The sequence below is a fragment of the Bos taurus genome, chromosome 24 (assembly GCF_002263795.3).
Source record: "Bos taurus isolate L1 Dominette 01449 registration number 42190680 breed Hereford chromosome 24, ARS-UCD2.0, whole genome shotgun sequence".
NCBI classification, from domain to species: domain Eukaryota; kingdom Metazoa; phylum Chordata; class Mammalia; order Artiodactyla; family Bovidae; genus Bos; species Bos taurus.
In genome coordinates this window covers 13,572,737-13,716,915 of record NC_037351.1, presented here as the reverse complement: position 1 = coordinate 13,716,915, position 144,179 = coordinate 13,572,737, and the positions used below count along the sequence as shown (strand labels likewise).

The 144,179-nt window shown below is 39.3% G+C and overlaps 1 non-coding gene across 1 annotated transcript; it reads right to left on the bottom strand.

Annotated features, from left to right (window-relative positions):
* Nucleotides 1-16,797: 16,797 nt before the first annotated feature.
* On the bottom strand, nt 16,798-16,870 carry LOC112444213 (small nucleolar RNA SNORD113/SNORD114 family). The gene has a single exon (XR_003032472.1). It is a non-coding gene; the product is annotated as a small nucleolar RNA SNORD113/SNORD114 family (small nucleolar RNA).
* Between the last annotated feature and the right edge of the window lie 127,309 nt (nt 16,871-144,179).

Here is a 144,179-nt window from a genome sequence, read left to right as displayed (position 1 = left end):
CTGCATGTAAGGTCTCCTTTATCCAGGCTTTAGGGTCATATTCCTTCTTCCTTTTGATTTCTGCCCTCAATGGGTTATGTTCATCCAGTGTTTCGATTCTTGTTGGCAGTGACTTTTGCCAACGTTCTGGTGAGAGGAGGTGATTTTTTTCCCCTCTGATGGACAGGGCTTTGTGAGGTGGTATGTTTTGGGATGTCTGTGGGAAACCTATCTGCTGATGATTGGGTTTGTACTTTTGTCTTGTTTGTTGCTTGGGTGAGACATCCTGGACTGGACTGGTTGCTGGCAGCAGTTGGGTGAGGCCAGGTCTTTGGATACAGGTGAAAATCTTTGTGGGGGTTCTCACTAATTAATACTCCCTCGGGTTAGGATTTGTCTGGCAGTCTAGGGTCCTGAACTCAGTGTTCGCACTCCAAAGGCTCAGACCCAATCTCTGGCCGGCATTTGTTTTGACATTAAAGGGGATTAAAATAAACACACAAAAACAAAAACAAAACAAGAAATAAGAGGAAAACCCAGACAAATGGTAAATACAAAACCAGACCAATAAGAAATCGAAGGAAAACACACAGAGAGACACAAAACCAAAGCAGTCCAAAGAAAATAAAGAGAGTGACTTGGCATGCAAGGGAAACCAAAATTGATATCAACCAATTAAAAACAAAACTAAAATACACACCAGATAACAAAACCAAAGTCAAGTGCCAATTCGGGAATACATTAAATAAAACAAAACAAATTAATAAGCATGGTGAAATAAAGAAAGATAAGGAATGAAAGAAAAGTAGAAAAAAAATAGAAAAGCAAAGTTAAATGCAAGTATATAAAAAAGATTTATATAGATTAAAGAATAACTACAATAAGTACAATAAGAAAACAAACAATGAATTTTGAAAAAAAAAAAAAAAACCTACACAACCACAAAAAGCCAATGTAGAGGTAGAAAGGAAATAAAAAGTGTGCTTTTAAAAAAATTCTCAGAAGCTTAAATAGAGTTGATAGTAATAATAAAGTCAGAAACCACAGCAACAGAGGGACGGGGGGCAATTTAAAAAGAAGAAGAAGAAGAAGAAAATCCAGAACCAAGTACAGAAAACATCAAAATAAAAGAATAATAGTAAAGATTTTCTCAGCTGTCAGCTGTCAGTGTCCTTTCCCTTGCTGTGAGTCAAGGATATCCCCCAATTCTGGACTGGTCTCTGCACTGGCTAGGGACAGCTCAGACTTTAACCTGGCCCTACACCTATGTGTTGTAGCCATCAGTGTTCACAGCTGTCAGACCTAGTGCATTTTCTTTTACCCTTGTATATTCCATAGACACAGAGTCTGCCTAGTTGATCAAGTCAATTTAATCTGCAGCTTGTACAGCTGATAGGAAGGGTTTTGATCCTCTTCCTTAGCCACACTGCCCCTGGGGTTCAACTGTGGCTTCATCTCCAGCTCTGCATGTGGGTCAGCCATAGGAATTTTCTCTTGAGGCTGCGCTGGAGGACTTGGGTCTGCCCCAGTGAGGACCATGTGTGGAGGTGGCATAGCTGCTGGGATCACAGGGACCCTGGCAGTGCCAGGTACACAGGGGAGTTGGTGACCATTGGCATAGAAGATATCGTGTTTTAGTTTTCTTTCTAGCCTCTAGCAGCCTGCCCCAGTGAAGACTGAGCTTGGAGGTGATGGAGCTGCTAGGATCATGGGGACCCTGGTGGTGTCCAGTGTACAGGGAAGCCAGTGGCCTCAGGCACAGGAGCTATGGCACTATTAGAGTGTTTTCCTAGCTTCTGGCAGCTGGTGTTCAAAGGGCCTCCCTAGCCGGTCCTTTTCTGTTACTCAGTGCAGAAGGTGCTCAAAGGCCTCCTTGACTGGGGTCCTTTTCTATTGCTTGGTGCCTCGGGTACTTAAAGGACCTCCCTCTCTTAGGTCTTTCTCTATTGGTGACCTGCCGCTGCCAGCATGTGGCAAGAGAAAGTCTATAGTGATGGCTCCACCCTCTGTGTATGACTCAGCAGTATTACTTTGCCTCTATGGATGCCCAGCTGTCCTCTAAAGGCATTTCCCACAATATTCTCCTTCCTTTCATCCCCCTGGGCTGTCTCCCCACAGTCAACAGAAGGCCTCTCCCTGAGATTTCTCTCCAATCCCTACTTTCCATCTCCCAGCCACTGTGCATTCCGGGGTGCTTGTGTCTCTGTCCCGGATATATAGTACTGTGGCAAGGATTGTCTGTGTGGTTCTTACCACTTTCAGAACGTCACAGACCAGCTGCTGCACTCTCCAACAGCCTCAAATGCTTCTTCTTTATTGCAAACAATTGCCGTGGTGTGGCGATCTGACCCCTGCTTCAGTTTCCTCACCCACTGTGTGTGGGCCCATGCCTTCCCACTCTCCTCTTTTTCCATTCCTTCCTTCATTTTACCTAGTTTTGCCTGGATCTATATATTCCTTTCTGGTGGTCAGGGGCTCATGCCTGCTCTCTCAGCTGGTGTTCTGCGAGATCTCCTGCATCTGAAGGTATATTCCTAGTGCATCTGCAGAGAGAGATGCATTCCCATCTCCACCTGTTCCTCTGCTATCATAAAGGCAAGGAATGATTCTCTTATAAGCAAAGCCATAACACAATATCACCTTAAAAACTTACGAATGATTTTTTGCATTATTTGAGGTTCAAAGTTCCCTGATTTTCTTATAGTATTTCTTTTCACAATTTGTTTCTATGACAGGATCCAATCAATCCATGGATTGCAATTAGCTGACATGAGACTTAGTCTTCTTTGGGAATTTCCTAGTCATGTGACCTGGCCAAAAGCAAAAAAAGAGAGAGACAGACCAACGGACTTAGGCTTTTTTAAGTGCTTGACTTGATGTATTATGTTAGCTTTGGAAAAATCTCAGCCATTGCCTCTTTAAATATGGCCTCTGTCAGATTCTATTTCCCTCTTTCTTGGGCTTTCTATATCATAATTTCTTAGCAACAGCTTTTGACATTTTTGCACTAGATAATTCTTTTTATCTTATTTGTAGGAATCACTTGTGTTCATTATTTAGCAATATCTTTGGCATGCACCCACTAGATGCCAGTAGCAATTCTAGAAACCGTGATAGTTTAAAAAAATGTTTCTAGATAGTGCCAAATATCACCTGAGAGAGGACAAAATAGTGTCTAGTTAGGAACCATTGGACTATGTGTATGTTAATCTCATAAACGGTTATATTCTGGATGTATCTTGTGCTTATCCTTTCTACTCTCCTTGTTTCAGTATGTATGCTTCTGTTTGACCTATGTTCCTATTATTTTTTCTTTCATCAACTTTATTACTGTCCAATTTATTAAATTACCTCTTAATTTCAATTATATTTTAGTTATAGAATTTCCAATTCATTTTTTTAAAAATTAGTTATTTCCTGAAATTCTATATCTTTTTATTTATTTTCTTGACCAAAATAATTAAGTTATCTTAACTATGTCTGTTAACTTGAATATCTGGAGCACTTGTGGATCTCTGTCTCTTTTCTGTTTCATTTCTTTGCCTTATTTCTTTTTATGCCTGGTCATTTTTAATTGCACTGTTGTTTTTCAGTCGCTAAGTCACGTCCAACTCTTTGCAGCCCCATGGACTGCAGCACGCCAGGCTTCTCTGTCCTTCATTGTTTCCCAGAGTTTGCTCAAATTCATGTCCATTGAATCGGTGATGCCATCCAATCATCTCATCCTCTGTCACCCTCTTCTCCTCCGACTCTCAGTCTTTCCCAGCATCAAGGTCTTTTCCCGTGAGTTAGTTTAGCTCTTTGCATCACGTGGCCAAAGTACTGGAGCTTCAGCATCAGTTCTTCCAGTGAACATTCAGGATTGATTTCCTTAGGATTGACTGACTGGTTTGATCTTCTTGCTGTCCAAGGGACTCTCAGCAATATTCTCCAGCACCGCAGTTTGAAAGCATCAATTCTTCAGCACTCTCAAAGGTCCAACTCTCACATCCTTACATGACTAATGGGAAAACCATAGCTTTTACTAGACGGACCTTTGTTAGCAAAGTGATGTCTCTGTTTTTTTAATATGCTGTCTTAGGTTTGTCATAGCCTTTCTTCCAAGGAGCAAGTGTTCCTTTAATATTTTACCACACTTTATTTATGAAAAACTGAAGAAACTCTTATCTCCCTACAGAGGAGATAATGACAGATCACTATTTTTGTGAACTATTGAGCTGATTAAAGTCAAGTGCATAGTTCTTCAGGTATCCTAAGTGAGAATCTGAAACATTTATCATGGTCCTTCTGATTAGTGGGCCTTGAATACCATTTCTTTTTCTCCCCAACATTGTGGGATTACTAATATTTCTCCTTCATTTCTCAGTCTTTTGCAAACCACATTATGCTTGGTTTATGTCTTAGATTTGTTTTCTAGAAGCAAAGCTAGAGTTGGCAATTTCTGGGTCAGTAATTTATTGAGTGACTGATCTCAGGAGAATACTAAGGAAAACAAGATAAAGCAAGAAAAGAAAGCTAAGTAAAAAATGATCTTGGCTAAAGATTAGCTTTACCTTGCTCCCAAGGGAAGCTCTGTAGCACAAATCATATCATGTAGATGATCTCCTCTTATGGTCGGGAGACAAGCTTTCTGTATCTACCATTTCAGTTAATTACTGGTTCTTGACTGTCTAGGGGAGTCAAGACTTAGCCTCTTGAATGAGACAGCTCCTGTTTCCCTTTAGCCAAGGAAAATTCTTTGGAAAAAGCAGCAGCTATGAGCTCTTACCAGTTGACACTAACAATAGTGGGACTCTGTGCACCATCTCAGTGAAAGGGATAGTCATCTCATCCTCTGATGCCCTCTTTTCCTTCTGCCCTCAATCTTTCCTAGCATCAGGGAATTTTCCAATGAGTCATCTGTTCGTAGCAGATGACCAAAATGCTAGAATTTCAGCTTCATCATCAGTCCTTCCAGTGATTATTCAGGATTGATCTTCCTTAAGATTGACTGATTTGATCTCCTTGCTATCCAAGGGACTCTCAGGAGTCTTCTTCAGCACCACAGTTCAAAGGCATCAATTCTATGGCACTCTGCTTTCTTTACAGTCCAGCTCTCATAACCATAAGTGACCACTGGGAAGACCATAGCCTTGACTATTTGGATCTTTGTGGGCAGAGTAATGTCTCTGCTTTTCAACACACTGTCTAATTTTGACATTGTTTTCTTGCTAAGAAACAATTGTCTTCTGATTTCATGGCTGCAGTCACCGTTCAGTGATTTTGGAGCCCAAGAAGAGGAAATCTATCACAACTTCTACCCTTTCCCCTTTTATTTACCATGAAGTAATGTGACTGGAGGGAGAAGGCAATGGCACCTCACTCCAGTACTCTTGCCTGGAGAATTCCATGGACAGAGGAGCCTGGTAGGCTGCAGTCCATGGGATCGCTAAGAGTTGGACATGACTGAGCATCTTCACTTTCACTTTTCACTTTCATGCATTGGAGAAGGAAATGGCAACCCACTCCAATGTTCTTGCCTGGAGAATCCCAGGGACGGGGGAGCCTGGTGGGCTGCCTATTTATGGGGTTGCACAGAGTCGGACACGACCAAAGAGACTTAGCAGCAGCAGCAGCAGCAGCAATGTGACTGGATGCCATGATATCTTAGTTTTTTTTTTTTTTTTTTTTAGTCTCTTTCACTCTCCTCCTTCACCCTCATCAAGAGGCTTTTTAGTTCCTCCTTGCTTTCTGCCATTACAGTGGTATCATCCACATATCTGAGGTTGTTGATGTTTCTCCCGACTATCTTGATTCCAGCTTGTAACTCATCCAGCCCAGAATTTCTCATGATGTGCTCAGCATATAGGTTAAACACACAGGGTACCATCAGATAGCTCTGTCATATCCCTTCCTCTATCTTGAACCAATCAGTTGCTCCATACAGGGTTCTAACTGTTGCTTCTTGTCCTGCATACAGGTTTCTCAGGAGACAGGTAATATGGTCTGGTATTCCCAACTCTCTTACAGCTTTCCACAGTTTGTCATGATCCACACAGTCAAAGGCTTTAGCTTAGTTGATGAAACAGAGATAGATGTTTTTCTGAAATTCCCTTGCCTTCTCTATAAACCAGTGAATGTTGGCTATTTGACCTCTAGCTGCTCTTCCTTTTCTAAACCTAGTCTGAACATCTGGAAGTTCTTGGTTTGCCTAATGCTGAAGCCTATCAAGCAAGATTTTAAGTATGACATTACTAGCATGGGAAGCCCTATACAGTCAGCATGCTATACATTATACATTATTATACATTACTAGCATGAGAAGCCCTATACAGTCAGCAAAAACAAGACTGGGAGCTACTGTGGCTCAGATCTGCTGCTGCTGCTGCTAAGTCGCTTCAGTCGTGTTCGACTCTGTGCGACCCCAGAGACAGCAGCCCACCAGGCTCCGCCGTCCCTGGGATTCTCCAGGCAAGAACACTGGAGTGAGTTGCCATTTCCTTCTCCAATGCATAAAAGTGAAAAGTGAAAGTGAAGTCGCTCAGTCGTGTCCGACTCCTCGAGACCCCATGGACTGCAGCCCACCAGGCTTTTCCGTCCATGGGAAAAGTACTGGAGTGGGGTGCCATTGCCTTCTCCAGTGGCTCAGATTATGAACTCCTTATTGCCAAATTCAGACTTAAATTGAAGAAAGTAGCGAAAACCACTAGACCATTCAGGTATGACCTAAATCAAATCCCTTATGATTATACAGCGGAAGTGAGAAATATATTTAAGGGACTAGATCTGATAGATAGAGTGCCTGATGAACTATGGACTGAGGTTCATGACATTGTACAGGAGATGGATCAAGACCATCCCTATGGAACAGAAATGCAAAAAGCAAAATGGCTGTCTGGGGAGGCCTTGCAAATAGCTGTGAAAAGAAAAGTGAAAAGCAAAGGAGAAAAGGAAAGATATAAGCATCTGAATGCAGAGTTCCAAAGAATAGCAAGAAGAGATAAGAAAGCGTTCTTCAGTGATCAATGCAAAGAAATAGAGGAAAACAACAGAATGGGAAAGACTAGAGATCTCTTCAAGAAAATCAGAGATACTAGGGGGCATTTCATGCAAAGGTGGGCTTGATAAAGGACAGAAATGGTATGGACCTAACAGAAGCAGAAGATATTAAGAATAGGTGGCAAGAATACACAGAAAAACTACACAAAACAGATTTGCATGACCCAGATAACCACAGTGGTGTGATCACTCACCTAGAGCCAAACATCCTGGAATGTGAAATCAAGTGGGCCTTAGAAAGCATCACTACGAACAAAGCTAGTGGAGGTGATAGAATTCCAGTTGAGCTATTTCAAATCCTGAAAGATGATGCTGTTAAAGTGCTACACTCAATATGCCAGAAAAATTGGACAACTCAGCAGTGGCCACAGGACTGGAAAAGGTCAGTTTTCATTCCAATCCCAAAGAAAGGCAATGCCAAATAATGCTCAAACTGCCACACAATTGCACTCATCTCACACGCTAGTAAAGTAATGCTCAAAATTCTCCAAGCCAGACTTCAGCAATATGTAAGCTATGAACTTCCAGATATTCAAGCTGGTTTTAGAAAAGGCAGAGGAACCAGAGTTCAAATTGCCAACATCCGCTGGATCATTGAAAAAGCAAGAGAGTTCCAGAAAAACATCTATTTCTGCTTTATTGACTATGCCAAAGCCTTTGACTGTGTGGATCACAATAAACTGTGGAAAATGCTGAAAGAGATCGGAATACCAGACCACCAGACCTGCCTCTTGAGAAACCTATATGCAGGTGAGGAAGTAACAGTTATAACTGGACATGGAACTACAGACTAGTTCTAAATAGGAAAAGGACTTCTCAAGGCTGTATATTGTCACCCTGCTCATTTAACTTATATGCAGAGTACATCATGAGAAACACTGGGCTGGAAGAAGCACAAGGTGGAATCAAGATTGCTGGGAGAAATATCAATAACCTCAGATATGCAGATGACACCACCCTTATGGCAGAAATTGAAGAGGAACTAAAAAGCCTCTTGATGAAAGGACGGAGGAGAGTGAAAAGTTGGCTTAAAGCTCAACATTCAGAAAATGAAGATCATGGCACCTGGTCCCATCAGTTCATGGGAAATCGATGGGGAAACAGTGGAGACAGTGTCAGACCTTATTTTTTTGGGCTCCCAAATCACTGTAGATGGTGATTGCAGCCATGAAACTAAAAGATGCTTACTCCTTGGAAAGAAAGTTATGACCAACCTAGATAGCATATTAAAAAGCAGAGACATTTCTTTGTCAACAAAGGTCCATTTGGTCAAGGCTATGGTTTTTCCAGTGGTCATGTATGGATGTGAGAGTTGGACTGTGAAGAAAGCTGAGCACCGAAGAATTGATGGTTTTGAACTGTGGTGTTGGAGAAGACTCTTGAGAGTCCCTTGGACTGCAAGGAGGTCCAACCAGTCCATTCTAAAGGAGATCAGTCCTGGGTGTTCTTTGGAAGAAATGATGCTAAAGTTGAAACTCCAGTACTTTGGCCACTAGATGCAAAGAGTTAATTCATTGGAAAAGACTCTGATGCTGGGAGGGATTGGGGGCAGGAGGAGAAGGGGACAACAGGATGAGATGGCTGGATGGCATCACCGACTCGATGGACGTGAGTTTGAGTGAACTTCGGGAGGTGGTGATGAACAGGGAGGCCTGGCATCCTGCATTTCATGGGGTCGCAAAGAGTCGGACATGACTGAGCGACTGAACTGAGCTGAACTGAACTGAAAAAGCATGGGAGAATAGTGCAATTGTCCAATGATTAGTGCATTTTTCGGTACTACCTTTCTTGGGGATTGGGATGAGGATTGACCTTTTCCAGCCCTGTGGCCACTGCTGGGTCTTCCACATTTGCGGGCATGATTAGTGCAAAACCTTGAAGGCATCATCCTTTAGGGATCTGAATAATTCTGCTGAAATTTCATCACATCCACTAGCTTTATTAACAGCAGTGCTTCTTAAGGCCCACTTGACTTCACATTCCAGAATGTCTGGCTCTAGGTGACTAACCTTTCAAGGTAGAAGGTATCTAATATAATCAACTTTCCACTGAGACACTGGTTGGTGTGCTTGAGAATTTGTGTCACACTGGGGGTCAGAATTAGCTTCTATTGTTGAGAGATTAGACATTTACCAGTGACTGTATCAGTCTTAGTGAGATCATGCTGTGGGCCATGCTCACCCCCTGTGTCTGTCAGTTTGGTTAGCCCACTCTTGATCCCATTGCACAAGCCCTTTGTCTGAAAGGTGATGTTAACTACCTGGTGAACCCATCTGTCTGCTTAGTTGCTTGGACCTGTTCTGCAGTTGATAATTTCTCTTCGGCATTAGTGCTCAAAATAAAAATTTCCATATTTTGTGCTCACTCTCCTAAATCCAACATTTGCCTCTTTCTCAGACCTTCTTTCACTCAGTTTTCTAATATTGCAACTTCAAGACGTCCTACCAGATAGGCACATCATTTCTTGCTTTACATGCTGCTGCTGCTGCTAAGTCACTTCAGTTGTGTCCAATTCTGTGCAACCCCATAGATGGCAGCTACAAAAGGACAAGCATATCCTTATTTTGGGCCAGTTCACTTTCTACAAAAAGGAATGGTGAGCTGCTTCACCTGAACCTCTGTCTTTGAGAGGATTTCTCTTTGCCATTTTCTTTCAAAGACATTCCTGAGTGTGGCTATAGTGAGAAAGCAATCTGTTTGGGGCTTGTAACCATATACCAAGCTGATTCATCCATGAAGCAAGATTGTATTTCTTCCCTCTCCATTAGCTATTCATAGAGAATGTTACCTGAGATTGTGAGCATGAGCCCTCTAGGCCTGCCCAAGGCAAGCCTAAGAATGAGGCTCAAGCCTAATTTCTGGTATATCATTGTTACTTTATGATGAATTATTGCTGGACCTGTGTGAACTTATGAGTAGTACATCTAACAATATGGAATATATGATGGGAAGTTTTGGTCTCAGGAGCACTTGATAAGCCATAGTTAGATATTCACTTTCTACCAGTACAGGTAGCATGTAAGACCTACTTTTTGAATGATGTCTAGTTTGCTGCTCAGGTTGGTATGGTGTTGCTCCAGAAACCATGAGGTTTTTGCTTCCTACTAGGACTAAAGCTAAAGTCTCACATGTCTTTTTATTTCTAGTCTAGATACCTCTTCTCTTGCTTTGGGCCTCCATAAAACTCTACAGTCTTCTGTGTCACCTAATGAATGGGACTGAACAGTATTCCCAAGTGTAGGATATGCTGTCTCTAAAACTCAAATGGACTTACCAAGTACTGTGCTTCTGTCTTAATGGTAGGAGTTGCAAGGTACAACTTGGCTTTTACTTTGTAGGGGATGTTCCAAGATTCTCTGGATCACTGGACCCCTGAAAACTTCACTAATATATCAAATCCCTGAATCTTTTGAGGTTTCTCTCACTCTCTAGAGAGCATGAATATTATCAAGGTGTTCTGAGTAATTGTCAGTTACTGATAATCACATTTGATAAGCATGATCACATCTATATAATGGGCAGTATGAGATTCCACAGAATGTCCAGATGGTTCAAGTTTCTTTAAGCTCTATTTTGACAGAAAGCAAGAGACTTAAAATGGTTCTGTGTTGGTTTGTAACCTTGTGATGTCTCTGGGTGTAATAAAAACTGAGTCCCATGCATACTGAGGGAAGGAAAGAGGCAGATCATTCCAGAAGGTCTCAATAACATCATACTCTTTCAAGCCTATGTCCTTGAAACAGCTGGTAGTATGGGAAGAGTAGGAAGCCAAAAAGATAAGGAGCCTCCAGCTACATCAGTCAACCAGCAGCCATGTCCTTTCAATGACCTCCTCCAACACTCTCAGGCAAGATCATGACTGTGTATTGTTGTATACAAGTGAAGATAAACTGCTTCTAATCCTCCCTCTTTATAAATACGAAAAAGCTGCGTTTGCCAGGTATATAACTACTAGATAACCAGGGATGTGTAAATCTGCTCTACTAAAGATACCATATCTGATATAGCAGCTATACATGGGCCTACTATTTCCTTAGGTTTTCACTTGTCCACTATCAGTTGCTAAGATGCTTTGGGTTTTTTGTAAGAGCTATACTGGTGAATTAAATAGGGCAAGATAGCACATGTCATCACCGATTTCAGTCTTTGAAAGTGACACTAATCATATCTCTCCCCAGAATACAATGTTGTTTTTTAATTTATTATCTTAACTGAAAGGAAGTTTCAGGTCTTTCAATTGACCTTTCCTACTACACTAGCTCTTACTTAGAACACTAGCTCCAGGAGCTAATATGAGGTTTCTGAGCTGTTATTCGTGTCTTTTCTAATTATACATTTTGAAACTGAAAAGTAATTACTGGGTGGGCCCACAGACATATTGGGCACACTGGGAGGCAGAGCTGGGTCACTACATTTATTACTTAAGCCCCATACTGTGACTCTAACAGGAGAGCACAAGGACTCTGGATCCTCGGTTCTCAGCATTGTCATACACACTGTACATCTTTATTCTTTCTATAGCGTATGGTTATCTGAAAATAGAACCATAATCACTTTTCAGAAGGACTGTAGAGAACATTAATGTGTGCACTTTCTGTTGCATTACTGAATCCTTATTCATTAGGAACTGACCTCTCCCTTAGTTGATGGATTCTGATTCTGAGAATTGACTCAGGTGTGGAAACTGGCCAAGGATTGTGATGTTCCATCCAGTAAATGACCTCTACCTTCTGCTTTTCCATTTTTTATATACTTTTATTATGACTTGTTAAACAACAGTCTTAGTGACTGCCCATCCTGTTCCTAAGTCAGTCCTACACTGACTACTTTTCAACTTTGCTGCCTATCATGGCAGTTTTGACTACCTTGCTTATGGTAGTGAAATGTTACCACCTGGCCTCTACTATTCCAGACTCCAATCATCTCCATTAACAACTGTTCAGATATTTTTGAATCATTGAATTATTGTGATTTCTTCTTTGACTCACTGTAGCACAGTTCTGTAACAATATCTTCTGTTATTAATATCTGTTGAATTTTTTAAACTAGGTTTTTGGAGTTATTTTGTTAATAGTTGCTAGGAATTAAGATATATATCTTAATTTATTTAGGTAAATACTGACTTAATATCTACCAAATATGGTGACTTGGCTTTAAAATATCTCAATTTCTTCAGCTTTCCCAATTTGTACTATTATGATCACATATATCATATCTTTATATGTATAACCTCTAAAATACAGTGTTTTCATTATTTCTTTACATAATCTTATTTTTTTTTAATTATGAGAATTAGAAAATATATTCATATAGTCTTTAATTTACCTATATATTTACCATTTGGGGGTTTTTAATTCTTCCTGTAGATTTAAATTATTATCAGGCCTTATTTTCTTTCAGTGTGAAGGACTTCCTTTGGTATTTCTTATAAGGCATATCTGCTAGCCACAATTTCTTTCAAATTTTGTTTGGGTATGTTTCATTTTTGCATTTTTCAAAACAACAGATTGGCTGGATATAGACTTATTTCATAGCACTTCAAATATGTTCTTCTATGGCCTTCTGGTCTCTATTATTTATGAGTCAGAAATCAACTTTAAATTGTACCATTGATAAGCTATGCATGATGAGTCTTTTCTTCTCTCGTGCAGCTTTCAAGATCTTCTCTTTGTCTTTGTCTTCTTGCACTTTGACTGTGATGAGTCTAGATATTGATATTTGTGTTTATCATATCTGGGTTTCATTGAACTTCTTGGATCTGTAGATTAATATTTTTTCATCAGATTAGAGAGATTCAACAATTATTTATTGCTGTTTAAATTAACTTTATTTTCCAGAACTGTTTTAAATTTACAGAGAACTATTAATATAGAAAATTCATTTATTTTAATACCCTGTTTCCCCTTATAATATCTTATATTATTAAGGTACATTTGTTAAAATTAATAAGTCTAGAAGAAGACATCATTATTGATTAAAGTCCATATGATTTTCAGGCTTCCTAACTGTCTACCTAATGTTCCCTTTCTGTTCCATGACTCCATCCAGGATATCACATGGCATTTAATCTGCATTTCTCCTTAGATTCCTCAAAACTGTGATAGTTTCTCAGACTTTCCTTATTTTTGAAGACCTTGAAAGTTCTGAGCAGTACTTGTCAAGATTTTTCTTTTCTTTTTTTAGAATGTCCCTCTATTAGAATTTTCTGTTGTTTTTCTCATAATGAGACCTTAGTTATGCTTTTTGGGGAAGAAGTCTACAAAAGTAAAGTGCCATTTTCATCACGTATCAATGGCATATAATATTAACATAACTTACCACTGTTGGTGTTGAATTTGATCACCTACCTAAAGAGCTTTGTAAGTCTTCCCCACTGTAGTAACTTTTTTTCTCTTTCCACACTATATTCTTTGGGAGGAAGTTATTATGCACATCCCATACTTAGGAGTAAAGAGTTTTTGTCTCTATCCTTGAAGGAGGAATACCTATATAAATTATTTGGAATTCTCCTGCATAGAAGAATTGTTTGTTATCCACTAATCATTTAGGTAGTCATCTATTTATATCTGACTGGCCTCATGAATATTTATTTTATATTTTGTATTATAATCTGATACTACTTTGCTTATTTTCTATCCCATATTGTTCCAGTTTTGGCCTTTGGAAACTCTTTCAGTTGGTTTCTATGTCCCCTTTGACATAACCCATCACAGGAGGATTTTTTTTTTTAATATTTTCTTTATAGCACGACAATATATTCAAGGCTCATTTGTATATTTCCTGCTTCAGATCTAGAATGTGCCATTTCTTCAAGGAGGCCTGGTTCTCTTTTTGGAAAATGAGATTAGAAACTCAGAAAAGATCTGAGTGCTAGATATATTCTTTGTTACTTGAGTGTCACCTTTTTAGACCTCTCAGTTACCAGAGCAAGGATATACATGTGTATATTCTAGCCCATGAATATATACTTATCTATAAATATTTCCATATGCAACCATCTGTAACTATGTTGTTGTTGTTTAGTCATTTAAGTCGTGTCTGATTCTTTTGCAACCCCATGGACTATAGCCCGTCAGGGTCCTCTGTCCATGGAATTTCCCAAGCAAGAATACTGCAATGGGTGGCCATTTCCTTCTCCAAGGGATTTTCCTGACCCAGGAACTGAACCCACATTTCCTGCATTGGTAGGTGGATTCTTAACCACTGAGCCACCAGGGAAGCCATCTGTATCTCTGTTAAGCTAATTATAAGCTCATCCTGTTATCTCCAACTTCAACCCATTACCTTATGGATCATGCGGGCCTCTTCTACATGCTTATTTGTAAACTGACTGCAATAACGAGAAATGTGATCCTACCATTGACTTTTCATTTGCTTACTTGGGGGAGCCTGGTGGGCTGCCGTCTATGGGGTTGCATAGAGTCAGACTGTGCAACTTCAGCAACTGCTGAAGTGACTTAGCAGCAGCTGCAGCAGCATATATCTATACCAATATCAGAGTTAATATCTACTCCAATAGGATATATCTTTATCAGTTGGAGTATAGTGCTTATGTACACTCTCTTTTGTGTTTAGTTTAATTACAGACTTTAGTTTAGTTACAGACTCCACTCATTTTCAAAGTTGCCTAGATCTTCATGCTTTTCCAAGACCCCATTCAGTGAGATTGTATCATATATTTGTAACGCAGTTAGATTGTTTCATCACATTTATATTCCATATGGGGTTTTCCTAACATCCCCAATTTTTTTTTTAATTTGCATACATTAAGGTATGCTCTTTGTGCTTAAAGTTCAATGAAAGTGAAAGTGTCAGTCACTCAGTTGTGTCCAACTCTTGAATCGTGTCTGACTCTAACTCCAAAGTTCAGTAGATTTTGGCAAGAGCATAGTGTCATATAGCTACAATTCCAGTTTCATATAGAATAATTTTACCATCCTAACAATTCCCTGTGCTTGACCTACTCATCACTCACACTCATCTCCCTGAATCCTGCAGCCACTGATCTTTTCACTGTTTCTATAATTTTATCTCTTCTAGAATGTCAAATAGTTGGAATTACATAGTATATAGTCTTTTCAAAGTCTTTTCAAGTTCTTTCACTTAGCAACATGCATTTATAATTCATCCATGCCTTTTTATGTCTTGATAGTTCATTTTTTTTTTTTATCACTGAATAGTATTCCACTGTGGGGCTTCCCTAGTGGCTCAGATGGTAAATAGTCTGCCTGCAGTGCAGGAAACCCATAGCACTTTGACTTTTTTTCAGTATTCCATTGTATTGAGGAACCAGTTTTATTATCTATTCACCTATTACAGGATATTTTCTTTCTCTGTAGTATCTTTATCTGGTTTGGTATCAGGGTAGTGCTGGCCTTGTAGAATGAGTTTGGAAGTGTTCTTTCCTCTTCATTTTTTTGGAATCATTTGAGAAGGATAGGTATTAACTCTTCTTTAACTGTTTGGTAAAATTCACCAGTGAAGCTATTTGGTCCTTGACTTTTGTTTTTTTGGGAGATTTTTGGTTACTGATTCAATCTTCTTACTAGTAATTGTTCTGTTCAGATTTTCTATTTCATCATGACTCATAATTTCTGTTAATTCTTTGGAAATTTTTACAATAGCTGCCTGAACCTCTTTGGCTGCTAAATCCTATGCTAGATCTAGTCCGGGTCAGTTTCATTTAGTGCTCTTTCTCTCAAGTCTAGGTCACATATTGCTGTTTTTATTTTTTGCATGGTGGTGGTTGGTTTAATCGCTAAGTTGTGTCCAACTCTTGCAACATGGACTGTAGCCTGCCAGGCTCCTCTGTCCATGGGATTCTCCAGGCAAGAATACTGCAGTGGATTGCCATTTCCTTCTCCATGGGATCTTCCTGACCGAGGAATCGAACCCGGGTCTCCTGCCTTTCAGGCAGATTATATACTGACTGAGCTATGAAGGGAGATTTTTTGCATATCCTGTAATATTTTGTTGAAAACTAGACACTCAGTATCCCCAAATAGTTAATATTTACCTCATACACAAACCCTTTGAGATCCTTTACATAAAAATCATAATCACTTGTGTTGATAATACTTAAAAAAATGTTTATAATTGCTTTCTGTCCAAAGACTTCTGCATGCTTATTTAAAAAATATATAGATAAATATGGAGAAGATAGGAAATCATCTCTAATTAAATTTCCTGGAGAAAGCCATTATCTCAACAATTTCAAATGTATCTATTCTATTGCTTGGGGTTCTAAAGTCTATTAAACAGTAAACAATGATACTTGTGCTGCAGAATGAAATGCAAATTATGTTAAAAACACTTCAGTGATTTTTTTTTAATTTTAAAAATTTTAGTAAAACACATAAAATTTGCTTTTGTAACCACTTTAAAGTGTACAATTCAGTAGATTAAGTACATTAATATATATTATATACCCACTGATATACCAAAACCCAGAACTTTCTCATCACCCCAAATAAAGATCACATGATAGGTCTGCAGCTCTATGACTTAAACTAAGGAAAATTGAACTGTATACTTTAAGTTGCTGAGTGTTATAGTATATCAGTTATGTTTCAATAAAGCTGTTTTTAAAATAGGAAATGTTAATAGCAGGAAACAAAATATTAAAAATCTTTGACTTCATAAAGATTTTTATGTAGTAGTAATAATGTAGCAATAATCTAGTAACGATCATTACCAGTAAAATTCTCTAATAGTTTCAATAACAACAAGAAAATGGGACAGATTGTCCTTAAAAGGCAAAAGACATGACATGCTATTTTAATAGACTTCAGATTTCTTGAATGTAATATCAAGTTTATGTCATAAATGACCCCCAGTTCTCATAAACAGTCAACCAAGGCTGCAGTGGGGCAACCAATCTGTTTTTTTCCTGAAGATGAACAAACCCCTAAACTACAAAAAAACACTGCAAGATAAATTTTAAAATGTAAATCAACATTTCACAGATTGATGAAGCTTTAGCTCTGGAAGCCATCTTAGAGATGATAAAATTCAACCTAATTATTTTACAAATAGGCAACTGACACTCATAGTAGATTATGGATTTAGTCAACCGGGTACTATCTAAATCTATAAAGCAGTTAAGCCTGAGGGCAGTGATTGCTATATTTCATTTTTATTTTCCAAAAGCTGTCTTTTTGACAGCTCACTGATGACTCGAATGTTTTATTTATAAATATCCTTTATTTAGCTATTTTAGAAAACATGGAGGTTGAGTAATATTGAGTAATATTGAGTAATATCAAACAAAGCCTTTTGGTTTAGATATTTTTGGTGTCAATTCACAGTGGTCACAACAAAATTGTAGAAGAATGAAATTCTGACTGAGGAAGGTTTCTGAAATCTGACCTGGCTCATGGATGAAATCCCCATGGTACAGAAGGCCCTAACATACCCGTTAGGAAGAAACTCAGTGTGAAAACATAAGATTTTGTCCAATACTTTGAGTAACTGCTAAGCTGCTAAGTCACTTCAGTCGTGTCCGACTCTGTGCGACCCCATAGACGGCAGCCCACCAGGCTCCGCCGTCCCTGGGATTCTCCAGGCAAGAATACTGGAGTGGGTTGTCATTTCCTTTTCCAATGCATGAAAGTAAAAAGTGAAAGTGAAGCTGCTCAGTCGTGTCCGACTCTTAGCGACCCCATGGACTGCAGCCTACCAGGCTCCTCCATCCATGGGATTTTCCAGGCAAGAGTACTGGAGTGGGGTGCCGTTGCCTTCTCCGAGTAAAACCTGTACCTAAAGCGAGAGTGATGTTTCTAAGTGGTAATCTCTTCCCTTGTTCTTTGAAGCTAGCTGGTCGCCAAATTGAAACAGATCTTTTAGAGCCCTGCTGTGCGTATTTTTCGCTTTGATGATTTGTTGTAAAAATACTCCCCAACTAACTAACCCTCTCTTATACCTCGATTAATCTAAGGTAGTGGACATGAATGAAGCTTTCTTTGCAAAAAACCTTGCCAAGTCACAGTATCCTTTTTTTTTTTTTTTTAAATATGAATTCTCATTTACTTTGTGAAGAGTAGATCATGGATGAAGAGAAAAGAACGGTAAAGAAATTAGATTGATTCTGTCAGTACTTAAAGTGAGATGTCTAAAAGTCCCAAGGAGACCGCCTGGAGGGCTTTCAAGGGCATTCCCTGTAATTGTAATTGTGAGTCACACTCAGGCTAAGGGCAGACTTGCAGTGGATCAATTTGAACAGAGAGTCTGCCAAAATTTTTGCCTATAGGCTAGCACTTTAAGGCAGAGGAATTCAAAATAGAAAGTTGCATTTGTTCCCATTAAATGCGGAGCTGTTCAGCATACAGTTTGATTTGAAATTATGCAAATTCAGGACTGGAAAGAAAGAGGGAAAATAGAAGTGGTAGTAAAGTGTGTGAGTGCTAAGTCACGTCAGTCGTGTGTGACTCTTTGAGACCCTATGGACTGTAGCCCACCAGTCTCCTCTGTCCATGGGGATTCTCCAGGCAAGAATACTGGAGTGGGTTTCCATGCCCTCCTCCAGAGGATCTTCCTGATGCTGGGATCAAACCGTGTCTCTTATGTCTTTTGTGTTGGCAAATAGATTCTTTACCACTAACTCTACCTGAGGTGTCTAAAAGATTACTGGAAACAATGGGGGCACCAACTGGGTGGTATCTGAGTGGCTGGCATGATTTAAAGGGACAAATTTATAATAATCATATGTATACATGTTTAATCATGTAAGCATCATAACAGCTATGAAAGATAGGTAAGGCATATATTATTATCCTCATTTTAGGTGAGGCTGTTCAGAGATGAAGTTGCTAGTTTTTGTGAGATCATTGATTTATTCATTCAGGAAGGTGAATTGAAGTGGAAGGAGAAGTCACATCTCCTGTCTGTGAGCCTGTTGGCTTTCCATCTATACCATGTCATCCCATTCATCACGCTAAATAGGGGTTGTGTTTCTTCTAAGGGCTCACAGTAGGGCAGATCCTATAGTCAAACATATTGCTTTTGCCTATTGTCTTTGCAGCAGAAACATCAGTCTGAGAATTTTCTTGAGGGTATCCATTACTCTGGAATATAAACATGATTTGGGGGAAAAGATTTGAGCTGCTTTCAATAATTTGTGGTTAATGAATTGTCTTAGGGGTTTTATGTGTCCCTCTACCACTCACTGATTTGCATGTTAGTGGTCCCTTTTCCATTAAAAGGCTTCTTTCATTTGAACTGTTTTTATGAATAGAGGGCTCTTTCATTTTTCACAGCCTATTTCCTTTTATTGTCTTGATTGCAATTTAACAGAGAGACAAATGACACCAAAAACAGAGATGAAGGAGATGCCCCTGCCTTTCCTTTATTGCTTTTATTAACCTTCGTTCATCTCCTGGCTCAGGCTGTGGGATGTGGACCTTTAGTGCAGGCCATAAACAAACCAACATATCAGAAGCCCTGTGGAAAAGCTTTCTAGGGGGCAGAGTAGTCCTTGAAAGAATATTTGTTTCTAAAATTATGTCTGAAGTTAAAATGACTAGGAATAGCAATTATAATAATAAAAGTTGTAACACTAAGAATTGAGGTGTATGGACAGAAGGAAACTTTTAGTATCTACTAGTATCTGTGATGATAGACAGTATACGATTTTTCTATTTTAAAGATAATATATGAAAGTATTCTTATGATAAGTTTTTAAAGATAGGAGGATATATAGAAAAAAGGTATGATTATCTTTATTTCCCTCTTTCCTCAAACACTACTAGTCTCATAAGAAGCTTCATAAAAACTGGATTTGTATATACATATTTATATTTTCATATTGCTTTGGTATGAATGGGTTCAAAACTTCTGCATATATTATTCAGTGGCATTCCTTTTTATTTATTTGACATTTTCAAAAGACTTATCATTGCCACTTTGTAGAAAATCTCTCTTTTTTAGCAGCATTTCCTACTTGATAGATATTTTTTGGTCTTTTTTACAGTTAAAGCTACAGTGAACGTCCTTGAACAAAAATTTGCTTATAGGATGCACTTCTAGAAGTGGACTTTCTAAGTTGAAAGATGTGTGCAGTTTGGTAGACACTGACAAATTCCCTTCTGGCAGCTGGGCAGCTGTGGGCACCCTACTGTGAGTATGAGTATGACTCAGGTCTCTTTGCATGTTACTTATTTTAATCCTCAGAATACTCTGACAAAGAACTTTAATCCTCCTCTCCATCAACTGAGAATAACGAGTTTCAGAAATATTAAATAAACTTGCATGAGACCATACAGCTACACTGTGGAAGATGAGTTTTATTCATCACACAGGCCCAGTCATTCCCACACTCAGGGCTTTGTAGGCACAAAATGCATATCTAGCTTTGCCACTAGTTGATTTTATGTCTTGTAGAAGTTGTATCATCTTGTCGGTTCCATTTTCCTTTTGTATAAGATGAAGTCAGATGAAGTAATTGAACTAGGTGATTTTAGGGACTCCTTTAGGAGAAGGAGCTGGCAACCCACTCCGGTACTCTTGCCTGGAAAATCCCATGGAAGGAGGAGCCTGGTAGGCTATAGTCCATGGGGTCTCACAGAGTCGGACATGACTGAAGTGACTTAGGAGCAGCAGCAGCAGGGACTCCTTTAGCTTTAAATTTTAAGTGTATTGTGAGGTATATTTTTATTAATAGTAGTGATTCATTTTGGCTAGATTTGATCTTGTTTCTTCAACTTGGAGTTTCACTTTCCTAAAGGGGACAGAATTTGAACTAGGGTTAACCCAAATGATAATATTTGTCACAAGTAAACAAGCACTTCTTCTGGGCCTAGCACTATTCACCCTTCTGAGTGTTAACCTGCATTATTTTATACTGCCCTCTCTGCATTCCAGTGGGTGATATTTTGCTGTTGTTCTAATTTTGCATTCTAGAAAAATGGCAGGGTGAATGAGTAACCTGCCCAAGATCATATGGTGCATAGTGATTGTTTGAACTGAATCAGTCACACTTGACACTAAGTTTGGAATTTTTTTTTTTTTTTTGGCGAGTGGGAGGGAGAGCATTTTTCTGGGGGAAAATGACACAATTCCTTTTTCTGGCAAGACTAAGAAAGGGTCAAAAATAATAAATTTTCTAGACAACTAAGATGCATTCTCTTTAAGCTCAAAAGTTAAAACTTTAAAAGTTTGGGATAAAAATTTCTTTAAAACCCCATTCTTCTGTTTAGTTTTAATTGAACTTAACTTTTGCTTGGGACAGCATCACTTTATAAGTATTCCTTCCTTTAATAGATTCTTGCTCTTGAAAGTAATTTAACTGAATAATCCATTTTTCCTTTTCTCTGAATGATTCAGAATTGTCATGCATTTAGAGCAGTTGAGGCTCTTTTTTGTAGTATATTTCCCTTGCTTTTATGCCAAAGATATGTACTGAAAGCCATTGTGATGTGGAGAAGGCATGGCCGAATGGAGAGGTTATGCCTTTGGGATAGAGGATAATATCACTGCATCCAAACCAGGACATTCTTGAGAGTGAAATGAGACACTATAATTAAGCAGGACAACAGGAATAAAATGCAACTTCCCCATTCAAACTGAGATGTATGGTCACTTTACTTTGGATCAGGTCTTACCCAGTTACTTGCTAGTTAAGGAATCATGGGGTGCAGTGGTAAAGAATACACCTGCCAGTGCAGAAGACGCAGAGATGTGGGCTTGATCCCTGGGTCGGGAGGACTCCCTGGAGTAGGAAATGGCAACCCACTCCAGTATTCTTGCCTGGAAAATTCCATGAACAGAGGAGCCTGGAGTGCTACGTATCCATGGTGTCACACAAAGTTGGACATGACTGAACAATTATGCACACTCGCAGGCACAAGGAATCTTACCACAGAAAGTTACTCAGTTCCTTTGAACCACAGTTTTCTCAGTTGCAGATTGGGCACAAGAGGGCCAAATTGTTGGAAGGATTAGAGAACATTTATGTAAAATTCTCTGCATAGAATTCTTAGCTACCTAGGGTACCCAAGGTAGCTCAGACGGTAAAGCATCTGCCTGTAATGCAGGGGTCCTGGGTTTGATCCTTGGGTCGGGAAGATCCCCTGGAGAAGGAAATGGCAACCCACTCCAGTACTCTTGCCTGAAAAATCCTATGGACGGAGGAGCCTGGTAGACTACAGTCCATGGGGTTGCAAAGAGCTGGACACGACTAAGCAACTTCACTTTAGGGTAGTAGGTAGCTTATGACAGTAGCTGCCTCACAGGCTTGTGAGAGGAACAGAAGTCAAGGGCTTAGTAAGGTGCTTGGCACATGATAACCACTCATTGCCTGATAATGTGATTATCCTTTAGGCTTTATTACTTTACTTCCTGTTTTTGCCTACTTCTGGCTGCTCCCTTCCTACACCTTCTTCTTCATTAGTATTTCCAACCTGGAAAACAAGATAATTAACTTTTTAGTTTTCTGGGAAGCTCTCATTTTTGAGTAAGTTGTGCAAATTTTGTGTAAACTGTGTAAATTTTCGTCTTAACTCCCTAGGGTATCACTTTGGCTGTGTCTACGACCTGAACAATAAAAGCTGTGTGATAACTGACCACTGTAAAAGGAATGCTTTTTGGTGATTCTATGTGTTGGGATATCATAGATTGATAGGTGCTTTTTAGATGTTTAGGTAGTTTAGTTCGATAAAGTTTAATTTCCCATCAAGTCACAAAAAGAGAAAGGTCCTTTCCAAAGCAGTTAAATGGAGTATAATGGAACTTTTATAGCATTTGACAATTAGGTAAAAGCTTCCAGATCGCTAAGGACTGAATAACCTAATTTCTTTGCTTCCTAGGAAAACCAGATGTATTTATAATTGTTAAGATATATTTATGATTAATTTTTATATAAGGGCAACAAATTATAGGAATACACAATATGCTTGTAGTATCAAAGGGACATGTAGGATGAATTAAATGTTGTACTTTTTCTTTGTAGTAAACTCACATTATAATAAATTGCTATTTTCTGTCTTCTCCACTAAAATAGAAGCAGAGATCACTCTGTCTTATTACTGTATCCCTAGCAGCCTCCATGGGCTTTGGCACATAGTAGATTCTCAATATATAATTTTTAAAAATTGTTGAGTGAATGCAAAGTGATGACACAATTAAAGTATAAATAATTGCAATCTAGGTAATTAAGTATTTAGTCTCCTCAACAGTATATGAGAATGTGCATTGACTAAAATTTTGTTTGCTTTCTTCTGTATCTTTTTCAGATGAACTGGTGACCTGTCAGAAGAGATGATCATTTTGGGTAAATAGACATCACTTCAGCATAAATGTGTAAAGAATAATGCTATTTTTCCAGAACAAGGCAACAACTGCTCAAATAAGCTAATGTTATTATTTCTTCAACTCAGTCACATATTTATTAAACGCTTGCTATATGCCAGAAATTTTTTTACATGCCAGGCATATATATTATGGATATCCATATATATATATATGGATATATATCATGCAAAGATGGGCACTATAAGGGGCAGAAATGGTATGGACCTAACAGAAGCAGAAGATATTTTTAAAAAGTAGCAAGAATATACAGAAAAACTATACAAAAAAGATCTGCATGACCCAGATAATCACAATGGTATGATCACTCACCTAGAGCCAAACATCCTGGAATGTAAAGTCAAGTGGATCTTAGGAAGTATCACTATGAACAAAGCTAGTAGAGGTGATGGAATTCCAGTTGAGCTATTTCAAATCCTGAAAAATGATGCTATTATAGTGCTGCACTCAATATGCCAGCAGTGGCCACAAGACTGGAAACAGTCAGTTTTCACTCTAATCTCAAAGAAAGGCAATGCCAAAGGATGTTCAAACTGCCACACAATTACCCACATTCATACACATGCTAGCAAAGTAATGCTCAAAATTCTCCAAGCCAGGCTTCAACAGTACGTGAACCGTGAAACCCAGATATTCAAGCTGGATTTAGACTCAGAGATCAAGTTGCCAATATCCGTTGGATCATTGAAAAAGAAAAAGAATTCCAGGAAAACATCTACTTCTGCTTTATTGACTACACCAAAGCCTTTGACTGTGTGGATCACAACAAACTGGAAAATTCCTAAAGAGATGGGAATACCAGATCACCTTAACTGCCTCCTGAGAAACCTGTATGCAGGTCAAGAAGCAACAGTTAGAACTGGATATAGAATAGCAGACTAGTTCCAAACTGGGAAAGGAGTACATCAAGGCTGTATATTGTCACCCTGCTTATTTAACTTCTATGCAGAGTACATCATGCAAAATGTCAGGCTGGATGAAGCACAAGCTGGAATCAAGATTGCTGGGAGAAATATCAATAACCTCAGATATGCAGATGACACCACCCTTATGGCAGAAAGCAAAGAAGAACTAAAGATCCTCCTGATGCAAGTGAAAGAGGAGAGTGAAAAAGTTGGTTTAAACTCAACAGTCAGAAAACTAAGATCATGGTATCTGGTCCCATCACTTCACGGCAGATAAATAGGGAAACAATGAAACAGTGACAAACTTTATTTTGGGGGGGTCCAAAATCACTGCAAATGTTGACTGCAGCCATGATATTAAAAGACACTTGCTCCTTGGAAGAAAAGCTATGACCAACCTAGACAGCATATTAAAAAGCAGAGATATTACTTTGCCTACAATGGTTCATCTAGTCAAAGCTATGGTTTTCCTGTAATCATGTATGAATGTGAGAGTTGGACTATAAAGAAAGCTGAGTGCTGAAGAATTGATACTTTTGAACTGTGGTGTTGGAGAAGACTCTTGAGAGTCCCTTGGACTGCAAGGAGATCAAACCAGTCAATCCTAAAGGAAATCAGTCCTGAATATTCATTGGAAGAACTGATGCTGAAGCTGAAGCTCCAATACTTTGGCCACCTGATGCAAAGAGCCACCTCATTGGAAAAGACCCTGATTCTGGGAACGATTGAAAGCAGCAGGAGAGGGGGATAACAGAGGATGAGATGGTTGGATAGCATCACCGACTCAATGGACATGAGTTTGAGTAAGCTCTGGGAGTTGATGATGGACAGGGAACCCTGGCGTGCTGCAGTCCATGGAGTCACAAAGAGTTGGACAGGACTCCATGACAGAACTGAGCTGAACTGATATTCCAGACACTGTATACATTTATGAGCTATAGACAAAGATGAAGACAGAGGGTGAGGTTTTTTTTTTTTATAATTTTTTATGATGAGTATTTCAGTTTCCTCTTACAAAATCTACTAAGTATATATGTATACTTAGCATATTATACTGAGTGTGTGTGTGTGTGTGTATACACTACTGAATAACTCAATTTATTGCATGTATGTTTGTGTGTGTGAAGGATATCTTTGTCATCCTGTGTTCCCCACTTCTAATTAAATTGTTAAACTTATTTGTTCTACTACAGTAAATGAGAATATCATGTGCCTTGTTTCTGAAAAATATAATGCTCTGTGGACAGCCATGGTGAATGACTAACAGAAACGCTGGGACACCCTCTTCAGTTTTGCCAGTTTTTGTTGTGTTTGGGTGGAACTGTTTGCAAATACACCAACTCTCAACTGTTCTCATTAATGTGGTGAGCAGAATGTGGGTGGGCAAACGCAGTAGCTAAATATTTACAGTGTGCGTCTTGGCTTTGAGTGTGGTCAGAAACAGCTCCAGCCCGCTTCAATCTCTCCTTCTTTCTTCCTCTCCCAACCTTGTCTCTTTCCCCCACCCACATTTCTTTGTTTCTCCCTCTAGACTTCTGATAGCCCTTTTTTTGGTAATTTATTACACGACCATTTGCTGAGACCCAGTAAATGCTAACACTATGTCTAGGGCAATGCTAGAACTGTCGTTTCTGTAGCACTGGCTCAACAGTTGTGGCACGGGATCAGAGATCAAACCTGTGTCCCCTGCACCGGCAGACTAATTTTTGACCACTGAGCCACCAGGGAAGCCCTGAAAAGTAGACATTTTAAAAATGACAAGGATGGCATTACCTTACCCTGTGGAACTCAGAGCATTTCCAGGAATTTACACAGCCATGATCTCAAATGATATTTAGGTGGAAAAGTTTTTTTTTTTTTTTTTTTATCATTTGTGCTTTGTAGACAAGTTCACATACACACACACACACACACACACACACACACACACACACACACACACAAAACAAAGCAAAAGGGATTGTTTTGTGTTAAGGCCAGAGCACACTGTCAGGATTATAAAAGAAAGATCTTAAAAATAACAGAGTGCAACCACATATGAGGTAAATAAGGCTTCAAAAGATTAAGTATGCTATAGTGCCTCTTATCCACAGGGAATGTGAAGACCCTCACTGAATGCTTGAAACCGTGAAGAGTATTGAACCCTATATCAACTATTTTTTTCCTATACATGCATATCTATGATGAAGTTTCATTTATAAATTAGGCATAGAAATAGATTAACAACAATAAGCAGTAATAGAACAATTATAACAATATACTGTAAAAATTTATGTGAATGTGATTTTTCTCTCAAAATTCCTATCTGTACAGACATACCTTGGAGATATTAGGATTCAGTTCCATACCACATAAAGCAAATGACTCAAATAAAGTGAGCCACATAAATATTTTTTGCTCTCCCAGTGCATGTACAAGCTATGTTTACACTAAATGTTTACAGTCTATTAAATATGCAACAGTTTTTTGTCTAAAAAATGTACACACCTTAATTTAAAATGACTTTATTAATAATACCATCTGAGTCTTCAGTGAGTCACAGTAGCAACATCAAAGGCCACTGATCACAGATCCCTATAAAATATATTGTTATAACTACCCACTTGGCAGATGATGGAACTGAGGCAGTAAGAAGCTAAGTAACTCCCAAGCAGTGAACAGGAGCAAAGATTTGAGCTCGAGTAGTCTTACTGTACATCTCATTGTACCCAGGATGTGATATTTGAAATAGAAGAATGTAGGGGAGAAACATTCTAGCTAGAGTTAAAGCAGAGTTCAAAGGCTTGGAGGCTGTAGAGTTCTTAATTCCTTTAGAGGTTTTAGGAAGTTCACTGTAGGGGGTTGAGGTAGAGGTGTACTTGCCCCTGATAGGTGCAAGCGGAGCTCAGCCATGAGGCCTGGGCCCTGACTGGCCACACTGAGTAGCACCCCACCTCAGCAGCTGGAAGCTATTGAAAGCTCAAGCAGGGAAGAAATATGATCAAACTTGCTTTTAGAATGATCACGTATTAATCAGTCAACAAAGTGACTGAGGTGAGTTCAGCTGGTTTTGAGATCCTTGACCCTATGGCCATGATTCAGCTATACATTTCTTGCAGTGAAAAGGAACGGCCCTCAAATGGAAACCATTGCTCATTGCTACAGGGAGTTAATAAAATCTCTTGAGGCCAAGAAAGGCGAGTCACACAATTTAAGAACGTTCATTCCCAGCTGGCAGCCACTGTGATTGACTTGTGAGTGTGGGTGTTTGCCAGCTCTGCCTTCATCGGCAGTATATTGCTTCACTGCCCCTTCATAAAACTTTCTGTTTATTTTGTGGGAAGGTAAAGTGCTTGACAGACCTTATCCAGCAGGAAAATAAAGAAACAGGAGGCTTTAAATTTTCATCATATTCAAGAAGCCTCCAAACAAACACAAACTCAGATTTGAATCTTGGAAAACTGGGGACCTACCTGGGCATGCCTTTAGCTGTCTTCCTCTCCCTTCCCATTTCTCTTTCCCACTTCTGTGACATCCTTTCCCTTCCAATTGTTTAATCTCTGAGTCCTACCCTCCAATGGATTAACAGTTCTCATATTGCCAAAATCTCACACTACATTTCCCCAGGGGAGGCCTGCCCTTTCCAGAACTGTCCACCTTTTAAAATTACATCCTTCCATTTCTAGTTATAGCCATGACACTCCTCTGGGGTTGAACTCAAACATGTGTTAGGAGGACAGCAATTTAATTAAATTGCATCCACTAAGATATGAATAATTTGTAACCCCCGATCTCATGTCTCCAATCATCCCAGGTATGTTAGAAATGTAATGAAAGAAATGTATTTATGCTATTGACTACAACAGTGTCAATAAACATTCTTAAAACGTTCTTCCTTTGCAGACACCTTACTTCTGGTAAAGCCAACCTGTTTATTGTATTCCCTGGTCTCTATTCAGTAGTTTTGAAGCATTTGTTTTCACTTTCTATTTATCAGCACCAGTTCCTCTACATGGGGCTCCCTAGATTGATTTTCTACAAGCCTGAGGGCACATTTGTTTTTGCTCTGAGGATCACATTCAGTTTCAGAATGAGGAAGCAAGAAGATTGGAGAAGTGGTTAGTAGAAAAAAAAGAGAGAGAAATGCCAATGAGAATGAACTATCCAAAAGAGAAATACAGTTTGTTTTAAACAATTATCAGCAAAAAATGCAAAGAATTTGTGGCAGAGCTATTAATATGCGACAAGATATCCAGCAACTTCATGCTGTAGTACAGTCTAGACTATGAGGTAGGAATGTTTTTTTTTTAATTCTGATTTTGTGTTAGTTACTGAACATCTCTAAATCTTTGTGTCTTCAATACACCATATGTAAAATGAGGAGTTGGATAGCTTCAATTCCTTTTAGATATGATTGGTACTCATCGAGTAATGAGCCTCATCAAAGACTTTGGATGTGTGCATTGTGACACTGACCTGTTGTACATATTGTTTCATCGATCATCAATTTCTCTGCTCTAGTTTGGAAGAAAGACTATCCTGATAGTGAGATATGATAGAGAAAACACCAAACAAGAAGCTTAAATATTGGGGGTCTAGTCTTGACTTCTTCACTCAGAATATCTGAATTTTAGCCTACTAATATAACCAAGTTGCATCTCAGTTTCTTTGTTTTATAAGCAGAGTTAATATTTCCTCTTTCTTTCCTTAAAATACTGGAAACTACACATTACACAGCTACTCTTTTTAGTTTCAGAAATGGTTCTGGTCCTGAAAGTCATGCATAACCAGGACATGTGTTATTTGATGGGGGTTGAGGAAGGGGGGAACAGATGGGGGCAGGTAGGACAGAGTTTCCTAAACCTGGGTTTAACAAGACTTAGTGTCCCAAATACACATAATTGACTTTCTTCAATGTGGGTCACACGATGGGAAATCTTATGTTACATGCTCTGGACTATCAACTGTGTCAACAAGAGGAGAACTGAGATGAAGTTAATGACATTTTTCTTAATTCCATCTATTCTTGGCATGGGTGATCTTTGATCTTTTTGAATTTTATCCATTGCTGAAAAGAGTCTCTCAAATTACATGGGTTTTAGTCTCTCCCCTGATAAGACACATTGTTGACAAGCATATATTTCCCATCATAAACCAAAGTGCTAATTATAGGTAGGAATGAAAGAAGCCTTGACCTCAGCCCTCATGGACGGCAGATCATGGTTGGGAATTGCTTAGTGGGGATCTGTTTCTTTCATGCTTCACATTACAAAGAATTCAGATGTCATCTTGATGTTAGGAAAGCCACTCAGGTCAAGCCTATCACTGCCCTCATTTTCACTGTTTGTTCTTCCTGTTTACTCATCTTGGCAGAAAATCATTTGTGATCCCATGTTGCTATCTTTTCATGTGAGTGTACCTAATGCACTGAAAGAAATTATAAGCTCTTTTGGATCATGAGCTCTGTTTTTATAACTCTTTTTTGGAATGTTGAGTTCTTGAATCAGAACACAAACTCCTTCTGGGTTTAAATTTTGTCTTTTTCTTTGCACTTCCTCGGCAATTGAATATTGGACACAGACTAGACATTTCATGAACTCTTACTATAGAACTTAATGAATATTTCTTGGCTTAAACTGAAACTTTTATCTGTAAGATCATGGCTCACTAATAATTCAATCAGCAGTAAATTGGCAGTCTGATTTGAGAAGCATAAAGAGATTGGGGATGTACCAATTACCTCTCAAATATAAGCCTCCTATTAAGACAAGGTCACATCCTTGAGAAACCCCAGAAAGAGACACAAAGAGGAAGTAACTTAAAAATTAGCTTGGTAGTAGTTTTGGCTTGTGGCCAACAACTCATGGACTATAAATCATGTTAATTTATAACAATCTCAAATTCATGCAGTTGATGCTTGGAAGATCTTTAGAAATTATCTAGTTCAATTTTCTTGGTTTTCAGATAAGGGCATTGAGGTCAAGGAACTTAGAAGATCACCAATTTTGTAGAAATTGTTCTGGGCAGTAATTACATATTTTTTAAAAAATAACATAGCTCCACAGCTTAACAAAAGTAGTTTATGTGATTAAGTTCAGTGTTTAGGTGAAGCAATTGAAATCAAATAACAGCAGCAGAAACATAGCAATGTATCTGTGTGGCAGAGAGGGCCAACTGTCTTTCAAAAGTTCTTTCTTCCTTTTCATAACATATATCTGTTTCTAGAAGGTGGATCCTCAGCTGGGAACAACAATGTCTAGCTCTTTTTACATTTCCATGGGAATTCTGACTGGATCCAGACCCTTAAATGTGGGTAAATTGATAGATACCATTTTCAGATCTGGATCCTCTCACACTGTGTTCCAGAATCTTTTCCCTCCATTCTCTTCTCTCCAGTCTTATTTCATCAAGGGTTACTGTCACTAATAAATTGGAAGTCAGGACAATAAAGAAACAAGGATCTACACTCATTTGAAGTTTACCCATCAGATCAAATACCCTGTAAGACAATATTGCCTTGCCTGTATCTACATATCTCTGACAAACACTTTTTTCTTCTAGCAGATTGACAAAAACTCAGAAGTGTGATAATATTCTTGTCGGTGAGACTACAGAAAAGTAAGCTTTCTCATACATTGCTGTTGTGAGTGAGAAAAGGTACAATCTTATTAAGAACATGAAATATTTATCGAAATTATTTACACAGTCACTTAACATTTGACTTGATAACCCTGCATCTGGAATTTACACTTTAGGCACACCTGTATATATGTTTGAAATGACATGTGGACAAAGTTATCCTGTCAAGTCCAGCTCGACAGCAGTTTCCCAAAAGTGCAGTGTGGTGAAAGAATGAGAAACCCTCAGTGCAGTTACAGAGGGGATCAGGGGACCAATATCACCACGAGGTGAAGGTGCCCACACTGATCTCAAGTCTGCTTTATTATACTTTTTGAGACTTGCTTGTTCATGTTTGCAGGAGCATAGCAGGCCAGGTGGCCTTCAATGATAATCCTGTGCAATTAACATTTAACATTTTTGTACCCCTATTTTTCTGCATCAGGGACAAAGACCCAGTTAATCTTTAGGTGCCTCTCAGGTGCCAAAGACAGGAACAATCTGTTGATGGCTTTCTATCTCCAGACATACATCCTGCTTTCAAGATATTTTTTGTTCTTTCTTGGATTCCTTCAGGAGTCACATACTGAGCCATGTCCTCTCAGCAAGATTGTTTAATTCTTTTGTCAGGCCTTTTATTAGGCCTGTTTCCTACATTATCCTTTTGGCCTTCTTTGCAAAATTTTAACATGTGGGAAATATTGCAAGTATCTCTATACAATGATATACTCCATAGTTGAATAAAAGAACTAAGTAGGCTTCTTTTTATAGATACAGAAATGTTGCCAGCATATTTTGGCAAGTGAAGAAACTGAAGTTCAGGACAGTTTATAGTATGCCACCATTTGTATAAAAAAAGAGATGTAATAAAGTGAACTTTTAAATGTTCTCTTATATACATGAGGAAACCATGTATATGAAAAGCATAGATAATAACAGGAATGAGATAAAGATTTCTTAATCATTGCCTTATTATATTTTTATTAATCTAAAAGAATTCATTTCCTATTAAAATAAAATTAAATTTAAAATAAAAGAGAAAATATTATGGAGGTCATCCCTTTTGGCTTCTACTCAGAAAAGAAACAAAAGTAGTGAATAATTAATGTTAAGGAACTGTTATTAAAGAAAACTCAAACTTCACTTCGGAGTAATAGATTTAGAATTATAGCTATGCCTCTGTCAGTTACAACTGGGTCAGTATATTGCATTCATCGACTTTTGCGTTCAGCTCTAATTATTTACTTGATTGAGTGAAGCTCACCTGCTTTCTGTAGATCATCAGTGCTTTTCAAGAAATGATGAGTTTTGCTCCCATGAGCTTGTTTGTATAAACTTCCTTTCCTCTGTAGCTTTCATTTATTAGGAGTCTGCTATGTATCAGATGCTGTGTTAGGAGCTGGCGATATAGACTGTAAGACAAACTTCCTTTTTTAGGAAATCATAATTAGAGGGGAGGAAAAGAGAGAGAGGGGGATAAATATGTTGGTATGGGCTGAACTGTATTCCCCCATATTCATATGTTGAAGTCCTAACCTCCAGTACCTCAGATTGTAACTATATTTGAAAAGATAATTAAAGTTAAATGAGATTGTTGATGTGGGCTCTAATTCAATACAATACTATGAAGTAATTAGCCTCTAATTAAAATAAATAAATTTAAATAAAAAAATAAATTAAAAATATGACTGGTATCTTTATAAGAAGAGGAGGTTGGGACACAGACATGCAGGGAGGAAAGACCACAGGAAGGCTAAAGTGAAAGTTGCTCAATCAAGTCTGACTCTGCGACCCCATGGACTGCAGCCTGCCAGGTTGTTCTGTCCATGGAATTCTCCAGGCAAGAATATTGGAGTGGGTAGCTGTTCTCTTCTCCAGGGGATCTTCCAAACCCAGGGATTGAACCCAGGTCTTCCACACTGAAGGCAGATTCTTCACCATCTGAGCCACCAGGAAAACCTAAGAATACTGGAGTGGGTAATCTAGCCCTTCAACCCAGGGATTGAACCTAGGTCTCCTGCATTGCAGGCAAATTCTTTACCATCTGAGCCAACCAGGGAATCTCAAGGATACTGGAGTGGGTAGCCTATCCCTTCTCTAGGGGATCTTCCTGGCCCAGGAATTGAACCAGAGTCTCCTGCATTGCAGGTGGATTCTTTACCAGCTGAGCTACCAGGGAAGCTAATGTGAAGACTAAAGGAGAAGACAATTATCTGCAAACCAAGAATACCTGCCTCAGAGTGAAATCAACCCTGTGGGACTTTTTGAATTTGGACTTCTAGCCTCCAGAATTGTGAGGAAATTTTGTTATTTAAACCACTCAGTCTGTGGTACTTTTATATAGTAGCCCTGCTGCTGCTGGTAAGTAGCTTCAGTAGTGTCCGACTCTGTGCGACCCCATAGATGGCAGCCCACTGGGCTTCTCTGTCCCTGGGATTCTTCAGGCGAGAATACTGGAGTGGGTTGCCATTTCCTTCTTCAATGCATGAAAGTGAAAAGTGAAAGTGAAGTCGCTCAGTCGTGCCTGACTCTTAGCGACCCCATGGACTGCAGCCTACCAGGCTCCTCCATCCATGGGATTTTCCAGGCAAGAGTACTGGAGTGGGGTGCAATAGTAGTCCTAGTCAACTCATATATGTCTCTAATACAATTCAGTTAGAGCTGTGACAGGAAAATTAGCCCTTAGAGAAAGAAGCACAGAGGAGAGGCCCATAATTTAAGTGCTCAGATAAGACAGAGAGGTGGCATCTGGGCAGAATCTCTGTGACAACTGTATTATTATCCCAACTTTATAGATGAGGAAACTGAGGCATAAGACAGTCATGTAAGTTGCACAAGATTACAAAGCTAAGAAGTGGCAGAGCCTGAATTCAAATCCAGGCAAATTTTCCCAATCAGTGCTTTTATGACTATATAATGCTGCTTCTGATGAAAATTATTAGCCAACATCACCCTAATACCAAAACCTGACAAAGATGCCACAAAAAAATAAAACTCTAGGTCAATATCACTGATGAACATCGATGCAAAAATCCTTAATAAAATTCTATAATCCTTAATAAAATTCTTAATAAAAATCTATAATAAAATTCTATAGAATTCTAAAATTCTATAAAATCCAATAACATATTAAAAAAATCATACATCATGACCACATGGGCTTTATTCCAGGGATTCAAGGATTCTTGCTACTGCTGCTGCTAAATCACTTCAGTCGTGTCTGACTCTGTGCGACCCCATAGATGGCAGCCCACCAGGCTCCCCTATCCCTGGGATTCTCCAGGCAAGAACACTGGAGTGGGTTGCCATTTCCTTCTCCAATGCATGAAAGTGAAAAGTGAAAGTGAAGTCGCTCAGTCGTTTTCGACTCTTAGCGACCCCATGGACTGCAGCCCACCAGGCTCCTCTCTCCATGGGATTTTCCATGCAAGAGTACTGGAGTGGGGTGCCCTCGCCTTCTCCACAAGGATTCTTCAATACCCACAAATCAATCAACATAATACACCACATTAACAAATTGAAAAATAAAAGCCATATGATTATCTCAATAGATGCAGAGAAAGCCTTTGACAAAATTCAACATCCGTTTATGATAAAATCCCTCCAGAAAGCAGGAATAGAAGGAACATACCTCAACATGATAAAAGCTATATATGACAAACCCACAGCAAACATTATCCTCAATGGTGAAAAGTTCAAAGCATTTCCCCTCTCACCACTACTATTCAACATAGTTTTGGAAGTTTTGGCCACAGCAATCAGAGCAGAAAAAAAATAAAAGGAATGCAGATTGGAAAAAAAGAAGTAAAACGCTCACTGTTTGCAGATGACATGATCCTCTACATAGAAAACCCTAAAGACTCCACCAGAGTCCACCAGAAAATTACTAGACCTAATCAATGAATATAGTAAAATTACAGGATATAAAGTCAACACACATAAATCCCTTGCATTCTTATACACTAAGAATAAGAAAACAGAAAGAGAAATTAAGGAAACAATTCCATTCACCATTGTAATGAAAATAATAAAATACTTAGGAATATATCTACCTAATGAAACAAAAGACCTATGTATAGAAAACTATAAAACACTGGTGAAAGAAATCAAAGAGGACACTAATAGACAGAGAAATATACTGTGTTCATGGATCCGAAGAATCAATATTGTGAAAATGAGTATACTACCCAAAGCAATCTATAGATTCAATGCAATCCCAATCAAGCTACCAACGGTATTTTTCACAGAGCTGGAACAAATAATTTCACAATTTGTATGGAAATACAAGAAACCTCAAATAGCCAAAGCAAGCCTGAGAAAGAAAAATGGAACTGGAGGAATCAACCTGTCTGACTTCAGGCTCTACTACAAAGCCACATTCATCAAGAGAGTATGGTACTGGGACAAAGACAGACATATAGATCAATGGAACAAAATAGAAATCCCAGAGATAAATCCACACACCTATGGACACCTTCTCTTTGACAAAGGAGGCAAGAATATACAATGGAGAAAAGACAATCTCTTTAACAAGTGGTGCTGAGAAAACTGGTCAACCACTTGTAAAAGAATGAAACTAGAACACTTTCTAACACCATACACAAAAATAAACTCAAAATGGATTAAAGATCTAAACATAAGACCAGAAACTATAAAACTCCTAGAGGAGAACATAGGCAAAAAACTCTGTGACATAAATCACAGCAGGATCCTCTATGACTCACCTCCCAGAGTATTGGAAATAAAAGCAAAAATAAACAAATTAAAAGCTTCTGCACAACAAAGGAAACTATAAGCAAGGTGAAAAGACAGCCTTCAGAATGGGAGAAAATAATAGCAAATGAAGCAACTGACAATTAATCTCAAAAATATACAAGCAACTCCTGCAGCTCAATTCCAGAAAAATAAACAACCCAATCAAAAAATGGGCCAAAGAACTAAACAGACAGTTCTCCAAAGAAGACATACAGATGGCTAACAAACTCATGAAAAGGTGCTCAACATCACTCATTATCAGAGAAATGCAAATCAAAACCACAATGAGGGACCATTTCACACCAGTCAGAATGGCTTCTATACAAAAGTCTACAAGCAATAAATGCTGGAGAGGTGTGGAGAAAGGGGAACCCTCTTATACTGTTGGTGGGAATGCAAACTAGTACAGCCACTATGGAGAACAGTGTGGAGATTCCTTAAGAAACTGGAAATAGACTGCCGTATGACCCAGCAATCCCACTGCTGGGCATTCACACCAAGGAAACCAGAATTGAAAGAGACACGTGTACCCCAATGTTCATCACAGCACTGTTTATAATAGCCAGAACATGGAAGCAACCTCGATGTCCATCAGTAGATGAATGGATAAGAAAGCTGTGGTACATATACACAATGGAATGTTACTCAGCTATTAAAAAGAATACATTTGAATCAGTTCTAATGAAGTGGATGAAACTGGAGCCTATTATACAGAGTGAAGTAAGCCAGAGAGAAAAACACCAATACTGTATACTAACGCATATGTATGGAATTTGGAAAGATGGTAATGATAACTCTGTATGTGAGACAGCAAAAGAGACACCGATGTATAGAACAGTCTTTTGGACTCTGTGGGAGAGGGCAAGGGTGGGATGGTTTGGGAAAATTGCACTGAAACATTATATTATCATATGTGAAATGAATCTCCAGTCCAGGTTTGATGCATGATACAGGGTGCTTGGGACTGGTGCACTGGGATGACCCAGAGGGATGGTATGGGGAGGGAGGTGGGAGGGGGGTTCAGGATGGAGAGCACATATACACCCGTGGTGGATTCATGTCAATGTATGGCAAAACCAATACAATATTGTAAAGTAATTACCCTCCAATTAAAATAAATAAATTTACATTAAAAAAAAAAGAAAATTATTAAGGGGAAATAATGGGAAAAGTACAGAGAGTACTTAGGGAGCTATACACATGTGGCTTAAACATTAAGCTTAAGACTGGGTGACAGTGAGTGGTGGGGGGAGGCTCAACGGGCCTAGTGGGCTGTATTAATTCTGCATTTCATCTGGAAATCAATGGAGGCTCATTTTGAATTTTAAATTAGGAATTTAAGGAACTTATGCCCAAACCATAAATGTTAGGCTCAATAAATTTTTCACAAACTGACACACCTATGTAATTGGTACCCTGATTAAGGAACAACAAGACCCTGCCCAAGAAGTCTCCTTCTGTTATCTTTACTCACTACCTCCTGCACTGATAACTCCTCTACTGACTTCTAAGATCATAACTTAATTCTATCTCATTTTGGTCTTTTATATAAATGGAATCATGCAGAGTGTAGTCTTTTGTATCCACCTTTTGTTCACTCTTACAAGATTGTACTTGATATATAGTTCTAGTGCAGAGTACATCATGAGAAATGCTGGACTGGAAGAAACACAAACTGGAATCAAGATTGCCCGGAGAAATATCAATAACCTCAGATATGCAGATGACACCACCCTTATGGCAGAAAGTGAAGAGGAATTAAAAAGCCTCTTGATGAAAGTGAAAGAGGAGAGTGAAAAAGTTGGCTTAAAGCTCAACATTCAAAAAACGAAAATCATGGCATCCAGTCCCACCACTTCATGGGAAATAGATAGGGAAACAGTGGAAACAGTGTCAGACTTTATTTTTCTGGGCTCCAAAATCACTACAGATGGTGACTGCAGCCATGAAATTAAAAGACGCTTAGTCCTTGGAAGGAAAGTTATGACCGACCTAGATAGCATATTGAAAAGCAGAGACATTACTTTGCCAACAAAGGTTCGTCTAGTCAAGGCTCTGGTTTTTCCTGTGGTCATGTATGGATGTGAGAGTTGGACTGTGAAGAAGGCTGAGCACCGAAGAATTGATGCTTTTGAACTGTGGTGTTGGAGAAGACTCTTGCGAGTCCCTTGGACTGCAAGGAGATCCAACCAGTCCATTCTGAAGGAGCTCAGCCCTGGGATTTCTTTGGAAGGAATGATGCTAAAGCTGAAACTCCAGTACTTTGGCCACCTCAGGCGCAGAGTTGACTCATTGGAAAAGACTCTGATGCTGGGAGGGATTGGGGGCAAGAGAAGAAGGGGACGACAGAGGCTGAGATGGCTGGATGGCATCGCTGACTTGATGGACGTGAGTCTGAGTAAACTCCGGGAGTTGGTGATGGACAGGGAGGCCTGGCATGCTGCGATTCATGGGGTCGCAAAGAGTCGGACACTACTGAGCGACTGATCTGATCTGATCTGATCTGAGTGTGGCCATTCTCTTTGTTATATAGTATTTCATGGTGTGTCTGCCTCTATCCATTCTATTGTTGACTAGCATATGAGTGGTCTAGTTTGAGGCTAATATAAATAATGCTGCTGTAATGATTCTCATAGATACTAATTTTGAATATATGTACCTAGGAGTCGGGTCACTGTATCATAAGATATGCATATGTTCACCACTAGTAAATATGGCTAAACAACACATGCACTTTTATTTAACAGAAAATATTGAAAGCTTTTCCCAAACATGGGGATCACTTTTATTAAAAATTTCACTATAGGTCTCAGGCAGTGTAGGAAGACAACATGACAACATAAAAGGCATGAGGTTTAGATAGAAAGAAATAAAATCATCATTTGTCACAGGAGCCATGATTAAGTATATGTGAAATTTAAATTACAAACTATTAGACTTAATAAGTGAATTTTGCATGTATTTATATAAGGCCAATATATACAATATTCTTGTATTTCTATTTACTGACAAAAATAGATGGAAGACAAGATTATTTTCCAGTACTGGAGGACTCAATACTGTAAGTCACTTCCCAATTCATCCATGGATTTAGTGTAATTAAAAAAAATCTTTAACAAGTTTTTGAGTAGAATTTGACAGGCTGTAGGTGTATATGAACAAGTAAAGGACTAAGGTAAAAAAAAAAAAAACACTTTGGTCATTATTTTTTTTAATTGGAACTACTGATTGAGGCAGTGTCTAACAATTTAGAAAAATGCTATTTACTTCTCCTTAATGTTAATACCAATTGCCAAATTCAGACTTAAATTGAAGAAAGTAGGGAAAACCACAAGACCATTCAGGTATGACCTAAATCAAATCCCTTATGATTATACAGTAGAAGTGAGAAATAGATTTAAGGGACTAGATCTGATTGACAGAGGGCCTGATGAACTATGGACAGAGGTTCGTGACATTGTACAGGAGACAGGGATCAAGATCATCCCCATGGAAAAGAAATGTAGAAAAGCAAAATGGTTGTCTGGGGAGGCCTTTCAAATAGCTGTGAAAAGAAGAGAAGTGAAAAGCAAAGGAGAAAAGGAAAGAAATTCCCATTTGAATGCAGAGTTCCAAAGAATAGCAAGAAGAGATAAGAAAGCCTTCCTCAGTGATCAGTGCAAAGAAATAGAGGAAAACGACAGAATGGGAAAGACTAGAGATCTCTTCAAGAAAATTAGAGATGCCAAGGGAACATTTCATGCAAAGATGGGCTTGATAAAGGACAGAAATGGTATGGACCTAACAGAAGAAGATATTAAGAAGAGGTGGCAAGAATACACAGAAGAACTGTACAAAAAAATCTTCATGACCAAGATAATTACGATGGTATGATCACTCATCCAGAGCCAGACGTCCTAGAATGTGAAGTCAAGTGGGCCTTAGAAAGCATCACTACGAACAAAGCTAGTGGAAGTGATGGAATTCCAGTTGAGCTATTTCAAATCCTGAAAGATGATGCTGTGAAAGTGCTGCACTCAATAGGCCAGCAAATTTGGAAAACTCAGCAATGGCCACAGGACTGGAAAAGGTCAGTTTTCATTCCAATCCCAAAGAAAGGCAATGCAAAGAATGCTCAAAGTACCGCACAATTACACTGATCTCACACCCTAGTAAAGTAATGCTCAAAATTCTCCAAGTCAGGCTTCAGCAATATGTGAACTGTGAACTTCCAGATATTCAAGCTGATTTTAGAAAAGGCAGAGGAACCAGAGATCAAATTGCCAACATCCGCTGGATCATCAAAAAAGCAAGAGAGTTCCAGAAAAACATCTATTTCTGCTTTATTGACTATGCCAAAGCCTTTGACTGTGTGGATCACAATAAACTGTGGAAAATTCTGAAAGAGATGGGAATACCAGACCACCTGACTTGCCTCTTGAGAAACCTGTGTGCAGGTCAGGAAGCAACAGTTAGAACTGGACATGAAAACAACAGACTGGTTCCAAATAGGAAAAGGAGTACGTCAAGGCTGTATATTGTCATCCTGCTTATATAACTTAAACGCAGAGTACATCATGAGAAACGCTGGGCTGGAAGAATCACAAGCTGAATCAAGATTGCCGGGAGAAATATCAATAACCTCAGATATGCAGATGACACCACCCTTACGGCAAAAGTGAAGAGGAACTAAAAAGCCTCTTGATGAAAGTGAAAGAGGAGAGTGAAAAAGTTGGCTTAAAGCTCAACATTCAGAAAACCAAGATCATGGCATCTGGTCCCATCACTTCATGGCAAATAGATGGGGAAACAGTGGAAACAGTGTCAGACTTTGTTTTTTGGGGGCTCCCAAATCACTGCAGATGGTGATTGCAGCCATGAAATTAAAAGACGCTTACTCCTTGGAAGGAAAGTTATGACCAACCTAGATAGCATATTCAAAAGCAGAGACATTACTTTGCCAACAAAGGTCCGTCTAGTCAAGGCTATGGTTTTTCCAGTGGTCATGTATGGATGTGAGAGTTGAACTGTGAAGAAAGCTGTGCTGAAGAATTGATGCTTTTGAACTGTGGTGTTGGAGAAGACTCTTGAGAGTCCCTTGGACTGCAAGGAGGTCCAACCAGTCCATTCTAAAGGAGATCAGTCCTGGGTGTTCATTGGAAGGACTAATGCTGAAGCTGAAACTCCAATACTCTGGCCACCTCATGTGAAGAGTTGACTCATTGGAAAAGACCCTGATGCTGAGAGGATTGGGGGCAGGGGGAGAAGGTGATGACAGAGGAGGAGATGGCTGGATGGCATTACTGACTCGATGGACACGAGTTTGAGTGAATTCTGGGAGTTGGCAATGGACAGGGAGGCATGGCGTGCTGCGATTCATGGGGTTGTAAAGAGTCAAACACAACTGAGTGATTGAACTGAACTGAATGTTAATACATTAATCAATTTGGTGAATATAGTATTGATACTCTTTTCTAATATCTGAAGTGTTATGATCTTATTTAATACAATGACCATGAGAGAAAAGCAGAGGAGAGAAAATTTTATATTATCCGATAGAAGAGAAATCCAACCCCCAGAGTGGCAAATGACTTTCTTCCAAGTATAAGTCCAAGACAAAATTAGGATAAGATCTGATTTTTTTTTACTTAAACCCACCTTTTCTTAAACTTAAACTGTATACACCCCTGATGATTCAATGCATTTTTTACTCTTTTGTGGAATGTTTCATGGTGACAGAAACTTACCAACTGTTTTGATAGGATGGAAAACGTGACAGCAAACCTATGTCTGTCATGTGAATTTGAACAGTGTATTTCAGAGGTATATGGGCAGGTCACCATATAACTGTTGGTGATGCCTGTTCTCTTGTTCTCTGTATATCACCTGCCTGACCAGTGCTTGCTTCAGCTGTAACTTATGTACATGACTGACCTTTCTAGGTAACTTGCCTCAGGCCCCAGTTAATGACTATTCCTACCAAAGTATGCCTCTTCTGGTTTCCCTGGTAACTAATGATCCCATCTGATGTGGGCAATCTCTCCCCTACTCCCTGCCAGCAAATACTGCCGCCCAGTCCTGCCCTCCATGCACCACACACAGTGAGGTGTCTCTCCAACACCTTGTTTTGGATGTATAAGGTCAAGGTCCTTGACACTGATGTTTCTGTTGCTGACTCCAGGCTTTTTCTTCAGTCTTAAAGCTGGGCAAGTGCAGGTACTGTAGGCCTGTGAGCTGCAGGCCTACAGAGGGGCTGCAGGAAGATGCCATGTTGGACATGGGCATATCATCTCCTGCTGAATGAAACACTGCCTGTTTTGTCATATTTTCCCTCCATCATTGAAACACATGGCTGTTTCTTTAATGGAGTATTGGGTGAAGTGGTCAGGTTGCATTAAAGTCATGCTGTAAAAGGTATATCTTTTCTCTAGACTTTCACCCAAGTTGTGAGAAGTTCACACTAAATCAGAACTTAAAGGAACTAAGACCAGAGTGGGGAGCAGCAGATTCATGGCTCTCACTTCTGGTGTCTGAGGCACATGTTCACAGAAGGGAATATCTGGGTGGATTACTCACTCTGCTTAAATCGTTAGTTCTTTTTCACACATTTTTATTTGCCAAACATATGTGGTTAAATTTGAGGCATCAAATGCCTATTTGTTGAGATTCTGCTCTGTCTGATTACATAGTCTTTCTTGAATCCTTTTTACATTATTGTGATTGCTAGCATCTCAATATTCACTAACTACAGCAGATTAGTATTCCTTTTGATTCACTATTTTCCTGGGTAAGTATTCAGTTTGGGGATTATCATATAGTTATTTTCCCCAAATTGAAGGAAGCAAGCTGCTGGTAAGAAAAGGAAATAATGAATTATTTTTCTTTCATGAAAATAACAGGTTGCTTTCTTGTTAGTTAAACATTTTCAGTAACTTGTCAACACAATTACAGTATTTTCCCCCCTCATCCAACAGATTTTTACACATTACAGTTACAAAGTCTCATTTTCACCACTAGAAGATCCTGCAGTTGCTGGCACATCCTTAAGTGTATCTACCATTTTAGTGCACAAATATTTGAAAGAGACTATCACATGTTCCATAAATCTTATCTTTCAAATTCCACTTCTATGAATTTTAACCTCACATGAGGTTAAAACATGAGACTTCTAGACTCCTCATGTTCTTGATGACATGCCCAAGCAGAAGAAAAGGATTAATGAGGAACCAGCTAATGAAACTGGAAAAACAGAAGGAAAAAAGGAGAGAGACTGTATGCAAGGGGAAGAGAGAGAGAAAGTGAGTGAGGAAAGAGGTTGGATACAGCTACTCCTCCAAGTTTAAGGATTAGAGAAATTATAGAATTTAATTATTGGATGAAGACTTAAATGTTATGTACAATGATAAAGAGTTTGCATAACAATAATTAAAACCAATTAAATTTTGTGAAATCTGAAGTTTTTGAAATTTTCTAGGATAGAGAGTTGTATAAGGGTTTCCGTGCTTTTTTTTTTTTTTTTTGCATTTTTGTCTGCATTTTTTTAAATCAACAAAAGACTTGATTCAAAGGACTAGAGTTTTATTATTGTCAAGAGAGTGTGTAATTTCCTCAGTTATGTCTTGCTACAACAAAAATTTGAAATGGCAGACCAGTGTTACAGCTCAGTTTTATTTGGCAAGCAAAGGAAAATACATCCTCGAGGCGTGAGGGTGGGTCAACCCGAAAGAGGCTTGCCACTCAACTTTGGCTCCTCTTTTTATATGTTTTTTTCTCCTTCCTCTGAGCCTGCCCTACATAAATTGGGCTAGCCAGGAGGGCTGTTTGTTTCACTTGAGGTTCTCACTCAGTCCTTGGACTGTCCCTTGTTCTATTTTTGCAGGCTTTTTGCTCTCTTTGTCTTTTAGTCATCACTATTTTGGATTTCTTTTTCCTATTCTAACTACCTAACATTCCCCCTTAAAGAGATGGAAGGCCCAGTTCTTTGGGAATAGGGGCATCGAGGTCTCTCTGGCTATTTCCTGCTTAGCTGGGATGACGAGGGGCTTTGGGCCTCCCCCTCTTGCTAATCTCAAGCTTCAGAGTCCTTATAGCAGTGTCCATCTAAGGTTGAGTGATATTTTCCATGGTTAGGTATAGTTTTATATATTCTTGTTGAACTGGCACTGCATATTGTAGCTTGTTGACCTGGGCAGAGACAAAATGGGTTAGATGATTGATAATACATGCAACAATCATAAGCAGCATCAATATGGTGATAACAGGGATTAGTCAGGGCATTAGCTAACTTCAAATTGCCCCCTCGCCAGGAGAAGGATCCCCCAAAGAGAGATTGTAGCCACTCTGAGGACTCTCCAGCTCATTCTTTGAGGTCTTGTAGGATTTGAGTGTTTTCCTTGAGGACTGCAAGACTTTAACTTAGCTGGAGGTATTTACCCAGAAACCACACGTGTCATTCAAGATGGCTCAAGTCCCTCCTTGTTCAGGGGTCAGGAGATCGATCTCCTGTCTATTTTGGAGTTCAACCCCTGCCAAGCTGTGTTGGCTCTTTAGAGCTATCCTGAGAAATCTTATCCCCAGAAGCTTAATTTTGTGGGTATTCATTAGAGTGGCACTCATTTGTAGTTCTGCATAGGTAGCCAAAATATCCCAGGGGCTCACAGGAGTATTGAGTGTCCTTTTCTGTTTTCTCCCACAGCTTGACTCATGAGTAGTGAAACCAGGAGTCATGTCCTGGTACCTTGACTGCTGTGGGGGTAGAAAGTATTACAGGGTAGGGGCCCTTCCATGTGAGCTGAGTCAAGCCTTTGGGGACCCATCTTTCCAGACTTTAATTAGGACTTGAGTCCCTGAAGCATATAGTGATGGGTCTTTAGAATCTTTTGGGTCCTGGCTGATAGCCTGTAAGCGTACATCTTGTTGGAATTGCCCAATGGCCAAGGTATAAGACCAAAGGGTTTGAGCCTCTGGATCTAAGAAGAGGTTATTGGCATAAACAAAAGGTCTCCCATACAGCATCTCATAAGGACTAAGACCAACCTGTTGCTTAGCAGCAATACAGATGCCGAGGAGAGCTATTGGTAAAGCCTCCTTCCATCCCAGGGAGGTCTCCTGGGTTATCTTTTTTACCACTGATTTTAAAAATTGGTTAGCTCTTTCTACTTTTCCTGAAGACTGAGGCCTCCAGGCACAATGGAGATAATAAGTAATGCCCAATGCTTTAGAGACCCCTTGGGTGACTTTAGAAGTAAATGATATCCCATTGTCACTTTGTAATGACCTGGGCAGACCAAATCTCAGAATGATTTCATGGAGCAGTTTTTTTTTTTTTTTTTACCACCTCCTAGCCTTCTCAGCCCAGGTGGGAAAGTCTTCAACCCATCATGTGAATGTATCTGTCATGATTGGTAAGTATTTATACCCTTGAGAAACTGGCATCTGGGTGAAGTCCATCTGCCAGTCTTCTCCTGGGTGTGTCCCACGCCTTTGGATGGCCACGGTCAGCTGGGGTCTTTGAGCTCCTTGGGGGTTGTTTAACTGGCAAGTGGAACATGAGAACACTTGCCTTATAGTCATTTGGAGGCCTGTTCCTCTGAAGGGCCTTTCTAATAATCTTTGGAGAGCCTTCTGCCCTAAATGGGTGGTGCCATGTAGGAGTTAACCAACTTCTATTGGAGGTTCTCAGGCAGAATAAGGAGTCTCTCCTTTTGGAACCACCCCATATGATCTTCTTGAAAGCCCTCACTCTTAGCTTTAAAGCTTGAGCTTTATATACCTTCAGTATATAAAGTAGTTTCTGGCAAATTAGTCTGTGGAACTAGGGTGGCAGCCCCTGTTAGGTCATAGTTCTGTAATGTTGTTCCCTTAGCTGCCTGATCAGCTGCTTGGTTCCCTTGTGACACTTCCATGCTCCCCTTTTGATGTCCTTTACAGTGGGAGACTGAAACCTCAGCAGGCAGGTGGACTGCCTTCAAGAGCCTAAGGATCTGATCACCATATTTGATTTGGGATCCTCGGGTGGTCAGGCGGCCTCTTTCTTTCCAAATAACAGCATGTGCATGTAGCACCAGAAAGGCATACTTGGAATCAATGCAAATGGCTACTTTTTTTCCTTTTCCCAGCTCTAAAGCTTGAGTCAGGGCTATGAGCTCAGTTCAGTTCAGTTCAGTCGCTCAGTTGTGTCTGATTCTTTGTGACTCTGTGGACTGCAGCACACCAGGCCTCCTTGTCCATCACCAACTCCTGGAGTTTACTCAAACTCATGTCCATTGAGTCAGTGATGCCATCCAATCATCTCATCCTCTGTCGTACCCTTCTCCTCCTGCCTTCTATCTTTCCCAGAATCAGGGTCTTTTCAAATGAGTCAGTTCTTCACATCAAGTGGCCAAAGTATTGGAGTTTCAGCTTCAGCATCAGTCATTCCAATGAATATTCAGGACTGATTTCCTTTAGAATTGACTGGTTGGATCTCCTTGATGTCCAAGGGACTCTCAAGAGTCTTCTCAAACACCACAGTTCAAAAGCACCAATTCTTCTGCACTCAGCTTTCTTTATAGTCCAACTCTCACATCCATACATGATTACTGGAAAAACCATAGCCTTCAATAGATGGACCTTTGTTGGCAAAGTAATGTTTCTGCTTTTTAATATGCTGTCTAGGTTGATCATAGCTTTTCTTCCAGGAGCAAATGTCTTTTAATTTCATGGCTGCAATCACCATCTACAGTCATTTTGGAGCCCCTCAAAATAAAACCTGTCACTGTTTCCTCATCTATTTGCCATGAAGTGATGGGACCAGATGCCATGATCTTAGTTTTCTGAATGTTAAGCTTTAAGCCAACTTTTTCCACTTTCCTCTTTCACTTTCATCAAGGGGCTCTTTAGTTCTTCTTCACTTTCTGCCATAAGGGTGGTGTCAACTGCGTATCTGAGATTATTGATATTTCTCTCAGCAATCTTGATTCCGGCTTGTACTTCACCCAGCCCAGCATTTCTCATGATGTACTCTGCATATAAGTTAAATAAGCAGGGTGACAATATATAGCCTTGACATACTCCTTTCCCTATTTGGAACCAGTCTGTTGTTCCATGTCCAGTTCTAACTGTTGCTTCCTGACCTGCATACAGATTTCTCAAGAGGCAGGTCAAGTGCTCTAGTGTTCCCATCTCTTTAAGAATTTTCCACAGTTTGTGGTAATCCACACAGTCTAAGACCTTGGCATAGTCAATAAAGCAGAAATAGATGTTTTTCTGGAACTCTGTTGTTTTTTCAATAATCCAAAGGATGTTGGCAATTTGATCTCTGGTTCCTCTGCCTTTTCTAAAACCAGCTTGAACATCTGGAAGTTCATGGTTTACAAACTGCTGAAGCCTGGATTGGAGAATTTTGAGCATTACTTTACTAGCGTGTGAGATGAGTGCAATTGTGTGGTAGTTTGAGCATTCTTTGGCATTGCCTTTCTTTGGGATTAGAATGACCTTTTCCAGTCCTATGGCCACTGCTGAGTTTTCCAAATTTGCTGGCATATTGAGTGTAGCACTTTCACAGCATCATCTTTTAGGACTTGAAATAGCTCAACTGGAATTCCATCACTTCCACTAGCTTTGTTCATAGTAATGCTTCCCAAGGTCACTTGACTTCACATTCTAAGATGTCTGGCTGTACGTGTGATCATACCATCATGATTTTATGGGTTGTGAAGATCTTTTTTATATAGTACCTGGTGGCAAAGATTTAGCCTCTATGGTCTCTAATTGGAGACTACTTCATATCTGGCTCTTCTTTTTCCATCCAAGACAAAGCTTCTCCCTTCAGTGTACCAGATCTCCTCAGGGTTGGTCAGAGGATATTCTGACAGTCCTACTTGGGGTTTTGTCCAGTAGTCCAAGGTTTCTAGGCAAGAGTTAAAGTGGAAAGAGCCCTCAGGGGTAGGCATGAGGGTATCTGAGTTAAGCACCTCACAAGGGGATATAGTCAGTCCTGGATTTTCCATCAGCACTGCTTGATATCTGAGGATCCTTTGATCAACATCCATAAATGGCCTCTGCCATTCAGGGGTTGTTTCACTTGGTAGCTGGTAAAAATAGCTTGCCCCCAAGGGAAAGTTATCAAGCATCTTGTATCCCTTTTATCTAAGCAGGGAAAGGTCTCCTCCCAATAAGGGAGTAGGACTCTCAGAGACCACCAGAAGTTGGTGGGAAAATATTTGTCCATCCCAGCAACAAAGAAGTGCTCAGTGAATCTTTTTTGTAGTTGTTTTCTCTTTAGCACCCAAAATGGTACAGGTTTAGGAGAAGGCTCCAGAGTAGGAGGTCAGGACAGAGTAGGAAGCCCCTGTGTCAACCAAGAAACTCTTGGACCTACCTAGCACACCCAGTTGCACCCTTGGCTCCAGCCCTGTGATGGTTATCTGTGACAGGCGGACTGGCTGGAGTGGGCTGCTTCAGTCCTGTTGAACCATCATGAGGAAAGGCTTGGCACTTGACCTTGAGGCTCTTGGTCCTGAGAGCAGAGTGCTACCCAGTGTCCCAATTGATGGCATTTTTAGCAAGCTGTTTTAGGATACTTGTCACAGTTTGGACACTCTTTGGCCCATTGTCCTGCCTGTCTACAGATTAGGCATTTGCTTTGTGCCTTGTCCTTTAAGGACTTGGGGTTTGCCATAGGCCTTCCAGAGGACATGACTTATCTCTTTCCTTTTCTCTCTTTCCTGGGCCTTAGCCTCCCTCTCCTGTTCTGTTATAAAAGGTATTGGTGACTGTCTGGGCCATCTCATCTAAAGAAGCAGCAGAGTCCTGCTGTGTTGTAACTTTATCCTGATATATGATGCACACTGGGACAGGAATTTGTCCTTTAAAATCTCCTGTTCCTTGTAAGAGTTCAGATTGGTAAACTTTTGGAGGACCTCTTTTAGACTTTCCAGAAAGGCAATGGGGTTCTCATTGGGCTCCTAAGTTATTGCTGAGACCAGGCACAGTCCCACATCTAATAGGCTTCCTTCTATTTCCATGGGTGGACTTCCTTAGGAGTAAGCCTTTCTGAACCTTATCCTACCCAGTACTGTTGCAACCTCAGAGCTGGGTATCGCTGGGTCAGGGTGCAGATCCCCAGGCAGGCTGAGGCGTGACAGCCTTGTGGAGATCAAGTCCCTGGGCAGGTCAAGGCGTGTCGTCCTCCCGAGAATTGGGTCGCTGGGCAGGTCTAGGTATGTCGACCTCCTGGGACCTCTGGACTGGTGGATCCCTGAGCAGGTTGAGGCATGACAACCTCCCAAGGACCAGATCCTATGCAGGTCGAGGCAAGTCGACCTCCTGGGACCCCTGGACTGGCAGATTCCTAAGCAGGTTGAGGCATGACAACCTCCCAGAGGCAAGATCCCTAGGCAGGTCGAGGCAGGTCGATATCCTGGGACTCCAGGCTGGAGTTGTGTGTCCCCAAGCTCTCTAGTGTGACTAGTACTGGGTAGGATTAAGGGGGTGTAATCTTAACTTATAGATGGTTTGTTCACCACGCATGGGAATAGGTACCAAGATGTAAAGCAATCCAAGCCTGTGCCCTGAGACTGGGAACCTGGCAAAACAGCCATAAGCCTTGTCCTCTTATTGCTCAGAGGGAATATAAGTCACTGATTTCTTCCCCTAGTCCTCCTTAAGAGCAGTTTAGGGTGTTTCCAATGGTATGCATTTTATTGTCATAGACCCACTTAAGGTAATAACAGAAATAATGACAAAGGAGTGGGTTATCTGGTCCCATTAGGGGTGTTAAGAGTATTTTAGTAATGAGTGGGGTGGAGTAATGTTGCCTACAAGGGGGCAAGGTCCTGGTTGTAGGAGTTAGTAAGTGGCTTAAGAGCAAAATAAGAGTCAACATACCAGATATTCCATAAAAGTGGAGTGGAGATTTGATCCAGGGAATATGTTTGTAGCCTTAGGAGAAGGGTGGTAAGTGTTTGGGCCCAAACAGCCTTCAGGGCTAATTCTCAAAGTGGCAAACATTATCCCTCGAAGCCCAATTGCCTTGAAAGGATGCCATCAGCAGATGGACTTCTAGCAGGCTTGTGTGCCTGTCACCCACCCTAGCAGGTTCACTGAGAGACGTTGTCTTTGTACATATTGTAGGAAACATGGAAGATGAAGGCCTGACTATCTAGAGGGATTGGATATTATACAGTATTTCCTTCCCAAGGGCCAACTATTTTCTAGTTGTGCCTCCAGAAGATTGTAGAGGGAACAATCTTAGAGCAACATTGCCTCTGTAGAGGCAACACTGTGGGCCTGGTTGGAGGGGGCAGGGCACAACTTTCGAAAGAATGACATAGCCCAAGGGCATAACATAAACCAATTAAAATCAAATGGGTCCAAGATGACAGACAAGTCAAATTCAACTAAACCTTGATTCTCAATCTGCAAGCTAAATGACACACCCAGAGGAGCCAGGACAGTTCCAAGCCACTATCAGAAGAGCAAAGAGTGGGTGGTTCCCCAATTTTTGGAATGATCCGCCCACTCATTAGCATATGAAATCACCCAGCTCATGAAAACTAACCACACCACATTTCATGGCCACCGCATACATCCTCTGTGATGGCACATGCTCTGTGGAGTGTGCTCCTCTCTGAATCCAAACAAATCTACCTCTTACCTATCACTGTGTCTCTCACTGAATTTTTGCAATGATACATCAAGAACCCGAGCTTCATTAAGTCCTGAAACCAGGCACCATGGGTTTTGTCCAGACTCAAGTCCCAGTCGGATATGACTGAGTGACTAAGCATAGCACAGAGTCCCTGCCACGTGGGTTTGAGTCCCAGTCTTAGGTAAACAGCTTCAAACACAACTTTCAGGAATGGAAAGATGGTGACCTGACCAATAAAACAGTGGCATAGATGGAGAGAGGAGCTGAAGGACAGGAGGAAAAAGCAGTGGGAAAAAAAACATGCCAAGAATCCCCTTCATAACTTGCTGGAAAATCTGCTAAATACCTGACCTGTGCTCACAGTTTTCATTGGCCTGACCCTTGGCACAAAGAAGATTAAGGAAAGAAGAACCCTCACCCTCTTGGGCAACAGCTACTAAGACACAGCAGATAGTACAGCCTTTGGGACACATTGGGGAGTAGCTCCTGCTAGAGTCTCTCAATTGCACCCACTGCTGCTCACTGTTTGCAGGGTGTTTGAGGAAACAAAAAAATGAGAGATTGTAAAGGAATTAATATTTTGTTAGCCAAATGTCCTTCCAGCCATAGAAGCGAGGACCTCCTACTTTAACCAGAGGTCTTCTGGAATCTGAGACTTGAGCCACATGAGCTTTCTGCTGAGTTTGTTTTGCTGTTGTGTTTTCTACCATGCTGAGCTTCTTGTCACTTCCACTGGGTTTTTTTCTTTGCTTTCAGCTTCCACCACATGAGCTTTTGCCAAATTGGGTTTTTGCTGTGCTTGGTCTCTGCCTTGCGGGGGCCAAACAAACTGAGGTTGTTTCAGCCAGGTTAAATCCGAGTCATTGTGCCAGGTATGTCAGGGGAGTGCGTAATTTCTTCAGTTCTCATAAAAGTGTGGTAAAATCGTGTGTATCCAAATGTGTTGCAGTATTAAAAATAAATAATATCATCTATCAAGAAATGGAATCTCTTTTCTCAAAATTTACCTATAGATGTTAGGACATTTGAACTATATGATTCTTTATAAAGTATTTTTTACCTTGTTTTCTGAAAACTTTAATGTTTCTAAATGTTCAGTGGTCAGAGAAAGTGGTAACATTCAATATTTGTCCCCTTTGAAATCTGTCATTTCTGTGATGGAAGAGGTAGAAATAAAAAGGGTTACAGGAGGTGGAGGAAAAAAGGCCATCTACAATTTTCCTGCTTTGACTGATATTTATAATTTTTCCAAATACTCACACCTATGTTGTATTAGATAAACATAAGGTATATTAAGAATTTTAAGAGTTTTTGTGAAAAAATCAACCTGAGTTGAGCAGCCTCTAACCAGAAGTGGTTAGGATTGCTTCTGTTGGTGGGAACTCAGGGGAGACTTCTGAAGAGAAGAGGAAGCAAAATAAAGAAATTATTGATTGACCATAGCTTAAAGCCTACTTGGTGTTTGTGATTAGCTGTCATTAGTGTTTTGATTTTGTAAACCCAAAGCATTACATGCTTATATTTTGGTTTGCTTATGAAACTCTCATGGCATTAGAGCCATCTCAGTCTAATGGCTGCCTTGTTTTTTAATTTAACACAGACAAATCAATATATCCTGATACTCAGGAATAAACTCTGCCTATACTCTGTGTATCATCCGTTTCCAGAACTGGGGCAATCCCTCCTCTCTGACCCTCACGCTGCCTAGGTCATTGTCCTCTGAGCTTTGAAGGGCATGTGGCAATTGCTTGTCTTGATTGGGTCACCACTTGCTATTTTAACTACTTCCCATACCCAGGCTGTCTTTTTCAAAATAGACTATCCCTAGGATCAGAGCTTTAAACATATTCAAAATGCTTCTGAGGTACTCTAGATTCTTACTTACATATGCAGAAAATCAGTCTTTCAAGAAAGCATGAAACTTAATTCAAGATTTCATGATCTAGTATTTCTTTTTTAAAAAGTTATTTACTTATTTTTAAATGAAACAAAGATGAATATTTTTAACTATAAAAAGTAAAATTCACAAAGAAGATAGACATCATAGACCATTAGACACCTAACGGCAAAGAAACAAAGATACATAAAGCAAAAATTAGAAGAAATACACAGGAAAAGAAAAATTGTATAGTGAGACATATTAAAAAGTATTTCTTTTTGCAGTTAATATTGTTAATAATAACGATAAAGAATAAATAACTTACTTGTTGAGATTTAAGTGCAAGGAAGTCTGCCAAGATCATTATATACATTATCTCTTTTAATGTTCCCTATGAACCCAAATCCCTTATGATTATACAGTGCAGGTAACAAATAGATTCAAGGGGTTAGATCTGGTAGACACAGTGCATGAAGAACTATGGAGAAAGGTTCATAACATTGTACATGGTGCAGTGACCAAAACCATCCCCAAGAAAAAGAAATGCAAGAAGGCAAAATGGTTGACTGAGGAGGCCTTACAAATAGCAGAGAAAAGAGAAGCAAAAGGCAAAGGCAAAAGGGAAGCATAAACACAACTGAATTCAGAGTTCTGGAGATAAGAAAACCTTCTTAAATGAACAATGCAAAACAACAACAACAACAAAAAACAAACAAAAAAAAACACACACAGGAAAATGAATGAGAAAGACTAGAGATCTGTTCAAGAAAATTGGAGATACCAAGGGAATATTTCATGCAAAGTTGGCCAATAAAGGACAGAAACAACAAGAACCTAACAGAAGTAGAAGGGATTAAGAAGAGGTGGCAAGAATATACAGAAGAACTATACAAAAAAGATCTTAATGACTCAGATAACCACAATGGTGTAGTCACTCACCCAGAGTGGTCACTTCACTTCCTGAGAAAGACTAGAGATCTGTTCAAGAAAATTAGAGATCCAAGGGAATGTTTCATGCAAAGATGGGTACAATAAAGGATAGAAATGGTATGGACCTAACAGAAGCAGAAGATATTCAGAAGAGGTGGCAAGAATACACAGAATTATACAAAAGAAGATCTTCAGGATCCAGACAATTATGACAGTGTGATCACTCACCTAGAGCCCAACATCCTGGAATGTGAAGTCAAGTGGGCCTTATGAAGCATCCCTATGAACAAAGCTAGTGAAAGTGATTGAATTCCAGTTGAGCTATTTCAAGTCCTAAAAGATGATGCTGTGAAAATGCTGCACTCAATATGCCAGCAAATTTGGAAACCTCAGCAGTGGCCACAGGACTGGTAAAGGTCAATTTTCATTCCAATCCCAAAGAAAGGCAATGACAAAGAATGCTCAAACTACCACACAGTTGCACTCATCTCACACACTAGCAAAGTAATGCTCAAAATTCTCCAAGCCAGGCTTCAACAGTACGTGAACTTCCAGATGTTCAAGCTGGATTTAGAAAAGGTGAAGAGGAACCAGAGAGCACATTCTCAACATCTCCTGGATCACTGAAAAAGTGAGAGAGTTCCAGACAAACATCTACTTCTGCTTTATTGACTATATGAAAGCCTTTGACTGTATGGATCACAACAAACTGTGGAAAATTCTTCAAGAGATGGAAATACCAGAACACATTACCTGCCTCCTGAGAAATCTGTATGCAGGTCAAAAAGCAACAGTTAGAACTGAACATGGAACAACAGGCTGGTTCCAAATAGGGAAAGAAGTATATCAAGGCTGTATATTGTCACCCTGTCAATGATGACATGTCTGTCATGATGCAGAGTACATCATGTGTAGTGGGCTGGATGAAGCACAACCTGGAATAAAGATTGCTGGGGGAAACATCAATAACCTCAGATATGCAGATGACACCACCCTTATGACAGGAAGAGAAGAGGACCTAAAGAGCCTCTTGATGAAAGTGAAAGGGGAGAGTGAAAAATTTGGCTTAAAACTCAGCATTCGGAAAACTAAGATCATGGCATCTGGTCTCATCCCTTCATGGCAAATAGATGGGGAAACAATGGAAACAGTGACAGACTTTATTTTTGCATTCCAAAAATCACTGCAGATGGTGACTGCAGCCATGAAATTAAAAGACTCTTGCTCCTTGGAAGAAAAGCTATGACCAACCTAGACAGCATATTAAAAAGCAGAGACATTACTTTGCCAACAAAGGTCCATCTTGTCAAAGCTATGGATTTTCCAGTAGTCATGTATGTATGTGAGAGTTTGAGTATAAAGAAGGCTGAGCACTGAAGAACTGATGCTTTTGAACTGTGTTGTTGGAGAAGACTCTTGAGAGTCCCTTGGACTGCAAGGAGATCCAACCAGTCAATCCTTAAGGAAATCAGTCCTGAATAGTCATTGAAAGGACTGATGCTAAAGCTAAAACTCCAATATTATGGCCACATGATGCAAAGAATTGACTAATTGGAAAATACACTGATGCTTGGAAAGATTGAAGGCTGGAGGAGAAAGGCACAACAGAGGATGAGATGGTTGGATGGCATCACCGACTTGATGGACATGAGTTCAAGTAAGCTCTGGGAGTTAGTGATAGGGAAGCCTGGCCTGCTGCAGCCCATGGGGTCACAAAGAGTCAGACACAATTGAGCGACTGAACTGAACTGAAAAGTTAGGGAGTACATAATCCTATTCAGACTAGGCTTCCCAGATAGGGCCACTTAGGTAATCTCAGGGGAAGGGGGTGTCCAGGGGCTCTGAAGAGAAGTTTCTTGTCCCCAACATTTCTTTGTTTGAGTTTCAGCTTTAAAATGTCAGAATTTCAATGACAGTAGCTAACATAAGTGAATGGGATAAGATTTTTTTTTTTTCCTTTCCTGAGAGTTTTTCTGAGGAGGCAGGAGCAAGAAGTTGGATATGTAACCCTTAAAAGGACAGAGAGGATCAAGGGCATGAATAAAAAACTAAATGGAGTATGGTGAGCAGAGCAAGAGAAAAGAAGGTTTCAAAGACCAGCTGTAACTAGCTTACAACTGTATCTAACTTGCCAACTGAGGTCAAATGTCCTGGATTTCAATCAATAGGTCTGTCTGAAGAGCATTTTAACTGCTCCTCTCCCTGACTGTGAGGCTTCCCGGCTTGGGACAGCTGGTGTTCCCTATTGTTAAATTACTCTGTTTTGGCTGCCTCTTCCTTAAATCTCTCTCTAACTTAGTCAACTTGAATTTATCCCAGTGAGTTGTGATAAAGGACAGTGTCTCCTCTTTAGATTTTGACTGAAGTAACTCAGGTTAGCTGAGTCCTATTTGTAGTCAGATAGGTTCCATGATCGATATCACCCTTGATTTCCCAAATATCTACCCTACCAGCTGCTGTAGTTGAACACTCTCTGGGATGAAGAAAACAGTTTTATGTCTTAGGAGGTAGGTCCCCAAATGTGTTGTGACTGGATGTGACATGTGTTGAAATTGTGTCTTCACTAGGAATAACAAAGCACCAAACTGTACTAGTGATTTACTTTGTAAAGATTAGAGAATGTTCTTAGTTATATTTTTAGAAACACTGTTTTACTCCTTCCATCAAAAAGTGGCTTGGGCCTCAGGAATGGTGAAATGCCGAGTAGACAGCCACGTGAAGATGACTATACTCAATCAAATAGGTGTTGACAGAGAAGGTTTGAAAACCGTAGGGTTAAAACATTGTGCTATAAAAGCCATGATGTTTCTTAGAAACAGTTCTGCTGGATGCAGGTGCCAGCGGCCTTCCTTTGTTAGAATGACAAAGTTCAAACTCCTCTCCTTCTGAAACCTGATAGGACTCGTGGTGAGAGGAATCTGTTCCCTGAGTGGCCTCTCACAGTAACTTTTCATTGAAGTGGTTCGGAGCAACAAGGAGAGAGTGTTTATGAGCAACTTAATCAAGGCTTTTCAAACTAATAACCTGTGGGCCTTATTAAAATGTAGGCTCTGATTTGGTATTTCTGAATGGGGTCTGAGACTCTTCACTTCTGACAAGCTCCCAGGTGATACTAACACTGCTGGGCTACACTTTACCAACTATAAACACTTAATCTGAACTTCATTGGAAGGATGAGAATGTCAACCCAGCCTGTCTCCTGTGAGCATTAACCAAGTAGTGGAGGGGACAGAACTAAACATGTGTTATGTGCTTTCATGAATATTTTGAGACTAAGTCTAGTTGGGACAGGCCTACATGGGATTCAGAGGTGCAAATTCCTAAGGAAGATGGTGGGGGTGGGCCATTTGAAATTTCTTTCTGTGTCTTTCTGAATCCCACGAGTTTTTCTGTAACATGCATGGGTGCCTTATGCAGGTCAGTCCATGAGAGTGGAGGCGTGATCAATGAATGTGTTCAGGTTTCCACACCACCCTTCAGGGAGTGTGTCAGGAAGACAAATGCAGTTTATTTTCTTCAGCTCAGCAGTTCATTTGCATAACATGCAGGAGGGAGAATGCAAAGAAGGAAAATACTAAGAGATGCAGAATATGCTAAAAAAGGTCAAGGGAGAAAATGAAAGATTATTATTCTCTTCAGAAAATGCTATTAAATTAGACCTGCCACAGACCACGAGATCAGTGTTAAAAGCATTTTTTTTTTCCCCAGCTACCAAAAGCTTTGATTGTTAGAAAAGAACTGACTAAAGATGTGGGTTCAATAGGGCAAGATGTGGTTTGTGTTGGCTTTGGAGGGGAGAGTGCTTTATATATCTTTAGGCAGGCCAGGTCCTTGGTAAAATATTTTGGATTTTCCATCAGCTCTATGATCTAAGGCTTTCCTTTCCTCACATTGTATTACAGGTACCTATTTCTCTTTATTTACACTAATTCACAGGATGATATTACTGGCATGACATATACTTTTCCTAGTTGTGTTTGTCTTATTTTCTAAATTTACAAAACAATTAGTTTTGCTATGATATTCATTAATATTCTTAGGTTAGTAATACTTATCCCAAAGCACTAAGAGCAGACTGTCAGATACTGTGTTTGATGGGTATGTTGATTCTGTTACCAAACTGGTTGTATGAATCTCAACTTGGGCCCTAGCCCAGTTGAAGTCCCCTACCTTGGTGGGGAAGGTTCTTTTCCAGCTGAGATTTATATAGCCAATAATGAAACCAATACTGAGACCAAAACAGCAGAAGCTTTATTCAATGGCCAGAGAATGGAGAAGTGGAAACGTAGTTCAAACATAAACTTCTCAACTTGACTTGGACTGCAACAGTTTAAATAGTTTTCTAATAATCATGCCTTTGCTTTAAAGCCATAACACAAAATGTCCTTGAGAGATCACAGCAGTGTTAAATGTTAATTTATAGAACAGTGACTATACAGGTATGTTTCTTTCACATCCAATGCAGTTATGTATTAAAGCATAAGAGTATGTAGCCAAAGCTTAGCTTCGAGTCAAGGTAAAAGGGAGTGAATAGAGGGAGGAATATTCATGATTTACTGGAGAAGAGGAAGAGGAGTGTGGTTTGTTCAGAACTCCAACCACACTCCTTTTCAGTTCTTGTATGGAATTTTCTGGTTGTTGTCATGGCAATTTTCAACTGTCATGGTGCTGCTGGGGGTATCATTTAGCATGCTCATGTATTGCAATAATAATATAGTGAGGTGGTCTGTTGGAAGTCAGGTCTTACAACGTCTTGGACCTAGCTGGTTCTGCTGCTGCTGCTGCTGCTAAGTTGCTTCAGTCGTGTCCGACTCTTAACGACCCCATGGACTGCAGCCCACTAGGCTCCTCCGTCCATGGGATTTTCCAGGCAAGTGGGTGCCATTGCCCTCTCCTAATCAGTTCTTATTTTTCTCTTTGTAGCTCTATCTTTTGTGGTTAAGCCTGAAACTCAGTTAAGAATAGTTCACCTCCATCCAGGGGCAAGGGTATGATTCTGGGGCAACAGCCGGGTAACAATTCTACTGATCTGAGAATCTTTCCTACCCAACATTGTAAAATGACCACTTGTACCCCTCAACATAATAGACACTGTTACCGAAACACACAAAATAAAGCTCTATCTGCCTTCTTAATGAATCACAAAAAGGGATGTCATATAAAACTCTTGAACTTCATATTAAAGCAGTTCTCTTGGATAAGATCAGAATCTTCCCACTGGTTTTCCTTTTAACTGCCTCCATATTTTCCCCACTCTAGGCATCCTGACAATTGGACAAGTGGAAAAGTATCTCATCAGACTCAGAGTCTACATTTCAAATTAGAAGCAGTTATAGTAAGGTTAAGTATAACACGATACACCAACAACAATATTTCCTGCATGTAGATGGTCAGAAAATAGTACAACCAAATTCATGGTTCCCTTCTGAGTTTGTCTTTATTTTAAGTGGTTGCCCATTTCCCTGGAAATGAATGAAGGTGAAATTATGATATCCTCATACTGAATCTAAAGATTTGGGGCTAAAATAGAGCAGGCTGAAATTTAAGTTTTCCTGAGAAGGCTGGGGGAGAGAAGATAGGGACTTGAATATCAACTGGGGCTAAGGGACCCCACTGGAGTTAGAAATTGAGAATACAGAGTTCAAGTGACTGAATTTCAGGTTCATAGATGAGCAAGCAGAAACTGTCATCAGCTGGAACAGCAGAGTTAACTGTAGAATCAGATATATACTGATGACCCCTTTATTGCTCTGAGGATAGTTATAGCCCATAATAGGATAGCTTAGTTTGAAGCATTTTGAGAGACATGTGATTTCCTCTGGAGGGATTTCTCCTTGCCCCTGCAGTCATAAGAAGCAGAAGGATGGTCTCTGCTGAAAGATGTATCTCTTGACTTCATTTCTCAGAGGTGTGAGCATTACTTGTGAGACAGAGTCAAGTGGCAATGCTTTCATTTACTGTTTCATTTACTCTGTTTTCATTTACTGGAGCCATGTACTATGTTTCTGTCCCACGGAGAAGTCTTTGAGCCCCTTTCACACTTGATGGCTTTTAAATATTATTTCCCTCCAAAAGGCATTTCTCTGTAAATAAAAAGCTATGAGTTATTCTGCTTTATTATTCTTTCCTCTGAGGGGAAACTCTGGGAGATAAACAATACCCAGATAAATAAGGCTTAGAGATTGTGGGCCAAGGCTTCTATTGATTCACAATATATTTATCTCTCTCTCTCTCTCTCTCAAATAAAGAAATAATGATAGTAATTACTTTAAAAATGATTCTCTTTTTTAATCATTTTAAATTGCTATTTCCCACTCTACTCAGATAGTAATTGTTTTTATGGCACTATTGTAACTCATGGGAAAAAGGAAGATGGAAAAAGCAGCTGAGATCACTCCTGGGCAGCATCTCTAAGGCACAAAGTAGATTTGTAGTAGCTCATCTATCAAACCTTCTTCAACTCTCAGTCTGAATTTTACATGGAGATCTGTGGTGGAAGACAGAGAATTTGAATCTGCTGAGTGTGCTATATGCAGTGGAGGAAGAATATTTGGGGGAGATATGTCCTCATACAATTTGAGGACAATTGTATGAGCTGATATTGGATTTGGTATGTAGGTTGGGCAAGAAGGCTGAACTGGGATATAAACTGTGCTTTGCTACTTCTTATCTGTGGTGGTGCTAGTGATAAAGAACCTGCCTGCCAATGCAGGAGACATAAGAGACGTGGATTTGATCCCTGGGTTGGGAAGATCTCCTGAAGCAGGGAATGGCAACTCACTCCAGTATTCTTGCCTGGAGAATCCCATGGACAGAGAAGCCTGGCAGGGTACAGTCCATGGGGTCACGGGGTCACAAAGAGTCAGACACAATGAAGACACTGAGCGTGCACCTGTATATAAATTTGGATGGCAAGTCACTTTCTTGATGTTTTGTTAATCTTTAAGCAAATTGTTACAATTCTTAATTTCTCTGTCTCATTGTAGTGGTGCTTATTTTAAATGATACATATTCCAAGTAAAAATTGACATCTATTTTGCTTATCATTGGACAGCCAGCCCCTCAAACTGTCCTCAACACATAGTCGTGTTCAGTAAATGTATGTTTAGTAATTTTATGAAAGCCATGATACAAGTGGTCTAATCTCAGAGTGGTGTCAGAGTTTAGTGCCAAATCCTCATTTATTTACAAAATAACCCAAGGTCTTTACATGCACTTCTTCAGCACATGCAAAATGGTACAAAGTCCTCAACAATGCTTCTTAAAATGCTAATTTTCCTCTCAATTAGTTTCTTTCAAAAAGAACAACTCCTGTACTTTCCCCAAATTTCTCAAGCTGAGCTTCCTTCATTACTAAAGTATTTTCTCATCTACTTCTTTTTATTTTTCCATTTTGGACTGTAACCCCCAGAAGTTTGTCTGACAAGGCATAGAAGGTGTGAGAAGTGAAAGAAACTGCACATTCAAAGCCCAAATCTTCTTAGTTTTCATGGTAAGAAAACTGGAAACACCTAAGTAGCTTATTTCTATTGGATTTATTAATTAAATAGTTGATTGAATGGAAAAAAGGAAAGCAATCTGGTTTTATACCTTAGTAGAAGCCTCTGAATGTGAAAATCACTTGGAATAATCACTCACTGTTTTGTTTTTATTGTGTGTGAGTGCGTATGTCTGTGTGTGTGTGCCTGTGTGCTCAGTCACTCAGTCGTGTCTGACTCTTTGCAACCCCATGAACTGCAGCCTGCTGGGCTCCTCTATCCATATAATTTTCCAGGCAAGAATATTGGAGTGAGTTACCATTTATTTAGATTTTTTTTTTTTTGCCTAATGTTTTTGTTTTGCATCTTTCACACTCAACTATTTAATAGGCTTTTAAAGAGAAATAACTTAGTGTATAATACCTAGCATACTCTTTTAGACTCAATGATTAAAAATATTTGTGGAGATAATTTAAAGTCAGGAACAAAGTTGTCTAAGAGGTGTGATATTCTGAGCCATTACCAGCTGTTAGACTGATAATATATTTTATCATATAAATTCAAGAAATTTAAGAAGAGATGCACAGTCATGAGTAATAAGAAACAAAATAGCTTGGGGAGTCAGGGAAGAGAGACCTTGGGGTGTAGATGAGAGTTGAGCTGCAAGAAAGTGCTGGGAGGGAACTTGACAGAAAGAAGGAAGATAAAGGAAAAGAGAGGGGTCCAGCAGGATAATAAAACTTGTATTAAATTGTACCATTTTTCCAAACAATTTTCTCCTTCCCCTACCCCAGTGAGCAAACGATAATTATAATTTCCCTTCCTACTCCATTGCCTTTTTTGTACAACTTATTTTGGCTAGTGAAATGTGAACAGAAGCAAAGTTTCTTCTTAGAGTTTCACTTCTAAACAAAAATCTAAAAACCATTATGGGATTTCTCTGTTGGTCTTTGCTTTTTGATATAAGCCTAGCAAGTTCCATGTGAATCTCTTGCTTCAGGTTGATCTCAGGAGAAGGATTTAATTAAAGAATGGTGTTTTCTCATAAATTAAGAAGATTTTTAAAAAAAATATTCTACTTCAAGCTATCGATTACATGGAAAGTAAATTATTATTATTAAATAGATTCTGAAATGGAAAGTAACCAAAGTAGTCAATAACTGTTTGGGCTGCTGCTGCTAAGTTGCTTCAGTCGTGTCCGACTCTATGCGACCCCATAGACGGCAGCCTACCAGGCTCCTCTGTCGCTGAGATTCTCCAGGCAAGAACACTGGAGTGGGTTGCCATTTCCTTCTCCAATGCATGAAAGTGAAAAGTGAAAGTGAAAAGTGAAAGTGAAGTCGCTCAGTCGTGTTTGGCCAATGACGCATTATTGTTTATCTCTGAACAACATTGAATTTTAAGAACAATCAGGGAAAATTCCTGTTTTTGAAACAGTATGGAGTTTCATATATTCTTCTCATCTTGAGAAAACCATATTTTGTCTTTACCAAGCAGAATTTTCCCAGTCTACACATCCAAATCTTTCACCAGAAATTAGAATAGTAGCTGAGACTGGGGAGCTTGCCTAGATGTAAGTAGTGGAAGGAGAGTCATTCAGTGCTGTTCTATATCCAAATAACTGTCTGGACCTTATGCAGCATTTCTGCTCCCAAGTTTCCTTGGATGCTGGAGATGATTTCTGGGCCAGTAGTAGGAACCATGTCATTCAAATTAGCCCAAGTGGTCTCTGGCTATGTCTCCATGAGAGCAGAATTATTTATTTTTATGTTCTTTGTTCATCTTTGATGCTTTTGAATTGTGGTGTTGGAGAAGACTCTTAAGGGTCCCTTGGACTGCAAGAAGATCCAACCAGTCAATCCTAAAGGAAATCAGTCCTGAATATTCATCAGAAGGACTGATGCTGAAGCTAAAGTGCCAATATTTGAGCCACCTGATGGGAAGAGATGACCTATTGGAAAAAGACTCTGATGCTGGGAAAGATTGAGGGCAGGATGAGAAGAAGGTGACAGAAGATGAGATGGTTGGATGGTATCAATAGATAAGAGTTTGAGCAAACTCTAGGACAGTGAAGGACAGAGAAGCCTGGCATTCTGCAGTGCTACATGGGGTTGCAGAGTCAAACATGACATAGTGACTAAACAACACTACGTCTTAACTAATAAACCAGGAGAAATAAAGTTTCTTGGTAGAATTTAACAACAGTTACCACAATTATAATGATAATGGCTAATATATATGAAGCATTTTCTATGGGTCAAAGTAACTAGGATTTTTTGATTACAAGTGACAGAAACCCTAACTTAGTTACCCTAATCAAGGGAAATTAATTGCAACATGTAATCCAAAGTGAGTAAAACCAAAAGTGTCTAGCTTTGAAAACAATTCAGACCAAAGGCTGGAAGCTCACCAGCACTGTCTTTCTCCCCATTTCTGTTCTCTCTGTATAATTGCTCCATTTTTCCTACTGTAGACTTGCTTCTTCCACAGGTTTTTGGGAATCATTCTTCCCAGCTAGTGCATTCCCAGTTTTCCTGAGAGCTTCCCAATTTTAGTGCTCAAAGTTCTGCATATGGCAAAACCCTCAATCCTGGCTGATCACCAGAGGGGAAAGAGGCTCTTTCCTCAGGCTTTAGGTCAAAGAGTACTCTAATTTGGTCTCAAATGGGTTATGTATCCATGCTTGAGAATCGGTCACTGTGGCTGGGGAATGAGGTACTATGATTAAACTACCTTACATCAGATGCCACTGAAGGGCACATCTCACTGAGGCAAGAGAGGCAGATTGGGTAATGTGATGGCATGTTACATTCTGACACTTGCCCGGGGAGAGAAATGGGCAAACCTAACATTCACTGCAATTAGTATTAGATACGATGCTGAGCACTGCATCTAAGTTACTTCTTACCAATGACGGGAAACTGAGTCTTCAGGAGGTAATGAAACCCACAAGTGAAATCTAAAATGTCCTCACAGATGGTTTGCTTGATTCTTTTAAGACCCAAGTTCTGGGGTAGTCCTAAGATGGCTGAGGAATAGGATGGGGAGACCACTTTCTCCCCCGCAAATTCATCAAAAGAAAATATGAACGCTGAGTGAATTCCACAAAACAACTTCTGAATGCCAGCAGAGGACATCAGGCACCCAGAAAAGCAGCCCATTGTCTTCAAAAGGAGATGGAGAAGTCTTGAGGCTACTGTAAAAATAAGACTGAAAACCAGAAGCAGGAGGCTTAAATCCAAATCCTGAGAACACCAGAGAACTCCTGACTTCAGGGAACGTTAATTGACAGGAATTCATCAAATGCCTCCATCCCTACACTGAAACCAAGCACCACCGAAGGGCCAACAAGTTCCAGAGCAAGACATACCACACAAATTCTCCAGCAACACAGGAACACGGCCCTGAGCTGAATATACAGGCTGCCTAAAGTTACTCCAACTTTTGCATTCCAGTCCCCTATAATGAAAAGAACATCTTTTTTGGGTGTTAGTTCTAAAAGGTCTTATAGGTCTTCATAGAACTGTTCAACTTCAGCTTCTTCAGCATTACTGGTTGGGGCATAGACTTGGATCACTGTGATATTGAATGATTTGCCTTGGAAACGAACAGAGATCATTCTGTCATTTTTGAGATTGCATCCAAGTACTGCATTTTGGACTCTTTTGTTGACCATGATGGCTACTCCATTTCTTCTGAGGGATTCCTGTATGCAGTAGTAGATATAATGGTCATCTGAGTTAAATTCACCCATTCCAGTCCATTTGAGTTCGCTGATTCCTAGAATGTTGACGTTCACTCTTGCCATCTCTTGTTTGATCACTTCCAATTTGCCTTGATTCATGGACCTGACATTCCAGGTTCCTATGCAATATTGCTCTTTACAGCATTGGACCTTGCTTCTATCACCAGTCACATCCACAGCTGGGTATTGTTTTTGCTTTGGCTCCGTCCCTTCATTCTTTCTGGAGTTATTTCTCCACTGATCTCCAGTAGCATATTGGGCACTCACTGACCTGGGGAGTTCCTCTTTCAGTATCCTATCATTTTGCCTTTTCACACTGTTCATGGGGTTCTCAAGGTAAGAATACTGAAGTGGTTTGCCATTCCTTTCTCCAGTTATTGATATTTCTCCCAGCAATCTTGATTCCAGCTTGTGTTTCTTCCAGTCCAGCGTTTCTCATGATGTACTCTGCATATAAGTTAAATAAGCAGGGTGACAATATACAGCCTTGATGTACTCCTTTTCCTATTTGGAACCTGTCTGTTGTTCCATGTCCAGTTCTAACTGTTGCTTCTTGACCTGCATACAAATGTCTCAGGAGGCAGGTCAGGTGGTCTGGTATTCCCATATCTTTCAGCATTTTCCACAGTTTATTGTGATCCACACAGTCAAAGGCTTTGGCATAGTCAATAAAGCAGAAATAGATGTTTTTCTGGAACTTTCTTGCTTTTTCTATGACCCAGCAGATGTTGGCAATTTGATCTCTGGTTCCTCTGCCTTTTCTGAAACCAGCTTGAACATCAGGAAGTTCATGGTTCACATATTGCTGAAGCCTGGCTTGGAGAATTTTGAGCATTACTTTACTAGTGTGTGAGATGAGTGCAATTGTGCGGTAGTTTGAGCATTCTTTGGCATTGCCTTTCTTTGGGATTGGAATGAACACTGACCTTTTCCAGTCCTGTAACCATTGCTGAGTTTTCCAAATTTGCTGGCCTATTGAGTGCAGTACTTTCACAGCATCATCTTTCAGAATTTGAAATAGCTCAACTGGAATTCCATCACCTCCACTAGCTTTGTTTGTAGTGATGCTTCATAAGGCCCACTTGACTTCACATTCCAGGATGTCTGGCTCTAGGTGAGTAATCACACCATCGTGATCATCTGGGTCATGAAGATCTTTTTTGTACAGTTCTTCTGTGTATTCTTGCCATCTCTTCTTAATATCTTCTGCTTCTGTTAGGTCCATACCATTTCTGTCCTTTACTGAGCCCATCTTTGCATGAAATGTTCCCTTGGTATCTCTAATTTTCTTGAAGACATCTCTAGTCTTTCCCATTCTGGTTTTTTCCTCTATTTCTTTGCATTGACTGGCTGAGGAAGGCTTTCATATCTCTCCTTGCTATTCTTTGGAACCCTGCATTCAGATGTTTACATCTTTCCTGTTCTCCTTTGCTTTTTGCTTCTCTTCTTTTCACAGCTATTTGTAAGGCCTCCCCAGACAGCCATTTTGCTTTTTGCATTTCTTTTCCATGGGGATGGTCTTGATCCCTGTCTCCTGTACAATGCCACGAACCTCATTCCATAGTTCATCAGGCACTCTATCTATCAGATCTAGGCCCTTAAATCTATTTCTCACTTCCACTGTATAATTATAAGGGATTTGATTTAGGTCATAACTGAATGGTCTAGTGGTTTTCCCTACTCTCTTCAATTTAAGTCTGAATTTGGCAATAAGGAGCTCATGATCTGAGCCACAGTCAGCTCCTGGTCTTGTTTTTGTTGACTGTATAGAGCTTCTCCATCTTTGGCTGCAAAGAATATAATCAATCTGATTTTGGTGTTGACCATCTGGTGATGTCCATGTGTAGAGTCTTCTCTTGTGTTGTTGGAAGAGGGTGTTTGTTATGACCAGTGCATTTTCTTGGCAAAACTCTATCAGATATGCAGATGACACCACCCTTATGGCAGAAAGTGAAGAGGAACTAAAAAGCCTCTTGACGAAAGTGAAAGTGGAGAGTGAAAAAGTTGGCTTAAAGCTCAACATGCAGAAAACGAAGATCATGGCATCGGGTCCCATCACTTCATGGCAAATAGATGGGGAAACAGTGGAAACAGTGTCAGACGTTATTTTTCTGGGCTCCAAAATCACTGCAGATGGTGACTGCAGCCATGAAATTAAAAGATGCTTACTTCTTGGAAGGAAAGTTATGACCAAACTAGATAGCATATTCAATTACTTTGCCAACAAAGGTTCGTCTAGTCAAGGCTATGGTTTTTCCAGTAGTCATGTATGGATGTTAGAGTGGACTCTGAAGAAGGCTGAGCGCTGAAGAATTGATGCTTTTGAACTGTGGTTTTGGAGAAGACTCCTGAGAGTCCCTTCGACTACAAGGTGATCCAACCAGTCCATTCTGAAGGAGATCAGCCCTGGGATTTCTTTGGAAGGAATGATACTAAAGCTGAAACTCCAGTACTTTGGTCACCTCATGCGAAGAGTTGACTCATTGGAAAAGATCTGATTCTGGGAGGGATTGGGGGCAGGAGGACAAGGGGACGACAGAGGATGAGATGGCTGGATCGCATCACCGACTTGATGGACGTGAGTCTGAGTGAACTCCGGGGGTTGGTGAGGGACAGGGAAGCCTGGCGTGCTGAAATTCATGGGGTCGCAAAGAGTCGGACATGACTGAGTGACTGAACTGAATTGAAAGTTACTCCAAACCCACTGACATCTCATAACTCATTACTGAACACTTCATTGCACTTCAGAGAGGAGAAACCCAGCTCCACCCACTAGAACATTGACACAAGCTTCCCTAGCCAGAAAACCTTGAGAAGCCACCCATAGAACCCCACCCACAGTGAGGAAACTCCACAATAAAGAGAACTCCACAAACTGCCAGAATACAGAAGGGCCACCCCACACACAGCAATATAAACAAGATGAAGAGACAGAGGAATGCCTAGCAGGTAAAGGAACAGGATAAATGCCCACCAAACCAAACAAAAGAGGAAGAGATAGGGTATCTACCTGATAAAGAATTCCGAATAATGATAGTGAAAATGATCCAAAGTCTTGAAAACAAAACAGAATCACAGATAAACAGCCTGGAGATAAGGATTGAGAAGATGCAAGAAAGGTTTACCAAGGATCTAGAAGAAATAAACAGGGAGCAACAGTTAGAATTGGACATGGAACAGACTGGTTCCAAATAGGAAAAGGAGTCCGTCAAGGCTGTATATTGTCACCCTGCTTATTTAACTTATACAACAGGGAGGCCTGGTGTGCTGCGATTCATGGGGTCGCAAAGAGTTGGACACGACTGAGTGACTGAACTGAACTGAACTGAGAAGAAATAAAGAAGAGTCAATATATAATGAATAATGCAATAAATGAGATAAAAAACACTCTGGAGGGAATAAATAGTAGAATAACAGAGGCAGAAGATAGGATTAGTGAGGTAGAAGATAGAATAGTAGAAATAAATGAATCAGAGAGGAAAAAAGAAAGGGATTAAAAGAAATGAGGACAATCTCAGAGACCTCTGGGACAATGTTAAATGCCCCAACATTCAAGTCATAGGAGTCCCAGAAGAAGACAAAAAAAAGACCATGAGAAAACACTAGAGGAGATAAAACTTCCCTAAAATGGGGAAGGAAATAATCACCCAAGTCCAAGAAACCCAGAGAGTCCCAAACAGGATAAACCCAAGGTGAAACACCCCAAGACACATATTAATCAAATTAACAAAGATCAAACACGAAGAACAAATATTAAAAGCAGCAAGGGAAAAACAACAAATAACACACAAGGGGATTCCCATAAGGATACCAGCTGATCTTTCAATAGAAACTCTTCAGGCCAGGAGGGAATGGCAGGACATACTTAAAGTGATGAAAGAAAATAACCTACAGCCCAGATTACTGTACCCAGCAAGAATCTCATTCAAATATGAAGGAGAAATCAAAAGCTTTGCAGACAAGGAAAAGCTGAGAGAATTCAGCACCACCAAACCAGCTCTCTAACAAATGCTAAAGGATCTTCTCTAGACAGGAAACACAAAAACAGTGTATAAACTCGAACCCAAAACAATAAAGGAGGTGGCAACAGGATCATACTTATCAATAATTACCTTAAACTTAAATGGATTGAATGCCCCAACCAAAAGACAAAGACTGGCTGAATGGATATAAAAACAAGACCCTTATATATGTTGTCTACAAGAGACCCACCTCAAGGGACACATACAGACTGAAAGTGAAGGGTTGGAAAAAGATATTCCATGCAAATAGGGACCAAAAGAAAGCAGGAGTAGCAATACTCATATCAGATAAAATAGACTTTAAAACAAAGGCTGTAAAAAGGACACTACATAATGATCAAAGCATCAATCCAAGAAGAAGATATAACAATTATAAATATATATGTGCCCAACATAGGAGCACCGCAATATGTAAGACAAATGCTATCAAGTATGAAGGAGGAAATTAACAATAACACAATAATAGTGGGAGATTTTAATATCCCACTCACACCTAAGGATAGATCAACTAAACAGAAAATTAACAAGGAAACACAAACTTTAAATGATACAATAGACCAGTTAGACCTAATTGATATCTATAGGACATTTCACCCTAAAACAATGAATTTCACCTTTTTCTCAAGTGCACACGGAACCTTCTCCAGGATAGATCACATCCTGGGCCATAAATCGAGCCTTGGTAAATTCAAAAAAATTGAAATCATCCCAAGCATCTTTTCTGACCACAATGAAGTAAGATTAGATCTCAATTTCAGGAGAAAAACTATTAAAAATTCCAACATACGGAGGCTGAACAACACGCTGCTGAATAACCAACAAATCACAGAAGAAATCAAAAAAGAAATCAAAATATGCATAGAAATGAATGAAAATGAAAACACAACAACCCAAAACCTGTGGGACACTGTAAAAGCAGTGCTAATGGGAAGGTTCATAGCAATAGAGGCATACCTCAAGAAACAAGAAAAAAGTCAAATAAATAACCTAACTCTACACCTAAAGCAACTACAAAAGGAAGAAATGAAGAACCCCAGGGTTAGTAGAAGGAAAGAAATCTTAAAAATTAGGGCAGAAATAAATGCAAAAGAAACAAAAGAGACCATAGCAAAAATCAACAAAGCCAAAAGCTGATTCTTTGAGAGGATAAATAAAATTGACAAACCATTAGCCAGACTCATCAAGAAACAAAAGGAGAAAAATCAAATCAATAAAATTAGAAATGATAATGGAGAGATCACAACAAACAACACATAAATACAAAGGATCATAAGAGACTACTATCAATAATTATATGCCAATAAAATGGACAACTTGGAGGAAATGGACAAATTCTTAGAAAAGTTCAACTTTCCAAAACTGAACCGGGAAGAAATAGAAAATCTTAATAGACCCATCACAAGCACGGAAATTTAAACTGTAATCAGAAATCTTCCAGCAAACAAAAGCCCAGGTCCAGATGGCTTCACAGCTGAATTCTACCAAAAATTTAGAGAAGAGCTAACACCTATCCTACTCAAACTCTTCCAGAAAATTGCAGAGGAAGGAAAACTTCCAAACTCATTCTATGAGGACACCATCACCCTAATACCAAAACCTGACAAAGATGCCAAAAACAAAAAAAAAAAAAAAAGAAAGAAAACTACAGGCCAATATCACTGATGAACATAGATGCAAAAATCCTTAACAAAATTCTAGCAATCAGAATCCAAAAACACACCAAAAAGATCATACATCATGACCAAGTGGGCTTTATCCCAGGGATGCAAGGATGCTTCAATATCCGCAAATCAATCAATGTAATACACCACATTAACAAATTGAAAAATAAAAGCCATATAATTATCTCAGTAGATGCAGAGAAAGCCTTTGATAAGATTCAACATCCATTTATGATAAGAACTCTCCAGAAAGCAGGAATAGAAGAAACATACCTCAACATAATGAAAGCTATATATGACAAACCCACAGCAAACATTACCCTCAAAGGTGAAAAGTTGAAAGCATTTCCCCTAAAGTCAGAAACAAGACAAGGGTGCCCACTTTCACCACTACTATTCAACATAGTTTTGGAAGTTTTGGCCACAGCAATCAGAGCAGAAAAAAAATAAATAAATAAAAGGAATCCAAATAGGAAAAAACGAAGTAAAACTCTCACTGTTTGCAGAGGACATGATCCTCTACAGAGAAAACCGTAAAGACTCCACCAGAAAATTGCTAGAGCTAATCAATGAATATAGTAAAGTTGCAGGATATAAAATCAACACACAGAAATCCCTTGCATTCCTATACACTAACAATGAGAAAATAGAAAGAGAAATTAAGGAAACAATTCCATTTACCATTGCAACGAAAATAATAGAATACTTAGGAATATATCTACCTAAAGAAACAAAAGACCTCTATATAGAAAACTATAAAACACTCGTGAAAGAAATCAAAGAGGACACTAACACATGGAGAAATATACCATGTTCTTGGATCAGAAGAATCAATATAGTGAAAACGAGTATACTACCCAAAGCAATCTATAGATTCAATGCAATCCCTATCAAGCTACTAACGGTATTTTTCACAGAGTTAGAACACATAATTTCACAATATGTATGGAAATACAAAAACCTCAAATACCGAAAGCAATCTTGAGAAAGAAGAATGGAACTGGAGGAATCAACCTGCCTGACTTCAGGCTCTACTACAAAGCCACAGTCATCTAGACAGTATGGTACTGGCACAAAGAGAAATATAGACCAATGGATCAAAATAGAAAGCCCAGAGATAAATCCATGCACCTATGGAAACCTTATCTTTGACAAAGGAGGCAAGAATATACAATGGAGAAAAGACAATCTCTTTAACAAGTGGTGCTGGGAAAACTGGTCAACCACTTGTAAAAGAATGAAACTAGACCACTTTCTAACACCATACACAAAAATAAATTAAAAATGGATTAAAGATCTAAACATAAGGCCAGAAACTATAAAACTCCTAGAGGAGAACATAGGCAAAACACTCTGTGACATAAATCACAGCAGGATCCTCTATGACCCACCTCCCAGAGTATTGGAAATAAAAGCAAAAATAAACAAATGGGACCTAATTAAAATTAAAAGCTTCTGCACAACAAAGGAAACTATAAGTAAGGTGAAAAGACAGCCTTCAGAATGGGAGAAAATAATAGTAAATGAAGCAACTGACAAAGGATTAACCTAAAAAATATACAAGCAACTCCTGCAGCTCAATTCTAGAAAAATAGATGACCCAATCAAAAAATGGGCCAAAGAACTAAATAGACATTTCTCCAAAGAAGACATACAGATGGCTAACAAACACATGAAAAAATGCTCAACATCACTCATTATCAGAGAAATGCAAATCAAAACCATGATGAGGTACCATTTGACGCTAGTCAGAATGGCTGCGATCCGAAAGTGTACAAGCAATAAATGCTGGAGAGGGTGTGGAGAAAAGGGAACCCTCTTACACTGTTGGTGGGAATGCAAACTAGTACAACAACTATGGATAATAATGTGGAGATTCCTTAAAAACTGGAAATAGAACTGCCATATGACCCCAAAATCCCACTGCTGGGCATTCACACTGAGGAAACCAGAATTGAAAGAGACACGTGTACCCCAATGTTCATCGCAGCACTGTTTATAATAGCCAGGACATGGAAGCAACCTAGATGTCCATCAGCAGACGAATGGATGAGAAAGCTGTGCTACATATACACAATGGAATATTATTCAGCCATTAAAAAGAATACATTTGAATCAGTTCTAATGAGGTTGATGAACCTGGAGCCTATTATACAGAGTGAAGTAAGCCAGAAAGAAAAACACCAATACAGTATACTAACGCACATATATGGAATTTAGAAAGATGGTAATGATAACCCTGTATGCGAGACAGCAAAAGAGCCACGGATGTATAGAACAGACTTTTGGACTCTGTGGGAGAGGGCGAGGGTGGGAAGATTTGGGAGAATGGTGTCGAAATATGTATAATATCATATGTGAAACGAATAGCCAGTCCAGGTTCAATGCATAATAGGGGATGCTTGAGACTGGTGCACTGGGATGATGCAGAGGGATGGTATGGGGAGGGAAGTGGGAGGTGGGGTCAGAATAGGGAACATGTGTACACTCGTGGCAGATTCATGTTTATGTATAGCAAAACCAATACAATATTGTAAAGAAATTAGCCTCCAATTAAAATAAATATATTTATATTAAAAAAAAAGACCCAAGTTCTAGTTTTATAGTCTTGCTTGTTTTGAATACTGTCTATGAACACTCCACGGAGAAGGAAACCTACTCCAGTATTCTTGCCTGGAAAATTCCATGGACAGAGGACCTGGTGGGCTACAGTCCACGAGGTGGCAAAGAGTCAGACACAACTGTGTGACTGAGCACATGAACACTCCATACCATGCTCATCCTTTTTCCTCTTGAACTTCTAGAGTACTAATTTTTGTTTTCAATTACGTTTTTGTTATCGTATGCTTTCTTGTATTAAAAATGGTGTCTTCTCAAGAAGCTTCTACTATAAGCTCTTTGAAGGCAGATGATGCATGGTCAATCTCTTTGAATATTCTGATTATTAATCAATTTTTCACCTAATGTATTACGTTGTGACTCTCTGGATATTTTTAACCTTGTACCAGTTTTTTTTTTTTTTCATGTATGTGTGTGTGTGTTTACTAAACTTAAATGCTCTTGAAATTTAGCAACTTTTAAATTTAAAATAATTTTTATTTTTAGAACTTTTCCTCTTGGATGTTGTTGTTGTTCAGTCCCTCAGTCGTATCTGACTCTTTGTGACCCCATGGACTGCAGCACACAGGGCTACTCTGTCCTTCACCATCTCCCAGAGCTTGCTCAAATTCATGTCCATTGAGTCAGTGATGCTATCCAACCATCTCATCCTTTGTCATCCCCTTCTCCTCCTGCCTTCAATCCTTCCCACCATTGGAGTCTTTTCCAGTGAGTCAGTTCTTCGCATCAGATGGCCAAAGTATTGGAACCTCAGCTTCAGCATCAGTCCTTCCAATGAATATTAAGGATTGATTTCCTTTAGGATTGACTGGTTTGATCTCCTTGCAGTCCAAGGGACTCTCAAGAGTCTTCTCCACCACCACAGTTCAAAAAACACCAATTCTTTGGTGCTCAGCATTCTTTGTAGTCCAACTCTCACATCCATACATGACTACTGGAAAAACCACAGCTTTGAGTATATGGGCCTTAGTTGGCAAAGTAATGTCTCTGCTTTTGAATATGCTATCTAGGTTAGTCATAGCTTTTCTTTCAAGAAGGAAGTGTCTTTTAAATTTATGGCTGCAGTCATTATCTGCAGTGATTTTGGAGTTCAAGGAAATAAAGTCTATCACTGTTTCCATTTTTTACCCATCTAATTGTCATGAAGTGATGTGACCAGATGCCATGATCTTCATTATTTGAATTCTGAGTTTTAAGCCAGCTTTTTCATTCTCTTCTTTCACCTTCATAAAGAGGCTCTTTAGTTTCTCTTAGCTTTCTGCCATACAGGTGGTATCATCTGCCTATCTGAGGTTATTGATATTTCTCCAAACAATCTTGATTCCAGCTAGTACTTCATCTAATTCACATTTTGCATGATGTATTCTGCAAGTAAGTTAAATAAGCAGGGTGAAAATATACTGCTTTGAAGTACTTCTTTCCCAATTTGGAACCAGTCCATTTTTCCATGTCCAGTTCTAACTGTTGCTTCTTAACCAGCATAGATTTCAGGAGACAGGTAAGGTGGTCTGGTATTCCCATCTCTTTAAGAATTTTCCACAATTTGTTGTCCACACAATCAAAGGCTTTAGCGTTGTCAATGAAGGAGAAGTAAACTGTTTTTCTGAAATTCTGGAATTCTCTTTCTTTTTTCTATGATTCAGCAGATGTTGGCAATTTGATCTCTGGTTTCTCTGCCTTTTCTAAATCCAGCTTGAACATCTGGAAGTTCTTGTTTTACATACTGTTGAAGCCTAGCTTGGAGAATTTTCAGCATTACTTTGCTAGTGTGTAAGGTGAGTACAACTGTGCAGTAGTTTGACCATCCTTTGGCATTGCCTTTCTTTGGGATTAGAATGAAAACTGACCTTTTCCAGTCCTGTGGCCATTACTGAGTTTTCCAAATTTGCTGGTGTATTGAGTGCAGCAATTTAAGAACATCATCTTTTAGGACTTGAAATAGCTCTACCGGAATTCCATCACCTCCACTTTGTTCATAGGGATGCTTCATAAGGCCCACTTGACTTCACATAGCAGTATGCCTGGCTCTAGGTGAGTGATCACACCATCATGGTTATCTGGGTCACTAAGATCTTTTTTTGTACAGTTCTTCTGTGTATCTTGTGACCTCTTCTTAATATATTCTGCTTCTTTTAGGTCCATACATTTTCTGCCCTTTGTTGTGCCCATCTTTGCTTGAAATGTTCCCTTGGTATCTCTAATTTTCTTGAAGAGATCTTTAGTTTTTCCCATTCTTTTCTTTCCTCTATTTCTTTGCACTGTTCACTTAGGAAGGCTTTCTCATCTCTCCCTGTTCTTCTTTGGAACTCTACATTCAGATGGATATATCTTTCCTTTTCTCCTTTGCCTTTAGTTTCTCTTGTTTTCTCAGGTATTTGTAAGGCCTCCTCAGACAATCGTCTTGCCTTTTTGAGTTTTTTTTGGGGGGAGGATGGTTTTGATCATTGCCTCATGTACAAAGTTATGGACCTCCATCCATAGTTCTTCAGGCACCCTATCAAATCTAATGCCTTGAATCTATTTGGCATTTCCACCGTATATTCATAATATTTGTCAAGGATTTGATTTAGGTCATTCCTGAATGGTCTAGTGATTTTCCCTACTTTCTTCAATTTAAGTCTGAATTTGGTAATAACGAGTTCATGACCTGAGCCACAGTCAGCTCCCAATTTTGTTTTTCTTACTTTATAGAGTTTCTCCATCTTTGGCTACAAAAAATATAATCAATTTGATTTCAGTATTGACCGTTTGATAATGTTCATATGTAGAGTCATCTCTTGTGTTGTTGGAAGAGAGTGTTTGCTATGACCAGTGCATTCTCTTGGCAAAACTCTGTTAGTCTTTGCCCTGTCTCAGTTTGTACTCCAAGACCAACTTGCCTGTTACTCCAGGTATCTCTTGAATTCCTAGTTTTGCATTCCAGTCCCCGATAATGAAATGGACATCATACCCTTTTGATGTGGTGACCATCAAATGTTTTTTTATATATGTTCATCAATGTTCATCAATTACAAAGAAAGGCTGATAGGATCATTAAAATTGAGTCACTCTTACTTATTCTGAAGTCAATTAAAGTTAGGCATAGTCTTAACTAGGGATAAAGAGTGTTACTTTAGAAAGACAGTTAAATGCTACTTATACACACTGAAGCAAACGATTAACCCCAAGGAAATTTTCCATGCTAAGTGTTTGCAGAAATGAGAATATTATAGGAGTATTTGTTGAAAAGTCATTTAGCAAAAAGCTGATTTCCAGCCTGCTTATACTATCTTTTTAGTGTTGATGAATTATTTTTAGATGACAAGTTTTGTTTTTAAACCTAGAAAGGAACTGTTTTAAAATAGACCTGTGCAATTTAGAGACTGATTTAAAAAAAAATACAGTAACTTTGGTCCAATTGCTTCACTACTTTGGTACTCAATTTTGTTCTCTGTGAAGCGGTGGTATTAAAGTTGAGCCATAGGATCTTAGTGTTTCATCTTCTTATCCTAATAGATTTTGGTTTTATTTTATATCTGTAATTATAGATATCTATCATAAATAGATATATCTATATCTATATATCTATAGATAGTCTATCATAAATAGATCAAAGTTTTTAAGGGAAAATACTAAAAAAATTAGTCAGTTGGTATTTTAGGCCTTGACTAAATGAAATTCACTGTTTTTTGTCAAATGTGAGTTGATCTGCAGGTGTTTTTTAGTCACTAAGTTGTGTCTGACTCTTTTTCAACCTCATGGACTGTAGCTCACAAGGCTCCTCTTCCCATGGGATTTCCCAGGTAAGAATACTGGAGTGGGTTGCCATTTTCTTCTCTAGGGGGCCTTCCTGACCCAAGGGTTGAACCAATGTCTGCTGCATTGGATTCTTTACCAGTGACTCACCAGGCAAGCACAAATTACAGGTGAAATTAAAGTTGCTCAGTTTTTTCTCTTTGCAACCCCATGGACTAGAGAGTCCATGGAATTCTCCAGGCCAGAATACTGGAGTGGTAACCTTTCCTTTCTGCAGGGGATCTTCCCAACCCAGGGATTGAATCCAGGTCTCTCGCATTGCAGGTGGATTCTTTATCAGCTGAGCCATAAGTAAGGCCCAAATTATGGGTAGTTATTCCTATAATTCAACTAAAGTATGATGGCAGATTCCATATTCTCATATAGATGAAGTCTAAAACAGAGACAAAATTAATAGGATCAGGTTCTGCAGAAAAAGATAGCTTGGATTTTTAGGTTCCAAAGTTCATAGTTCCTGCCCATAATTAAGGATTATAGAAATACAGTTTTTCCTCAATATCTATGGAATATTGATTCCAGAACTCCCAAGGATACCCAAATCCTCCATGCTAAAATCCCTTATATAAAATTGCAGAGTACAGCTGGATGAAGAACATATGGATAGGAAGGGCCAACCATAATTGTTAAAGTATGAAACCAGATTACCTGATTTATCCTGTCAGGCCTTTCTTTATCCATACGCAAGGTGATAACTTACCTTCTTCTGCTCAGTTCAGTTCAGTTGCTCAGTCGTGTCCTACTCTTTGCGACCCCATGAATTGCAGCATGCCAGGCCTCCCTGTCTATCACCAACTGCTGGAGTTCACACAATCTCATGTTCATCGAGTTGGTGTTGCCATCCAGCCATCTCATCCTCTGTCATCCCCTTCCTATCCTGCTCCCAATCCCTCCCAGTATCAGAGTCTTTTCCAATGAGTCAACTCTTCGCATGAGGTGGACAAAGTACTGGAGTTTCAGCTTTAGCATCAGTCCTTCCAAAGAACACCCAGGACTGATCTCCTTTAGAATGGACTGGATGGATCTCCTTGCAGTCCAAGGGACTTGCAAGAGTCTTCTCCAACACCACAGTTCAGAAGCATCAATTCTTCGGCACTCAGATTTCTTCACAGTTCAACTCTCACATCCATACATGACCACTGGAAAAACCATAGCCTTGACTAGACGGACCTTTTTTGGCAAAGTAATGTCTCTGCTTTTGAGTATGCTATCTAGGTTGGTCATAACTTTCCTTCCAAGGAATAAGCATCTTTTAATTTCATGGCTGCAGTCACCATCTGCAGTGATTTTGGAGCCCCCAAAAATAAAGTCTGACACTGTTTCCACTGTTTCCCCATCTATTTGCCATGAAGTGATGGGACCAGATGCCATGATCTTCGTTCTCTGAATGTTGAGCTTTAAGCCAATGTTTTCACTCTCCTCTTTCACTTTCATCAAGAGGCTTTTGAGTTCCTCTTCACTATTTGCCATAAGGGTGGTGTCATCTGCATATCTGAGGTTATTTATATTTCTCCCAGAAATCTTGATTCCAGCTTGTGCTTCTTCCAGCCCAGCATTTCTCATGATGTACTCTGCATATAAGTTAAATAAGCAGGGTGACAATATACAGCCTTGATGTATTCCTTTTCCTATTTGGAACCAGTCTGTTGTTCCATGTCCAGTTCTAACCGTTGCTTCCTGATCTGCATATAGGTTTCTCAAGAGGCTGGTCAGGTGGTCTGGTATTCCCATTTCTTTCTGAATTTTTCACAGTTTATTGTGATCCACACAGTCAAAGTCTTTGGCTTAGTCAATAAAACAGAAATAGATGTTTTTCTGGAACTCTATTGCTTTTTTGATGATTCAGCAGATGTTGGCAATTTGATCTCTGGTTCCTCTGCCTTTTCTAAAGCCAGCTTGAATATCTGAAAGTTCAAAGTTCACATATTGCTGAAGCCTGCCTTGGAGACTTTTGAGCATTACTTTACTAGCATGTGAGATGACTGCAATTGTGCAGTAGTTTGAGCATTCTTTCGCATTGCCTTTCTTTGGGATTAGAATGAAAACTGACCTTTTCCAGTCCTGTGGCCACTGCTGAGTTTTCCAAATTTGCTGGCATTTTGAGTGCAGCACTTTCAACAGTATCATCTTTCAGGATTTGAAATAGCTCTACTGGAATTCTACCACCTCCACTAGCTTTGTTCATAGTGATGCTTTCTAAGGCCTACTTGACTTCACATTCCAGGATGTCTGGCTCTAGGTGAGTGATCATACCATCGTGATTATCTTGGTCGTGAAGCTCTGTTTTGTACAGTTCTTCTGTCTATTCTTGCTACCTCTTCTTAATATCTTTTGCTTCTCTTAGGTCATACCATTTCTGTCCTTTATCAAGCCAATCTTTGTATGAAATGTTCCCTTGGTATCTCTAATTTTCTTGAAGAGATCTCTAGTCTTTCCCATTCTGTGGTTTTCCTCTATTTCTTTGCATTGATTGCTGGGAAGGCTTTCTTATCTCTTCTTTCTATTCTTTGGAACTCTGCATTCAGATGCTTATATCTTTCCTTTTCTCCTTTGCTTTTCCCTTCTCTTCTTTTCACAGCTATTTGTAAGGCCTCCCTAGACAGCCATTTTGCTTTTTTGCATTTCTTTTCCATGAGGATGGTCTTGATCCCTGTCTCGTGTACAATGTCACGAACCTCTGTCCATAGTTCATCAGGCACTCTATCTATCAGATCTAGTCCCTTAAATCCATTTCTCACTTTTACTCTATAATCATAAGGAATTAGTTTTACTCTGAATCTTACTATATCTGACACAGTTTAGAGCAATCCAGAATCTCACTATTCCTGGAAAGGTAACTCATAAAATTCAACATCATTCATGACATGCAATTATAAAAACTGTATAGAGCCTAGTGTAGTTGAATCAATGTTATCATGAGATATCAGGCCTGCCTCTTATATTTATAGTATCTGGAAAATAATAAAAAATACAGGATTATATTCTGTGTGTCTAAATATTTAACAGTTATACATCAAGCTGTGGTGTGCTGTGTTAGTCACTCAGTTATGTCTGACTCTTCATGACCTCATGGACTATAGCCCTCCAGGCTCCTCTGTCCATAAGGATTCTCCAGGCAATAATACTGGAGTGAGTTGCCATGCCCTCCTCCAGGGGATCTTTCCAACCAAGGGAGTGAACGTAAGTCTCCTGCATTGCAGGAGAATTCTTTACCATCTGAGCCACAGGGGAAGCCCAAGAATACTAGAGTGGGTAGCCTATCCCTTCTCCAAGGGATCTTTCCAACCCAGGAATCGAATTGGGGTCTCCTGCATTGCAGGCAGACTCTTTGCCAACTGAACTATTCAGGAGGTCCATACTTTAAGCTAGTAAACTGTTAATTCTAATACATTCTCCTTGTATAATACATAATAATCTGGAATGACAAGTTTGAGTTTAAATCTCAGACATATCACCTGCTTTGGTCTAAGGCCATACACTTTCTCTTCCCACCCAAGCTTCTGTTCTACACTGTGAGAGACCTTATGTGGTGTGAGTGAATGCCCCAGTTCAAGCTTTACCTACAACATTGCCGCCGCTCCCCTGAGTCCATCCCTTGGGGATGGGGTGTTCACAGCAGTGACTTGGTTTATGCTCCAGACAACAGTCTGAAGAAGAGGCACATACAAGGGATTTGGAGGGTTTCAGGCTTCCTGTGGGCACGTTCTTTAGGATTTCTGAGGAGAGTCTGGTTAGAGGAGGGTTATTGTGGGTACAGAGGCATCTCTGGCTTGCTTCAGACTGTAACCCAAGGAACCCTACAAAAAGAAATCAAAAGAAGAATCAATTTCAAGTTTACTTGGAAGGCTCAAGGGCACAAATTTGTTGGGTGTTGGGACCAAAGATAGGTCCTCTTTATTCTCTTGTTACTGCATCTCTACTGCATTAGTCTTTCTTCTTGCAGACCTGCTTTTTCAGCTTTTGCGTTTCACATGTCAGGAAATCTGGGCACAGACTGTTCTTAGCTGTGCATGTGTCAGTCTGGGCAACCAAAAGGATGCTTTTCTTTCTCATTCTAAATTTCTAGGACAATGACTTGACTCTTCTTGAGTCATGTTACTTGTCCTCAACTTATCTATCTGTAGACAGAGTAATTTGATACTATCATCCACAGAGAATTCCATGGCAAATAAATGAAGTTTTTTGAGGAAAAATATGAAAATAAAATAATGAAAAATAAACTTCATATTTTGATTACAACTAGGAGCTATTCAGCTATTCTTCAGAGAAGGCGATGGCACCCCACTCCAATACTCTTGCCTGGAAAATCCCATGGATGGAGGAGCCTGGTAGGCTGCAGTCCATGGGGTCGCTAGGAGTCGGATACGACTGAGCGACTTCACTTTCACTTTTCACTTTCATGCATTGGAGAAGGAAATGGCAACCCACTCCAGTGTTCTTGCCTGGAGAATCCCAGGGATGGGGGAGCCTGGTTGGCTTCCGTCTATGGGGTCACACAGAGTTGGACACGACTGAAGTGACTTAGTAGCAGTAGCAGCAGGAGCTATTCTTACAGGAAAAATAAAGAAAGAATATTAATAGATCTTTTAAAATAATACAAAAAGGCATCCTTTACTTTATATTTGGCTTTCATATCACCATAATGAAGAAAGTTCTTTTTGTATAAATATTTAAGGATTCTCAGATTTCCTAAGAGGTTCCCTTGGTTCTTTGATATTTAAATCATTCTCTTTTGAATGACCTAATCTGTCATCATTAATTTCCTTTTTTTTTTCTTTTTTGTTGTTAATTAATATAGCTCTATACTGCATTCTCAGTTTTCAAGGATCTGGGTATGTTTTAAGTGGTTTTTCCAAAATAATTTTCATCGATGTCATAAAAACTTGAGACTTTTGCAAAATGTGTGATTTCACTTTGCAATAATTTTGCATTGCACATTCATATGCAGTGTGAATAGATGAGACACAAATGCTGGAGTTGTACATCAGAAAATATGGGATAGAGACTAAGTTGAGGAAATATGGGAAGGTAGGAGAGGATAATTGTGTAGGCAATTGGCTTGTTAACAAATATTTCCATAGTTTGAAGAATTTTGCTTTGCCTTAATATGTCAAAACTGTTGAGAATCAGATAATTTTCAGAAACTGAAGGCCTGTGAATAACATAGTGATTAAGAATGGAGTATTTTGGGCAGGGGGAATTCCTTACAGAATTAAATGTGGCTCCACTAATCATTTGCAATTTCCTTCTGGATAAGTAGCTCTTCTGCTCCAGTCTGCACTTTCTTCAAAAGTTTAAGATGAAGACAACAATATCCTTCCTATTATGTAGCTAGAGAAAGTGGAAATTACCTGGCGCTGGTGTTTTCCCAGCAATGGAAGCTATTTGGTTTAGACTCAGTCCCTGTCCTCCAGAAGCTTCTTTTTAGGGTGGGGGCTGGTGGAGGGACAGAAACATGTAAAGATGTATGCTTAATTATAATATACCCGGGGAGTAGCAATGACAGGCATATGCTGTGGGCAGTCAACAATTCGGCCCAATAAAGAGGAACAAGTTATCTGGAACAAGAGAGTCAGGGAAGGCATCTTGCTGGGCTCACACCTGAACTGATGTCTTAGTTATAAAGATCATAGAGAGGGGCTGGTGAGAGGAGGCGGAGAAGGCAATGGCACCCCACTCCAGTACGCTTGCCTGGAAAATCCCATGGACGGAGGAGCCTGGAAGGCTGCTGTCCATGGAGTCACTGAGGGTTCGACACGACTTCACTTTCACTTTTCACTTTCATGCATTGGAGAAGGAAATGGCAACCCACTCCAGGGTTCTTGCCTGGAGAATCCCAGGGATGGGGGAGCCTGGTGGGCTGCCATCTAAGGGGTCGCACAGAGTTGGACACAACTGAAGTGACTTAGCAGCAGCAGCAGGTGAGAGGAGGGGTCCAGAACAAGCCTCAGTAAGAGCAAAGGCACACGTGATGCATAGAATTGTAGCTTCTACATTGGTGGCCCATGTGACTGGAGTCAGAGGCAAAGGCAGGGTGTGGCAAGATTTCTTTGTGATTCTATTTCTGGGGAGATATGAATTCCAAATTCCAAATATTTATACACAATCAAAATTGCAACCCAAGACCTCATGAATTATAACATCCTACCTGACCATTTTAACATCTTGTTCACCCCCCAAACACAGTAATATAATTTCTAAGAGAATACACTCTGGTGTAGTTAAATAGAAACAATTTGTATAGACCATTATACCTTTATAGTTTTCCAAGTATTCCAAGTATAAATCACATCATGAACTTCACCAAAACCTTGTTGTGCCTGTGCATTAACTATTAGCTTCATTTTCAGGTTAGAAAATGTAGACTTCGAAATATTAAATGACTTTGCTAAGAACACATTGGGCTAGAGCTGAGACTGGGTCCAGATCTTCTGAGTACTGGTTAAACACCTTTGCTCCTTTTTCTACAACAAGGGTCAGCAAACTTTTCCTATAAAAGCCCAGATAACACATATCTTAGGTTTTGTGGGCCATATGATCTCTGCCACAACCTTTCACCTCTGCTGTTGCAGCATGAACACAGTCAAAAACAATACAAACACAAATGAGTGTGGAAAAGCTATGAATTTAAACTTCCTTTACAAATTTGGCTGTGGGCTGGATTTGGCCCATGGTCGTAGTTTGCATACCCTTACTCTGTATCATTTTACAGAGATTTTCTTTAATAAATTCAAAAGAATTTAGGTTTCATGAACCCAGCACAATTTGAAGTGTATTGATTCCAGTGTCTGCTATCTGGAATAATGCCCATTTTATTAGTATGAGAATCTTTTGTTTGTTTTCATCTTCATAAAAGTCACCTACCTCTGAAACAGACAGGATTTTCCTCGCATCAGTTTTAGAGTCAACGTATACTGATGCCATCTCCTTTTTGCTTATTAGTGTCTTCAGGATCACTTTTAGCTTCCCCTGAGCACTCCATTCACCTTTTTGCTGACTATTTCTTGTTATTTGGAGGTTTCCATTCTCCCTATGGCTATTGCCATATTGGCTTCCTTGGGAAGAAAATGGGAACACTAGCCTCAGTTCCCCAAAGCACCATTCACCCAAGACTTCCTTATGTAACAGATTTGACTGAAAGATTAGCCATAGCCAGAGGGAAATGCAACATAGAAAAGTAATTATTTTCAAACAACAAGTGAAGAAGTACAAAGGTCATCCCTCATAAAGGTGAGGGTACCACTCCACAGCTCATCTCTCTTCTTCCTTGTCGGAATGCCTTCTTTCTCTTCTTCTAGAGGGCCCCTCTTCCATTCTTTTGATATAAATTATAATGTAGGGAAATTCTACTTTTCCTTTAGGAAAACCACTCAAAACATATATTTTACTTTCATATTTTGAAAGCTTCTGAAATGAGAGTTTTCCATTCCATTATTGAGCTTAGCATTGTACTGACTAAAGATATGGGAAAGAAAAAGTCAAAACTTGGTTAGTCACATTTATTGAATTTATATGAATCTATCTAACGTTGGCCACTTGATGTGAAGAACTGACTCCTTGGAAAAGACCCTGATGCTGGGAAAGATTGAAGGCAGGAGGAGAAGGGGACAACAGAGGATGAGATGGTTGGATGGCATCACCAACTCGATGGACATGAGCTTGAGCAAGTTCCGGGAGTTGGTGATGGACAGCGACTGGCATGCTGTAGCCCATGGGGTTGCAAAGAATCTGACAGGACTGAGTGACTGAACTAAACTGATCTAACATTTATTTTAACCATTCAGGATAATAGTTGTAACAATGTCACGCTTATTTTGTTTTAGCAGAGGACAGGGCAACCCACTCCAGTGTTCTTGCCTGGAGAATCCCAGGGACGGCAGAGCCTGGTGGGCTGCCGTCTATGGGGTTGCACAGAGTCGGACACGACTGAAGTGATTTAGCAGCAGCAACAGCAGCAGAAGTAAACTGACCTGTTTATTCTCTCTGGAGTTTTGTAGAAAGAGAATTCACCTGCCCCTAACTGAACTGTATTAGTGATCATTCCTTCTGTGTATCCTGGCAGCATTAAAAATAATCCAGTAGCAGCCCAGTTGTCCTCATCAGTGCACCGTGCAGTTTTCCGCCAACACAGTCCAAGGTCATTGCCAAATCTCCAACAAACTACGTACTGTTCAAAATGGTTCAGTTACATTTCCCCAATTCAAAAAGAAAAAGCAAAATAATGATCTGGATGTAATCATGTGTTCTAGGAAAAAGTAGGTGGGGAGATTGCAATGGAATGTTTCAATTATTGCCTTGTGCTGAGGAGGTTTGATACAAGATTAATCATCTTCTGTTTAGCTTCATCCTTCCACCGGGTAAGTGCCTGCTGGGTGCTGGAGAGTGAGAGAGACTAGGGAGCAAAAGAGACTGGGATGTTTGAATGCAGATTTCCTCTTGCTACTTTTTCACTTATTTGTGGAATGGCACCTGGCACTTTAAATAGGATTTTTAATCAGACTGACTCAAAGTTCTCCCCAGATAATACCTGCATTATCCTTATTGATAAATAGAAGAAGAGAAAGAGAGAGTTAAGTAATTTGCCTAGAAATGGCAAAAGACCTGAAAACCATCCTCAGAGAATCCCAACTCTCTGCGCAACCTCAAATTGAGGGGTGTTCATATCGGATACAGTGGAGATCAGAGTCGTAAGACTGGTTCCTGCTAGTTGCCTGTGTGAACTAGGGCACTATGCTGATATTTTCTGGCTTTGATTTTCCTTATTTTGAAAGTTGTCTTGGGGACTATGTTTTCTCTTGTATTCGTGGTAGCAATAAATTTGTGTCATGTTTTCAGAAATGTAAAACTCTTAACTTTCAAAAAAATATCTATTTCAGTGTACATTTAAAAAAATGTTTATTTATTGGTTTCACTGGGTCTTTGTTGCTACGAGAAGCCTCTCTCTAGTTGCAGTGTGAGGGGGCTACTTTTCCTTGCAGCACACCAGCATCTCATTTTAGTTGCTTTTCTTGCTATACAGCCTGTGATGGTTAGTTTGTTAGAGGAGAGTTTGGCATCAATTAACACATGATTTTTTTCCCTTTTTTTTGGTTACACATATAAAGCTCAGTTCATTTTTATTGAGTATCTGGTGATTTTTTGCCTTACTTCAAATTCTGCTTCCTGGAAATCGTTTGACTCTTTGCACTTTTCCTTTGCATTAATTTGAAGAGGCTGATTTTTTTTTTTTTTTTTTTGTAAAGTTCCTCTACAGCATGTTTTGTAACAAGGCCACATTTTTTTTTTTTTCCCCTCATGGGGCCACATTGTTTTTTCTCGTGGACTTCCATGCTGTTCTGCTATAATTGGTTTGAGAGTCAGTAATAACATTAATTAAAAAAAAATTCTTTAAAATATTGACCCAGACTAGATATTGCTTTTTATTTTTTTAAAAATAACATGTGCTGGAAATTGAAAGCCACTTTGTTGCTACAGCACTTATTCACATACAAGACCTTAATATGTCTGCATAATTTCATTCTTTCTGGTTAAAGGAACAAATTTCTCAGCATAGTATCAACTCACAGAATTGATAACTTAGTGTAAGTTGTAACTTAGTGTTCTTCAGTCTGACCCACAACACACTCAGCATCCACAAACCAGTGCACTGAGCTGGTAGCACATGAGGATCAGAGTGGAGTGTGATTTTAAAGTCAGTACCAAAAACCATAGCACATAAGCTCACATTCAAGTGCACATTCCTCTTCATTCTCCACATGAAATGATGCACTCAATACTCTTATATTTTGAAAGGACTTGAATTTCATGGAACAAAAGGGCTATTAATGCTATACAAATCACACTGATGTTGCAATGGACAGCTCCTACAACTCCATCTGGAGCTCATAAAAATCCAGAAGGCTTGTGTTCTCTGAGACCAAAATGTGGGCAGATGCACACTGACCTCTTTCAAAGGGAAAAGAAGAAATGCTTCAAAACGAAAAGGATATAAATCAGCTTTCACACACATACTCCCCATGGGTCAGTGAGAACTGAATTTGAGATCGACTTGAATAGCATATTCCAAAATTGGATTAAATTAAAATTCATAGCAGTGGCAAAATATGTAAGCATAACTTTCTTCCCCTAGTCAAGTATGACAGAACCACAATAATCAGGGTCAGGTGGTCAAGCCTAACTGTCACATAGAAGAGCTCGAGTAGATCAATTTGACCTACAAAGAAATAGGCTTTAAAGCACTAGGTACCTCTCACCCCAAACTCTCTTGATTTAGTTAAAGAAAATTCTAGTGGCTTAAAATGATGTTAAAGAGCAGCTGTCATTTGAAAAGTATTACCTGGTTGTGATGTCAAACAAATATCAAATCAGATCTACATTGTGCATTAAAAGCAATAATCGAGTGGTGAGTTTTTGTGTGTTGACCTCAAAAACAGCAATAACATCCAGGGAAATTAAATCCACGACTCTACAATTCTTGTTACCTTCTACCTTTAGGGGCTTGTGTGTACTTAGATTGCACATGGATTTCACTGGACAATTAAAGAAGGGGTTCAAGAACCTCTACTGAAGAGTGGAAGAAATCAATAACTATGGAGACAATGAGGTGTGTGGAAGTGTGGAGAGGCTTAGAAGACAGGTCCCAGAGAATGTTGTTCGAGAAAGGGATCCTGGAAGACCCACAAGAGAATGTCCTGTTTTTGGTAAACAAGTAGGGTTTCTGTTTGCTGAGTTTCTTTTACTTTTTAAAGTTATTGCTTAAAGGCTTAACTGTGTTACATTAATCCTTAATAAATAATTATTGGGTGAATTTATTTTATTGTTAACTTTCAGTGATTATCCATCCTAAAATGTTTATGCAAGGAGGAATAATTCTTACTACTCATATTAAAATGTGGCCAAGAGAGTGATCACATAGTAACAAAAATGTGATGTAAGCTGCGATAACCCCTACCTCTGACCATCTGCTCTACTGAAAACTGAACGTTTACCACATATATTTCATCTCCCTGGGAGCAAAAATATTTATAATATATGTAATAAACATACATCTGGAAAAGACAGGATAGAAAGATCACCTAGGGCCCTTAGGTGTGATTTATTCCAGTGTTTCACTTTATAGAAGAGGAAACTGAGGCACAGAGAGGTCATGCGGTGTCGGATAGGACATTCACTGTGATTCTAGTACCAGGACTCATTTCTAGGCTTTTCTGCCATATTAGATATTTACCAACTTTCAAGTAATTTGGGGCTTCACTTGCTGGTAAAGAATCCACCTGTAGTGTGGGAGACCTGGGTTCGATCCCTGGGTTGGGAAGATCCCCTGGAGAAGGGAAAGGCTACCCATGTGTCATCCATGGGGTCACAGAGAGTCAGACACAACTGAATGACTTTCACTTCACTTCAAGTAATTTGACTTCAATTCCCTTTCTGTGCAGTCATGGTTTTGATTTGAGGATTGTTTCTCGAGACAGATCAAGGAGGTTATTTATTCATGTTTCTAGTTATTGCTGAAAGCAAACACAATTATTTAAAAAAGTAGCAATGAGATTTTTACTGAGGGGTCTGCTGTTGGATGTAGTAGTAAGATGCACCTACTCTGGATCTACTTTACCACACTGCTGCTGCTGCTAAGTCGCTTCAGTTGTGTCCGACTCTGTGCGACCCCATAGACAGCAGCCTACCAGGCTCCACTGTCCCTGGGATTCTCCAGGCAAGAACACTGGAGTTGCCATTTCCTTCTCCAATGCATGAAAGTGAAAAGTGAAAGTGAAGTCGCTTAGTCGTGTCCGACTCCTAGCGACCCCATGGACTGCAGCCTACCAGGCTCTTCCATCCATGGGATTTTCCAGGTAAGAGTACTGGAGTGGGGTGCCATTGCCTTCTCCAACTTTACCATGGGGAATGATTTAAGAAAGATTTAGGACTTTTTGGAAAGAATAGAGAGAATAATGGTACATAATGAAAATTTAATGATGAGAAAAGAGTGGTTTTCTCCTAAAGGTCATGATTGGTCACTCACTGAGTTATAACATCCATAAAAACAAAAGCTAATGTTTATGACTGATTATAATGTAACTCACGCTGTTCAAAACACATTATTTGATTTTACTTTTTTTATCCTTACTGTGAAACTACCAGAGTTTGAGTAATTTGCCCAGATATTAAGGCTCACATTCAGGATTCCATCTCTAGCATTTTGCCTTCAGAATCCAATGCATTAAACAATACAGACTCTTTTATAGAACAAAGCTTATTTCCTACACTCTCTTCTTGGGTGCTCATTATTAGAATTTCCACCCTCACATTTGTGTGACCTGAATTGCTAACACTTTAGTATGAGTCACTTATATTAATTGTTTTCCTGCAATGTAAGGAGATACTCTAATAAAGGAGGTCCTGGTGTTTGAGGTTTGACTAAACTAGGGTGATGTAAAGTATAGAACTTCTCAAAATTAATTAGCAAAATGTCAAAAATTTTCCTATGGCCAGTTCAGTTTAGTCACTCTGTCTGACTCTTTGTGACCCCAGGGCCTGCAGCACACCAGGCTTCCCTGTCCATCACCAACTTCTGGAGCTTACTCAAACTCATGTCCATTGAGTCAGTGATGCCATCCAACCATCTCATCCTTTGTTGTGCTCTTCTCCTTGCACCTTCAATCTTTCCCAGCATCAGGGTCTTTTCCAATGAGTCAGTTCTTTGCATCAGGTGGCCATAATATTGGAGTTTTAGCTTTGGCATCAGTCCTTCCAATCAATATTCAGGACTGATTTCCTTTAGGATGAACTGGTTTGATCTCCTTGCAGTCCAAGGGACCCTCAAGAGTCTTCTCCAACACCACAGTTCAAAAGCATCAATTCTTTGGCACTCAGCTTTCTTTATAGTCCAACTCTCACATCCATACATGACTACTGGAAAAATCATAGCTTTGACTAGACCTCTGTTGGCAAAGTAATGTCTCTGCTTTTTAATATGCTCTCTAAGATGGTCATAACTTTTCTTCCAAGGAGCAAGTGTCTTTTAATTTCATGGCTGCAGTCACCATCTGCAGTGATTTTGGAGCACAAAAATAGTCTCTCACTGTTTCCATTGTTCCCCATCTATTTGCCACGAAGTGATGGGACCGGATGCTATGATCTTAGTTTTCTGAATGTTGAGTTTTAAGTCAACGTTTTCACTCTCTTCTTTCACTTTGATCAACAGGCTCTTTAGTTCTTCATTTTCTGCCATGAGTGTGGTGTTATTTGCATATCTGAGGTTATTGATATTTCTCCCAGCAATCTTGATTCCAGCTTGTGCTTCATCCAGTCCAGCATTTCTCATGATGTACTCTGCATATGAGTTAAATAAGCAGGGTGACAATATACAGCCTTGACATACTCCTTTCCCAATTTGGAACCAGTCTGTTCTTCTGTTGCTTCTAACTGTTGCTTCTTGACATGCATACAGATTTCTTAGGAAGTAGGTCAGGTGGTCTGGTGTCCCCATCTCTTGAAGAATTTTCCACAGGTTATTGTGATCCATACAGTCAAAGGCTTTGGCATAGTCAATAAAGCAGAAGTAGATGTTTGTCTGGAACTCTCGTGCTTTTTCGATGATCCAATGCATGTCGGCAATTTGATCTCTGGTTCCTCTGCCTTTTCTAAATCCAGCTTGAACAGCTGGAAGTTCATGGTTCAGGTACTGTTGAAGCCTGCCTTGGAGAGTTTTGAGCATTACTTTGCTAGTGTGTGAGATGAGTGCAATTGTGCAGTAGTTTGAGCATTCTTTGGCATTGCCTTTCTTTGGGATTGAAATAAAAACTGACGTTTTCCAGTCCTGTGGCCACTGCTCAGTGGCCAGTGGCAACACTCTATTTTGTGAGGAAGTGGATTATAGTAAGAAATCCTGTCTAAAATGCTGGAGATGCAATTCTGCTATTCTTGTCCTGTGTGACCTTCAACAAACTTCCTTTGTCCTTCCAGGGATTTATCCTTCATGTTTGTCCTTTGGGTTTATCATCTGTGTAATCCTCTTTATGTTTTCTTCTTGTTCTAACCATTTAGAAACTTAGAGGTTGTTTTTCCCGCAGGACCAGTATTCTATGAAAGTAGACTAGTTAACTCATCTGCAGATAACAGTGTAGGCTACATGTTCCAAGTGAACACTCTTCTCTTGTTTTTATGGTGAGTTCTTTTCAAGCATCAAAGCAGGCAGGACTGCCTCCAAGCCAGCTCATCATTGGCAAGAAATCATTATAGTGCCTGGCATTACTCCTACCCATTTCCTTTGATTCCTCACTTCTCAACTCGTAGTCATAAGGGACAGAGGTTCCCCATTAGCCTATTTAGAGAAGGTGTGGGGAGGATGGGGGAAGGTGACAGGAAGGAGAAAGAGTTACCTGAGCTGTCTCCAGGTCTCTGCACAGCCTGAATTGATTATCTTGGGTTCCCATAAGGGCATCTCTCCTTTAAAAAAGCTGGATAAAGCAAAGAGCCTACTCCACAGTTAGGAAGAGTGAATGCAATGCTGCTCCATGGAATAAAAGAGAATACAATTATCATCATCTTGAAAACCATCACTCATCACCAGGTCTCATCACCAAAGACAAAAATAGCTCCCACTTCAAAAATTTACATTCTGTCTTGGCAGTCCCTCCCCTATTTTTTCGTCTATTAATCATTCTGTACATTTTAAGTAAGTTTCACAATTTTAAGTATTAAAGTAAGAAACCACACTATACAATTTGCTTAGGGTTCATCAACACTGTGGAAATTGGTGGGGGATGTTGAGGTGGGTTTGGAGGGGGAGTTTTCTGAAGATGGAAGAGGAAGGGAAAGGAGGAGTAAACAAGCATGCCGATCAGGGGCCAAGATAACCCTCTTTCAGGTCACAAGAATCTTCCTCTCCTATTTTCCAGAAGGGTATAGTCCAGAGGAAGCCATTAGAGTGCATTATTTTGGCAATTTTAAGACTAAATCATCTGGTTCCAATATGATTCACGTATTTCACTGTCAAGATGCACAGAAATCAAAACCACAGAAACTCAGATTTCTAATCAATGCAGGCCGTGAGAAGGAAACTGTTCTATTTCCCTCTCCTCAGCGTCTATCATTGAATGGATACTCAAAAGCATGGAGGAAGTTCAGTGTTGGCTGAACGGACCTATGTAAATCTCAACATTGAGCATTTCAAGAAAAGACAAAGGCAACAAAATAAATATGAAGACACATGCAAAACACCTTCCTTCCTCAACCCATTCATACACATACATAACACACCAGAAAGTCAACCAAAATTTAATGCAGTTTGTAGTCTGCTGAAAGGACTTAGTGATTTGCCCTGAATTTCAACTAGTTTGCAAAATTTCCAGGCCTAATGTTGCCTTCCTCTTGTTTGAAGATAACAAGAGGTGGAAATTTCCACTCACGTGTGCCTCGGGGCCAGCAGATGGCGATGTTTCTCAGTTTTACACCAAGACTAATGGGCCAGAGCCCATTAGTGAGGCAGGGCGTGTTTATCAGATGGCTGTTAAAATCAGCTCAAAATTTGTGAAAGGACGGCAGATCACCCCTTATTTATTTATTTTTACTTAGAGTTGATGAATTCAGTAAAATTCCATAATGGGAAAATGATCACTGTGTGTCTGTGTTGGGGACAGGACCAGGAGGAGGACTTGAATCTCTGTATTTGTGATGGTTGAGCAGTTCGATTTTATCTCCGTCAATTGCTTTTTAAAATGAGATTCCTTTTGCGCTGCCTTCTGGCAGCCTGGATTTAGTCGATGTGGGACCAAAGGGCACCTGACAGCTGCTGGTTCGTTTCTTTTCCATTTCTTGAGAGGTGGGCTCCTCCCCCAGCATCAGCCACGTTGGCCCTGGCTCCTGGCGTGGAGTCAGAATCTGTGTAGGGCTGGGTCGGACGCAGAGCAAGGCTGCTGGGGTGAGGATGGGAAGGGAGGGCGCTCAGGCGGCTCCTCCTGGGTGGTGCCCTCAGCTGCGCAGGAGAACTGGAGGTGGGCTCCCCTTGCCCTGCCTAACACAGCAGATATAGCATTGAGAGCCAGGCTGTGCCTGAAGAGAGACAGGTCTGTTTTAAGCAGAGTGAGGGGAATTTGCGGAGTAAATTGGTCTTAAAATATCGCCCGTTCTGTGTGCTGTTTCATTAAGGGAAATGGTACCCCCTGGGATCCAGAGGCTTTTTTTTTTTTTTTTTAAGGTCTGGAGATACCATTATCCTACTGTATGATATTAAACTTGTTTTCTCATCTGTAATATGAACTCCTTGAAGAAAAATCTCCAACCATATCTAAATTATATTTTTCTAAACTAGCAGTGCTGGCTGTACAGGGGAATTTTTAGATGCCAAGGCTCCACTCTAACCCAACTATATAAGAATTTCTATGGATGGGGCCTCAGCATGAATCTGTTTGACAAGCTGTCCAAGTGATTCTAATGGAAAGCCAAGTGTTGGGAACTGTCACTCTAACCAGGGATTCTCAAAGGAAAGTCCCAGGACTGGCAGCCTCAGCTTCACCCAAGAACTTACTAGAAATGAAAATGATCGGAACCAGAAACTCTAAAGATTCATGTTTTAACAAGCTCTCCAAGTGGCTGTGATACAAGCTGAAGTTGGAAACCTATTGTTGCATTTGGGAGGATGGGGTTTCCCCACGTTTTTGCAGTTAGGGGGTACCAGTGAGTACTTCGGGAGTTGGCTGTGAACATAGATGTTCTATATCATTTCCTAGCCTGAGATTTTTATTGCTGGCACTTGACCTTTCATTTTCTCGACCCCCTAAGTTATGTGATTCTAACAGCCAGGATGCAGCAGGTGGGCCTCCCTGTTAGTTTGGACCCCTGTGTTGCTAGATAAGTGCCTTATGAATGAGAAAAAGACAACAGAAAACTTTGATATATTAAGTGATTGAAATTTTGTAGCTGTTTATTGCCTTATACTCTGTCCTTTCTGATTAATACAATTATTCACGCTGTAGTTCCAACTGTTTGGTTGGGTTGTTGCTAATAGGAAGAGAAAGGGCTTCCTATCTCTTATGCTATGTTTAATTACTTTGAATGGAATTATCAGACTGTGGAAAAGGTGTTACAACTTAGGGGGTGCACAAAGAAACGCCTATTATCTGGAGAGAAAGTTGGAGCAGATCATGAGAAAGAGGTGGATTGCAAACAGGACCTCCATCCCTAGAGTTTTCAAACTTTATCGGTTTCACATTTTTGCTCAGAGGATATATTTTAGGTCTAAAATTTTAGAAATGTTTTGATATCTGAGTCAGATTCACACATTACAGAAAAGGGAATAAAATTGAAAAAAATAATTCTGCCTCATATTCTGAGGTATCCAAATAATCTATTTTTGGTACTATAGTGTCCAAATATTGGGTTCTGTGTTTGCAACCTTTAAACTTTTTCTTAAAACTCTGGATAGTCATGGTGAAATTAGGAATTTGGTATTGTTTTTCATCCATTGTAAGAGTCCAAATCTTGAAGGGCAATCTCCTTATCTTAAATACTTTCCTGACAGATTATTTTGTCTCTCAGTGACAAAAACTGTAAAAAATTGTGTTCTTTCAGTGACGCAGTGTCTTTGGGATTGGTCTTTGTACTAGTCTGCTTGGGTATTTATAACAAAATACCAAAGATAGGGTGACTTAATAATAGAATCTGTTTTCTGACAGTTCTGGAAACTAAAGGTCTAAGAACAAGACGATGGCAAAGTTGGTTTCTTCTGAGGCCTCTCCCCTTGGCTCACTAATACTTGCCTTCTCTTTGTGTGTACATTCTTAGTTTTTCTTCCCTATCCTCTTATAAGGTAGTGTTACAGTCCCACCCGTACAACCTCATTTAACCTTAATTACAGTCCTCTCTGTATCCAAGGAGTGACTGTTTTTGGGGACCCTGTGTATACCAATACCTGAAGATAGCCAAATTCCTTGTATAAAACAGTAGTACAGTCAGCCCTCTGTATCTGGGGTTCAGCCTCTGTGGATACGGAAAGCCAGTTGTATTTGCTTAGAGGCCCTATCTTCAAACATAGTCACACGAAGGGTTAGTACTTAAACATGAAGTTTCAGTTCAGTTCAGTTCAGTCGCTCAGTCGTGTCCTACTCTTTGCGACCCCATGAATCACAGCACGCCAGGCCTCCCTGTCCATCACCAACTCCCGGAGTTCACTCAGACTCACATCCATCGAGTCAGTGATGCCATCCAGCCATCTCATCCTCTGTCGTCCCCTTCTCCTCCTGCCCCCAATCCCTCCCAGCATCAGAGTCTTTTCCAATGAGTCAACTCTTCACATGAGGTGGCCAAAGTACTGGAAGTTTAGGGACATACAATTCAGTTAATAACAAGTTTTCTCCTCATTGCTTCTTTTTTTTTTTTTTAATATTTATATCTATTATCCTATAAAGGCTGTTCACAGGTCTGATTATATCCAAGCCCTACTTCATTATCTCTTAATAGAAAATTTCTCAGACCTTCGTCATTTTTAAACTGATCTTTTTTTGATCATTTTTCCTAATTGCCAACAGATTGTTGTCATCAAAATCATCACCATCATTAATGTTTTCATCATAACCAATACTCACTGATACTTTCCTGTGTTGCTAGAGCCTGAGCTAAGTTACAGTGATCAAAACATTATACATTTGACCATTCCCCATCAGTTTGCTCATCTTTTCTGACTTGAACTTTCTATCATCATATTTGTATATGCCTCTGACATGGAAGTACAGCTTTGGTAAAAAAAAATGTGCCTCTGATCCTTTACGTATATCTTGCTCATTCCTATCTTTGTCCATTTGCTCAATATTACAATGTCTTTATTTGCCCCATTAAGATAGGACCCTTGGTACTTTGTTTATAAACAATAAATGCTCAACTCTCATTCCTCTAGGGAGCTCTCTGTGACTTAATCCATCATTTAGTTAGGAGGGCTCAACAAAAGCTGCTATTATGTCTGTGTAAGAATTTTTCCCTCTGGAGCTGTGTTGACGATTTCCCAAGAGTTGATCTGATTGGGTCATTAAGATGAATGAAATAACCGTATTGACTATTCAGTGGGCTGTTATTTCAGTCATCTTAATGAGAGTTTTAGATCGACCCTACGGCATACCAAATCTTTATTTGATGATTGACCGAGAAGCAATCAATGTCTGTTTTGCTCTACATGAATTCTCTGCTCCATTCAACCATTTCATTCCCCATAAGCCCTCTAAACATGAGCTCTGCATGTGTGCGTGCACACTTGCACATGCACCCCCCCACACACACACACAAACAGCTGTAGAGCAGCTGGTAGAGTGAATTCATACTCTGCACTTTACTAGCTACACGATCATTCCTTTAACTTCTCTGAGCATGAATTCCCTAATAAACCTATGCAAAATGACAAATTTGATCATTTTTGATATTTGTAAACTGGAGGTGTACACAACTATAATGCTGCCTTTTGTATTCATGTAAAGATCTGTCTCAAACTCTGCTCCTATTTTAAATGCCTTCCCATGATTTCTGAATGTCCAAATTCTATCCTCTGCAGCTTCAGCTCCAGTTCTCTCTGAAGAATTTCTTGGCTTCTCCGTGACTGATTGTGTATTATGTTTTCCAATTCGCCATGCTAACACTGTTGTCTTACCCCATTTGTGAATATTGGAAATGTTCCAACAGAGAAGGACTTTATATATGTTCACAGTCCTGACCCTTTATTATTCAAAAGAGAAAACCAGGACACAGACAGATCAATGACTTGTCCAGGGCTATAGGCCAGACAACCTTAAACAGTGAAACTTTCCTTGGATCCAGGAATTCAGTGCTGGCTACTGCCTTTCCCATAAACTTCATTTGATATGTGATGAGAGAAGTGATGGGAAGTTTTCACTGAAGATGTGGGCCTTTCTAGGTCTGTTGAAGAATATTTGTTGCTGTTTGATTTTTTGTGGGAGAGGGAATAAATTATGTCCCTCTCTTTCCCTCCACAGGTTCATGAACCAGTTGAGAATGGGACAAGAGTCAGAGAGATGGATAGTATTGGTAAAGCTAGACTGAAGAATGCAGTGCAGACTTGTGGTTGAAACAGCGTATCTTAGCAGCATTCCTCATACTTTGATCCTGGTATTACTCCCAGGACTGCCCACCCACCCCCACCCCCAACACACACTTGTTCTCTGTAAAGGAGAGTGTGTGCAAAGAAAATGGTCTTGTGCGGCAGCCCTGCCTCATCCCTGTGAGTCCTGGCAGTAGAGACCACAAGAGAACTCCCTGCAAGAAGGCAGACTTGAGCCATAGTCTGGTTGAGTTCACCCCATGGAGGGCAGGGGCACAACAAACATTCGTCGGGTGTGCAGGCTGACTTGTGAGAGATCCCAGGAGTCTGCTCTTCTCAGTTCCTTATTTCTAACCTCACCAACCACACAAGTAACTCCTCAAACCCTTGTCAAGGAGTTACTGATGTGGGATTCTTAGGTATAGTAGAGTATAGTGTAGTGCAGTGCAGTGTAGGGTAGGGTAGGGTAGTATAGTATCCTATAGCATAGTGTCGTGTAGCATAGGATGGTGTAGCATAGTGTAGTGTAGTTTAGTGTAGTGTGGAAGTTGCTAATATCTGGACTAACTGGGAAACTCTAGGGCTTGGGCAGTGGAGCATGGTTCTGTCTGCTGTACTGAGTAGAAGTCTACCTTTGTGCCTGTGTGTGTGTCTTTCTCTGTTTGCAATTTTGGAGTCCCACAGTTCTCGGAATTTACCAGGGTCAGAACATAATCTTGGTTCTTCCACAAATGTTTAACAATTCTCTGCCCAGACTCAGAATTGAGGCTCTAATGTGAGTTTGTCTCTTTATTTCATGCTGAGGACTTTACAAAATATTTCAGTTTTTCCAGGATATTATAGATGAGGAAGGGCTTCCCAGGTGTGCTAGTGATAACGAACCTTCCTGCCAGTGCAGGAGATGTAAGAGATGTGGGTATGATCCCTGGGTCAGGAGATCCCCTGCAGGAGGGCATGGCAACCTACTCAAGTATTCTTGCCTGGAGAATCTCATGGATGGATGAGCCATAGGGTTTACAAAAAGTCGGACAAGACTGAAGCAGCTTAGCATGTACACATGCATAGAGAAGAAAAATTATACTTCCTGGAGGACATTGACTGATTCCATTGCCCACTTATTATAACCTAATTAATTTAAGTGGAAGTTGGAAAGGTCACCATGGTTTCCAGGCCCTATAACAATTTTTTCCCTAAACATCTAGGGTGCCTAGTCACCAGAGTCATTGTTTTGTAAAACCATTGTTAATGCTGCAAAACCAACATTTCCTACCTAATACTGCCTTCCTTGGGGAAGCATGTGGCTTTATGCATAAAAAAAAATCACAAAATGAGAATTACAGAAACCCTAGCTCACCCTGGCAACAGTATCTATTGATATAGTCACTGGCATAGAATTTTGACTCTTTGATATTGAAGGCTATCAGGAAGATATCTAGGAACTAACATGTGTTTTTCTTGTCCTTACTGTATTTTTGCATAGCTGAGACCAACATTTTGGGTCAACATTAGCTAGGGGAAAAAGAGCAGTGTACTGTGAGGAGATGTGGTCAGGAGGCTCACATTCTAGAATGGCTCCAGCATGGTCAACGTCCTTAGGCAAGCCACTTCATCTCTGGACTTTGTGAGATTATCTTTAGAGTCTCTTCTAGCACTGAGTTCTATGGATCTGATATCTCTGACCTTGGAGACATGGCAATATACAAAGGAAACACATGTATGTGCATATGAACACTGAAAGCAACTCTGTTTACAAATGGGATGGTGCAAAGACAGCTTAAGCCTAAGGAGATCACAGCTGAGGCAATCACAGTCCTGGATTATTCTTGACTTCTATGGTAAATATTTCTGTCCATCCCACCTTGCCTTTCAGATGCTAATGAATTTATGTTTTTCTGCAGTCTTTAGGCTCATTGCAATACAGGAGCTAACATGCACGGTAGGTAGGTCAGCTGGCCTAGTGATTCATAGGAAAGGAACATCTCACTCAGAAAAGTATAAACTGGAGTTAGGAGATTCTAGTTCCACATCTGTCACTAACTGTGTATTTTTACTGCTTCAGTTCAGTTCAGTTCAGTCGCTTAGTCGTGTCCGACTCTTTGTGACCCCGTGAATTGCAGCACGCCAGCACAGAGTCGGACACGACTGAAGCGACTTAGCAGCAGCAGCAGCAGCAAGCCTCCCTGTCCATCACCAACTCCCGGAGTTCACTCAAACTCACGCCCATCGAATCGGTGATGCCATCCAGCCATCTCATCCTCTGTCGTCCCCTTCTCCTTCTGCCCCCAGTCCCTCCCAGCATCAGAGACTTTTCCAATGAGTCAACTCTTCGCATGAGGTGGCCAAAGTACTGGAGTTTCAGCTTTAGCATCAGTCCTTCCAAATAACACCCAGGACTGATCTCCTTTAGGATGGACTGGTTGGATCTCCTTGCAGTCCAAGGGACTCTCAGGAGTCTTCTCCAACATCACAGTTCAAAAGCATCAATTCTTCATCTCTCAGCTTTCTTCACAGTCCAACTCTCACATCCATTCGTGACCACTAGAAAAACCATAGCCTTGACTAGACGGACCTTTGTTGGCAAAGTAAGGTCTCTGCTTTTGAATATGCTATCTAGGTTGGTCATAACTTTTCTTCCAGGGAGTAAGGAAAGACATAAATAGTAGCTATTTTCCCATGCTCTAGTGATCTATATCTGCCTTATGCTAATTATTTCATATCAAAAGACTGAACTGCTGAATGAGCCATGGTATTTAAATAAACCCTGTTATTGTGCTTTTAACTTTGTCAGGCTCAGTGAGGTTAAGTGCTTTGCCTGATAGCAAACTTGTAATTCAATGACAGGGTCAAGTTCTAATCTAGTTCTCTGCCCAGTGTGCAAGTTAGATCTTATTATGATATTGTCCAAGTTGTCCATCTATCCATTCATGCATATATATATGTATGCATATATATATATATATACCTATATATATTTATAGCTATTTATCTTGTTGCACTGGATATTTTCTGAAACATCTGTATCGCTGTTATTTACTGAATGTTCACTATGTGCCAGACTGTACTAGCGTCCTACATGTATTTTATCATGTAATACTGCTCTCAGAACTGATTCAAGAGAATTATTTTATTACCTACTAATAGCACAGCTCAGATTCAAACAACCATAATCTAAATATGCTAGGTAAATCATGAAATCATAAGCCTAAATAAAAAAATATAAAAAACCACAGTCTAAATATAACATACTCTTATCACTGTACCATGAGGTCTGTCATTCAATCATTCATTCAACAGATGTTTATTATACACTTAGGTGGTAGGTGTTATGGGTCCACTGGTTAAAAAAAAAGAAAGAGAAATCAAGTATGCTCTCAAGTTCAATGTTATCAAGACCTTCTTCGTGGAAATCCTTTTACTGGGAATTCTAAACAAAGTTCAGCAATGGCTGTAGGAGACCTTGCGGTTGCAGCTATACTTTTTAGAGTATTTCAAGTGTGAGGCTTAGGAAACTACATGAAAGTACAGAGGTTTATTTGTGTATTTTCTACTAGTTTTTGGCTGAAAGCTATGTGATTTATATAGAAGCATGAAAAGCTCAGATATTTGTATTTTATGAAGATTCCATCTTATAAGAACCTAGGATTGTGTCCCCATGACCACAAATCACTTCATTGATCAGTGAAATGGTAGATATTTTATTAACCACAAAAAATCTACTCTGTACACCTTCTCATCCCCCAAATTTTGAAAAGTATTCTATTATGGAAGTTTAAAACACATTCCCAAATGCACAGAAATAGTATAATGAATATTCTTGCATATATCACTTTGGTTCAAAATGTATAGACTCATGGACAATCTTGTTTCATCTGTGTCTTGACTTACTTCTTCCAGAGAAATCATATTATCTCCTCTGTAAATATTTTATTATTCATCTCTAAGATATAATAACTTTCAGAAAACATAACCACACTATTATTATCATATATAAAAGAAGTTAAAATAAGTATTCAAATTTATACCTTTATTTTTTTTCCCCCCAGTTTATTTCTTTGAATTAGATTTACATAAAGTCCATGCATTGTTATTGGGCTTCCCTGATAGCTCAGTTGGTAAGGAACTTCCTGCAATGCAGGAGACCCTGGTTCAATTCCTGGGTTGGGAAGATCCCCTGGAGAAGGAAAGCCTACCCACTCCAGTGTTCTAGCCTGGAGATTTCCATGGACTGTACAGTCCATGGGGTCTCAAAAAGTCCAACACCACTGAGTGACTTTCACTTTTCCAAGGTTCATGCATTTGTTATTGATAGCTATATCTCATGAGCTCACTTTTAGTTTATAAGTTCTTTTTCTATTTCCTTTGCATATCATTTGTGGGAGAAATTTGGTCATTTGCTTTGTAGAGCTTTCCACAGTCAAGATTTTGCTGATTGTAACACTGTGATGTCATTTAACATCTTCCTCTTCCTGTTTTTCTTGAAATTGGTAGATGTGAAGGAGATTTGATCAGATTCAGTTTATTTTGTTTTTTGTTTTTTTGTGAATAAACTCACCGAGGGTGATTTTTTTCTTCCATCAGAAAACATTTACTATTTTTTATTTTTTTTTTAAACATTTACTATTTGTCTCTTTTTATGATGTCAGCAATCATTTTGATTCATTAATTCATTGGGGCTTTCATAATAATAATATTCTATATTTTCTTTTCATTTACTATACAGGATACTTCTAAAAGGAGGAATTTCTCTTTCAACTATTTGGTAGCCCAGTGGTTCAGTATGTATAAGAAAGTCAGGATAGATGTTTAACTCTTTCCCTTTATTGACTAGTTTTCAAAGTGATTCAAAACTACTGTTGTCTTCTAATGGATTCTAATGAGCTTTTTAAAAAGCATATCATTTTGAGCTTATATGTATATACACATGCAGACATATACATGTATATAATTTAATATTTGTGTCAACTCTTTCTTATATAAATTAAATCATACTTTTCCTCCCCTTTTTTCTTTATTTACAATATTACCTGGATATCATTACATAGTAGAACATAGAGATAATTATCATTTCTTTTCAGAGCAACAATTACTCCATCATGTGACTGGGTATTTGAAAGTTTATTCAACCAATCTCCTACTGATAGACCGTTGCCTTGGATATAGTGTCTAGTTTCTTTTTATTACAAATAGATTAGAAAATTGGAATTGCTAGGTCAAAAGGTTAATGAGTATTTTGGCAAAATCTGTCCTGGTTTTGCTATTTTTTTCTTCCCACCAAAAGTGTAGGAGAGTACTTGTTTTCCCAGAGCTTCCCCTACATGTATGATGTCAACTTTGGTGTTTTGTTAACCTAATATGTATAAGAAGTGATGGTGTGTATTTTCCATTTGCATTTCTCTTACTGTGAGCAACTTTTTATTTAGCTAAGGACTCCTTGAATTTCTATTAGTTTGGCTATATGTTCACTGCTACAGTCCATTTTTACTGTAGGGTTGTTGGACTTTAGAACTTATTAATATATCAAGGACTTTAATTATTTTTCTGCTATATTAGTTGCAGCTATATTTTCCCAGTTCATCATTTATTATTTATTTATTTTTATTTTATTTATTTTTATTATTTATTTTATTTATTTATTTTTTATTTATTTTTATTATTTATTTTATTTCCCAGTTTATCATTTATTATTATTGCCTTTACACTGCCCTCATTTCATCTCATTAGTTTCAGCAACTATCTCCCTTCCCATGCATGACCAAAACTACTTTATTTCGTTTCCAAGACCAAAATCATAATAATCACAACATTAGAGTGGATTATTACAAACGTAGATTCTCAGTACCCTTTTGAGTTCAGATTCAACAGTATTACAATATTTCAGTTTTATTCTAGTTCAACAGTTTAAAAAAGTTATAGGTTTGGTTAGGTTTAGTCAGAACGGCCTCACTGAAAACCTACTCAAACATTTATTATTATTATTATTATTATTAGTTTGGCTAAAGGTACAAGAGGAGCCTGGTGGGCTACAGTCCATGGAGTCATAAAGAGCAGGACACAACTGAGCGACACTTAAAGTATAAGTTTATATTTATTGAAAGTTCAGTAAATAACCTTTTTGACTGGATTCCTTCTATATCAGTGATGAGAAGAACACATATGTGTATCTCTAATACAGCATCCAACTCTTCTTGTTTTGGGGAAGTTTATCTATAAACGGAGGCATGATCCTAAATCTATGAACCTCACAGGGGTTTGTATTTATTTAATAATACCTAGATGAAAAAAAAAAAGCTTTAAAAGGCATAATGCATTTTAGGAATGCATCATGGCTAATACTGGTGACCAAGATGAACTGAAGTATAGGGAATAATTTGTCAGTACTTTCCAGACAACTTAGAAATGATTGTGTTTCTCTCATTTCTTGGTAATGTTCTCAACCTGTTGAGCCCAGGGGCTGTTCTCATACTGAAATGGAGCAAGCACCTGTGATCCTCCCTGCCTTCAGGTCCTCAGCCTGCCTTTTGTCTGTGGAAAAACTTTAGCCAAAGGATAAGATTAATCACAGATGTGAGAACATTCAGAAACAAAGGAAAACTGTCAAAGGAGATCAAACAATAATAGTTTAGACATTAAGCATAGTCGAGGACATTTAGTTCCTTCTTAAGGTCTATAGTAGGGACCTTAAGAAGGAGCAACCCACTCTAGTATTTTTGCCTGGAAAATCTCATGGATGGAGGAGCCTGGTGGGCTATTGTTCATAGAGTCACAAATAGTCAGACATGACTGAGTGACTGAGCATGCATGCATACACACAAGGGTTATAGATCATATTTTGAGCTATATCCTATAAACTATCTTATTGATACCGCAACTCCAATCAGGTGGAGGAAGTTAACTACACAATAATGAAACTATTGCCGTGACAAAAGCTACCACAATCCCAAAATTGGCCTCAAGGAAATGGGAACAAACTGACCCTGGAACTGAAGACTTTTGTTGCTATTGTTCAGTTGGTAAGTGGTGTCTAGTTCTTTGTGACTCCAAAAGACTATAGCATGCAAGGCTTCTGTGTCCTCTGTTGTCTCCTGGGGTTTACCTAGATTTATGTCTGTTCAGTTGGTGATGTTACGTAATCATCTCATCCTCTGCCACACCCTTCTCTTTTTGCCTTCAATCTTTCCCAGCAGCAGGGTTTTTTCTAAGGAGCTGGCTCTTCGCATCAGGTGGCCAAATATTGGAGCTTCAGCTTCAGCATCAGTCCTTCTAACGAATACTCAGGGTGGATTTCCTTTAGGATAGATTGGTTTGATCTTGCAGTCCAAGGGACTCTCAAGTGTCTGCTCTAGCACCACAATTTGAAAGCACCAATTCTTCAGCACTCAGCTTTCTTTATGGTCCAACTCTTACATCAATACATGACTACTTGAAAAACTGTAGTTTTGACTAGATGTTCCTTTGCCAGCAAAGTGATGTCTCTGCTTTTTAATACACTGTCTACAGTTAAATCCCATAGATGGAGGAGCCTGGTAGGCTGCAGTCCATGAGGTCACTAAGAGCGACACAACTCAGCGACTTCCCTTTCACTTTTCACTTTCATGCATTGGAGAAGGAAATGGCAACCCACTCTAGTGTTCTTGCCTGGAGAATCCCAGGGACGGGGGAGCCTGGTGGGCTGTGGTCTATGGGTTGCACAGAGTCGGATATGACTGAAGTGACTTAGCAGCAGCAACAGCAGAGTTGGACCATAAAGAAGGCTGAGCACTGAAGAATGGATGCTTTTGAACTGTGGTGTTGGAGAAGACTCTTGAGAGTCCCTTGGACTGCAAGGAGTCAATCCTAAAGGAAATCAGACCTGAATATTCATTAGAAGGATTGATGCTGAAGTTGAAGCTCCAATACTTTGGCCACCTGATTCAAAGAACCAACTCATTAGAAAAGGCCCTGATGCTGGGAAAGATTGAAGGCAGGAGGAGAAGGGGATGACAGAGGATGAGATGGTTGGATGTATCACTGACTCAATGCGCATGAGTTTGAGCAAGCTCTGGGAGATGGTGAAGGACAGGGAAACCTGGATTTCTATAGTCCATGGGGTTGAAAAGAGTTGGACATGGTTGCTTGACTGAACAACAAGATTTGTCATAGCTTTCCTTCCAAGGAGCAAGTGTCGTTTAATTTCATGGCTGCAGTCACTGTCCACAGTGATCTGGGAACCCAATAAAATCAAATCTGTCACTGCTTCTATTACCTCCACTATGGAACTGAAAACTAATTTTACTTAAAAAAATCAAGATGTTGCTGACCAGACCATGGGTGACTAATTTGAAGATGACTGTCAGAGCTGACCGTGCTGTTTTTGTATATAACCCTTTTCCTTGGCCTATAAAATCTGTTGCCCACTGATTTTCAGTGGCTAGGATTGGCCTTTGGACAGGTATCTGCCCTCCCTCTACCCAGTTGCCAGCATCCAAAATAAAGCAAATTTTCCACCAACACTGCCTCTTGATTGGCTTTTGAACAACAAGCATCCAGGTCCCACTCTTGGTTACAATATGTCAACTGAACTTTATTTTGCCTGTGTACTTATATCCTGAATTTCCCTGAGAAAATAAGGAAAAGAACGTGTGTCTATGTGTATGCATATGACTCTAGTGGGCAGAGTTTATGAGTGTGTGGCATATTGGAAGACCATAGAAACTTTATTTAAATAATCAGTTTGGCTTGAAATCAGTAATAGGGCTCAAAGCTTTAGACTGCTTTGCTGAGATCCCAACAGAGAAGGAAGGGAGAGGGAAACATTGAAAGAGATATTCACTCAAACCAAGATGGACAAAAAGAAAATACCAGAGGCTATCAAAGAAACTACTGCTGATGCCTCCTTTTTCTGAAGCCTCCCAGAATTTAAACTACTGAAATATAATTTTGATCTTTTTTCATCACCTTAAATAATTGTCTGGGCTTCCCTGGTGGCTCAGATGGTAAAGAGTCTGCCTGCAATGTGGGAGACCTGGGTTCGATCCCTGGGTCAGGAAGATTCCCCTGGAGAAGGAAATGGCAACCCACTCCAGTACTCTTGCCTGGAAAATTCCATGGATGGAGGAGGCTGGTAGGCTACAGTCCACGGGATTGCAAAGAGTCAGACACGACTGAGCAACTTCACAAAAAATATAGTTGTCTTGCTTATATGTTCAGAATTTGTCCTGTTTCCATCACCATATTTTAACATTCTTTGTTAAAATTTTCTGTTCCCCAAACCTGTCTTTTAGGACATAGGTCATGTTTTCTTGTCCTTATAATCTTTCCCCTAAGTAATTCAGTTCACCCTAATGTATTTTTTAAGTTAAATTGCCTTTTTGTGTAATATCAGGCAGATCTTTGAATTAAGAGGCCAGAACTGCAAGAAGCTTCAAAGCATATCAAGTTTAAAACCTCATTTTACTCACAAGAAAGCTGCAATCTAGAAAGTCGGAGTTCTCAAAGTTTACACCTATTTCCAGCTTGACAGAACTAGGAAAACAATAAGGTCCCCTGATCCCAGCCTTGGGCTCCTTCCACCCCACCACTTACTCTCAACTCTTGCTCTGACATAAACCTGCTGTGTAAGCCGCAGGCAGTTTCTGTGGCCTCCCTTTGCCTTGGCTTTCTCATTAAAAATAAAATAGGGCCTGTATACATTCTCTGCTCCTGTTTCAGATGTGCTTTCTGAATCAGAAAAGACATATGAATTCACATTTCACAACCGGACCTAAAAATCACTTTCATATAATAAGATTCTATCCAAAGGTAATACAGAAAAAAAAAAGAAACAAAAAACTCCTTGAGCCTCAGACAGAAACAATGAGTGCCAACCTCTCCAGGATATCTTTTGTCAAGAAGCACAGATTCTGAGGTAAATCTTGTTTCTTACTGAGACAGCCATGGACCAAGCTAATGCGGAATTGATTTTGGTCGACAATAATGATATTGACAATGCAGCAAAGATGTCTGTGTATGTGTTATCCTGGGGCTAGTGAAGAATAAAGTTCTAAAGTTAGAGTGTGAGGGCAAAGTAAAAAACACAGCAACAGAAGAATACAAACCTGAAGACCTCAAAATAACCTCCCAAAGACTTCAGGAATATGTGAGTTAAGGAGATTTCATTAAAAGGAAGTATGGGGATTTATAAAACAATAGCCAATATGTGGTAGACTAAATAACTGCTACAGAAGTAAATAGAATCTCACTTAGAAACAGCCATGTCCCCTCTAGAAATAACACCGTTCATAAGAATATAGCATACGGTATAACCATGGTAAAGAGAAGATACACGAATCTATTAAAGAGCATCAATCTCATTTTTATTTGTATTTAAGCTTTTAATTCTGGAATAACTAGTCATTACTAGTATTTAATGACTGGCTTGACAATTCTGTAGCCCAGGATGGAGCTAAGAGCCATTAATGTACTAACAAACTGGTCATTATCTATCTTAATCATCAAATTCTCTGGGATTATGACTATTACAAGCTCTAATTCTCAGTTTATAATCATTAGTTCTACATTTTTTTCTTCTTAGTGAGAAAAAAAAAAAAAAAAAAAGAAACTCCTTGAGCCTCAGACAGAAATAATGAGTACCAACCTCTCCAGGATATCTTTTGTCAAGAAGCACAGATTCTGAGGTAAATCTTGTTTCCTTAATTATCATTAGGAGTCAGCAGAGTAAATGCTGGTCTGGTTGACTGAACAAACAGGCTCTGTCTTAACCTCATTAGAGCATCATGCAGGGCTTACTCCTGGACAATACAGCCTCCTAAGTGTTGGAAAGGTTTCTGTCAGTTCTTATCTGGTGAAAATGAATTTAGGATGGTGCTACAAACTGCAAGCTTGAGCAGAATTTATTAAATGGAAAAATTCCTAGGTGTCATGAAGTCTTGCAAAACTTGGGCTGTGCTAGAGAAATTTATTCTCTTCACACTGCACACTTTCTACCCCATGTGAACTATTTTATGCCCTCTCTCTCTCTCCCTGCTTTCAAATATATTCTTTCCAGAGTGAAGCTAATGAATAAGCAGATGTGACTCAATAAATCTTTTAAACCAGTGATAAAGTCTTAGTGGAAGGACAGGTTCCACATCCTTGTGCTTGGAGAGCTTCTAGAGATGAAAGTAATGTGAGGGAGGGCATAGCTTTTCTCAGGAACATCATCCTTACACGTGATGACCCCACTGTGCAGGGAACCTTTCTATAGCCTGTCATGGCTCCACAACCTAGCAGTTTCTTTAGTTCTTAAAACAGATTTCAGTGCTTAGAATACAGTGAAATGAGGGGGAATGAAATATTTATTTTTAAAATTTTATGGTCTTAGCTTTAAATTGTTTATATTAAAAACCAAGTATTTCTTTTGTGATTTTAAGTTTTTCTGGAGAAGAAAGTTTCAGATAGAAAAATAAATATTTCCAGGATAGAAATCTGATTAGAAATTTCCTGTGATAGCTGAAATTAAGGTATAAAGTATATTATATAATTTATGAAATATATAAAAACATATGAAGTAATGTGATATAACTTGCATATATTAAATAACATTTAAAAGTGTGTAATAAAGGATATACTGTATCTGACACTTAGCTCACATACAGGCACTCTATGTCCAGGCACTTGTCTGAGACTGTGGTTAAGCAGGGACTCAGCTCTGACAACTATCTCGTGGTCCAGTGTGGGAGATTAGTATCAACAATCTGTGATATATAAGGAAGCTCTGGGTTTTGTGGGAGTGTCTGTGGGATGATGAGGACTAACCCAGATAGGGGTCTAAAGAAAGACTTTTGGTGAAATGAGGTTTTAGCAAAGATGTGAGTCAGCACTCCCTTTTTGCAAAGACCCTGGAAACTTGAAGGAAAGCAGGGGGTTTACTAAGCAGCCATGTCAGCAGCACTTATTCAAAAGAAGCTAAAGATTTTAGCATGGCTAGATTCTAGAAGCAAGCTTAAAAGTAACTGTAAACACTGGATGGGTGGCGGGGGTAGAAAAATGGAAGAAAAAATATTTTTGAGTCATAAAGCTATTGTACTCACCCAGCTTGAAGATTAGGGTGCTATCTTGGACTTCAGGAATTCAGGAAGATAGGTTTTCATACAATACCTTTACTACTAGAATAGAAGAGAGGAGGTTCTTGTTGCTAGTGTTCCCTTAATACCATCACAGAAAGGTCTGATTAACATTTCATTGCACCATTCATGGGCATGAGATCATAGTAGGGTAATGAGGAGCCTGCAGAAATTCACACATTGTAAAGACTATAATGGTTGATAGAAAATGTCCAAAGTCTTTCCTGTGAGTCATGTGTTACCAGAAGCCTCACTTTTCCTGGAATTCATCTTTTTATTCAATTTAAAAAATTCTGCCCAAATTTTCACTAACACAGCTATGCCCTTATTCCTAAGACATGCTTCAGAATGCTTTCTAGAGGACATTTTCCTTCAAGAAAATTATCTGTGGTTTCATGGAGGGGGAATACAGGGGGTGGTTCTTAGTGTTTTTCTCTTGCGTATTTGACATGCTCTGACAATTATCTGACTTTCGAAAATAGCTCTTATTTATAGGGCAGTAAAATACTGAAAGGTTCAACTGAGGTACCCAATTAAGCAAATATTTTGGTTTGGTCCACTGAAGATAATGTAAAAACTTGCTTATTTTTCTTCCATTATAACTCGTTTTCATCAGTTATTTGACAAGTGGTATTATTAATCTGATGATTTTTTTTTTTTTTAATGCTGGGATGATAACACTAAATTTTAGAAACCATTAAGCTTTTAAAAAATGTAATACATGATTGAGTTTTCTTACACTCTCTAGTTTTATTCCCATATATTCTATATTTCATGGCTTTGCTTTTTGCTGCATTCATTATGAGTTAAATATACACATGTATGGAATTAATATACAAGATGCTGCTCCTAACACTTGATCACAATTCATTTTACACTAGTAAATTCATTTAAATGAATTAATTGGGTCATTATTTATATACATTTGATTCCAAATTTTATTGAGAATAACATAATTAAAGATTTGGCCCTAATAACTTTGGCATCTCCATAACTTAGGAGAAGAGATGGACCATTTTTTTCTGTCTTTATGTTGCTGCTGCTAAGTTGCTTCAGTCATGTCCGACTCTGTGCGACCCCAGAGACGGCAGCCCACCAGGCTCCCCTGTCCCTGGGATTCTCTAGGCAAGAACACTGGAGTGGGTTGCCATTTCCTTCTCCAATGCATGAAAGTGGAAAGTGAAAAGTGAAAGTGAAGTCGCTCAGTCATGTCCGACTTCCAGCGACCCCATGGACTGCAGCCCACCAGGCTCCTCCGCCCGTGGGATTTTCCAGGCAAAAGTACTGGAGTGGAGTGCCATTGCCATTGTCTTTATGTTGCATCCTAATGATTCCTTTAATTACTACTTCATAGAAAAATCGGCATGGTGATGTTGTTGTTTAGTTGCTAAGTCACGTCTGACTGTTTTGTGACACTGTGGACTGCCCACTAGGCTCCTTTGTCCATGGGATTTCCCAGGCAAGAATGCTGGAGTGGGTTGCCATTTCCTTCTCCAAGCAATCTTCCTGACCCAGGGATCAAACCTGTGTCTCCTGAGAGTTTAGCAAATAACAAGGAACGTTGAATTGAACAGCCCAGAGACAATTGCATTTTATCATGTGGCAAAAGATATATATTGTTAGAGGGAGGGTAATATACACGTATTAAACCAGTCTAGGACAGAAGCCAACACTCCTTTAAGAAAATGATGTTTTTCCTTCACCTGACCTCCCTCCGCCTAACCGCTTGCTCCAGCTTTTACACTTCCCCTTGGCTCTGTATTCATAAGGCATTTACGACAGTGTTCCTTAGCCTAAATGAGTTGGTCTTCATTTTTCTCTCAAATAAACTCTTTAAGAACACTACCATTTTAAAATATCTTCTTCTGTCCCTTACAGTCAAGCTCAGCTCCATGTAGGCAAAGAAAATAGCCAGATAACCTAATAATCAGTGTGTTGTGGCAATGGAACAGGCTAGAGAGACCCTCAATTTTGTCAGATGTGGACACTTTAGTTGTTGGATTGTGGGAATATCTAGGAGGTGCTTGCACTGGGGCCAGAGTAGTCACAAATCAGATTGGGATTATTTCAGAATCTTAGGTGGACTTTTAACCCTAGTATGAAAAAGGATTATTGTTGCTAGAACTCAGATATCTCAAACTTCTGCAGACTGTGACTAAAGTCATATCTCCTTTTGACATTTAAATCATTATGACAATTCTCCATGCTGCAAGCCTGTGAAAGCTCAGACTGTTACCATGTCCTTCTCCTCAAATGTCTTTTGATGTGTTCAGGATGGCTGAAAGGCTTAGTTCCATGGACCCCTTCATGTTGTGGCAGTCAACTGCAGCTACTAGTGGCTTCAGACCGCTGTACTGTTATTCTGTAGTCATTTCTACCACTAGGAATCCACTTCTTTTTAGAAAACTGCTATTTCCTTTGCACTTTTAACTTAAAGTGTATGCCAGGCCTTGCCCATAATTCCATACAGTAATGGATGAAGATAGCTTCTAGTGCTTATAACACTTACAAAAACTAAAGGAACTATGCAGAAACTAAAATCTGGAAAATGACATGGTTCTTCTCAAAGTCCATTAGCTATGGACTGCTTCAGTGGAATCTCCAATGAGTCTCTTCTCCTTATCTCTGGCTTACTGTAGGGACTAACATCCAGTAGGTAGCTTTTGAACAAGGTTCTTCTCAAAACCTTGAACTGAATTCTCTAAAGCCAAAGAAAGTAATGTCCTTTTTTATTCCGCTCCAGAGGTGGTATGTCTACCTACTTAATTGCCCCTTCCCCACCCAACTGGATCATTTCTAGCTTCTACAGTTTTCAGAGTTCTTGTTCAGTTGCTACATCATATCTGACTCTTTGTGACCCCATGAAGCATGCGAGGCTTTGCTGTCCTTCACTCTCTCCTGTAGTTTGCTCAAACTCATATCCATTGAGTCAGTGATGCCATTCAACCATCTCATCTTCTGTTGCCCCCTTCTCCTCTTGCTCTTAACCTTTCTCAAAATCAGGGTCTTTTCCAATGGGTCAGCTCTTTGCATTAGGTAGCCAAAACATTGGAGTTTTGACTCCAGCATCAGTCCTTCCAAAATTCTGGATCACCCCATAAGCAGAATGCTAGAAGTTCACTTCAAGGTTAACTTGGGCCCAGTCCTTCAGTTGTGTCTGACTCTGTGAGCCCTGTGGACTGTAGCCTGCCAGGATCCTCTGTCATGGGCTAACCAAGGCAAGAACACTGGATTGGGTTGTTATGCCCTCCTCCAGGGGATCTTCCCAACCCAGGGATCAGTCCTGTGGTGTTTTCTGTATCTTAAGCATCACAGGCAAATTCTTAACCACTGAGCAACCTGGGAAACCTGCTCTGCCTTACTATGGTATTTCCCAGTTTCCTATTAGGCAAGAGCACATATGTACATACCAGTTTCCTATTAAGCAAGAGCACATATATGCATACCTCAAGAGAGAAAATGGATTTTGATGAAGAGGAGTTTAAATCCTGGTCTGAGAGGACAATATAATAATAAAATGTTATGATTTACATAATTTTGCAAAATTATGCTCATTTACAGCACCCTAATAAGGAGAAGGTAATGGCGCTCCACTCCAGTACTCTTGCCTGGAAAATCCCATGGATGGAGGAGCCTGGTAGGCTGCAGTCCATGGGGTCGCAAAGAGTTGGACATGACTGAGCAACTTCAGGGGTCACAAAGAGTTGGACAAGACTGAGCAACTTCATTTTCACTTTTCACTTTCATGCATTGGAGAAGGAAATGGCAACCCATTCCAGTGTTCTTGCCTGGAGAATCCCAGTGATGGGGGAGCCTGGTGGGCTGCCGTCTATGGGGTTGCACAGAGTCGGACACGACTGAAGTGAATTAGCAGCAGCAGCAATAAGCAGAACATGATATCTAAGTCTGAAGTATATGTTTTTTAATTCCTTCATGACCTCCCTTCTTCTCTAAAATGACAGAAAAAAGTCATTATAGATGAAAATAACTAAAGCTGTCTATCACATTGACCGCTCTTAAAAGAAATATCAGTTAAATATCAGTGGCTTTCTCAGCTTTTAAACCAACCCTCCAACAAAATCTAGAGATCTACTCTTTATCTAACATTTTGTGACACTAATAAATTTGACATTATCTAAAAAATCTAGAATTACACAGAAAATTATTAATAGATATTTTTCTTCCTGAGTACATGTACCAGGAAGCTGTGGTGTTTATGAGATAACAATGAAAATGTTAAAAAGCCATGGAGGAGGTATAAAAGCAATAGGGGTTAGAGGACAGTTGTGAACAGGTAATCCTGGGATATGTCTGTGTAGGCAGTGTGACAGCTTGTGTTGTTTTAATGACCAAAATGTATTTTATCACATATATTATGATAATATTTACAGATGTTAGTAGGTGTTCCTACTCTTAAACTTCTTTAATTCCTTCACCTTCTCTTGGGCAGTAGGGACAACTTTCTGTAGGCCCTGTCTTTGTTGTTGTTCAATCAAGCAGTCATGTCCAACCCTTTGAGACCCCATGGACTACAGCACACCAGGCTTCCCTGTCCTTCACTATCTCCCAGAGTTTACTAAAATTCATGTCCATTGAATCAGTGATGTCATGCAATCATTTCATCCTCTGTTGTCCTCTTCTCCACCTGGCTTCAAACTTTACCAGCATCAGGGTCTTTTCTAATGAATCAGTTATTTGCATCAGGTGGCCAAAGTATTAGAGCTTCAGCTTCATATCAGTCCTTCCAATGAATATTCAGGACTGATTTCCTTTAGGATTGACTGGTTTGATCTCCTTGCAGTCCAAGGGACTCTCAGAAGTCTTCTCCAACACAACAGTTTGAAAGCATCAGTTCTTCAGTGCTCAGCCTTCTTTATAGTCCAACTCTCACATCCACACATGACTACTGGAAAAATCATAGCTTTGAATATATAGACCTTAGTCAGCAAAGTAATGTCTCTACTTTTTAGCATGCTGTCTACATTTGTCATAGATTTTCTTCCAAGGTGCAATTGTCTTTTAATTTCATGTCTGCAGTCACCATCTGCAGTGATTTTGGAGCCCAAGAAAATAGTCTGTCACTGTTTCCATTTTCCCCCCAACTATTTGCCATGAATTGATGGGCCTGGATGCCATGATCTTATCTTTTTGAATGTTGAGTTTTAAGCCAGATTTTTCACCCTCTTTTTTCATCTTCATCCAGAACTTCTTTAGTTCCTCTTCACTTTCTGTCATTAGAGTTGTGTGATCTGTATATTGGAGGTTATTGATATTTCTCCCGGCAAACTTGATTCCAACTTGTGATTCATTCATCCTGGCATTTCTCATGAGTTATTCTGCATATAAGTTGAATAAGCAGGGTGACAATATACAGCCTTGATGTACTCCTTTCCTAATTTAGAACCAGTCTTTTGTTCCATGTTCTAACTGTTCCAGTTCTAATTGTTGCTTCTTGACCAGCACACGGGTTACTCAAGAGGCAGGTGAGGTGGTCCGGTATTCCCATCTCTTTCAGAATTTTCTAGAGTTTGTTGTGATCCCCACAGTCAAAGGCTTTAGCATACTCAATGAAGTAGAAGTAGGATGTTTTATTGAAATTCCCTTGCTATTTCTATGATACAGCAGCTGTTGGCAATTTGATCTCTGGTTTCTCTGCCTTTTCTAAATTCAGTTTGTATATCTGGACGTTCTCAGTTCATATACTGTTGAAACCTAGCTTGGAGAATTTTGAGCATTACTGTGCTAGCATGTGCTACTGCTGCTGCTAAGTCACTTCAGTTGTGTCTGACTCTGTGCGACCCCATAGACGGACTCCTATTAGGCTTTCCCGTCTCTGGTATTCTCCAGGCAAGAACACTGGAGTGGGTTGCCATTTCCTTCTCCAATGCATGAAAGTGAAAAGTGAAAATGAAAGTGAAGTGGTTCAGTCGTGTCCGACTCTTAGTGACCCTATGGACTGCAGCCTACCAGGCTCCTCCATCTATGGGATTTTCCAGGCAAGAGTACCAGAGTAGGGTGCCATTGCCTTCTCTGAAAGTAAGTCATATAATCTTGTAAAATGAGAATAGTTTTAGATAAGTATGTAAATTATAATGTTTGATCTTTATATTCTGTAATAAGCTTGATTTTTAGATTCATTGCAATCTCAATCAAAATTCCAGAAGGTTATTTTGCAGATTTCAGCAAACCGATTTTAAAGTTTGTGTGGAGAGACAAAAGACTCAGAACAGTTGAGATGATATTGAAATAGAACAAAACTGACAGACTGACACTTCTCAACTTAACCACTTACTATACTCTACACTTATCACAAATAAGATCATGGCATCAATTTACGGCAAATAGATGGGGAAAAAAATGGAACCAGTGACAGACTTTACTTTCTTGGGCTCCAGAATCACTGAGGACAGTGACTGCAGCCATGAAATTAAAAGATGCTTGTTTCTTGGAAGAAAAGCTATGACCAAACTAGACAGTGTATTAAAAAGCAGAGACACTAGTCAAAGCTATGGTTTTCCCAGTATTCATGTATGGATCTGAGAGTTGGATAATAAAGAAGGCTGAGCACCAAAGAATTGATGCTTTCAAACTGTGGTGCTGGAGAAGACTTTTGAGAGTCCCTTGGACATCAAGGAGATCAAACCAGTCAATCCTGAATGAAATCAACCCTAAATATTCATTGGAAGGACTGATGCTGAAGCAGAAGCTCCAATACTTTGGCCACCTGATGCGAAAACCTGACTCATTGGAAAATACCCTGATGTTGGGGAAGATTGAAGGCAGAGATTAAAGGCAGGAGGAGAAGGGGAGGACTAAGGATGAGATGGTTGGATGGCATCACTGACTAAATGGACATGAGTTTGAGCAAACTGGGAGATAGTGAAGGACAGAGAAGCTTGGCATGCTGCAGTCCATGGGGTTGCAGAGTCAGACGAGACTGAGCAACTGAACAACAACAGTAATCAATACAATACTGTATTGGCAAAAAAGAGTAGACAAATCAATGGAACAAAATAGAGTACCCAGAAATAGGCCCACTTATAGTCAATGAAAGTCAATCGGCTTCCCTGGTGACTCAGTTTGTAAAAAGTCTGCCTGCAATGCAGGAGACCTGGGTTTGATCCCTGGGTCAGGAAGAGCCTATGGAAGAGGGTATGGCAATCCCCTCTTGTATCCTTGCCTGGAGTATTCCCATGGACAGAGGAGCTTGGAGTCTACTGTCCATGGGGTTGCAAAGAGTCAGACTTGAACGAGCGACTTTCACTCATAGCCAATGGAAATCTGACAAAGTAAAGACAATACAGTAGAAAAAAAATAGTCTCTTCAACAAATAGTTCTGGAAAAGTGGAACATACACATACAAAACAAGGAATGTAGACACATACTCTACTTTCTTCACAAATATTAACTCAGAATGGATTATAGACCTAATGAAACAAAAAATTAAAAATTCATAGAGTATGACAGGAGAATATCTAGATGACCTCAGATGTAGCAGTGATTTTTTAGATATAACACCAAAGGCATGATCCATGAAAGAAATAATTGATAGGCTGGAATTCAATGAAATTTAAAATTTCTATTCTGCCAAAGACACTCTCAAGAGAATAAAAAGACAGGCCACATTTTGGGAGAAAACATTTGCAAAATATATATTTGTTAAAGGACTATTATGCAAAATATAAAAGAATTCTTAAAACTCAGAAACCAAAAATATTGACAACCTGATTTAAAATTTGAGCCAAAAACTTTAATAGAAATCTCACCAGTATCGTGCATTGAACTGGTGCACTGGGATGACCCAGAGGGAGGGTATGGGGAAGAAGGAGGGAGGAGGGTTCAGGATGGGGAACACAGGTATACCTGTGGTGGATTCATTTCGATATTTGGCAAAACTAATACAATATTGTTAAGTTTAAAAATAAAATAAAATTAAAAAAAGAAAAAAAAAAGAAATCTCACCAGAGAAGATATAGAGATTGCAAATAAGCATATGAAAAGATGTTCCACATCTTATGTCATCAGAGAAATGGAAATTAAAACAATGAGAAATTACTACACAGCTATTAGAATGGCCAAAACAGCTGGCAACATAAAATGCTGGTGACAACATGAAGAGGAAGAAACTTTAATGCATTGCTGCAAAATGGTAAAGCCACATTAGAGGCGGTTTGGCTGTTTCTTATAAAACTATACATACTCTTACCATATGATCTAGCAATTACTCTTCTGATATTTGCCCAAATGAATTAAAAACTTATGTCTACACATTATACACAGGTGTTTATAGTAGTTTTGTTAATGATTGCCAAAACTTGGAAGCAATCACAGTGTCTTTGAGTTGGAGAATGGATAGCCCAGACAATGGGATATTACTTAGAACTAATAAGAAATGAGATATCCATCAATGAAAAGACATGCAAGAAATTTAAATACATTTTACTAAATAAAAGAAGCCAGTCTGAAAAGGCTACATTTTTCATGATTCTGACTATATTACATTGTGGAAAAGGCAAAATGATGAAGACAGTAAATAGATCAGTGGTAGCCAGGAACTGAGGGGGAGAAAGGATGACTAGGCAGAGTGCAAAAAAATTTTAGAGAAGCAAAAATACTCTGTGATACTAATAATGGATCCATGCCATTGTAAGTTTGTCAGAACCCACTGAATGTATAACACCAGGAGTGAACCTGAATGTTTAACTGTGCACTCTATATGATAGTGCTGTGTTAATGTAGGTTCATTGCTGCTACTGCTGCTAAGTCACTTCAGTTGTGTCTGACTTTATGTGACCCCATAGACAGCAGCCCACCAGGCTCCTCCGTCCCTGGGATTCTCCAGGCAAGAACACTGGAGTGGGTTGCCATTTCCTTCTCTTTCACTTCATGAAAGTGAAAAGTGAAAGTGAAGTCACTCAGTCGTGTCCGACTCTTAGCGACCCCATGGACTACAGCCTACCAGGCTCCTCCGTCCCTGGGATTTTCCAGGCAAGAGTACTGGAGTGGGGTGCCATTGCCTTCTCCAATGTAGGTTCATTAATTGTAACAAATACACTGCTCTGATGGGGGATGTTGATAATTGGTGAGGTTGTGCACATGTGGGAAAAGAGATAATATGGGAATTCTCTATTTTCTGCTCATTGTTGTTGTGAAACTAAAATTGCTGTGAAAAATGAATTCTAAATTGTAAAAAATTACATTTCAATGATCCTCCACAGAGAACAGAAAGAATATGTCCTCGATTAATTGCTTGATCCCCTTCACACTCAACATCCTTGTAACTCAGACACAATACTTTCTATATACATGTATTAATATCTGCCTGGTCCTGGGATTCCTGATAAAGCCACAACCTGTGAGATTCTTCCACAGAAAAATTTCTGGCTGGAATCCACTTCCAGTCAGCTTTTTTCCTTCTATTTTAGTCAAGAAGGAAACAATCTGACAAAAAGGAGAAAAACAATCATAAAGTCAAATGACAGGCAAGGAATGAAAGAATCAGGTCAGTAGTGATGAATGAAATGTCCTACTTTTGATTTTTACATCTAGTGAACACTTAAAATTGATTTTCAGTATTTCTCCCAATATTCTCAGCCACTGCTATTTCCTGTGACAGGCTGGATGTCCTATCTTATTCCATCTCCCTCCCTCTTTTCCCTCCCTCCTTTCCTATGCATTAATAGATAACACTGGCTGTCCTTTACATACTTCTGAGTGTTCTTTAATGCAATCTAAAAAGTAGCCTATTTGCACATTAATCCAGAAACTACAGAAGATGTCAAAATGTCTAAGATGGCTGATGTTAGCACTGAATGCAACATAGGCATTTGAATATTTGACCATGGTAAAATGTGAAGTGATATTTCATAGAAAGAGAAAGCTATTTTTACCTTAGTGTTTAGACATGGCTTTTTAGAATTGTTGCTGCGTCCGAGGGCTTTCCACATGTGTCTTGGAATCCTGTCAGATTACAAATCCACCCACTGGAAATATTTCAGGAGGTCAATCAGCTACTCCCTGGGGCCTTCCTAATGACCAGTCCCTGTATGAACTGGTTAACTCAGTTAGATGCAATGTCTGTGGCTTATTCAGTAAGGATAATTAGACCAATAAGGAGCTCATGATCTGAGCCACAGTCAGCTCCAGGTCTTATTTTTGCTGACTGTATAGAGTGTCTCCATCTCTGGATGCAAAGAATGTAATCAATCTGATTTTGGTGTTGACCATCTGGTGATGTCCATGTGTAGAGTCCTCCTGTGTTATTGGAAGAGGGTGTTTGCTATGACCAGTGCGTTCTCTTGGCAAAACTCTATTAGCCGTTACCCTGCATTATTCTGTATTCCAAGGCCAAATTTCCCTGTTCCTCCAGGTATTTCTTATATGCAGAGTGAATCATGAGAAACGCTGGGCTGGATGAAGCACAAGCAGGAATCAAGATTTCTGGGAGAAATATCAATAACCTCAGATATGCAGATGACACCACCCTTATGGCAGAAAGTGAAGAGGAACTAAAATGCTTCTTGATCAAAGTGAAAGAGGAGAATGAAAAGGTTGGCTTAAAGCTCAACACTCAGAAAACTAAGATCATGGCATCTGGTCCCATCACTTCATGAGAAATAGATGAGGAAACAGTAGAAACAGTGTCAGACTTTATTTTTCTGGGCTCCAAAATCACTGCAGATGGTGACTTCAGCCATGAAATTAAAAGATGCTTACTCCTTGGAAGGAAAGTTATGACCAACCTAGACAGCATTTTAAAAAGCAGAGATGTTTCTTTGCCAACAAAGGTACATCTCGTCAAGGCTATGGTTTTTCCAGTAGTCATATATGGATGTGAGAGCTGGACTATAAAGAACGCTGAGCACTGAAGAATTGATGCTTTTGAACTGTGGTGTTGGAGAAGACTCTTGCGAGTCCCTTGGACTGAAAAGAGATCCAACCAGTCCACCCTAATAGAGAATAGTCCTGAGTGTTCATTGGAAGGACTGATGTTGAAGCTGAAACTCCAATATTTTGGCCACCTGATGTGAAGAATTGACTCATTTGAAAAGACCCTGATGCTGGGAAAGATTGAAGGTGGGAGGAGAGGGGGACGACAGATGATGAGATGATTAGATGGCATCACTGACTCAATGGAGATGAGTTGAGTAAACTCCGGGAGTTGGTGATGGACAGGGATGCCTGGTGTGCTGTGGTCCATGGGGTCGTGAAGAGTTGAACACAACTGAGCAACTGAACTGAACTGAATTAGACCAATGCCTTGGGTTTGATTTTCTTGTTTTTTTTTTTCCCTCACAAAAGAATTATTTCCAAGTCCTTATCTACTTACTTAAAAATATGCACTATTGGTCTAATGAAAGAAAAAATTCCAAACAATGGAGATATAGCTATATAAACTACCAGTTGACTCTCTCTTCTGGGACACAATACAATTTTCATTTGTTTGGTGGATTAAGGCTGTATTCTTCATATATAAGTGTTAGTTTCAGTTTAATGTGCTGTGTTGTGCTTAGTCACTCAGTCGTGTTGGACTCTTTGTGACCCCGTGGACTGTAGCCTGCCAGGCTCCTCTGTCCATGGGGATTCTCCAGGCAAGAATACTTGAGGGGGTTGCCATATCTTCCTCCAGGGGATCTTCCCAACTCAGGGATAGAACCGAGGTTTCCTGCATTGCAGGCAATTTCTTTACCATCTATGTCACCAGGAAAGCCCTTATGAAGTTATTATAAAAAGAAAAACTTGAAAATTAATTTTAAAATTAGTATAGTTTGAGTTTTTCTGTGTGCGTATGTCCTCAGTTGCTCAATCATGTCTGATTCTTTGCAACCCTATGGACTGTAGATGGCCCGGCTCCTCTGTCCATGGGATTCTCCAGGCAAGAATACTGGAGTGGGTTGCCATGCCCTTCTCCAGGGGATCTTCCCAACCCAGGGATAGAACCCAGGTCTTCTGCACTGTAGGTGGATTCTTTGTTCTAGATCAGTTCATTTCAGTTCAATCACTCAGTCATGTCCAACTCTTTGCCACTCCATGAAATACAGCATGCCAGGCTTCCCTGTCCACCACCAGCTCCTGGAGCTTGCTCAAACTCACGTCCATTGAGTCAGTGATGCCATCCAACCATCTCATCCTCTGTCATCCTCTTCTCCTCCTGCCTTCAATCTTTCCCAGTACCAAAGTTTTTTCTAATGAGTCAGTTCTTTGCATACACCAGCACAGCCTCCAGGGAGACCAGAAATACTGGATTCTTTACTGCCTGAGCCAATTTAATAGGATGGAAATGGAAGAAGAATTTGGAACAAGACCTGGCTTACTTCAGCTGCTATTGTGCAGTGACATCAATGGCTGATTACTGATCGTTCATTGCAATTCAGTGTTCCTAATCATTAAATGTGATTTGTGATGTTCAGTGAGACTTCTCACTTCGAAATGCCAGTGGATCTATATTCTTCCCTGAGAGCATTGGTTGGGTCATCTGTTGAACAGGACTAAATATTGTGATGTGTGTCTTCCCTTACTTCAGTAACAGGAGGTTGTTTCCTGTTCAGCTGGTCTTCTTTGTCTTCAAGAGCATGACCTTGACTCTCCACTGAGTACTAGAGCCAACCCTCCTGAAATGCTCCTTTGAAAACACTGCAATCATGAAGATTGGCAGAATCTAGAAATTAATGTTACCTTGTGACTGGATGAAAGTGGAAATGATGCTCAGTTTGGATGCGTCTGGTGGTGAAAGTAAAGTCCCATGCTGTAAAGAACAATTTTGCATAGGAACCTGGAATGTGAAGTCCATGAATCATGATAAATTGGATGTAGTCAATCAGGAGATGGCAAGATTGAGCATTGATATCTTAAGAATCAGTGATTTAAAATAAACAAGAATGGGAAAATTTAATTTAAATAATTGTTAGATCTACTAATGTGAGCAAGAATTCCTTAAAATAAATGAAGTAGCCCTAACAGCCAATAATAGAGTCTAAAATGTAGTACTTGGGTGCAGCCTCAAAAATGAGAGAATGATCTGTTTGTTCCCAAGGCAAAACATTCACCATCACAGTAATCAAAGTCTGTGCCCCAACCTCTGATGCCAAAGAGGCTGAAGTTGACTGGTTTTATGAAGACCTGTAACATTGCTAGAAAAAGACCAAAAAACCTATCCTTTTCATCATAGGGGAAAATCAAGAGATACCTAGAAAAACAGGCAACTTAGACCTTGGAGTACAAAATGAAACAGAGCAAAGGCTAACACAGCTTTGTCAAGAGATCATGCTGGTCATAGCAAACACTCTTTCTAAACAGCACAAGAGAAAATTCCACACATGGACATCACCAGATGATCAATACCAAATCAGATTGCTTATGTACTTTGCAACAAAAGATGAAGAAGCTCTGCACAATAAGTAAAAACAAAACCTGGAGCTGATTGTGGCTCTGATCATAAGTGCATTATTGTAAAACTCAGGCTTAAATTGAGAAAAGTAGGAAAAACCACTAGACCTTTCAGGTATGAACTCAATCAAATCCCTTATGATTATTCAGTGGAGGTGAAAAATATATTCAAGAGATTATATCTGGTAGAGAGAGTGCCTGAAGAAATATGAGCAGAGGTTCATAACATTGTACAGGAGGCAAAGACAAAAATCATCTCCAATAAAAAGATGTGCAAGAAGAAAAAGTGTTTGTTTGAAGAGGCTGTAGAAGTAGCTGAGGACGTAAGAAAAACAAAAGGCAAGTAAGAAAGACAAAGATATACCCAACTGAATACAAAGTTCCAGAGAATAGCAAGGAGATATAAGAAGGTCTTCTTAAATGAACAATAAAAATAAATAGAGGAAAACAATAGAATGGGAAAGATTATAGATCTCTTCAAGAAAATTAGAGGTATCAAGGAAATATTTCATGCAAGGATGGGCACCATAAAAGACAGAAATGATAGGGATTTAGCAGAAGCAGAAGAGATCAAAAAGAGGTGTCAAGAATACACAGAAGTATACAAAAAAGGTGTTAATGACCTGGATAACCACAATGGTGCAATCACTCACCTGGAGCCAGATATCCTAGAATGTGAAGTCAAATGGGCCTTAGGAAATATTACTTCAAACAAAGCTTTTGGAGAGGACTGAATTCCAGCTGAGCTATTTAAAGTCTTAGAGATGATGCTATTAAAGTGTTGCCATCAGTGTGCCAGCAAACTTGAAAAACAGCACCACCCACAAGACTGGAAAAAGATAATTTTCTTTCTAAAACAAGGGCAATGCCAAAAAATGTTCAAATTACCATTCGTTTGCTCTTATTTCACATGTCATTAATGTTCAGTTCAGTCACTCAGTTATGTCTGATTCTTTGCAACCCCATGGACTGAAGCATGCCAGGCTCCCCTAACCATCACCAACTCCATTACTCTAACTCATGTCCATGGAGTCGGTAATGCCATTCAACCATCTCATCCTCTGTCATCATCTTCTCCTCCTGCCTTCACTCTTTCCCAGAACCAGGGTCTTTTCAAATGAGTCTGTTCTTCCCAGGAGGTGTCCAAAGTATTGGAGTTTAAGCTTCAGCATCAGTCCTTACAAAGAATATTCAGGAATGATTTCTGTTAGGATGGGTTGGTTGGATCTCCATGCAGTCCAAGGGACTCTCAAGAGTCTTCTCCAACACCACAGTTCAAAAGCATCAATTCTTCTGCTCTCAGCTTTCTTTTAGTTCAACTCTCACATCCATACATGACTACTGGAAAAACCATAGCTTTGACTAGATAGACCTTTGCTGCCAAAGTAATGTCTCTGCTTTTTAATATGCAGTCTAGGTTGCTCATAACTTTTCTTCCAAGGAGCAAGCATCTTTTAATTTCATGGCTACAGTCACCATCTGCAGTGATTTTGGAGCCCAAAAAATGTCTGAAATTGGTTCCATTGTTTCCCACCTATTTTCCATGAAGTGATGGGACCAGATGCCATGATCTTAGTTTTCTGAATGCCGAGTTTTAAGCCAACATTTTCAATCTCCTCTTTCACTTTCATCAAGAAGCTCTTTAATTCTTCATTTTCTGCCATGAATGTGGTGTCATCTGCATATCTGAGGTTATTGTTATTTCTCCTGGTGATCTTGATTCTAGCTTGTGCTTCATCCAGCCTCACATTTCCCATGATGTACTCTGCATATAAGTTAAATAATCAGGGTGACAATATATAGCCCTGACATACTCCTTTCCCAGTTTAGAACCAATCTGTTGTTCCCTTTCCAGTTCTAACTATTGCTTCTTTACCTGTATACAGATTTCTCAGGAGGCAGGTCAGGTGGTCTGGTATTTCCATCTCTTTAAGAATTTTCCAGTCTGTTGTGGTCCACACAGTCAAAGGCTTTGGTATAGTCAATAAAGCAGAAGTAGGTGTTTTTCTGGAACTCTCTTGCATTTTTGATGATCCAGAGGATATTGGCAATTTGATCTCTGTTTCCTCTGCCTTTCTAAATGCAACTTGAACATCTGGAAGTTCACGGTTCATGTACTGCTGAAGCGTGGCTTGGAGATTTTTGAGTATTACTTTACTGGCATGTGAGATGAGTGCAATTGTGTGGTAGTTTGGGCATTCTTTGGCATTGCCTTTCTTTGGGGTTGGAATGAACACTGACCTTTTCCAGTCCTGTGGCCACTGATGAGTTTTCCATATTTTCTGGCATATTGAGTGCAGCACTTTCACAGTATCATCTTTTAGGATTTGAAAGAGCTCAACTGGAATTCCATCACCTCTATGACCCTCGTTCATAGTGATGCTTCCTAAGGTCCACTTGACTTTGCATTCAAGGATGTCTGGGTCTAAGTGAGTCTAATCACACCATCGTGATTACCTGGGTCATGAAGATCTTTTTTGAATAATTCTTCTGTGTATTCTTGCCACCTCTTCTTAATATCTTCTGCTTCTGTTACATCCATACCATTTCTGTCCTTTATTGTGCCCATCTTTGCATGAAATGAACCCTTGGTATCTCTAATTTTCTTGAAGAGATTTCTAGTCTTTCCCATTCTATTGTTTTCCTCTATTTCTTTGCATTGATCACTGAGAAAGGGTTTCTTCTCTCTCCTTGCTATTCTTTGGAACTCTGTATTTAAATTGGTACATCTTTCCTTTTCTCCTTTGCCTTTTTCTTCTCTTCTTTTCACAGCTATTTGTAAGGCTTCCTCAGACAACCATTTTGTCTTTTTGCATTTCTTTTTCTTGGGTATGATCTTGATCCCTTCCTCCTGTATAATGTCATGAACTTCCATCCATAGTTCTTCAGGCATTCTATCAGATCCAATCCCTGGAATCTATTTGTCACTTCCACTGTATAATCATAAGGAATTTGATTTAGGTAATACCTGAATTGTCCAGTGGTTTTCCCTACTTTCTTCAACTTAAGTCTGAATTTGGCAATAAGAAGTTCATGATCTGAGCTACAGTCAGCTCCAGGTCTTGTGTTGTTGACTGCATAGCGCTTGCCCAACTTTGGCTGCAAAGAATGTAATCAATCTGATTTTGGTATTGACCATCTGGTGATGTCCATGTGTAGAGTCTTCTCTTGTGTTGTTAGAAGAGGATGTTTGCTATGACCAGTGTGTTCCCTTGGCAAAACTCTATTAACCTTTGCCCTGCTTCATTCTGTACTCCAAGGCTAAATTTGCCTGTTATTCCAGGTGTTTCTTGACTTCCTACTTTTGCATTCCAGTCCCCTATAATGAAAAGGACATCTTGTTTTGGGTGCTAGTTCTAAAAGGTCTTGAAGATCTCCATAGCTCTTCAAGTATCCATTCAACTTCAGATTCTTCAGATTATTGGTTGGGGCATTAGACTTGGATTACTGTGATATTGAATGGTTTGCCTTGGAAATGAACAGAGATCATTCTGTTGTTTTTGAGATTGCATCCAAGTACTGCATTTTTGACTCTTTTGTTGACTATGATGGCTACTCCATTTCTTCTAAGGTATTCTTGCCACAATAGTAGATACAATGGTCATCTGAGTTAAATTCACCCATCCCAGTCCATCTTAGTTTGCTGATTCCTGAAATATTGAAATGTTGTTCACTCTTGCCATCTCCTGTTTGACCACTTCCAATCTGCCTTGATTCATGGACCTTACATTCCAGTTTCCTATGCAATATTGCTCTTTATAGCATCCGACTTTACTTTCATCACCAATCACATCTACAACTGTGCATTGTTTTTGCTTTGGCTCTGTCTCTTCATTCTTTCTGGAGTTATTTCTCCACTGATCTCCAGTAGCATATTGGGCACCTACCAACCTGGGGAGTTCATCTTTCAGTGTCCTATATTTTTGCCTTTTCATACTGTTCATGGGGTTCTCAAGGCAAGAATACTGAAGTGGTTTGCCATTCCCTCTCCAGTGAGGTAATTCTCAATTAAGGTAATGCTCAAAGTTCTTCAAACTAGGCCTTAGAAGTATGTGAACTGAAAACTTCTAGATATACAAATTGTATTTTGAAGAGGCAGAGGAACAAGGAACAACAAATTGCCAATATTTTTTGGATCATGGAGAAAGCAAGGGGATTCCAGAAAAGACTTCTGCCTCATTGGCTACACTAAAGCCTTTAACTGTGTAGGTCATGACAAACTGTGGAAAACCTGTAAACATATGGGATTACTAGGCCATTTTACCTGTCTCCAGAGAAATCCATATATGGGTCAAAAAGCAACAGTTAGAAATTTACATGGAACAATGGACTGGTTCATTTAAAAAAAAAGATTGAAAGAAGCTAAAATGGTGTCTGAAGAGGCCTTACAAATAGCTGAGAAAAGAGAAGTGATAGGCAAATGAGAAAGAGAAAGATATATGCAACTGAATGCAGTTTCTGAAGATAGCAAGGAGAGGAAAGAAAGCCTTGTTGAGCAAACAATGCAAAGAAACAGAGGGAAAAAAATAGACTAGGAAAGACTAAACATTTCATGCAAAGATGGGCACAATAAAGGACAGAAAAGGAAAGGACCTAATAGAAGCAGAAGAGATTAAGAAGAGGTGGCAAGAATACACAGAAGAACTGCACAAAAGAGGTCTTAATGACCCAGATAACCAGAATGATGTGGTCATTCACCTACAGCCAGACTTCCTGGAGTGTGAAGTCCAGTGGGCTTTAGGAAGCATTACTATGAATAAGCTAGTGGAAGTGATGGAATTCCAGCTAAGTTATCTAAAACCCTAAAAGGTCATGTTCTGAAAGTGCTGTACTCAATACACTAGCAAATTTGAAAAAGTCAGTAATGGCCACAGTACTGGAAAGGCCATTTTTCATTCCAACCCCAAAGAAGGGTAATGCCTAAGAATGTTCAAACTACCACACAGTTGCACTCATGTCATATGCTAGTAAGGTAATTTTCAAAATCCTTCAAGCTAGGTTTCAATAGTACATGAACCAAGAACTTCCAGATGTACAAGTGGATTTTAAAAAGGCAGAGGAACCAGAGATCAAATTGCCAACATCTGCTGGATCATAGAAAAAGAAGGGAATTCCAGAAAAACATCTCCTTCTGATTCATGGAGTATGCTAAATGATTTGACTGTGAATCACAACAAAGTGTGGAAAATTCTTAAAGATTTGGGAATGGCGGACCACTTTATCTGTCTCCTGAGAAACTTGTATGCAGGTCAAGATGTAACAGTTACAACAGGACATGGAACAATGGACTTGTTCAAAGTTTGGAAATGGGTACCTCAAGGCAGTATATTTTCCCTTTGCTTGTTTAACTTATATGCAGAGTACATCATGTGAAATGCCAGGCTGGATGAAGCACAAGTATGAATCAGGATTTCTGGGGGAAATATCAACATCTGAGATCAACATCTGAGATATGCAGATGATACCACCATAATGACAGAAATGGAAGAGGAACTGAAGACTCTCTTGATGAAGGTGAAAGAGGAGATTGGAAAAGCTGGCTTAAAACTCAGAATTCCAAAAACTAAGATCATGGCATCTGGTCCCATCACTTCTTGGCAAATAGATAGGGAAACAATGGAAATAGTGACAGACTTTATTTTCTTGGGCTCCAAAAATCACTGTGAACAGTGACTGCAGCCATGAAATTAAAGGATACTTGTTCCTTGGGAGACATTCTATGACAAACCTAGACAGTGTATAAAAAGTAGAGACATCACTTTGCTGGCAAATTCCGTATAGTAAATGCTATGGTTTTTCCAGTAGTCATGTACAGATGTGCGAGTTCAACCATAAAGAAGGTTGAGCAGTGAGAAACTGATTCTTTCTAACTGTAATGTTTGAGAAGACTTCTGAGAGTCCTTTGGACAGCAAAGAGGTCAAACCAGTCTAAGCTAAAGGAAATAAACCCTAAGTATTCATTAGAGTGACTGACACTGAAACTGAAGGTCCGATACTTAGGCCACATAATGAAGAGAGTTGACTCATTGGAAAAGGCCTTGATGCTAGGAAAGCTTGAAGGCAGGTGGAAAAGGGGGTGAGAGAGGATGAGATGGTTGGATGGCATCACTGACTCAATGGACCTGAGCTTGAAGAAACTTCAGAAGATAGTGAAGGACAAAGAAGTGTTGGGGACTGGAGTGAGGCACTCCGCCCATGGCAAAGGTCATGAGGAAGGAGGCTCGACATACGCAAAGGCGGGATCGAGCCTCAGGAATCCCCCTGGAAATCCTCGAGCATCTACCCCCATAACCAGAGCCTGCCTACTTTACTACTTTGTGCTCTCACCTACACCTCTGACTTTACGGGGGGCTTTCCCCCACCATCTCTTTCGGAGAAGGAGTTAACCTAGAGCTCCAGTTAATAAAAACTCCTGGGCGTGACAAGAGTGTTTTAACCTACAAACTCCTCTGAAGCTTCTCTAGCCTGCCTGACAGGCTTGTCCGGCCACATGTGCTTGCTCACAGCCTCCCAATCATGAGAGGCACGAGATGCTTTAAACCTTCTAAAAACAGGTTCTTTAGAAAAGTTAGAAAACTATTAGTATAAGTATAATGGGCTGATTAGAAATTGTATTGGTGAAGGGTTTTTCATTTGTTGAGCCAATGTTTGTTGCTAAGTCTCCATATCCCCTGCCCTTACACACATTAATGACTATATAGAAGAAATAAGTATTAACCTTTGATATTAATCACGTTAGACCTTAGGCTAAGTAAATTCTTTCCTTAACTAAAACCCACTACACCCTCACCCTATAGGAATGTAACTTTATTTGGGTGGCATCTGTTTTAAGAATAATCACCCCTGGAGAAATAAGTGTCCTGGTTGACTGACTGCTGTCACAAGGAGAGGGTCATAAATTGTCAGCAGGCCCCCTGGCCAGAAGATGATGTAACACCCCTAAGACCTCTGTATACATTTGTATGAAGCACCTGACTTTGATAAAAGTCAGGACTGCTGACCCCGCATGACTTTTGCATAACATCTCAGTGTATAAAAGTAGACCATGGAAAATAAAGAATTGGGATCAGTTTCTCGAAATACTGGTCTCCCCATGTCGCGCTCTCTCTCACTCTGGCTGAGTCTCCATCTGGAGCACGGAACCCGCCATGCTTACTAATTATGCCTGGGCTTCTAAGATCCGACCGGGGAGGCCTCAGTGTCTCCTCTCCTTTGGGAGAACGGAAGGACGCCTGTGGCCTACGTAAGTGGTGCAAACTTCTTGTCTTAAAGTTTTATTGGTCTCCCGCATAAACCAAGCTACTCAGCCTCTTTTCTCCACTGAATTTTCCTACTGAGCTATCCTCATTCTATTACTCTTTATATCTCTAATTAATATCTAATTGAAGCTATTGTATCCTGATCCTCGCCAATGCCATCCCCGCTTCGAATACCCTGGATCAGCCGGGGCTGGACCCCGGCAAAGAAGCCTGGTGTACTGCAGTCCATGTGGTCACAAGGAGTCAAACATGACTGAACAACAGCCAAGCTTATGCTTCATAAGTGTTTTGTTTTGTTTTTGCTAGAGACTTATAAGAAGTCCATTTTTAAATATATCCACAGGCAGAAGGTGTTGATTCAATGGTGGAATAAGAGGACCCTGAGTTCACTTCCTCCCATGAGCACACAAAAGTCACAGCTATTTATGTAACTATCTATAAGAAAAACCCAAAGACTGTAATAAAAGATTTTCCATAGTTAAAGATATGAAGAAGATAGCACAACAAGATGGGTTGGAGAGGCAGAAACACAGTATAGTCAAGACTGACATTTCTGGGCAGGTGAAACACAAACAAGCGAATAATCACAATTGCAGGAGTGAGAAGTCCATTTCACTAGGTTCCTTTCCCAGGGATCCTGAACCAGGAAGACAAGACCCCAAAACATCTTGCTTTGAAAGCCAGTGGGATGTACATGTGGCAGAGCTGGAGGAATGTGACAACAGAGAGTCTGATCTTAAGAGGTTCACACACTCCAGGTCCTAGTACAGAGGTGATGATCTGAAAAGAGCCTAGGTGAGACCAATTTTCTGATCTTGGAGAGCTTCCTGGAGAAGCAGCAAGTAACTAAGAATCCCCTTAGGGGCATAGATACCATAACAGCCATTTTGGCAGGCTACTTCTATCATAAAGTCATTGGTGCTGGAAAATTCCCGTTATGAAAGTCCTTCCTATAGCTTACTAATTCTGAAGGCTTTCACAGCTACCAGCAGACTGGCACCAATCATGGGACCCTGCAACTAACCAATCCAGGACCCATCCCTATCCACCACCAGGCATCCACTGCTATGGCAGTCAGCTGGGCAGAGACCTGACTCCACCTACTGGTGTTCCCATAGTAGTCAGCCCCACCACAACAGAAGGACCCAATCTTAGATAGAGAGTACCCTAAAGCATATAGTTTAGGGGATGAGTGCTCTGAGCACCATAGGATAATTCCAACATGAAGGCCATTTCTTCAAGATTAGGAAGAATAACTAATATATCAAATACAAATAAATAAACACAGAAAATTAGGCAAAATGAAGAAGCAGAGAAATATATTCCAAATAAGGGAATGAGACAAAACCCCAAAAGAACTATGTGAAGTGGAGATAAGCAATTTGCCCAATAAAGAGTTCAAAGTAATGATCATAAATATCCTCAACAAATTTGGAAGAAGAATAGACAAACACAGTGAGAAATTTAGGGCAATATAAAGAGTAACCAAACAGATCTGAAGAATAACTTCAACTCAAAATAAAAAATATACTAGAAGAAATTAGCAGTAGATTATATTATACAATGAAATAGATCAGTAGGCTGGAGACCAGAGTAGTGGAAATCATCCAAGTTGAACAGAAATAGAAAAAAAAAAAATTTTTTTTTTAATTAGGATAATTTCAGTCCTCTGAGACAATACCAAGAACACTAACATTTACGTAATAGGGGTCCAAGAAGGAAAAGAGAGAGAACGAGAATGGGGCTGAGAAGTTATTTGAAGAAATAAGAACTGAGAAAGGAAAGGAATCCATTTCTAAGAAGGAAACAGCCACCCATTTCCAGGAAGCATGGTCATAAATAAGACGATGAAAGTGAAAGAGGAGAGTGAAAAAGTTGGCTTAAAGCTCAACATTCAGAAAACTAAGATCATGGCATCTGGTCCCATCACTTCATGGGAAATAGATGGGGAAACAGTGGAAATAGTGTCAGAGTTTATTTGTTTGGGCTCCAAAATCACCGCAGATGGTGATTGCAGCCATGAAATTAAAAGACGCTTATTCCTTGGAAGGAAAGTTATGACCAACCTAGATAGCATATTCAAAAGCAGAGACATTACTTTGCCAACAAAGGTCCATCTAGTCAAAGCTATGGTTTTTCCAGTAGTCATGTATAGATGTGAGAGTTGGACTATGAAGAAAGCTGAGCGCTGAAGAATTGATGCTTTTGAACTGTGGTGTTGGAGAAGACTCTTGAAATTCCCTTGGACTGCAAGGAGATCCAACCAGTCAATTCTAAAGGAGATCAGCCCTGGGTGTTCTTTGGAAGGATTGATGCTAAAGCTGAAACTCCAGTACTTTGGCCACCTCATGTGAAGAGTTGACTCATTGGAAAAGACTCTGATGCTGGGAGGGATTGGGGGCAGGAGGAGAAGGGGAAGACAGAGGATGAGACGGCTGAATGGCATCACCGACTCGATGGACGTAAGTTTGAGTGAACTCCGGGAGTTGGTGATGGACAGGGAGGCCTGGCGTGCTGCGATTCATGGGGTTGCAAAGAGTCGGACACGACTGAGAGACTGAACTGAACTGACTGAAAGAGGTCCACACCAAGACACATTATAATTAAAATGCCTTTCCCTTCTCCAGGGGATATTCCCAACCTAGGGATCGAACCCAGGTCTCCCGCATTACAAATGGATTCTTTATCAGCTGAGACACATGGGAAGCTCAAGAATACTGCAGTGTAGCCTATCCCTTCTTCTGATCTTCCTGACCCAGGAAGCAAACTGGGGTCTCTTGCATTGCAGGTGGATTCTTTACCAACTGAGCTATCAGGGAAGCCCATAATTAAAATAGCAACAATTAAAGGTAAAGAATCTTAAAAGCTGCAGGGAAAAGCAACTGGTTATATATTAAGGAACTCCCAAAAGATTAGGAGTGGACTTTTCCTCAGAAACTTTGCAGACCAGGAGTGTCATGATATATTGATATATTCAAAGTGTTGAAAGTAAAAAGAAAAACAAAAAAAAAATAAGAATACTCTATCTGGCAATTTGGCAATTCAGAATGGCAATAAGTACATACCTATCAATAATTACTTGAAATGTAGTTATGACTAAATGCTCCAATTAAAAGGTTCAAAGTGGATGAATGGATACAAAAACAAGATCCATATGTATGCTGTCTACAAGAGACTCACTTCAGATATAAATACACACACAAAGTGAAAGTGAGGGGATGGAAAAAAAAGTCTTTAATGCAAGAGGAAAGAATAAGTGACAAAAAAGGATATTATATAATGATAAACATATTAATTCAGCAAGAATATGTGATAGTTTTAAATGTATATGCACCCAATGGCTTCCCAGGTGGCTAAGTGGTAAAGAATCTGCCTGCCAATGCAGGAGAAGCAGGAGGTGTGGATATGACTCCTGAGTCAGGATGATTCCCTGTAGGAGGAAATGGAAATCCACTCCAGTTTTCTTGCATGGAAAATTCCACAGATGGAGAAGCCTGGTGGGCTACAGTCCATGGGGATGCACCACTCCATATGCAGCGGAGTCTGACACCACTGAGTGAATGAGCATGCATGCACATGCATCCAATATGGCAACAAATAAATACATAAAGCAAATGTTAAGAAACATAAGAGAAAAATTGACAGCAACATAACAAAATAGGGCATTTTAACACCCATGTGTATAAACTGGCAGATCATCCAAACAGAAAATCCATAAGGAGACACTGGCTCTAAATAACACATTAGATCATGTGAACTTAATAGACATATAAGGAACATTCCATCCCAAAGGAGTAGAATACACATTCTTTTAAAGTACATGTGAAACATTTCCTAGGATAAGACACATATTAGGCCACAAGCAACACTCAATAGAATAAAGAAGATAAAATATCAAACATCTTTTCTGACTAAAATGGTATGAAACTACAAATCAACTACAAGGAGAAAATAAACTGTCCAAAACACAAACACATGGAGGGTAAACAACATGCTAACCAACCAACAGATCACCAAAGAAATCAAATAAAAAATAAAAAAACACTTAGAGAAAAATGAAAATGGAAGCACAATGTTCCGAAAATCTACGGGACATAGCAAAAGCAGTTGTAAGAAGAAGTTTAGAACAGTATAAGCTTATCTCAGGAAACAAAAGAAATCTCAAACCACCTAACCTTAACTTGAAGAAACTAGGGAAAAAAGTAAGGATGATCAAAGTTAGTACAAGGAAAGAAATGAAAAAAGATCAGAGCAGAAATAAACTAAATAAATGCTTAGCCAAACAAAACAGCAGAAAAAATCAGTGAAACTAAGCTGGTTTTTGATAAGATGAGCAAAATTGATAAAACTTTAGCCAGATTCATCAAGAAAAAAGAGACCCAAATAAATAAAATCAGAAATGAAAGATGAGAAGTTACAAATGGTGTCCCAGAAACACAAAGGACTACAAACAATTATATGCCAACAAAATGAACAACCTGGAAGAGATGGATAAATCCAAGAAATGTATAGTCTTCCAAGATTGAATCAGAAATAGGACATATAAACAGATAGGTTACCAATAATGAAATGCAATCAGTAATATAATAATAATAACAATAATAATGATAATTCCCAACAAGCAAAAGTCCAGGAAAAGAAGCCTTCATACATGAATACTACCAAATATTTTTTTAAAAGTTAACATATCCTTTTCAAGGAATGCTTCTAGCTTCTAAATTCATTGCATTAAGAAAGCACTGCCCTAACACAAAAAGCAGACAACGTCAGCTGCAGTCACCATCTGTAGTGATTTTGGAACCCAAGAAAATAGTCTCACACTGTTTCCATTTTTCCCACATCTGTTTGTCATGAAGTGATGGGACCAGATGCCATGATCTTAGTTTTTTGAATGTTGAGTTTTAAGCCAGCTGTTCCAATCTCCTCTTTCGCCTTCATCAAGAGAGTCTTTAGTTCTTCTTCCATTTCTGTCATTATGGTGGTATCTACTGCATATGTGAGGTTATTGATATTTCTCCCAGCAATCTTGATTCCAGCTTCTGCTTCATCCAGCCCGGCATTTTGCATGATGTACTCTTCATAGAATTTAAATTAGCAGGGTGACAGTATACAGCCTTGATGTACTCCTTTCCCCGTTTTGAATCTGTTCCTTGTTTCAAGTCTGGTTCTAACTGTTGCTTCTTGACCTACATACAAGTTTCTGAGGAGGCAGGAAAGGTGGTCTGGTACACCCATCTCTTGAAGAATTTTCCACAATTTGTTGTGATCCACACAGTCAAAAGCTTTAGCATAGTCAATGAAGCAGAAGTAGATATTTTTCTGAAATTCTTTCACTGTTTCTTTGATCCAATAGTTGTTGGCTATTTGATCACTGGTCCCTCTGCCTTTTCTAAATCCAGCTTGTACATCTGGAAGTTCTCAGTTCATGTAATGTTAAAGCCTAGTTTGGGGGATTATCATTACTTTGCTAGTATGGTAAAGTTGTGTTATTAAACATGCAATGGAGTATTACTCATGTATATAAAAAAAAGAATGAGACCTTGTCATTCATGACACACTGGATGGAATTTATGCTAAGCGGAAAAGTCAGAAAAAGAAAAATACTGTATGATCGCACTTATATGTGAAATCTAAAAACAAACAAAACTAAATGAAAACACACTCATAGAGAACAAATTGGTGGTTTCCAGAAGGGAAGGGGCTGAGAAATGATGGAAGTAAGTTGAGGGGATTAAGAGGTATACACCTCTAGGTATACAATTAATAAATCACAGGGATATAATATATAGCATAAAGAATATGGTCAATAATATTGTAATAACTCTGGATGTGGACAGATGATCACCAGACTTGGTAATCACTTCATTATGTAAATATCAAATTATTATGTAGTGCACCTGATATCTAAACTATATTTCAATTAAAACATTTAAAGTAATAAATCAATAGATAAACACAGAATCTGTAAATTATTCTATTCCTTCACTCTGCCTCATCCCTTGTGCAGGTAACATCACTCTGTGATCACTTCAGCCTTTAGGTCAGTTGCATCTCCTAGGTTTAAAAAGAAGACAAAACAGCTTCACTCTTTGAAGAAGTGACAGTCACTCAGTGTGATATTTCTTCTTCAAATATTGAACTGTTACCTCAGGCTTCCAAGAGTTCTCCTACTGAGAAAATAAAGTGATGGCAGTGGAGTACCTCACAGCCAGCCCTGAAGCACACATCTGCTCATTCTCTTGAAGTACGAAACCCAGCACCCTGTCCTGTCTCTAGTTCATTACATGATAAATGGAAATCTGCTTCCATTGTCTTTTCCTCTAAGAAGAGAGACAGCCTTGGGCAGCCTGACTGGAAATTAATGCGTTTATGGTATACTTCTTTCTTATCAGGAGACAGAGTTCCTTCAGCTTCCTATGCTTAAGAAAAAGAAAAGAAAATCCATAAGATAAATAAGCAAATAAAACAATATAACTTATGTAGGTAAAATCAAATTCATATGGTGATGAGGGATTTGTGCTTAATTTGTATGTATGTCTTTGTTCTCTATTTTAAACTGAAGGATCATCAAGATTGACTCTAGGTTTTGAAGAGCAAGGACATGGTGCTCTGGGGATGGTCACTGTACCAGTTCCAGAAGCAGAGAGGAAGGGGACCTCTCTGAGGTGTTGTAGGGCTGCAGACACATCTGCAGGGCTTCCTCTGACTCCTTAATACACCTTTCTCATGGCAGGACAAAGGAAATGCATCATCAGTTCAGTCTCTCAGTTGTGTCTGACTCTGTGAGACCCCATGGACTGCAGCTCTTCAGGCTTCCATGTCCATCACCAAATCCCACAGCTTACTCAAACTCATGTCCATTGAGTCAGTGATGCCATCCAACCATCTAAACCTCTGTCACCCTCTTCTCCTGCCTTCAATCTTTCCTAGTATCAGAGTCTTTTCCAATGAGTCAGTTCTTTCCATCAGGTGGCCAAAGTCCTGGAGTTTCAGCTTCAGCATCACTCCTTCCAATCAATATTCATTGGTTTAGGATTGACTGGTTTGATCTCCTTGCAGGCCAAGGGACTCTAAAGAGTCTTCTACAACACAACAGTACAAAAGGATAAATTTTTCAGTACTCAACTTTCTTTATAGTCCAACTCTCACATCCATACATGACTACTGGAAAAAGCATAGCTTTGACTAGACGGATTTTTGTTGGCAAAGTTATGTCTCTGCTTTTTAATATGCTCTCTAGGTTGGTCATAGCTTTTCTTCCAAGGAGCAAGTGCCTTTTAATTTCATTGCTGTAGTCATCATATGCAGTCATTTTGGAGCCCCCCAAAATAAAGTCTATCACTGTTTCCATTGTTTCCCCATCTATTTGCCATGAAGTGATGGGACCAGGTGCCATGATCTTAGTTTTCTGAATGTTGAGTGTTAAGCCAACATTTTCACTCTCTTCTTTCATTTTCATCAAAAGGCTCTTTAGTTCCTCTTCACTTTCTGCCATAAGGGTGGTATCATCTGCATATCTGAGGTTATTGGTATTTCTCCTGGCAATCTTGATTCCATCTTGTGCTTCATCTAGTCTGGCATTTCTAATGATGTACTCTGCATATCAGTTAAATAAGCAGGGTGACAATATACAGCCTTGATGTACTCCTTTCCAAATTGGAACCAGTCTGTTGTTTCATGTTCAGTTCTAACTGTTGCTTCTTGACCTGCATACAGATTTCTCAGGAGGCAGGTAATGTGGTCTGGTATTCCCATCTCTTGAAGAAGTTTCCATAGTTTGTTGTGATCCACACAGTCAAAGGCTTTGACGTAGTCATTAAAGCAGAAGTAGGTGTTTTTCTGGAACTCTCTTGCTTTTTTTATGATCCACCAGATGCTGGCAATTTGATCTCCTGTTCCTCTGCTTTTTCTAAATCCAGCTCAGACATCTGGAGATTCACGTACTGTTGAAGCCTGGCTTGGAGAATTTTGAGCAATACTTTGCTAGTGTGTGAGATGAGTGTGATTTTGTGGAAGTTTGAACATTCTTTGACATTAGCTTTCTTTGGGACTGGAATGAAAACTGGCCTTTTCCAGTCCTGTGGCCACTGCTGAGTTTTCCAAATTTGCTGGTTATTTGAGTTATTCAAATAACCAGTTATTTAAAATCTTCTAGGATTTGAAAGAGCTCAACTGGAATTCCATCACCTCCACTAGCTTTGTTCATAGGGATGCTTCGGAAGATCCACTTGACTTTGCATTTCAGGATGTCTGGCTCTAGGTGAGTGATTGCACCATCATGGTTATCTGGGTCATGAAGATCTTTTTTTGTATAATTCTTCTGTGTATTTTTGCCACCTCTTCTTAATATCTGCTTCTGTTAGATCCATAACATTTTTGCTCTTTATTGTGCCCATCTTTGCATGAAATGTTCCCTTAGTATTTCTGATTTTCTTTAAGCGATCTCTAGTCTTTCCCATTCTACTGTTTTCCTCTATTTCTTTGCATTGATCACTGAGGAAGGCTTTCTTATCTCTTAACTCTGTATTCAGATGCTTATATCTTTTCTTTTTCCCTTTGCTTTTCACTTATCTTCTTTTCTCAGGTCTTTGTCAGGCCTCTTCAGACCACCATTTTGCCTTTTTCCACTTCTTTTTCTTAGGTATGGTCTTGATCCCTGCCTCTTGTACAATGTCTCAAACTTCCATCCATAGTTCTTCAGGCACTCTGTCTATGAGATCTAATCCCTTGAATCTATTTGTCACTTCCACTGTATAATCATAAGGGACTTGATTTAGGTTATACCTAAATTTTCTAGTGGTTTTCCCTACTTTTTTTTCAATTTAAGTCTGAATTTGGCAATAAGGAATTCATGAGCTTAGTCACAGTCAGCTCCTGGTCTTCTTTGTGCTGACTGTATAGAGCTCTATTTTTGTCTGCAAAGAATATAATCAGTCTGATTTCTATATTGACCATCTGGTGATGTTTATGTGTAGAGTCTTCTCTTGTGTGTTTGAAGAGGGTGTTTGTTATGTGTTATGTGTGTTCTTTTGATAAAACTCTGTTAGCATTTAACCTGCTTCATTTTGTAGTTCAAGGCCAAATTTGCCTGTTACTCCAGGTATCTCTTGATTTCCTACTTTTTCATTCCAGTCCCCTATAGTGAAAAGGACACATTTTTTTGGTGTTAGTTCTAGAATGTGTTGTAGGTCATATGATCTCAGCTTTGGAAATATCTTAGGTTTGGATTTTAAAGCACTGAAATTTTTGTTTAATTTTATTTTTTAATTTTCAGTTTTATTAATATGGATAGTTTTTCCCCCTATAGTACATAGTTTCCAGTAACAAGAGACAGAAAAAAAACTTCCAGATGGTTATTTCTGCTCTTTTTATCTAGAACAGGGCAACAGAGATTGGGAGGAGGAGGCAGTGTTATGTCACTTGTAATTTTGATTATTGAACTGATAATATAATAGGCAGAAACAAGAAGATATTTGGGGGCTCAAAAAGAGAGAAAGTCTCTTTTGTGGTGTTCCATCTGAGTGGCTTGCTGAAAACTTTATCTCCTCCTCTTAGTGTTGATCGCTGTATAAAGCAATAACCAGGAGCTTGAATGATCACTTCCAGCTGACAAAGCCTGACCAGGTGCTTTTCCTTCTCCCATCTGTCTTTGAAGACCCATCTTCATTCTTTTTGGTTGGTGTTATGGGTTCTTTGAATTCACAGGTAGTTTGTATTTAATACCACAGATAATTTTGTCTTGGGGTCTAATCTCAGCTTAACATTTTGGCTAGCATCTTCTTATGTAATTTTGGTTGTTTATAGAGGTGATCCTTATTTCAGAGATGCACACACATAGTTACATGTAATAAACAGATTCTGACTAATAACACAAATAGTTTTACATCTTAAAATTCTACATATATTACTCTGTGTTATTTCTATTGCACTCTTGACTCAGAGGTGGCATCCTTAAAATGTGTCATGGCAGAGGAAGCGAAAGTCTGTACAACTTGAAGATTTTTTTCACATAGTCCTCTAAACCACAGAAAAAGACTTTATTTAAATGAATTTATTTATATATATATAACTTCTAGCTTACACAGTGCTTTCATGTATAGTATAGTGACTAGTGCTAGTGCTTAGTGGCTCAGTCATGTCCAACTCTTTGCAACCCATTGGACTATTGTCACATCCAGATTAAGAAGTAATAGATCCCCTGGAGAAGGGAATGGTGACCCACTCTAGCATTCTTGCCTGGAAAATCACATGGACAGAGGAGCCTGGTGGGCTACAGTCCATAGGGCCACAAAGAGTCAGACATGACTGAAGCTACTAAACACACACACATACACATACACATACACATGACCCAGAATGGTAGAAGTTATGCCTGAACATCAGAGAATACAGAGGGCAGAGCAAGCAAATGACATAGGGATTTGGAAAGAGATTCACTGTTTTGTTGTTTAGTCTGTTAGTTGTGTACTATACTTTGCAATCCAAGGACTGTGGCCCACCAGCCTCCTCTATCCCTGGGGTTTCCTAGGCAACAATACTGGAATGGATTGACATTTCCCTCTCCAGGGATCTTCCTGAACCAGGGATCGAACCCACATCTCCTGTGTCTCCTTCATTACAGATGGATTCTTTACTTGCTGAGCCATTGGGGAAGCCCCAAGTATAGTGACTATTTTCTCTGAATAAAATCACTGTGGGAGGCAGAATGTTTCCTTATAAATAGCAATAAAGAAATGGAGTCTCAGAAATTAAATAGTTACATCATTGGAAACTGCCTAGTATACCCAGCTTCTGATTCCCCAGACTAGCTTCTTATTCTGTCACATGTCTTCTGCCTTTGTACAGGTATAGACTGTCAATTTATAACTGAAATCAGTCTGGGGACCATGATGGAAGGAAAGGAAGCATAGGCTCCTATCACTGCCTTCATTGAATAATTGCTTATTCAATGCTATATCCTGTTCCATGTTCCCCAGAGAAAAAAGGAAAAGACAAAAAGGATAGTATCTTATTCATCTTATGGGTGACAGACAGTAGGCACTATGAGTACTGAGTTCGGGATTGTAGCCCAGATTCTTTTTACATTAAAATTTTTTAATTAATATATGAATACATACTCATTATAAGAAAATAAGCTACAGAAAAGATATATACAATAAGAAAGTTACAATCTTTTCTCCATTAAAAAATGGGTAATATTACATAGTGCAGATGAAACATGATTTAAACCATTGAGCTCAACAAACAATGCAGTAATGGACATTCTCACACATTTGTCTTTGTGTATATGTACAAGTATTTTGGTAGATTTCTAGAAGTAGAATTTCAGGGTCAAATAATAAGTTCATAAGTAACATTGATAAATAATATTGTATTGCCTCCTGAAAAGCTGTATCAATTTATGATACCATTTCTATGACACTGTGAACACTAGATTTTGACAGTCTTTAAAACTTCCCTCAGTGTAGTCTTGTCTTTCACAGCAAATTTTCCTGAGACCTTTAGCAATGTTTTTATCTTGTAAGAAAAATCTATAAAATGGGTTTATAAATCATATTTCAGGAGAGTAATGAAACCCAAAGAGGAAATGAACATGAAGTGTGGTTATTGCATATTTTCATGGAAGCTCAGGCTAGAATCACTTTCACAAATGTGGCCTAAAGCACTATTTTCAATAATTCAGAGATGAAATTCTTCCTCTTGCAAGTTGTTCATGGGATATCTGAAAATGTTGGTGCTATGTGAGGACAGTCATGAATGGGATACCATAGTTTGCTCTGAAAGTTAATTTAGAAGTTTTCTATGCTGCAGACAATCCTGACATTCTACTTTCACACAGAGGAGGAAGCAGGGGTAATGGATGCTGTTTACATGGGCCACTGCTTTGGATTTTTCATGGAGGGACGTTTTTGGTTCTGACTCTTGATGTGACAAATGAGACTGTGGCTCCAGCCCATTCTCTGACTTGGGTGGATTCAGGGAATTCTTTGTTGTTGCTCATTGAAAAGGCTAATACAGGAGAGTTTCTTTTCATGTTAACCAATCGATAGTTATTTATGGAGCATCTCTTTTGTGATCGATCTTGTGCTAGCTGTGGAAATTAAAGGAAAAGTTAGCAAACAATCCCTGCCCCAGACTGTGTTGCACAGAAGAGTTAGCCAGCTCTTTAATGTTTGCTAGAATGGCCGGTACAGTTTAGAGCTGTTCTCCGCTCTCCTCCCTCTGGTGTTCCCATTGTTACCACTGTAGTTTAAATATTGATTTTCTTAAGTTGGTCAACTCTGTTTGCAGTTTCCTTATACTCTAAAATATATACCTTGCTACAATAATATTAGTCTTTATGTAACTTCTGTTTAAAAGGCTTCAGTTATCCACAGTTTAAAGTCCAAATTCTTAGCAGCTTTATTTTTATTTTTTTTTGATTTTTTAATATTTATTATTATTATTAATGATTGTAGGAACTCTTGAGTCTATTCTCTTAACAAAGTTTAAGTGTACAACATGGCCCAAGTTAATCATAGATACAATATGTTGGTTTCTAAAATAGTTTAATTCAAGACACATTCAAATATGAAATTATTTTCAAAGAAATAAAAATAGCATATTTATATACATTAAGACAAGTAAAATATAAAATTTTATGTTGATTTTTCTGAACATAGGTAGAATACATCTTTATTTTTATGACATATAGCATGTCTTTAATCAGTTTCTTAGCCATATCTGTTTCTAGTACTGTGTCAGTGGTATTTTTCTGAAGAACTTTTTTTTCAATATGGTCATAATGTTTTTAATTGTTTCCAGAAAATATTTCTTGCAACATTCTTCAAAGTTTTATTTTACAGCTGACCAATTTGAAATTGTTGACCTCTTCAACAGACTCTTCCTAAAAGACCATATCTTAACTGAGATAACAGCCTCTATAGCTACTGAGCAAATTGTTCCTAAATGTTAGATATAATTCCATTTTTAACTAAATTTTATAAATATTTCAGCCCATTTATTTTCACAAATATCTACCAGAAGCAAAATTCCTCAAATACTTTGTCAATGTTGAGGCTTTTAAATGTTACAAAACGGACAGATGTTTCAAAATCATAGGTTTTATTCCATTTGCTTCAGCCTCCAATTATAAATTTACACAATTAAAAACAGGAGTTCCATCTTACTGTAGTTCAGATATTAAAGCTTAATTATAGTATCTCAAAATTAAATCTTACAAACTAACTTCTCATCAGTTTGGTTCAGTTTGGGCCTTGTTTTTAAAGAATAATTTCAATATCTTCTTGTTTGCAGGCTTTATTTTTATTCATCACAATTCACTTAAAACTTCAAAATTTAAAATTTCCTTGCTTTGTTTCATTGATTGCTTTAATGAAGTATTTTTAACTAATTATAAAAAAATACAACCAACATTTAGTGAACTAACACTATTGATTAGAGAATAGTTCTTCAAATCCTGAAACTTTTCTAAAATTTGTTTAATGATGGGGCAGCAAAGAAATCACTTGCTATGTCAAATCTTTTAAATGTTTTTATTTTATTATCAGTTTTGTCACAATTTTTTGTTTAATTTTTCCATGATCATATTGATTTAAAAAGTATATTTTCAAAAAATTAGTTTCTTTTAAGAGTGATTAAATATCCTACATCTATTGGAACAGTCATAGATTGCATATACACCATGGCCAATTCCAAGTTTCCAAGTACATTTCTGGCCCACTTTATTTTAAATTACTAGTAAGTATTAAAAAGTTCCATGAAAATAAAATTCACAAAAGTGTGTGTTGATAACATTATAGGAAAAAAAACAAAAATGTGTAAGTTTATCTTAAAGATTGCTATTTTAAATTGAATTTGGAGCATTCACATATTATCAAATATTTTGCCATTGAAAAATTGAGCTTTGAAAGCTTCCTCTGCATAAATTTATTGAGAAATATCAAATCTATACTGAATTGACTTCACTAATTTTGTAATTGAAGTACTTAACTTCCTAGGTGGCTCAGTGGTCAAGAATCCACCTGCCAATACAGGAGGCACGAGAGACAAGGGTCCGATCCCTGGTTTGGGAGGATCCCCTGGAGGAGGGCATGGCAACCCACCCCTGTATTCTTGCCTGGAGAATCCCATGGACAGAGGAGCCTGGCGGGCTGCAGTCCATGGGGTCGCAAAGAGTCGAAATGACTTAGAGACTTTGCACACATACTGAATTGACTTCACTGGTTTTCTATTTGAAGTACTTAATATCACTGATACAAAGTGTTTTCTAAGTTCTTCTGCCAGTGGAGCCTATACATATGTGGTTATTATTTCACTTTTCATATGTGTACAGCAAACTGTAAATGTATACAATTAGTTAATCATCATGTAAACATTTAACTCCCTCTGTGCACATACATATATTTGAATATTTAGTAAAGACTGAATCAGGGCCATAATTAGCAGCTTTAATTAAAGGGTCTTCAGTATCTGATTCTCACCACACTTTCTAGTTTTTACCTTTATTATCTTTGTCCTCCAGTTTATTATTCTTTCTATGTTACATTTCTTGCAGTTCTACCAACACTTTCCCCTCATTTTTCTGGAGAGTGCTTACCTCAAGGCTCATCAAAAAACTGTCACTTTCATGAAGACTTTTAAAAAATGTTTTCACTTCTTACATCTGTAACCAATAATCACATCAGTATCTGGTGATATGGTACACACAGAGTAGTATTATAGATAAGTAGCCTGAGCTTGTGTGTGTACATGTGCTTGTACTTGAACAAATGATGTGTTTAGATGTGACAATATCATCATCCCAAGAATTCCAAGCAGTATAATTTAAAATATATTTAAAATAAACCTAAATACTATTCATAGAAATCACTAACTGTAGTGCACACAAATGCTTAGCAAGCAGTTGGGCTGGCTTCACGAACCAGAAGCCAGTCTTGGCGGGCATTTCTATGGACAGTAACCACGTTGCCCCTGACACAGTTCCCAAGTTGTATTAGAAAGGGTTTGTGGAAAAATAAGTGTCCATAAAAGAAGAGAAGCTGAAGACAAAGGAGAAAAGGAAAGGTATACCCATTTGAATGCAGAGTTCCAAAGAATAGCA